This window comes from Copidosoma floridanum, unplaced genomic scaffold (genome assembly GCF_036245765.1).
Source record: "Copidosoma floridanum isolate Cflo_tuat_1 unplaced genomic scaffold, Cflo_Japanese_pri ptg000013l, whole genome shotgun sequence".
Taxonomy (NCBI): domain Eukaryota; kingdom Metazoa; phylum Arthropoda; class Insecta; order Hymenoptera; family Encyrtidae; genus Copidosoma; species Copidosoma floridanum.
This window is the reverse complement of record NW_028321890.1, coordinates 1,336,516-1,458,674: the sequence shown is the minus strand read 5'-3', so window position 1 is coordinate 1,458,674 and position 122,159 is coordinate 1,336,516. Positions and strand designations below refer to the sequence as shown.

The 122,159-nt window shown below is 32.9% G+C and overlaps 1 protein-coding gene across 4 annotated transcripts; it reads left to right on the top strand.

Annotated features, from left to right (window-relative positions):
* The first annotated feature begins 14,271 nt into the window (after nucleotides 1-14,271).
* Nucleotides 14,272-119,497, top strand: Tis11 (Tis11 zinc finger protein). Of its 4 annotated transcripts, XM_089591236.1 has the most exons (3): nucleotides 41,488-42,066; nucleotides 117,656-118,799; nucleotides 118,873-119,497. In XM_089591236.1, the coding sequence occupies exons 1-2, from the start codon at nucleotides 41,890-41,892 to the stop codon at nucleotides 118,754-118,756; spliced, it is 1,278 nt and encodes a 425-aa protein (XP_089447362.1). In that variant the 5' UTR covers nucleotides 41,488-41,889; the 3' UTR covers nucleotides 118,757-118,799; nucleotides 118,873-119,497. The 4 variants fall into 4 exon arrangements, with proteins under 4 accessions (XP_014207287.2, XP_089447362.1, XP_089447361.1 ...); XM_014351801.3 differs by lacking the exon at nucleotides 41,488-42,066 and adding an exon at nucleotides 14,272-15,114 and having other exon boundaries at nucleotides 117,656-119,497; XM_089591235.1 differs by having other exon boundaries at nucleotides 117,656-119,497.
* The last annotated feature ends 2,662 nt before the right edge of the window (nucleotides 119,498-122,159 follow it).

Genomic DNA, 122,159 nt, shown 5'->3' with positions numbered 1-122,159 from the left:
TGAATTCCCATCTTTCTATTCATATAAAAAAAAATTAAGGTTGACGATGAAAATTGTAAGAAATCATGCTTACAAAATCGTAGTTTTAAGACGGGTTGGATAGGAAATGCAAGCTTACGCGATATACAACCTACTGCTGCACTTATATAAATAACCCGTAAGGTGTAAAAAAAATACTATCTTGTATATATTATTACACAGTTTTCGATGACATGAGAAAAGTGTCTTGTTATCGAACAAAATCTTTAAATAATCGGAGACTAAGTATACAGTTGCGAGTGCAAGTCAGCTCTCAGCTGTCTGCATTCTGCAGAGCACATATATATAGGTATAACTACTCTTGAACTTAGGAGCGTACCGTAACAGTTCATCAATTAGGGCACCATAAAACTTTTTTGTTTTTTTATATTAACTCACTAAAGTAACAGATAAAATGTAGAAAATGGCTTACAACAGTCTCCACGATAATTTTATACCATATTTTAAAGAAAATAATGATTAATTTTTAGTCTCCCCATTTTGATACGGCACTAGGCGCTGAAGCCACCTTATACGGAAGCGCCTATACGCCATCTGTATGCAATGTCGAAAGCACGCATCTTTTCACATAAAAGTTGCATGGTTGCGAGCAAGCAAGCTAGCATGCATGCACTGCAAGGTACTGCACTGCATAAGCTGTAAAATTCAAAAACTATTATTGTTAGTCATGGCAAGTTAAAAAATAATAAACTTGTACGTACTATAAACGTTAAATAATACTTAGTCTATTTTAATAATTTAATACGAATATAAACATTAATGAAGTAACTTTAAGGTTTGTAAAAGTCATCATAATTGACTAAGAGGTTACATTTACAATCAAAATATCAGATTTTTCTGCCTTTGCTGTCGTGTAATGAATAATTTAAAATTATTAAATAAAAAACAAAACAAAACAAAAATATTTTTAAATTTTACAGTTGGTGCAGTGCAGTACCTTGCCATGCATGCATGTTTGTACTATAAAACTTGAAAACAATGTACTTGGTATTACTACAAACGTTAAGCATACTGGGTTAAATATTGAATTAAGTACCAATATGAACTTTATCAAAGTAAATGTAAGGTAAAGTACACGTAGTGATACTGACTTTATACGTAATTTTTAATGAAAAGTAAGTAAAGACTATTGAAAAAAGCAAATGCAACATTTTATGTAAAAACTTATTTTAGTACATTGACATTAATATGTATTTCTAATTCTATCTATGTTCTCAAATGTTTTCTATTTTTTTAACGCCAAGTTTATTATTTGTACATATTTTACCAGAATAAAAAGTTTGTCTTTTTTTATAGTTTAATAATTTTAAATTATTCATTACACGACAGCAAAGGCAGAAAAACCTGATATTTTGATTGTAAATGTAACCTCTTAGTCAGTTATGATGACTTTTACAAACCTTAAAGTTACTTCATTAATGTTAATATTCGTATTAAATTATCAAAATAGACTAAGTATTATTTAACGTTTATAGTACGTACAAGTTTATTATTTTTCAACTTGCCATGACTAACAATAGCAGTTTTTGGATTTTACAGCTTGTGCAGTGCAGTACCTTGCAGTGCATGCATGCTAGCTTGCTTGCTCGCAACCATGCAACTTTTATGTTAAAAGATGCGAGCTTTCGACATCGCATACAGATGGCGTATAGGCGCTTCCTACAAGATTGCTCGTAGCTAAGGTACTACGACCATGCATGACTCACATACATGCACACTGGCCCATGCTGACCGGAAAAGAAATCAAATAAAACGCTTTTCAAAGCGTAAAATAATAAAATTTAAAAAACTAACAGATGCAAAAGGTTAGCTAGGAACAGTTGCGCAGTTGATGAGAACTAAGACAAGTAGACTAAGATAGAGTTAATGTATAGTTGATAAGCAATCACAATATATAAGTAATAATGTTAACTACTGTAAACCTAATAAAGCGACATTATTAGTTTTCGCTCGTTTTTGATACATAAGTTGCCAAGCTACCCTTTTGCATCATAGAATTTTTATACCATTCGCAAAAACCTAATTTTTGTAATCCGGACAAATGTTGCTACTTTTCAATATGTAAAGGAAAGCGGGAAAGTTGAGCCAACAGTCAACAATAGCTCCTTCCCCTTTTCCTGACTCAGATATGTCGAAAGAGAGAATTCGTACGACTGAGCCAATATAAGTAACGGAATTTTCAAATCCCCAAGGCACTACGTGCCGACGTCCTCTCCGACGAGTAAGCAAAAGGAAAAATTAGAATTGATCATGCTACTAACATTTCGAAATACATCCATAGCTAACAACAATCGACAAGCTTAGTTAAGTTAACAATCAATGGGTCGCGACAAACACCCGATAAGTGTTTAAACTACAACTACAGCTGCTTCACAGATAAATGGTTGGACCGCTGTTAACAATTACTCTTTCCGACTATCAACTTGTTCGATTAATGTATCTGGCAACTCTAGCAACTATTACAGTTATTAATGTTTAAAAATTATTATTATTAACCCTATTATTAATATAGCAACGCAGTGAACGATTATTCAGTCAACACCTACATGAAATATTGGACAATTTTCACCGCACTTGTTGCAATAAATTTGATTGAATAAACGAACAATGCTTAGCCTAAGTAAATTTTAGCAATATGTCATCCTATTGTTGATATTAAATAACATGAAAAATCTGTAAAATCTTGATTTAAAAGAGAAAGAAGAGTGCAAGTGAGTAAATCACCTTCCCCTCTCTTGATGCATGTAGGAAAGCTAGCTAGAGGTGTACTACTCCTTATAAAAAGAGCTTGGAGGCACAGTGAGGACGGTTACAGTTCAATTTTACCCTCGAACAGTTGACTAGATAGTTAGAGTCCGCCTCTGCTATCTCACGGTCCTCCACGAGTGCGGTTTTAAATCTTCGATCTCGGACACTTCGCGCTGATTCGGTTCGCTGTACGTTTCATACCGAAAATAAAGGTAAGTCAAATTTAAATACTAAAGTGACAAGTCTTTTTTCCTCTCAGTTCCAACGTGGACGTGTTTTTTTTTTTTTTGGAGTTCGAAATTCGGTATCGGTAAAATACCACGCTACGAGATTAAATAAAAGAATTATTCCTCACGTAAAGTCTAGGGCAATCACATTTACTCCAGATGGTACTGGTGGATCCTAGACCGGTCGCGAACTTAAACCATTTTACCCCCTTGCGTAACCTCTAGAGTGTAACTACCTTACTATTCAACACATTGCACCAGGTATTCTCGATAAATCCGAGGCGCACCGCGAACGAGTGCATCGCATTATTGCTCGACTACCGCGTCGATTTAATTAAAATGGCCATCCTCGCCCCCTTTCAAATACTCAGACAAGAAATGTAACTACCTTTTGGCCCCGCGTCCCACCTACGCGCCCAGTGCGAGTCCCGAGTTATTCAGCGAAAGCTTAGACTCGATAAATACGTTGCACCGACGTAACACTATAAAACAGCTATAATTACATATTTAATTTAGCTATAAATATAGCTACAAATTACAGCTGTAAATTTTTCTCAAATTTTAAATAAAAGTTGGTTTAAAACCTGATTCTTTGAAAAATTTTAGGTACTTTCATCTCTATGATAAGATCAAAACTAGGGGCATGAAGTATTTTTAAATAAGTGGAAATGAAAAAAAAAAAATCTTAAACAATTTCAAGTTTTTTTGTAATTGTTTTCAAAATATTTTAGATCCTCAGTTTTAATTTTATCACACTGATGATAAGGTCAGTATACAGTTATATACCTTTAAAAAAATCAAATTTTAAACCATTCTGTATTCAAAGTTTTAAAAATTTACAGCTGTAAAACATAGCTATATTGTACAGGTTAGTCAAATTATAGCTGTTTTATAGGTAATTATAGCTGTTTTATAGGTATTTATAGCTATACTTGTGACTATAATTTTAAGTGGTGTTGGCTCAGTGGTGAGCGTGATTATTACTAAGGCTGCGTATACATGGAGTATTGAACTTCCAGGACCAGCCCATAAGCCCGTGTGAGTGCGAGTGAGAAGCAAGAACATATTACTCTCTTTCTCGCACTCACAAGGGCACATGGGCTAGTCCTGGAAGTTCAAGACTCCATGTATACGCAGCCTCATACAACCCTGTTTTAGGGGTCGTGTGTTCGATTCCTGGTAATTGCAGATTTTTTCAAAAACTGTTCGCCGCAAAAAGTTTCAATGCAATCCCGACTGTATCGGGGCGGATTTTTCCGTGGAGTCTTCTGTCGAGGTAATTCCAAGATTTTTTCCTTGCCTCACAAGTCTTTGAGCCTGATGAATTGACTCATGGGTGGATGTGAAACAGTATTAGAACTATAGGTAGGGATTAGCAGATCTGATGCCAGGTGCCAGACAAGCATCGGTGAGGAGTGGACGTCCTGAAATACGGAGTCTTCTCCGAGGAGGAAAGGTTACACCGTGGTGGGTGGACCCGATGAACCATTGGTGCAGAGAGTGTCAGCTTAACTGGCAAGGTGTTCTACTTATACTATAACCGTGGTATGATTAGGTATAATATTAATTACAAGTTTGGAAATGCGTGCGGCAATACACATAGGTGGTGAGTGGGTGGCCCCAGTGACTCTAGTCCAATAGGTTCCATATTTATCATATTTTTGATGAAATATGTATATAGGTCAGCGGAGAGATCTGCTTCTGCAGCCAGTCAGCTATTGTAAATACACACACACACATGCGCGCTCGCGCGCGTTATCAGCCTTATAGGGTATCTGTCCCAATTAAGGACCCTTTAAGCTCAACTTTATTTTGTATCTAACGGTCAATAGAACTACACCTTGTATAATAACGTATAAGTCGTTTGATTCTTTTTTAACAACATAAAATTTTTTTTTTATCAAAAAGTTTTGTTGTTTTTATTTTAATGATGAAACAAGAAAAAAAAATTTTGTTCGTATTACGGGCCCCTCGATGGACTTTAAACCTATCGTGGACCCCCCTAATGCGGACCCTGCCCATTATGTGGATCCCCCAATTATAGACCCTGTCCATAATGTAAAAAAATATTTGTATGTAATTAAATAAGCATTTGAGATTTATTAATAACTACTTCTCACACTTTTAACAAAATATATGACTAGGCGCTTTTTGAGATAAGTTTTTAAGAACAAAGTTTTATGTCAAACTAATTTTGTGATAATTACTATTACTTTTTTAAATTATAATAATCTTATATTTTGTATGACTTTGTTATGGTTCTTTAGTCTTCTTGGTGCGTTTTTTAAGAGGTATTTTTTGTTGTTCTTTCTTTACTTTTAGAATGAAAACAACAGCTCAAAGTTATGAAGTTGAAGGTTATGTGTGCACTCAATACTGGCGGAATAAAGGATCCATAATAGAGACAGAGCTGATAATCATCGCTGTATTGTGGAACCTCTAATAATAATGTATATAAATATACTTTTTAGGAGTATATTTTGTTTTTATTATTTTTCTAAAACTCTTATTGATATATTAAACAATTTTTTGAATTCAAATAATACTCCTAATTTTTTATACAGCATTTCAAAAATATGAGTATCTTACGGTTTTCAACAAGGCATGATGAAGAAAATAGTCAAAAGCGTTGTGTAACTTTTTAATATATTATTTTTGTGATATAACATTATTTAAATGCTATTATTTGTCATTATTATGGTGAATTAGAGAGAAAATAACAACTTAAAAAATAATTTATTGTGCTATTGAAACACTTGTTTAACTTATTATTAATAATGTGATAATGGGTCCACGATAGGAACAAGGTTTATAATTGGGACAGATACCCCTACAGGGGCTCTATCACGACTTTCGATATCTCGCAAAAGTCAGCATTTTTTTCGATAATTTACATAAAATTATGGTTGTGCGCATGCGCAGTATAAGAATTATCGGAAAAAAAAACTGACTTTTGCGAGATATCGAAAGTCGTGATAGAGATAGAGCCCCTGATGAGCCCTGGCGTACTCTCGGAACGAAACATCTTTTTCTCTTGTAGACGATGCCTAATCTCTACGTGTGTATATATACATCAGGACCGAACCATCATTTTTCTGCTTTGTTTCATCAAAAATGTGCAAATGCTACTTTACGAATTTCTTGGCAATAATTTTCGCTCTTCGTTTTCAATAATTTTAGTAATTCAGACAAGGAAAACTCTTTTCGACTAGCTTTAGCGACGTCAAATTAAAAACTGCAATCGAGATAAGCCGGTACCGTAGAGCATATGCATGCTCTTAATAGAAAGACAGTTCTCATGGTTTGAGTAATAATTACTGTATGAGAATAGGCTTGAAGAAATGGGCTTGGAGTTTTAAATATAAGAATAATACTTATATCCTAAGAAATTATTTTATTATTATAAAATTCCGAAATGGCCATGCTAACGATAAGTATCAGCTTATGAAATTATTTAATATAATTAGTATTAAAAAAATGTATTTCGATGTATAGGGAAAAAAGAGTTTGTTAATGTTATTTATAAAACATAAATAAAACATAAATAAAAAGAAAATAAACTAGAATGATGAATCACGTTAACAAAAAAAATTTTCCAACAGTTGGAATCGATCCTCAGATAGCAAAACGAGAACAGTAGTGGCATAAGCCCTTACTACCTTAGCTATCGAAACTTCGAGGGAAGGAGATCTTAAAGTCACATGTGTTCATCGATAACCTCCGGGGCTTGTCCTACAGTTCATTACAATTATGATGAGGAAAAATAATTAGCCAGTGGTTATAGCTGAACTGTAATCCTTAAAAAAATTAGCCGAACATTTTTTCAAAATAATACTAGATTTCAAATTAAGTATTAACGTACGGAAAAAAAAAAAATGTTTTGATATCAAATTCTGTGCATATAATTATATGAGCATTTAGTTTTACGATTTAATCGAATGTAAGATTGATAGATAACATTCAAGCAAGAGCGAGAGAGCAATTAAGAGTCAGTTAAAAATATGTAGCATATACTCGGTTGCAGTCAAAAGAGAAAAACTCTTGTCATCGCTTGCTTTGGCTGTGCGCTCAGATATTTACTTAGCTATAGTCAACATTTCCACTCCTCTTTTCGTAGGCACACATTCGGTATACCCCTTCTACGTGTCGCCAAAATGTGCGCCTATATGCTCATTTCCACGCGAATCCACTTCTCTTCTTGTAGGCGCACGCTCTTCGATACGAGTCTCGCACTCTCAAAAAATGTGCGCCTTGGTTCGACAGCTGGCCGCTGCGGGTCGCCCCGATCAGTGGAAAAAAGTTGTCTCACGCCGTAGCATTGGCGTTAGCAATCTCTCTACTCATCTCTGCCAGCTGTTCTTTTTATACGAGACGCGTCTTGTTTATGAAATCGCTCTTAAAACTCGTTAAGCTTAAATTTATGATTTGAAGCTTAGCACAGTTTTCTCAAGACCCTAAATTATAACGATGTCTGAAAAAATTTGATTTTTTTTGGAGGAACGTTTTTACTTAAGAAAGTTAAGGTTTCTCGAATTTTTTGGAGGTCCTAGTATTATTATTGCTATCGTTTTTATTATTATTATTATTATTAATATTATTATTATTATTATTATTATTATTATTATTATTATTATTATAGTTATTATTAAAAAATCTTTTTTTAAACAATATTACAGACTAGATACAGCCCATTATAGATTACATTGAAATACCAAAGTAGTATACACAGCTGAACAATGAAAGACAAATATTTATGTACTTAAATTGATCAGTAGCAAGAGGTCGCACATATCTCTTTACGCTTGTATACTTTTTATTCTGAATCAAATCAATGTGTAAGTATGGAGTAAAAATGATACTATTTTAGCACTTTTAAGTTTTCAATAGATGTGCTTCTTTCACGGGTATCTAATAATTTGCATTTTCACAATGCATGGTGAATATCTCCTTCAGCCTTTTCACATTTACACTTTAAATTGTACGTACAATTTTTGTTTAATGTAACAAGGCTGCAAGAATGAACCAAGGAAACCTTGTACCATTAATATAATACATTCAAAAGTATGTACTTCCTTTGAATAATTCTATAATCAGGGAAAACGACCCAAGTACAGTGGATTAAAATTTTCGACTGTGTTAATTACATATTCCTTTATGTTTTTCGATGTAAATTAAAGTATTTTTAGAATATAGTTATCTGCAGCATCTTGTGTGATTAAAGGAAAATGTTATGATACTTTTTTTTAAATTAATTATTTTAGTGTTGATATCCATTGCTTGTATTACTGCGAATGGCTATAAAATCAGTCCCAGTTGCTGCGCCTTTAATTACTGCGTGGGTATCTCCTGTAAGATTTTCATTCTAAGGCTCACCAATTACTGCAAACGGCTACAAAGTTTTGTAGGTTAGATTCGTTACATACCATTTAAACAATTATGTATTGCATAATGTAAAATACAATTATGAAATAAACGTTAATAATGTCCAAACGTAATACAATGCCCGCGTACACAAATTTTCCAGTCTGTTTTTCTTATTTTGTATATTATTAATAAGTATACAGTAATTGGTGCCTGGGCCGTAATTGGCTTATTTATTTTAATTCCACTAAGAAGGCTCCATCGCTTACAGTGGTAGTCAATTTAGTGATGATTGATACGATGTCACTGTAGACAAAAGCTTACTTTTATGCTAGATGTATATGCTGCCTTAGGAAATATAGCAGGCGGTGTTTGTCACTGCACGCACTGGACGTAACTGCAGACTAAAATAGCATGTTAAGGTATTTTATCAATTTTTTCATGCAATAATTAAAAATTGGGCTACCAAACTAAGGGAGGTTGTTTATGAAGCTTTTATACACCTCCTTGCAAAATTTCAGATACGCTTATAGGATCGAATAATGAGAACGAGACGTTTGAAAATCGTTGTTGAGCACTCGTTTATCATGGGCTCTTATTGACGAATACAATTGTGACACCGGAAGTCATACAATTATTCTTTTGTAAAACTAGAAGTCGTCCTTTTCGTAACGGTGCGTTAAAAATTGTACCTCGTAGCACAAAATAAAAAGATATTTAATCACAAGTTTTATTCAGTGCAGGTTATGGATGTTCGTCTAAATTTACAGATATGGCCCGAAATTCAAACACCACTGCTAAAAATAATCAGCTGATTTGTCAGCTGATAAATCAACTGATTGATGCCAAATCGTCAGCTGATTTTTTGACAGTGCGAAAAAATACAAGTCCCAAGGAAAAATTTTTTTTTGGCCATCATTAAAATTATGCATTCTGGGACTTTTACAATAGAATGAGATAGGTGACGATTGTGATTTTGTCCCAAAACGCATTGTTTGAATGGACAAAAAAAATGTTTCCGTCGGGACTTGTATTTTGTCACACTGATGGGACTTAAGGTAGTTGTATCCCACGATATTGTCAATGCAGCAGATTCTATACTTTGGTATGTCATCTATCCCTCTCACACTTGTGCTAAAACATACTAACCTTTAGCAGCTTTTTCTGCACTTATGAATTTATTTCTTATCTCACAGACACCCTCAAGATGTTTCATAAAATTAAATAAGATCATTAACCATTTTTGAAATAAACAAAAAAAATGTCGTCAAAAGTTTACCATTATTTTGTGGGATATACGCAATTAAGGCCCAGGAAAACACATTTCTCCGTAAGGATCCATGTTAAAGTATGAAAACAGTGAATATCAAAATTTTGCTTTCCAGGAACCCTAGCCTTACAAAAATCTAATCGAGTTCTTAATAGACAATAATTTAGCTGTGTGGAAAGTTTTATTAAGATCTCATCATTATTTTTGTTTGGGATATAACTACCTTAAACTTAAAAAAAAAAATTTTCGCCTGCACTTGTTTTTTTCGCGATGATGGGAGATAATTTTTTTCAGCGCACGGAACTTGTTATTCTTGCCTTCAAAAACTTTTCAAACCTCTCAATTTTCACCTCTCTTATTATGTTATAAATATCTCATAACGCATGGTGCCGATAATGGCGAAAAAAAATTTTTCCGTCTACACTTGCATTTTTTGCAATGATAGGTCTTATATTTTTTCAGCAACCGAACTTATAATTTTTACTACTGAAAATTTTCCAAACCTCTTAATTATTACCTGTCTCATTCTACTGTAAATGTCTTAAAATGCAGATTTTTGATGTTCGTAAATGTATTTTTTTTTTTTGGGACTTGTATTTTTCGCACTGCCGGGACTTGTGATTTGTGCTATCGAAAATTTTCCAAACCTCTTAATTTTCACCTATCTTATTTTACTGTAAGTATCCTAAAACGTCTTGTTTGGATGATGGCAAAAAAAAATTTTTTTTTTCGGAACTTATATTTCGTCGCACTGATGGGACTTACACTTTTTCAGCGCACGGAACTTGTAATTTTTGCTATCGAAGAATTTTAAAAACTCACAAGTGTCACCTATCTCATTCTACTGCATAAGTCCCATAATGCATAGTTCTGATGATGGCCAAAAAAAAATTTTCCCTCGAGACTTGTATTTTTTCACACTAATGGGACTTGTAGTTTTTTGCACAGACAAAAAATCAGCTGACGATTTGGCATCAGAAATCAGCTGATTTATCAGCTGACAAATCAGCTGATTTTTTTTTAGCAGTGACATGAACGATCATATGATGTACCTTTCTATCGAAAATTCCCAATACAATTCTTTGGTTTATTTCTCTCTTGTAAATATATGCAATTTTACAATAATAACTTATTTAGTACTACTAATAATATTATATATTACTCCATGTAATAATTTGAAGTAAAGTATTGCCAGTAATGAGGAATAGTGTATAATGATACATGTTCAACACATTTATTTTCCTCTTTGCTTATAATTTATAAACGTTGTTACAATAGCTATAGTTGTGAAATGCTTATAGTCATAGTTGGGCTTCTAGTTATAAACATATACACACATCAGCAGCTCAGCAGACAACAAGAGTTTCCGGTCTGCACACACACTGCGAGTCACCGGCGAAACTTTTTTCATACTAATATAAATTAATAAACATATTATTTTACAACTTGAAGCGTGTCAAAAATTATCATTTTTTAGGTATTCATTTGTTTATAACATTCTTTTCTTTTTTTGTACGTCATATTGAGATTGACACGGCATGAACCACCTTAAGTCACCGGGTTTCCTAAACATGACAATCTCAACTTTACCCTTTCTGAGCAGTTTTTTGTAATTACATTTGTAACTCCACCTGTAAACACACTTGTAAATACATTTGGAAGGTCACTTGAAACTTTACTTGGAATTACTTATGGGGTTTTGGTTTGGGGAAGCCATCAGTAATTCCAAGTGGAATTTCAAGTGGTATTAAAAGTATCAATAATTATATTTGATTTGTTTTTATCGGCAAAAAAGGTTAAAAAAACAATTTAATACAAGTTCATTATCTTAATAGGAATTACCATGCGTATGGTAACACTAAAACAGAGGGATTTAATTAGTTTTAAGGAAAATAAAAAAAAACTACAAAATTAATTTTTCTAGAATTCAAGAAAAAATACTTGAACCCCTTTGTTTTAGTGTTACTATATGCATGGTAGCACTTGGTAAGTTCATGATATTGCATGAAATGCTTTTTTAAAACTTTTTTGCCCATAAAAAAAAACAAATTTAATTGTTACTTGTAATACCACTTGGAATTACTAATGGCTTCTCCAAACCAAAACCCCATAAGTAATTCCAAGTGAAATTTCAAGTGGAATTCTAAACGTACGAACAAGTGTGTTTACTGGTGGAGTTACAAATGTAATTACCAAAAACTGGTCAAAAGGGACGGTATTTACGAACATTACATTGCTTGTATATTCCATTTTGATAGTTTAATTGATCGCCAAAAGTTTGCATCAGGCCTTCAGCCATATGAGGCTGTGTTAAGCGAGCTCGAAAAAAGCTAACTTTGAATTGATTCATCTCGGAAGTTTGATCGCGAACCCACATAAATAAAGATATCATTGGATTCAGCGCTATCTGAACTTTAAAAATGTATCATTCAGAGTTCTTGTACATTCCATGATAGATAGCCTCTTCAATATGTATATTGTATAAGAGCGAAACTTTTGGTAACTTGTTGAGCTAATCTGATATAGTATATTACGTACGAGTTTGCAAGGCTTCGATTTACGAACGAGGAGGTTTACGGCATGAGCCGAAGGCGAGGGCCGTAACGAGGTTCGTAAAGAAGCCTTTTCGAACGAGTTTTGTATACTATTTTTCCACATGAGAACCCAAAATCAAGTGGCGAAATTGCTATTTTGAGGTTAGAAGGCGGAAACGTTTTATTACCTCTGACTCCTGAGCGAGATGGGATCCAACAAAAACAAAAAATTATGCATTTATTTTTTGGACAACGTATTTTCAAGTTTTTTTATTTATACGATCGACAAGTAGTTATGTTAAAGTACGTACTTTTTTTCAAACGGATTCATTTTCTTTTTTTCTTACTTTAAATGTAACATGTACTCAAAACTATTTATTCAATGATCTTTCTCAAGGTGTCACTTTTACCTCCATTTTCATAAAATTTTTATATTTATATGAAAAATCGTTATTATCAACAGTTTGCATTATAAAAATTAAGGCTAGCGTTAGAGTTTTTTTTTTATTCAATTCCTGACCTTAATATTAAGACATGATTACTTATTTCCAGTACTTTTTTAAAGCTCTTAATTTTTTCTTTGTATACTACAATGTCACACACAACAAAACGTATGTTTAATGTTTGTTCTTTTAACAAGATTTCACTTCATTTCTTTAATTTAGTCCAGGTCGTAATCTGGAATTCGTTAGAGAAAATATTTGGATTAAGTTTTTTTGCATTATATTATACAAAATTATCTCCTAAAAACGAATTTGCATATTGTCAAGTCCAACAGTTCGTCTGAAATTGTTTAAGCAATTTTTTAAAAAAAATTTTGCAAATTGTTTATTTTGACATGGAAAAATTTTTTTTACTATCTTTGGACTATAAACAAAAAAAGTATGTTGCAACTTTCATCTAAAGTTGATACTTTCTGAGATATCAAGTATTAAAGTTTGAAAAAATGCGGAAATAGTAGTTTTCCTACGAGTTTGAAAAGTCTTTGTTTGCGAACCGAGAGGTTTGCGGCCCGAGCCGAAGGCGAGGTCCGTAACGAGGTTCGTAAAGGAGACTTTTCGAACGAGTATCGGAAAACTGCTTTTTTGCCCGAGGAAGTACCAGCCTCCCAAAACCACCCGAGGGCGGAAATAGCTATTTTCATCTATGAAAAACGTTATGAAAAACCAACAATTTTCAAGTTGCCAAAGTTCTTAAATACTCTATAAACAACTTTGAGCATATTGCCTAAGCATTTTAGACTATTATTTTATTGTAACACCCCTTATTTTTTAACTCTGTTTTAGGCTCTCCAAAGTATATTACGAACGAGAGACGTGGACCTTCATGTATAGAAATACTTTTTCGTAGCTTTAGAGAACCTAAAACAGAGTTGGAAAAAAAAGGGTTACAATAAAATGAGAGTCTAAAACGCTTTGGAAATAAGTATGTTCAAAGATGTTTATAGAGTATTTAAGAACTTTGGCAACTTGAAAATTGTTGGTTTTTCGTAACGTTCTTTGTAGATGAAAATAGCTATTTTGGCATTTTTTCAAACTTAAATAATTAATATCTCAGAAAGTAACAACTTTAGATAAAAGTTACATCAGACTTTTTTTGTTTATAGTCTAAAGATAGTAAAAAAAATTTTCCGAGTCAAAATAAAAATTTTTGCAAATTTGTTGAAACAAATTGTTTAAACAATTTTGGACGAACTGTTGGACCTGGCAACATGCAAACTCGTTGTTGGGAGATAATTTTATATAAAATAATGCAAAAAAAAATGAATCCAAATATTTTCTCCAACGAATTTCATGTTATGACCCGGACTTATTTTTTAATATGCTAAGAAGAAAATAGTGGTTTTTTTTTTTTTTTTTTCATAGAGAAACTGATCTGATACTCTGCATCGTATTATATAGTGGTGCAATGGTGACGTGATCATAATGAAGCCGAGTAGCCAGTGGGGGAAAGAGGGAGCGCAACGTCCAACCGCAAGGGAAGAGATATACCCAAAGCAGTAACACAGGGAATAGAAGAGTGTTAATCAGATTGCCGCTGTTGCGCTGCCTCTGCTCATATAACTTACAGTGATGAGAGAAGGATTCACGGCTCAAACAGACGACCACAACGCAGGTTCATGCAAGAGAAAGTGCTTTAGACGCAGCAGTGTGGAATTCACTTGCGAACAGCAAATAAGCGTTGAGTTGAGAGCTTCTTTTCTTTCCCTGCTTTGGTCTAGACTGGTGCAGTTCAATAAAAAAAATTGTAAATTTTTACATACACTGAGACTACACTGTGAAACGATCAATCAGCCTACGAAGACTATTCTACATGCACGAGATCCCTTAAAGTTAAAGGTATATGGCTAATAAGTTGCCATTTGACCTTTTGACTTGGCAAAATACAATGATGATATAGTTATTGTCGTCAAACAGTGGAAGTCAGACCGGAGCAGTGCACTCGCTCCTCACCTCAGTTCACTCAACGTTAGTGCTGTCAGCCCCTTAAAGAAATCGTAAGTGTGCTGTACGTTTACGCGTGGACATACACGCGCGCGCGCACACACACACACACACACACGACAGACATACTTGTTGATATAGACCTACATACACATACGTACATACATGCATACATATATATCTGGATTAGTATATAAATATACGTAACGTGTCCTGCCTAGGCAGCATCCCTGGTTATCCCCTCGGTTATCCCAGTGATGTGTACATAAGTGCTCAGTGAATAAGCAATAAGACATCTGTTGATTTAGCTGTACTTCTACATTGTAGCACCAGTTAAGTGAGCAGAACAGCAGTGCTGTGCGTCTTGAAATATCATTAAGCACATCAGCGAGAACAAAAACAGCCAAGAGAAACAATTAAGCAATTTAAAACATACGATTATGTCAACAGCAGTTATGAGCAGTAGCCAAATCATGTTCGATTATTTTAAGGTAAGTTTTCCTGTACTTTTATTGATTTTTTCATTGGTTCTGTGAATGCTCTCGCTCCTGGCCCATACTACAACATCCCGTTCTCTTTCTGCTTTCACTTTTCTTGCACACGCGAGGAGCTTGCGTAATCGACGGACACTACTGCTACCGCTTTCTCTTTCCTCAACGTACGGACGCCGGTTGGCAAACACACCCGTTGTCCGAGATTTTTCGCTGAGCGAGTACCTAAGATGGCTGCGAAGCTGCATTGGTTAAGCACGTGCTCGTTTGCTCAGGTAGCCAAAACAAAGTAGAAAGAAAGAGAAAGCGGGAAGATCACTTCCATCTTAACCTCGACTACTCATCAATCCTCATTTTCCGCTTACTTTTACTCTCGTTGCTGCCCCCACTCACTATGTCTCCTGTTGACGCTTTCTCGCTAGAAAGGGAAGGGAATTTTTTGAGGTGAATCTCGATCTACGACTCCATTACATTTAATAAAGTACTAACCTACACAAAAATATTTGCACTGAAAGTTACAGGGTATATGTCAAATATAATCCAACGGCACTTATGCCAATTATAACGTACTTCAAAACATTAAGAAATATACTTAAAACAGGGTATGGGATAAATGATGAGCGAAAAGCATTAATGGTTTTTTCCTACTTTGAAATTTTTTTTAACCTTTGGACGTTTACTGTACCCTTAGTAGAAAAAATAGAGCTGGCATCTGGTGCGCATCCAACTAAAAAAATGACAATTAAAAGGCCTAGTGCTTACGGTTCAGACATGCACCATCAGGTACAAAATCTACTATATCAGTTCGTTAAAACTATATGCTGAAAATTTTGAAAAATAATACGTTTAATGGCATGTATATTATCAAAGTCCAAAAAATATTTCATCCACATCCCTGCAAGGTATTAGTTCATAGTCGATTTAAGAAAGTTCACTCGTACCCAACCTTTTTGACCCACAAGATCAGCTTTGTTGTAACCTGTATGACTATATATACAGATATAACGTGACGTACTAACAGTAGCTGTCCAGGGAGAATTATTTTATTCACTCATTTATTGCTCATTCCATAAGCCATAAATGTAGATGAGACTATAGTAACGTAATCACCAAGTTTTTAGCTATTTTCAAAAAAATTTCGAATCAAATCTTGAAGTCGATTATCTAGATATTGCAGGTTATGTATCAGAACAGTACTGATTCTCACAAGACTGCACGTTAAAAGTTCAAAAATAAAATTATCAATATCTCACTTTATAAGCTATACAGTGACTTGAAATTGTGATCAAAGGTTTTTCATACACTAATTCACCTATGTTTGACGTATTATCAATATATTGACGTTAATTCTCTTAGCAAGTAAACTTCCTTAAACTGCTTCTAAAAAATTCGATATGTTAAGAACTATCTCATCATTCAAAACTATGAACAAATAGTATTGTGAAATGTTGTAAGTTTAGTTGGTATATGTAGGTCAATATATATTTAGGTAGTACATGTTTCATGTTATCCAAATAAAGAACCTTGCTAGGCACACCTAAGTTTATAAGTCATAATGTTAAAGCAGTAATATGTGAAATGAGAAAAAAATAATATCACCATGAAATTTACCTTTTAACAAAAAAAAGTAAGATAAGTTTGGTGTACGTTGAACATTTTTGAAAATTTTCTGAGGCCCTTACACAGTGTTAATAACTTTTCTTCTTCCAACTACGTTAGCAGCCTCACCAAGTTGTCAAATTTGAATCTAGAGAAGTTAAATTTTTTTTTTTTTTTAGCACAGCATACTTATTCATATGATACTCAAACTATTACACTGTCTGAAAATCATACATAATTAAAGTGAAAATACACTGAGAAAAGTAGTGTTAAATAAAAGTATTACAACTGTACTAAAAATTACTATATTTTTAGGAAAGCTGAGCTATACTCACCTGATGACGCAGAATTATGACGTTCAAAATAAATTTTATTGTATTTTAAATAATTTTTATTATGCAGTAGCCCTACAAAAAATTATTTCACGGCATAATAAAAATTACGATGTCCAACATAGTGAAAATTGTTATCGTTAAATTTTTGCTACACAACATAGTAAATTTTATTATAATCGTTTTAAAACATACCACATTCTAAAGTAAGATTTGCTATGTGACATACTAAAATTTCTCATTCCACTGCATTACTATTAGGTGTAGTAAAAATTACTGTGTTTGAAAGTAATTTCGTACGACGTTTATAACTATATACGCCTATTAAGTTTCAAATTTAAGGGTATACGAATGTAAATATTAAGAGAAACATATAATTTGATTTATCATGGTTAAAAATTGATACATGCCGACACTTAATTTTGAATCGACTAACTACCCGTTGTTAATACCGTGGTCCACAGAAGAACTTTTCATTTTTTAACTTTATTGTGTGTATGATAAACAGTATACGTTCCCACATGTACTTTATCCATACTCGCGCGGACATCATGTATTGTGGTCCAGTGGCTGCGGAGCCTAACCAGGGATTAGTAGGGAGATTGCTGACTGCCATGCTACGGAGTGTGCCCACTTTTTTCCAGTGGTTCGAGCGCCCCACCGCGGCCAAGCAGCCGAACCAGGCGCACATTTTATTTTTATTTGAGAAGCATGGTAGGGGTATGAGAAGAGTGGATTCACGTGGAAATGTCCATATTGGCAGCTCTGCGAACTCCGCGAGCAACTTGCTAATTTCGACTTAAAAAAAATACCCAAAACTGTGGAATCGTTAGCAACGTTTGCAACCGCTTTGTAAAAAACTGTCGGATCAAGCAGTTTTGCAAAAAAAAATAAATTTGATACCGTCGTGCGAGAGACATAAAAAGTATCTCATCCACCCTTTGTAGTGTGTCTATACTATCAAAATTGATATCGATCGTTTGCAATTTAATTGTCGTTTATGTTGAACAGTTGCAAATTGTCATATTTTTATGTATAGCAGGTAAAATAATTATTTTTGTCGAATGTGGAATGTGCGATTTTTTCTCAATACAATAATACATAATACGTATTGCTGCGCATGCGCCGTGTATACAGTTCCACTAGCGATGGGATATAGTTCCGGCCAGATTTGGGAATTCTCTAGGACCCAACCTCTCTGACGTGGGAAATCACTAGATCAAAAAAAAATTAGTACCAAAGGTGACGCGCGAGATTCAAATAAGGTCCAATAACACAAGCATCCATCACCTGATGACCCGGGGCGCTCACTGGCCACTCTTTTAAATAAATAATTATTAATAACACCAGCGCCTATCACCTTTTGACCCGGGGCGCTTACTGGCAACTCTGTTAAATAAATTATTATTAGTAAATAACACAAGCGCCTATCACCTGATGACCCGGGGCGCTTACTGGCCACTCTGTTAAATAAATAATTATTGATAACACAAGCACCTATCACCTTTTGACCCGGGGCGCTTACTGGAAACTCTGTTAAATAAATAATTATTAATAAATAACACAAGCGCCTATCACCGTATTACCTGGGGCGCTAATTGCAAATCTAGTAAATAAATAATTATTAATAAGTATGTCAAGCACCTTCTTCCTGAGGATCCAGGACACTTGTTTGCAACACTATTAAATGATAAAAAGTTGATCGATAACACATTAATTATATCACAATTTTGATTGCCTATCTAGTACGACAAAGATCTTTTTAATTGGCGCTCTTGTAATTACTTGATAATTTATTATTCAATAGTAGCTAGTAAGCGCCCCGGGTCAAAAGGTGATAGGCGCTTGTGTTATTATTAATTGATTATTTAACAGAGTGGCCAGTAAGCGCCCCGGGTATTTAGGTGATAAGCGCTTGTGTTATTAATAATTATTTATTTAAAAGAGTGGCTAGTAAGCGCCGTGGGTCATCAGGTGACAGGCGCTGGTGTTATTAATAATTATTTATTTAAAAGAGTGGCCAGTGAGCGCCCCGGGTCATCAGGTGATGGATGCTTGTGTTATTGGACCTTATTTGAATCTCGCGCGTCACCTTTGGTACTAATTTTTTTTTGATCTAGTGATTTCCCACGTCAGAGAGGTTGGGTCCTAGAGAATTCCCAAATCTGGCCGGAACTATATCCCATCGCTAGTGGAACTGTATACACGGCGCATGCGCAGCAATACGTATTATGTATTATTGTATTGAGAAAAAATCGCACATTCCACATTCGACAAAAATAATTATTTTACCTGCTATACATAAAAATATGACAATTTGCAACTGTTCAACATAAACGACAATTAAATTGCAAACGATCGATATCAATTTTGATAGTATAGACACACTACAAAGGGTGGATGAGATACTTTTTATGTCTCTCGCACGACGGTATCAAATTTATTTTTTTTTGCAAAACTGCTTGATCCGACAGTTTTTTACAAAGCGGTTGCAAACGTTGCTAACGATTCCACAGTTTTGGGTATTTTTTTTAAGTCGAAATTAGCAAGTTGCTCGCGGAGTTCGCAGAGCTCATATTGGCGCATTTTGGAGACGCGTAGAAGGGGTATACTGAATGTGCGCATACTAGGAGAGGAGTGAAAATGTCAGCTATATAGCTGTATATATAGCTGAGCGCACAGCCAAAGCCAGCGACGACACGAGTTTTTTTCTTTTAAGAGTCTTTTGACTCTGCAACCGAGTACATGCTATGTATATATTGAGCTGACTTGCTCTCGCTCTGGCTTCAATGTTATCTATACATCTTATTTAATTAAATCGTGGAACTAAATGCTCATTAATTACATACACAGACTTTTGATTTCAATACATTATTTTTTAACTCTCCCGTACTTTTAACATTCCCAAATCCATTTATGTTTTTAAAAAATATGTAGCTTCAACTATTTTTTAAGGTTTTCAGTACATCTTTAACCACTAGTCTATTAATTTTACACATCCTAACTGCTGTAAACTGTAGGACAAGCCCCGGAGAATGTCCATGAACATTGTTTTGCATCTAAGGGTTCAAATCCACTCCATAGTAGATTTTTTTTTTATTTATTCAATTTATCATTTTGTCTTCATTTCTTTTATTAATGTTTCGTTGAAAAAATGTATCTATATACATACATATATATATGACGTCAACAGTTTTTTCGGATACATTAAAATAAATTAATATTGTTATTTTGATACTTCTTTTAGCAAGGCAATTTCATAATTTTATAATAATAAAATAACTTTTAAAGATTTTAACATAGTTTGTGTATTTTAAGACTCCTAAGAAATTATGAACATCCTTTTGACGACAAAAAAAGCCAAAAGCAGAAGAAAACTCATACTTTTACTACGATTATATCAAATATGATCATTACCAGTAAAGTACAACATAAATCCAATTATACGTGAATATTTATCTACGTACATATATTATATTTTTGAGCTTATATTTACGTTCCTTATTAATACTTTGTGGTTATTGCATTGACAAAATTCGTACTACATATATGTACAAACATGAAAGTAGCTTCTTTAGTCTTTATAAATAGTGCGTATTATAGATTAAAGAGTCTTACAGAGACTGATCAAAGCATTTTTCATTCAAGACATATTAGTTTTAACAACTTGTAACTCAGAGTATGGATTAAAAAAAAGTTGTATTTTGTATAAACAATTAATTTTTTTACCTGAAATAAATTGTTACTGTAATTTTTCCGAAGTAGCTACCAAAATTTTTTGACAGTGCGTAAACCATATACAGTTAACAAAAATTTATACATATATATATATACTGACACTATATATATTCTTATATACATTTGTAGTGCAAAATCTTTAAAAAATCTACAGTTTCCTGAAAAAATCGACCAATTATTTATTTTAGTTTTCCATTTTATTCCTAAAATCGTGAAGTATTCAAACTACTATTGTTTACTGTATTTAAGTGTTTACTTCTTTATGATAAATTAATTCAGCTATGATTCTCTAAAACTAATGTGTAGAGCTATGAAAAAGGCATTTTAAAGATTTTAAAGTTAAGCTACTCGTCGTGAGAGTTCCGCGAACTTTTTAATAAAAGCAACCTATGCCACGTGGTTGAAGATACCGATAAGACGACTGTTACTATAACTACGAAAAAAAAAAAAAATTAGCTGCCTTGCGTTGTATGGCTAGAGGTGTTTTTTGATGGTCTATCTTATCAACTACCAACAATCGAATAAATGTATGCAAATCATTGTGTGTTGCATACAATATAAAATTAATTGATCGATTGCGATAATTAAAAGAGCAATTTAAATTGTGAAGTTTTAATATTTTGAACAGTTATTCATCTATAAAATACATATAGTGCCAATATATATATATATATTTTTGTTAACTGTACATGGTTTACGCACTGTCAAAAAATTTTGGTAACTATTTCGGAAAAATTACAATAACAATTTATTATTGGTAAAAAAATTAATTGTTTATACAAAATACAACTTTTTTTTTAACCCATACTCTGAGTTACAAGTCGTTGAAACTAATATGTCTTAAATGAAAAATGCTTTGATCAGTTTCTGTCAGACTCTTTAATCTAAAATACGCACTATTTATAAAGACTAAAGAAGCTACTTTCATGTTTGTACATATATGTAGTACGAATTTTGTCAATGCAATAACCACAAAGTATTAATAAGGAATGTAAATATAAGCTCAAAAATATAATATATGTACGTAGATAAATATTCACGTATAATTGGATTTATGTTGTACTTTACTGGTAATGATCATATTTGATATAATCGTAGTAAAAATATGAGTTTTCTTCTGCTTTCGGCTTTTTTTGTCGTGAAAAGGATGTTCTTAATTTCTTAGGAGTTTTAAAATACACAAACTATGTTAAAATCCTTAAAAGTTATTTTATTACTATTAAATTATGGAATTGCCTTGCTAAAAGAAGTATCAAAATAACAATTCTAATTTATTTTGATGTATCCAAAAAAAAATGTTTACATCATGTACATATATATATATATATATATATATATATATATATATATATATATATATATATATATATATATATATATACATATTTTTTTTAACGAAACATAAATAAAAGAAATGGAAAAAAATAATAAATTGAATAAAAAAAAAAAAAATCTACCATTAAGTGGATTTGATCCCTTAGGTGCAAAACAATCTACAAAGAGGCAGAAGCCTTATCCATCGTAGCTATCCGAAGAACATGTGATATCTCTTTTGAAGTCACATATGTTTATGGACATTCTCCGGGGCTTGTCCTACAGTTTACAGCAGTTAGGATGTGTAAAATTAATAGACTAGTGGTTAAAGATGTACTGAAAACCTTAAAAAATAGTTGAAGCTACATATTTTTTAAAAACATAAATGGATTTGGGAATGTTAAAAGTACGGGAGAGTTAAAAAATAATGTATTGAAAGCTTGTTCTATTAATGATGTTCTGTTAAAAATAAATCCTGAAGACTACAAAATGTATTCATAACCACTGAGATATTGAATTTAAGCTTGCTTGATGTGATATATCATTCCTTTTTCTAAAGTCGAAAAAATTCTTTCATCAACAAACGATGAAATCAGATTTATTACATTTGAGATAAACTAAAAAAGTACTTTAGTCAAAGCTAATCAATTGAATTATTGCAATCATTTACTAACACACTTCAAATATATGTACCCTCGTATGTACCTGAACATTGTAATTTGTGATTAATAATAAGAAAAGCCAATAACATTCTGAAAAATTGCAGTAAGACTTGAAAAACTATTTTTCGTCAGTAATTATGGATTTTTTACATTATTTCATGATAGGAGGCTTTACTACAGAAGAATAGGTACTTCTTTGGGTACATTATTTTAGAATAAGATACCATAGTCTCTAAAAGGCTAAAAGAATGCTTAAAAAATGTTTATTTAATACAGATCTAACTCACCTGACCTTTTATTTTTGTTATTTAGTAAATTTTATTGACGCATCATTACTTTTTTAGAAAATACCATTTTTTATGTATTCGAAAGAAATTGAATCAATTAAATAAAGCTTACATAAAAAATAATTCTTGATAAATGAAAGACTATATGTGTCCAGAAAGGTAGTTGTTATGTATTATGATAATCCTATTAATCTATACTAAAAGCTGTTAGTAGATATTCACAAGATCTACGCTAAGTTGATTTGTTTAAAGCGTATATAGTTTTGCATAACCAAACACATAATCAGAAGTTTTCTAGTTCATAGTATTATAAAACTACTTTTTTCAAACTATGTTGATCACTTTCTTTTACAAGCAAATTCTTATACTTTAATGTAAAAGTTGAATTATTTTCTTAATAAAACAATTTTGAAACAGAAGAATTCTTAACCAAATTATGTTTATGTTATGACTGATATGTAACATTTAAGAACCCTAATGGGTAATTTATTCGATATTTGTATTATTACAACTTGTATTAATTTTTTTTTTTTTTTTTTATATCGGGTTACCGCGACAGCCTATTGGCCCAGTCGCCGGGGCCACCCACTCACCACCTATGTGTGGGGGTGTATTGCCACACCCATTAAATCTTCTCTTTAATTGATACCATACAAATCATACCATATGCACAGTGGAAGTATCTTCGGTGTAACACACCTTGTCAGTTAAGCTGACACTCTCTGCACCGGAGGGAAGTGCATCGGGTCAACTCGCCACTGTGTAGCCTGGGTCCGAAGCATCGGATCCAGGCTAATTAGCATCCCCGGAGAAGCCCCATGTTTCAGGGGCCACTCCTCGCTGGTAAGGCCGGCGATCCCTGCCTGGCATCGGGCCCGCTAATCCCTACCTATTAAGCCCTAACACTGTTTCGCATTCACCCAGGCCCGAAGACCTGTGGAGCAAGGAAAAAACCCTGGAATTACTCTGAAGGAAAATTTCACGGAAAAACCTGCCCCGAAACAGCCGGGGTTACATAGGAACTTTTTCCGGTGAAAACAGTTTTTGAAAAAATCTGCACTTACCGGGAATCGAACCCACGACCCCTAGAACAGCGTTGTATCAGTAGCAAGCACGCTTACCACTGAGCTAACGCCGCTCTATAACTTGTATTAATTGATAGGATTATTCATATTAAGGTGGCTTGGGCGGTTGGTAGCGTATTTAGGGTAGAGAGCTATAAGGGCCTCTAAAAAATCAACGCTTTTCAACGGCCAATTTTTCAATAAATATACTCATTTCGATAAAACCAAAGTACAAGACAAAGAAATTGCCGAAAAGTAGGGTAACTGTGGGTATTACTGGCACTGCTCCAATTACTGGCAGTCCATAGAAATAAATACATACAAAATTATTTTATAATGATGAATATACAAAAAAAAATTTTTTCGTAAAGTAAATAACTGCACAAATATTATTCAATCGCATATAAGTACGAAACATAAATTTTAATTATTTTATCAATGATATCATAGACAGGTCTGTGATTCTCTCCCAAAAAATTAAATTTTACAGCAAAAAGCGACTTGCTTTCAATGGTATTTTTATTAATAAACATGGCAAAATCACATAAGAAACAATTTATTGAATTAAGAAAAACCTCAATTTTTCGATAAATGCAAAGAAAATTAATTTTGAATGTTTTTTCTTTTTTAAATATTGATGCCAGTATTTGGTACAATATTTGTCGCTACTGTTGAATTACTGGCAGTGATTCGGTAAGGTACAGCAATCTAACCTAACAAAATCATCAACCACTAAAGCCTCTTGCTCAGTATTTGACTTGGCCTTCTGAAGATATTTTTCAATCAGTAATCAAAAAGAAGAGTATAACTAAAACTCCATCAGTTATATCAGATCTTCTGTGGCAAAAAATCAGTAAAGAAAAAAAAAATAAAGTTGTTAAATTGGAAACAGCAGCAGAAAAAAAAATGAGATCAGAGAGAAACAAAAATGTTTTAAATAAAAAGAGAAAACGACATATTAATCAAGCAAGAAAAAAATTTTATAAAACAACAAACTAGAATCGAAAAAAAAGGCCCAACTTGTTACACACCTAAAAAAATTAATGAAATTGAACAAAAAAATAAATCCCGAGAAGAAATTTTAGAGAAGATAAAATTACAAAAAGATTTGTAGAACCAAATAAGCGAATTGCAAACAAAATTAAAACACATTGATAGCTAAATCTTATTACTTTTTTTCAATTATCATAGATTTTATTAGATTAAGTAGATTTTATTTGATATTTGATTTTAAACCTTATACTTATTATCAGTTGTAATAATGACAGTGACAGTGACAGTGACAGATATAAACCTGTTCATATCTTGAAAAGGAAGCAAGATAGACCAAAAGTGACGATCTTGACATATTTATCGATGGAAAAAAACCTCATGATACACAAAAAGAGTTAACCCTACTTTGTAGCGCTATTGCTGCTTCTGCTGCTGGTGCTCAGAAGTAAACAAATAGCTCAAAGTAAGGTTAACGGCACTCCGTATACGTTCAAAACGCTGTTTCAATCTTCATAAACGAATTCACCAAAGGAAAAAAATAACTACGTAACTCTCTTAATGTCAGTAACATGGAATTAACAACCTTTTTAAGCTCAATATCTTTTTATGAGCGAAAAAAAAATAAAAACAAGATTCCTCCCGTAAGACCTGTTTTATTTCTCCTCTATATTAGTCATGTATATATTGAGGTCACGTGGTAGAGGCATAATCCCAATACAAGATTGTAAAAAAATTTCGTTATATTATACGTGGAAACATTTATCACATATCTTATTTTCAATGCCATAGTACGTATGGAATATTACGAAAAAAATGTTTATTGCAACTCTGCCATTGTAGTACTATGGGACACATGAATCAGCACCTTGGAGGTATAAGAATAGTGGGAAAAAGCACTATACTAGCCCATTAGCGTCAGCGACAGCATAATTAAGTGTAATGGGGCATCTGTCCTTGTTGCCAAAGCCACGTTATTGGCTACTTCTTCGTCCTGAACCCTACAGTTGATTTAATCTCATGTAGGACTCGACCAATAACATAACTGCCAGTCTGCTGTCGCATATCACGCCCCCTTTTCTCCTCTATTCTTATACCTTTATAATCAGCACTTATTTTGACTTTCACTTTACTGAGTTTTTTCTTAATTAAATTAAATTCTTTGTTAAGATATGTTCTTTTTTCATGAACTTAGGTATTCCTAAATATATTTAAAAACAGAGATCAGTATTTTTAATGCGGATTTTTTATTTATAACCATGTCTCAATATATGTACATCTAAAATTTGAAGATACAGTTAATGGTACAGCATAATGCATGTACCGTATTTACGTAAACTTTATATTTATACCTTCAGCCCGATAAATGAGACACAGCAAAGTTATTGTTTTTACTTGCAAATCTTTTATTCTGTTATGTCAAAGTAAATACAGTGTATTTTAATCAATTTTGAAGTTATTGTAATTGATATCCAGCTTCATAGTAAGTTAATTATTGGCATGTAGTAATAAATCGTCCACATAACCTCAAAAGTAAGCAGTCATAGAACTCTTTATTTTGTAATTACCTACTTAATTAACAATATTTATTGAAAAGTTGAAAAGTGAAAAAAAAGAAGAGAGAAAAGACTGACAGAAAAATAGAAAAAAAGTAGCCTTAAAGGTGTAAATAAAGTTAAATGTATGAAAAACAAATTTATTCTACAAATTTTTTAGTTTATGATTTTTTTCACTCCAAACAATTTTTTAATATCCACGATGTATTTTATTACAGTAATTAGTTTATCGCACACTTTTTACGTTCAGATAATTAGACTATACAATCGACTTATTGATTTGAAATCCTCAATTCTATTGTTTTATTGTAACTTTTACTTTATTATATGGTGTGTATTGATTTTATTTTATAAAAAGAAGGGAGAAAAAAAAACAATTACTAGAGATAAAAAAAGTAGAAGAGGCTTAAAAAAGTTACAAGAACAAATCAAAGATATTAAAAAAAGAATTAAATAAGAAAAGTAGGTATAACAAGATTAATAGATTTTGTTCTCTTAATATTTTGTTGTTTGTCAAAATTTAAAGTTTATTGTCGTGCAGAATACTGTTTATTTATTTAAATTCTAATGTAAATTATATAGATAAATGAATCAAGTTTGAATATCACTAAGAATTATTAGTATTTCCGACAATTATTTGAAATCTTTATTTTAATTTTCCTTTGAGCTTATTTTATTAAATTATAGAAGATTGTGATTTTGTGGAATGAACTTTTTTATATTATTCAACTTATTATTAATTTTTAGTAGATACAACAAATTTTTTTATCACGGTAGGTTAAATATAACAGTTTTTGTATGTCCCATAAACTGGGACTAACGAAGTGGGACAACTGGGCCATCCTATTTTTTGATGTGCCATTAATCGGTACCTCATATTTTTCTCCATTATTTGAAATTAAATTATTACTGCTATCTTATTTATACACTAAAATTAATTTTTTATTGCCAAAACACGTCATTTTATATTATAATACAAAAAATGTCCCACTTATACGTATTTTTTAGTTTTGAATAGCTTAATTTACTTTTTAGTACGCTTAACCCTGTCTCACAATAGGGACATTTACCTTACTCCCTTCAAAGAAAGCCATTCTTGCTTAATATATATATGTTAAGAATTATTATATTAATAAATGAAGCAGTCAAATAAAGTCAACCCTTTTTTTCTTCAGTTAACCTCATTTAACCTCATGTATAAATATCCAATTTGTGGCTACATGAACTCTATTTTTTGTGTATGTTATAAAGTTCAGTGAGAAACTATGAGAGAATGGAACTTAAATCTCCAAAAAAATTTCAGCAGGTTAGAAAAAAAATTAAACAAAATAAACGGTAAACTTGTAAAAGAAAAAAAAATGCTCAGAGTTACACGTATCTGGACATGTTCCTCACCAAGCACGTAAAAAATATTTTTTTTTCTATAAGCTAAAAATAAGACACAAGAGAACAAGTGGGTCGATTGTAAATAGGGGAGAAAATTATGTAAAATAAAATTTTTTATTACGTTTATAAATATTTTTGTTAATGAGAAAATAGTTTAACAGTGTACAGTTCTTCAGGTCACCCTAGGTATCTTGAGCAGGTTTTTGTGCAGGTTCATACATAGTGGAAGTGGCTCCATTTTCTCTTGAAATGAAAGCGAATGATCTGTAGAAAGAAAAAAAAACTGTTTTTATTCTCTCTAGTGACCGTATGAAATCATGGCTGGCTTGCTTCCACTATGTAAAATATCGATATGTGGCTCAGCTCTCTGTTGGTGGTAGGCGATCAACTGGAGGGGTCTAAGGAGGGAGTTTCCAACAATTAATCACCATGCAGAAGGCAGCATGGCGCTCGGTTTGCCTAAACCCACGATTCACTCCCTCACTCATCTAGCAACAGTGTGATTGAGCAATATTGTGTGTGTCTGTATACATGTATATAGGTATAGGCTATAAGTACATCAGGCAAGCCGAGCGCCATGCTGCACTCTGGTGATCAATTTTTTGATACTCCCTCGTTGCGGGCTTTGATATACGCAACAAGGTTCAAAATTAATCGTTCGTTACATTTTCGTCAAATTTTGGTATGCATGTGACCATCAATCTCGAACCTTATTACGTTATATCGAAATACGCAATTAGACCCCTGCTCAAGTGCGAATTATCAGTAACTTAAACTTTCACTTGTAAAAAAAATGTTGATCGGTTGACTTAAGAAAAATGTTCTTCTGCAAGGTAAATATTCAAGAAGAAATCATCTGGCTGAGGCTAAAGTTAAAAAAGTAATTGGGGTAGCTGCTGCGAGTAAAAAAGTAAAAACGTTTCCTGACTTCTGTTGTCCCTGGAATAAACTTTTTTTTTTAATTTATGTTTATTTATTAACATTTCGTTTGATCATTAAGATTTAGAGTTATTATCAATACCTATCGATTTTAACAAATTAGATCTCGATTCTATCAATCATAAAAAAATTTAAAATCGAAATTTCAACTTAGTAATTTTGCAACAAGCCTCTATTTTTGAGTTTTGCCATCAGATCTTACGCACCTTATTAGGCATAAAAAGTCATACTCTACTCTTATACCCTTACACTCCTTGATATATTTTGGAAGCATTCGTGAAACTAATGATTGTCATGAATACATACAGCGACGTTCGTAGCTCATTCTGCAGATATACAACTTACAAAACTATAGCTGGTGTATTACTTTCGTTAAATATATAGCATAAGAAAAATAATAAATAATCGGTTCAACATAAAAATAAGTTCTTATGGTCCTCATGCCGTTAGCACATTCGCAATACCTTATTATTTCACAACTACCAATAGAGTAAGACGCCACAGTGCATTTCAAATTTTTGTCAAATTTTCACAAAATTTTTTATTAAAATTCAAAATTATAGGTTATACACGGATGTAGAATTTCTAACTGTAGCATAACTTGCACAGCTATTTGTTAACGCACACTCTAATATTAAAGAATTGGAAAATACTCTTTGCTTTAAAGAACATAACAAAATTTTTATCATCATCAATTTCATGAGCATTTACATCTATCTCTGACTCAGAAGCAGAGCTAATATCAGTACTGTCCTGATTTTTTTTATTAGCAGATGGAGACGACAATAACTAATAGCATCTGTTAATAAGGATTTTAGCTGTTTAGCTAATCGTTTTTTACTAATAAAGATGCATGGGTCAGAAGCTACCAAAAATCTTTTGAACACATCCTGCATTGTTTTTTGACGAAAGTTTTTTCTAGCAAAACTCAGGCAATGGAATGAATAAAGTTTATTGTAGGCCTCTTGTGTATTTTATAATATTTGACTGATAGGCAAAACTGAATCTTCAATGATTTCTGGGTCATAAATTAGTAGCTTATGCACTTAAGTTGGACTGTAATACGAATCATACTTTTCTAAAATCATTCGAACTTCACAGCATACTGTCTAAAACTGCCCCAATTAATATCATGTCCGCTTGATGTGGCTTGCAGTATGATGTAACAATGATGTATTATATCCTATTCCGTATCAATGTATCAATTGTAGTTATTTTTACAGATTGTTCATACTTTAAAAAAAAAGACGAGGCGGTATTACCACCGTTTGATGTTCCACTCCCACCTTTCAGTTCATCAACATTCAAGCCTATACTTCAAGAACAAATCATTTAACATACACGATGTTCCCGTCAACAGTAGTTTCAAACAGATTCAGATCATGTATCTGGTTTTCGACGTCATTAGTTGTCTGTTTGGTTAAGCCATCTGATTCTTTTGCACATTCAGATTTAATTGGCCGAAAAAATCTTGGGTGATGACAGCCTTAGATTTTTTCAGACTACTGTATTTTTCTACGTCGTAGAGTCTCTGTGTACCAGTAGCAATGAGATGAAAGAGGTGAAAAAAATACTTTAGTCACCAACATCGTCTTCATCGAGCTTGTGCTTATATTCACTATGTTCCGAATTACCATCACAACGCCCTTTAACTATAAAAGTTGAATTTTTTAGTTGTTTTCCAGATAAATATTTCATAACTTCTATTTGATGAAGAATATAGTACAATGCGGTCAATCGTATATTTAAATAGAAAGTGAAATTCAACCACTTTATTTTCAGTATAAAATAAACCTAAAGCTGGATAATATTGTAATTCTGCTTTCTGTATCTTTTTGGCAAGGATCCAGATCTCCACCTTAAATTCTTACATATTGCAGTCATCACATGTTTTTTAATAAAAATTTAGGTTCAACACACTGAAACAGAGACAATAATATGTTTTGCACAAAAAAGATGAACACAACATTAGTTTAACACCAACATAAATTACTCAACACATTTATAGTCTATTGTGTACGAGTACAATTAAGTTCTATACAGTGTAGAAGTACGATTTACGTAGTAAAGTTTGGATTGCACAAAAAAAAATTTGCGTCGACTTAATATTTGTGTACACAATTATTGCTAGTTGTGTAAGAGCACAAACAGGTTCCATACAAGTATTGATTCGTTCTACACAGACTTAGATTTTTTAAGATATCTAACGAAATGGTTAATATATGTTCTTTCTTCTCATTTCATGTAGAAAATACATTATGTGATTTTTTTTTACATCACTAAGGGGCTCCGTCAGTTGTGCGATTTTACAGTGGATTGAAGGACAGTGCGGTGGATAGCCGCCATTTATAGCACATGTCAGTGGCGGTCAATTTGAAATAGTAAATAACATTTCACATCCCACCACCACTCCATTCTACAATCGCGCTTTCGCTGCACTAAGCAAGTGCGTGGGGGCAGCGCAATTATAGAAAATGCCCTACAATGACTGAGGCACAGAACTGTATATCTATATACAATGGAAAATTGTGGGAGGTGCTGAAAATAGCGGAACCAATCAGTACCACGTGACCCTATCCGTCGCACTGTCCCTCGACCCACTATATATATGGTTTGAGAGTAAACCATTACTTTTTTTTTAAAAGTTTTTTCTGTGGTTTAAAGGTTCTTATAGCATACGCAGTGCTTAATTCATATATAGCACCCACCTAATTGTTGACATAAGTAAGCACTTTATTAAACCAGCTGAAGAGAGGTGATAGTAAAATAGTTTGAGAGTCGTATTTTCTACTGAATGTATGGTAAATAATGAGCATCAATAAAATGGTAATACAATAAAAACGTGTGAATTATTTACACGTGAATATTTTTTCCATTTTACATACAGTTTAAAAGAAACTTTAAAAGTACTTATTTCTCTTTCTTGTATGATAAAATTATCCTTGATTTTTTCTGCACATGAGCATTTTGCAGCTGCTGATAATTACTTTGACAAAATCCAAGTTTAATAAACAATGACAAAGCTTCATTATTAGTGAAAAATTCCAATGATTTTCTGTATTACGAAGCTTTTGTATAAAGCTGTAGAAAAACTCCCTTCAGAAATATCACACACAACTTTTCCAAAATCGGTATTACTTTCAGATTGTAATTTACTTATTGCTGAGTATAGGAGAGCTTCAGTTAATACATTCACTCGTGACTCTTCTGTTTTCCTGCATTTACTTGGTTCAGAAGAGACTGAGAAACTGAGCTCTCGCTGACCTGCAGTGGAATTTTTCATCATCATTTTTTTTTTTTTTTTTTTTAATTCTTTATCATTCCCTTCCTTTTTTTGGTTTTCTTTTTTCAGTTCAATGAATTGTCGTAACCAATCATAATTTAAAAAGAAAAAATTTTTTTTCTATTCCTTCACTTACATCCTATTTTAATCTTATTTTATGCATTTGATCTGATATTTTCTTTTTTTTATCAAGTTATAAATGATACCTTAAACTCTTACTTTCCAATAAAATTGTTTCCACTTTAGCTTAAACTCCCTTTATATCATTCTTTAAAATTTTTGTTATTTCTTTGAATAATTTCAGCCTTGTAAAGTCACATTACGTCTTATTACTGAAATGTACAAAATAAGAATAAATTTTTTGATAATCTTAAAATTATGTTGATAATTGAAACAAAAATTAATATCTAGAATAAATTTAATAAAATATCATATTTTTAGATTTAGTTTTGAGTGTCATTCTATGTATGTTACTAGATAACTCTATTCCACACTTCTTTCATTAAATGTATCAGACATCTTCTAGGATGCAAGGTTTAATGCAACTCATATCCATGCAAGCAAGAAGAAAAAATTAATATGTTGTTACTTGTACTAAAGTTTGATAAATAAAATATCAATATTTGAATTATCTGTTAAACAAATGATAGTAACATATAGAATGTATGCTTAGTGCTTAGTGCATGCGTATACACACAGGTGCGTAGAGTTGCCATGTGCAGGATCTGAACACAACTATTAACACTCACGCGCATAAACAAACCCACACACTCAAGAAGACATAAAACTTCTACAGAAAGGTACGTTCATACTATGAGTAGATCCTTTGTTTACTGTATAGGCTCTGCCTCTTCTCTGCCTTTCTCTTTTTATTTTATCCTCCTTCTTTCTAGAATTCTGTACATGTAGTTCTCACTTTCTCTTTCGATGATTTTTTTCTATTAATTTTAGTATTTTCATACTTCCTTTCTTTAACTTTTTATTAATCGTTTTATCTGTGTTATCAAATATTCAATTATTTTATACCAAAAGTTGCATAAAAACTAAAATAGCAGATGGTAGCAGCTAAATATTCTTTTATTCAGTATCTAATACTTTTCTAAGTGACCTCTCATAGGTTTTAAGGCAGCATACTATGGTATTTTATTACTATATGGTTTAAAAACTCAAATTTTACATTTAAAAAACGCGAAAAATATATCCTTAAACTTCTACTGCTAAGAATTTTTTGTTACGGTATTGAAATTTACTTAAGTTTTTACGTATTTTACTAAACTGTAGACGTAGATTTCGTTTGGTTTTGTTCGATTTTCTTTACTTCAAGAACTTTTATACATGTATAACTTTTCCTGTGTATCTATAGTAGGTATGTTCAGGGACCGAGATTGGGCGTACGCCGTCAACCCGCGCTCGCCTGCGCTCGCCCGAACTCGACCAAAGAACGAGCGTTCTTTCGTCAAGTTCGGGCGACCCCCGTTAACTATCTTAGAGCATATACATATGGAGGAAGCACGTAATGGGATAACGTGTAGGCCATTGAAGAGAGAGAAAGCAGTAGGTTTGGGGTACCCCACTTTTTAACCCTTTTCTCCTTGTTCGCTCGCGATTGGCTGTCCGTTGACTCTATGTATAGGTATAGTAGTATTTCACTCTGAGTAAGTGGCGTCTGCTCATAATGTTTACATTAAGTCGAGTCAAAAGTTTAATTATTGTAAGTATCACAGTGAATAGACAATATAAGCGTGATTTTTAATGATACTAGTCTAACATTTTTTCGAAGCCCACAAGTATAAAAGTATATTGGTTTAAAATGATGACTGCAAATAAAAGAGTTGTTCATCATTTTTTTTGACAACGAATAGCTAGACTATTTGCCCACTGCTCTCTTCTCTTTTCATCTTTGCCAGCACTAAAATATTCTACATATAAAAACATATATTTCATATGCAACTCTATTTTTCTATAAAGTATAATACTAAAACTTCTGAAGAAAGTGTACATAAGTATTTACCTGTGAAAGGTTATATTTTTAGCTGCTAAGTCGTAACTTTTGAGTTTACACGTTGGCACGCAATACGTTTTCATGTTATTTTTTTTAACCAAAACTTTTTCAAACTCACGCTTATATTAGCTATTCACTGTGATACTGACATTAATTAAACTTTTGACTCGACTGATGTAAATATCATGAGCAAACGGCACTTACTCAAGGTGAAATACTACTAAGGTAAACGTACCTATTATGGGCCATTTGACGATTGAGCCGTATTTCTTAACTATTAAAATTATTTTTATGTACTAAATAAAATAAATAAAAATACTCACATCGCAGAGGAATAAATGGAATGTAGACGTCTAATCACGCAAATAATACTTACAATTTTTATTGTTTTCAAAAAATATACATTATATGAATATAACATTATAAATAGCTTGAAGCTTGTAGATTCCATTAGCGATCTTAGATTTGTTTGTAATATTATAATTATTTTTAAAAAGTAGTGGCCCAACTTATATCCATAATTTTTGTTTGATGTACTTATTATGAGTCGGTAAAAGTAGAGTGGCCCTAATGTTTTATCACACAGTCAGTCTTCGTACGTATTATGGGCCACTAATTTTGATCATTGTTTTTATGTTTGATTTATATTTATTTAAACAATGTTTCTTGTTACAAAAATTTAGTGCTTATAAAAACAATAGTGTCTCTAAAACCATGGGTAAGTAATAATACTATTAACATCATAATGTGTTTACAAAAAGTTAACCTTAAAATTCAACAAAACAAAAAATATGTTTACAAATTTTCATACTCTTTTAGGTAAAACGAGTCATAATAAGTCAAAACCAAAGAAAAAAGTGATAAAAACAAAAACAAAAAAACAGAGTAGAAAAAATTATTCTAAAGAATCACTTTCAAACGCTTTGAAAGCGGTGCAAAATGGAACTACAGTCAGGTTGGCAGCTAAAAATTTTAGAGTTCTTCGTACAACTTTGGCCAGAAAAATATGCTTTCCTGGAAAATTTAACAGTTTAAGTGGACCACCTACTGTTTTTTCAAAGAAAGCAGAAGATGATATTGTGAATGCTATTATTTACAAAGCTGAGAGAGGAAATCCAATGTCAAAAGATGAATTGTTAGATTCTGTGCAACAGTATGTCCGAGCTTAATGTTTAGACACTCCCTTTACTAATGGCAGACCAGGACGACGTTGGATGGAAGGTTTTTTTAAAAGACACCCAGAATTGACAGTAATAACGGCACAAAATTTGATTAAGGCTCGAGCAGACATCACTGAAGAACACATGAGAGAATGATTTGCAGAGGTTAAAGTATTTTTAAAGGAAAAAAAAATTGGAAAATTTAAAACCTTCTCAAATATTTAATAGTGATTAATTAGTGTAGAGTTATATCCTAAAGCCAAACAAGTCATCACTAAAGTAGGCTCCAAAACAGTTTACAAACAAGTTGATGGTGATGAGAAGGGTAATTTTACAACTTTTTTTATGTATAATGCTGATGGTGTTCGTGCCCCTCCTATGGTGATGTATAAATATAAAGATGGTATTTCAGAAAAAGTTTTAAAAAATTGTCCTCAAGGTTGGGAATTAGGAGATTCTGATAGTGGTTGGCAAACTGCGGAAACTTTTTATGAGTATATTGTCAATATATCTTATCCTTGAGTGATTGACAGTTAAAAATGAATTTCCTGTTTTAATGTATTTAGATGGACATTCATCTCATGCAACTATCTCCTTAATCAAATTTTGTAAAGAAAACAAAATTGAGATAGTCACCTTATACCCTCACTCAACTCATATATCTCAGCCACTTGATGTCGCTTTTTTTGCTCCATTTGTAGCAACTTGGGCAAAAACTGTTAATAAATGGAAAATAAATAATAATATAAGCCGATTAAGAAAAAAACACTGTTCTAATGTGATTGCAGAAACTCTTAATAATATGAGAGACGAAGCTGCTATTGTTAAGAGTGGTTTTAAATGTACAGGACTGTATACATTTGACCCAAATGCAATTGATTACAACATATTTAGTAAAAAAAAAGAAGACAAAATTTTCTGCCAATATAAGTCCTACACAAAATAGTGGATTATTAGAATTATTTGAGAAATCACTGGATCAGAATTTATTAAATGAATTCAAAGAAGCAGAAGCAAAAAGATTTTGGAGTGGGGAAAAAAAATTTGAAGGAATGTTTGAGTATTGGATGAAATTAAAAGGAAAAGAAGTAGTAAGTTGTGAAAGTGAAAATAAAGACAATCAAGAATCAGTTTCTACACAGTCAAAAGCAGCTCCTGGTATTTTATTTTTATCTTAAAAAATTAACAACCACACAATAGTTGGAGGGGGGACAAGACAGTTTTTTAAAAGTTTTTTAAAGTTTTCAATCGTTTTTTTTATCGTTCGTTCTTCGATAAGTCCGACAATTGATCATCCTTTTGTCTACTCTCATTGTTAGCACCTACATCATTGTTTGAAATGGTAACCGCATTTGCGGGATAAGCATTCTCAAAATCTTGCGAAGTAAGTTGATCGTTTCTCATTAGGACAGCATTTCTTTCAAGTGCCAACTCTACGGAATCTGCAATAAATAATTTAACAGCTGCCTTATAATACATTTAAGCTATAAAAGTAAGGTCATCAATCAATATATCTTACCGTTTGGTGTGAAATAAATAAAGTTTCCAGCTGTTTCCAAGAAACAATCTTTAATAAAGCATGGATGATCATTAAGACAGTTTTTGTTAATATCGTATCCACATGTGCCACATTTGTATTGAATGGCCTTAATCTAAAACATTTACACATTGGTACACATGGTACTATATAATACACATTGTTGTACACGTAGTGTAGAATTGGAGATGCAGGTGCAATAATTAAATAAACTTTTCCTTATTTGAAAAACACAGAACAGCTGATAGTTAACGGAAGTTGCCCGGACTTGACGAAAGAACGCTCGTTCTTTGGTCGAGTTCGGGCGAGCGCAGGCAGCCGCGGGTTGACGGTGTACGCCCAATCTTGGCCCCCGAACATACCTAGTAATATGTTGTTTTAATGAAGGCCACGTTGTGGCTGAAAGACAAGAGGAGATTTAGGGTATAGAATGTTACCATGAACGGTTTTTACTTCTTAGAGAATCACTTCAGCCAACTCAATGATGAAAAAAGTTTATCTAGAAACTTTTTTTGTTTAAATTTTTGCCACAGAGTTGGATGGTAAGTAATTTAACAATTGTATATTTTCCAACAAACACTGTGACAGCACAATACTGATACAATGCGGTCACGCGCGTCATAATATGTTGCCACTTGGACGTCCAAGTGCATTCGCATAGCCGTCATGACGTGACGGCACGATGTGCTGGCAAGATGCATGCATTGTGCTCTACGTTTTGTGGCCATTGTGTCACCATGCGAAATGCATGCGTGCTCTTACCCAAAAGCTATATATATATATATATGCAAATAATTATTTTAATTTCATTAATAAACATAAAATACTTTTTAACTTGAGAAATAAATTATTTATTTAAAATAATTAAGCATCGTTAAAGATTAACACATACATAAGTAATACATCCAAGTTGTTAAATTAAACGAATCTGGTGTTTCTGTTTATAAATCAAATCATAATGTTTTAAGGGTCCATCTCAGGATCACTTTCAAATTCTGCAATCTCATCTGCATTTAAATCTTCGTCTTTTTCGTAAGTGACATCTTGTTCTTCATTGTCTATTGGTAGTAATATTAAAAATATATATATTAAATTTTTCAACGTTAAAAAGTAACGTTTTTATAAATGTTTAAATAACAAACTATTATAAGAATTATAGTTTATATTAATATGAATCACAACTCCTTGCTAAAAAAATCTAAGAAATAGGGAAAAATTACCATGGGATTGATAGTTATGGGATTGATTATCATCATCATCCAAACCATTCATCTCGCCATTCATCCTTGCCCTTATCCTCGGAGGAGATTGATTTGGTGATTGCTGAACAATTTCAAGTTGGCGCCGCAAACTCTCTTTTATACTTTTAAATGCCATTTTCATCACATGATTAGAAGTATCCTTCGTTGGCTCTTCAAAGTTAGCATCTTCATTCCTGGCATCTAGAAAATAATAAAAATTTGTTGGACAATCATACCAAAAAATAATAATAATACAAAAAATTATAGTATTGTACTAGTAATTATACCCTGACATGCTCTCGCAAAATGAGTCTTTGATAATTTAGTTTTGACACGTTGCCCGAACCACGTCAAATTATCCGGTAAATTTTTATTTACACTCAATCCTTCTTTAGATATTTGACAGTACAGTCATCAGGATTTAAACCTCCCAAATACTTTTAATAGTCTACCTAAAAAAAGTTTTATAAATACCAGTGTAATAATGAAAGTACCCTAAATAAAAAAATAAAAAAAATATGTACCTTTACATACATTATTATAATAAGTCTCATCATCAGCTTTATTAAATGCAGTAAGGCTATCTACAGTCTCAAAAGGTATACATGCAGGAGCTTCTCTTATTCTTCGAGTCTTACGATTAACCAAGCGTTTTAACATATCACTATTTTTTCTGCAAAACGACATATATTATGATGTAATAGGAATGATTCAAAGAAACAATCTGTACTCTGTACTCTGGCCGTTAGGGTTTGGTGCTGCGAGGCGAGTATAGAGACTTTCTGCCAATTTTCACGACGCTACTTGTGATATTACAGTATTGCAAAATCTCATAAGCGTACTTGACATTGAAAATCAGTTGTTTGATATTTTAGTTGGGCCATTTTTCGTGACCGTCGTCTGACTGTTCTGTACTCAGTAAGTAACAGGATGTTGCAGTGTTGCCAAGTTGCTTGGGGGGTCTGCTTCTCTCTCGGCGGAGGCCAGATGAGGTGTTATTAAAATTATTGTTACCCATTAATTGATATGGAAAGGCCTATAAGACTTGTACTCATTTTTTTCCTTAGGAATTTGTTTTTTACATTCAATTTTTTGGGAAAAATACTGTGAAAATTCGTGAAGTTATGCTCGAAAGTGTGCGTTTTTTTGCCTATATTATAGCTGTAGATATACTTCACTGTTAAAATCGACAATCTTTAAGACTGAATAGTTCGCAATTTAGTAAGGAAACACCTGTTGAAATTTTGCTCACGTGTAAATAACACTTTCATTTCACATACATTTCAATTTCAGCAAATTCTTACGAAAACTGCTATACCCGGAGATCGTCCTTAAAAGTTGTCAGAGTTGCTGAGAAAGTGTACCACATGACCACATGAGTACTAAAAGTACAATAAAAAAGTAAAGTCGATTATAAGAACACGCTAATTACATGAGTGTTAAAATCGCGTTTGCACTTGTTGCGTACATTTTTGCAGTAAGGTGCGAAAAATTTACACGTTGAATTTAATTTTATGTTTTTGAAAAAAGTATATAAAATTTCGCGCTACTACATACACTTTTTTTTGGGCTTAAATTCATGTGAAAAATACTATTTGCACTAGTATAAGTACATATTTTGCACGCAAGTAAACAGAAATTGACGTACTAAAATTAAAGCTAACAATTAAATTTTTTTCGCACGTAACTGCAAAAAAAAAACATTAAAGAGTTTTTGTTACAAATGATCTCTTACTCTTGTTTATCCAGAAGCAATTGCATTTGGCCAATAAAATTGCTAAAACATGAAAAATTAGTTTGATTTTATTAGCTCTTTTTTTATTTCACGTACAATTGATTTAAGAAGTTTATGTGAATTAAAGAGAATGACGTTTGAAAAGAAACTTACTTCAGTGTATTCGAAAAACCTGGAGTATTGTACATTACTACCGGTGTTCTTGTTGTGTCTATGGTTGATGATGTAGCTGCGAATATTTGTGGGTGGGTTGTTAAGGATGTCTGAATAGTTCATGCTGTTGGAAGTGTGGGTGTTTTTGTGGTGAGCGTGGTTGCTAATGTTGTTCGTAATAATTTTTGTGAATGGATTGAGGATGCTTTAAGAATAGATGTCATTGGTTGTGTGAGTGTTTCTACCGATCGTGTGGTTTCTGATGTTGTATGGAACAATTTTTTTGCATTATTAGTAGAAACTTGAATTATTGATGACACTCGAGGTAAAGTGAGCGTGGTTGTTACTATTGTGGGCGTAATTGTCTTTGTTTGTTTTAAGAAGGTTCCTGTTGTAGGTCAATTGTATGGTTGCATGCCTTGTTTTGTAGCTCCTGTAGGAGTTTGTTTTAGCAGAGTTGATGCGTTAGAGTAAGTGTTTGAGCTGGACTGTGAGGGCATATGTAGCTGCACTCCATGAGCATTCCGAATCGAGCCTTGAGTGGGAGCGACTTAATAATGTATTGTTGACCTTGCTCGTTTTATTCAAGTCTCTTAGCATATTGATTTTTGCTTGTTGAGGGGAAAGCGCTTCTGTACCTGTCTCTCTTTTTTTGGGAGGCATTACTGTAAATGAAATTCAGAGTGCATTTTTCCTTGTATTTATACATGTGTGTATATATATTTACATGCTTTATAAAAAATATAAATGTGTATAAAGTTAAATATTTTATGACACTATCATGAACGTAAGAGATCAAAGTTATTTGCGGACGAACAGATTTTTTAATTTTAATTTAATCACAATTAGTTTCTAAGTTTGTATGCAACAAAATGTATTTGATCGAAAAAGCTAAGATTTTTCCCGTTCTTTTGTTAGTGATTTTATCTTTATATACATAGCTTCTATTATTAAACATTACAAAAAAATTCTTACGAATATTTTACATGACATTTTTACAAATATTTTGGGAACATTTTTTTTCAAGAGAACCGTGAAATACGTTTTTTTTTATAAATTTAATGACTTTTTTTTTTACAAGGTAACAATATATCGTTGCCTGTAGGAAAGAACACATTAATTTGATCAAGCGATATAAAACGCACCAATTCGGCTAAGCGCTTTCAATGCACCAATTTGGTTGCGTGTTATAGCTCTTAATCGAATTAATGCTTTTTTCCTTCGGGGCAATGGTATGCATGTACCAATAATTGTTAGTTAATAATGTTTCAAAAAAAAAAAAAAAAAAAAAAAAAAACAAGTATGGATACAAAAATAAAATGTAGATTAATAAATTGAATGTACTCGATTCAAGTTTCACTTGCAATGATTTTAACAACAACAAAATGACCTTTCACAGGTTTCGGACAAACAAAATCATTTGACCAGTACGGCATTCGGAAGCATTTGGCTTACACGTCACACAGGGAAATAAAATTTATAATTGGCGACAGGCTGTTCATTTTAAACATATCAGCGATGGATGAACGCAGTGACCCATGACTAAAAAGATCACTTTTTTTATTAAAAATGCGAATAGCTAATTAACAACGTTCATTGTTGACTTGAATGATATTTTTAATAACAGCCACTCTTGAATCACGAAGAAATACAGTATTATCACTTTTATGTGTATGGATAAAAATAACGAGTTACAGTTAAGCTTTGAAAACTGGCGATAGTTTTGACCGTTTTCAGGAATAGGACCATTACGATGCTCTCCAGTTAGTTTTATTAAATTTTGATGATTTTTTCCAAATGGACTCGGCGTTGGGATTCTGCGCGCCTACTAAAAATCTGTTAAAGGTGTTGATTACGCTTACGACAGACTTAACGAAAGTACGTCATGTTATTCTCGTAAGGAAAAGCGGAATAAGAGTCAAGTGGACCGAAATTTCTGACATCTTCGATAAGATGCAGAAGACCATGAGTTATGTACGTCAACAACTTACAACCATACACTTCTTCGGCCCTCCCAACAAAGATTTTTATAGTATTTTTAGCAAACAAAAGGAGATCTTCAGAAGGATAAGGACTTACATAAATGCACATGAAACAACAAATAATGTAAATGAACAGAAGAACCGACCTATCCGGCAAAGATAGCAGGTCCACTGTACAATAGAATTTGTTGGTATTCTGTAGCTTTGAAGTCCTCATGTTTCTCAATTATAATAGATTTACGAGCAAAATCGTGAGGGCAAAATAGTTTCACCATACCTTTTCTTTCAGACAACAACTTTAAATTATCTTTCGATATTTTAACAGATTTAGCAGAAGATCCATCAACTATACTTTTTAGAATTTTTTCCATAACACCTATACAAACTAGGTGCATGTAATCAAATATTGTTTGAGAAACAAAGTTTAAAGGCAGACGGTCAAGTGCACTCTCACCCTCTTGATGATGTTCTCCATCTATTTTGTTCTTGTAATCCTCATTTGTACGTTAAGGATAATCTGTATCTCGAAAAACCATGACAGAACTTTCACGAATATATTCTCTTACTACCCAAAATTTTGAACACGGCACGCGAGAATTATGATCTAGATGTCCAAGAATAGAAGCTCGAGCTGGAGCATCTGCTATGAAACATCGAATTGCACAAGGAATTTTAATATTCTCGAATTGAATGCCTCTATTATCTAATACTGCAAGCACATCATCTTCAAAGAGTTTCATTCAATCAACGAAATTCTTAGGTTTTGTAGAACCCTTCTATATAGCAACAATTTCTGGCTTGCTACCCTCAATGTTGGCAACTCTTATTTGAATGGGCCATATTCTTACCCTCGACATTTTATCTAAAGGAGCTTCATCTGTACTAAAATCAACATGCAGAACTTCAGGAATTTTTTCTTGTGGAGTACATTTAAGAATCGATTTAACAGCTTTTTCAAATCCTAAATGAAGATATTCACCCCCAGCAATTTCTTGAATAGGTACACTAAAAGGAAGAGTATGTAAAATAATATGGGGGTCTTTGTGAAGAGCAGCTAAATACGAATGAGTTCGGAGAACTTCAACCACTGCTTTGATTTGTGTCTGATTCATATTAATAGATTAAAACGCATCACCAAGACGTTCTTCGATACTTGATAAGGTATCGTACTCTACAATTGTGTCTTGTTTAAAAGAAACAGATGCATTAGAAGAATGATTTTGCTTAAAAACACTCTTTACACTGCATGAATCAGACAAATTATCATTAAAACATGGAAGATGTTGAATCTCAACCATACAATTATCGTTTTCATAGTTGTCTACAAATTTAACCGAATTAATACTACCATAAGAATCTTCCCATGAGTATTTTAAATGATCGTTACGAGACTTTAGAATTAACCGCTGTATTTTTCTACGGTACTCAGGGCAGTATTCCTGAAAATTCTTACGGGATCGATAATGTTTCACACGATACATTGCTAATAAAAGCTTTCACGACACTTGATTACCTTAAAATTTGCTTGAAACTCCTCAGAATTCTGCAGATTGATAAGAAAATCACTACGTCCTGATTGAACTCTGCCTATCACTTTAAGGGAAAACAAGAAGTAAATAATCAAAATGGCAGTTTTATTATTAATTGTATTCATAAATTTATCATGCAAGCAAAATGACGGCATTTTGAAGTCATGGTGTGCGTCACAATCATGCGCATCGTATCTCACGGCAGACAGCATCATGAGCGCACTGTGACGGCACGGCGTGTCAGCATGCCGTGGTCTATGCATGACGATACAGGTGGCAGCACAATAAGCACACAGTGACAGCATAGTGTGGTGTGACAGAAAATCCATGGCGCACGCGGTGTTTGTTAGGTTACTTCGTACATGTCGAGACTAAACTTATAATTTAATAATATCTGCAGTTCTTTTCAGTATTTTATCTGCACGACTATATCATTATTTTTCCTTACACCTCCGCCGAAAGTTCGTTCCATCTGACCCGATTTTGAGCTAGAAAAAGCCTCATATCAGTCCTGCCATATGTGCGCAGAACGAAGTGCGCAGATATATATAGTTATATATTCAGCACCGAGAAGCAGCAGTAGTTATACAATACACATATATGTATATATATATACGGCTAACGGAGTTATAGTTTATACAACACAGAAAATTATTGGATATTTATTTACATAAATTATTGGATATATATGTATTTTTTTTTTTTGCACAATTTACATGTATATATAAATTTATTAATTTCATATGAACAGAGTACACAACACAAAATTAAAACTACTAAATTAATGTTTTTTGATCAGTTACTTTCACTTTAATGATTTATTTAGTATATAAATGTAGTAAATACATGTCATATTACAAAAATAAACTATGAAATCTTTTATTTAATCGAATTATGCTTATCACAATTATAATAGTTATTGATAATAACCTGATTTATTTTGCACTTACGGATATAAACATTAGGATTTTTAAAATGATCTTTATAGGATCCATGATTCGAATTTAAACGGATTTCTCTTCCTCTCGTTTTGCCAGCACGACCAACCTGCACAAATCCTCGGCCCAATCTGATTCCATATAATATACTACAGTCTCGGTGAGCGTACATATATAGATATACCTATACACATGTACACTCATCTACGTGCATTTAAGTGGTATTGTTCGAGTGACCGATCGATCAACAATAATGCATAATGCACTAAATCTTTGACTGGATCTTTAAACCATCATTTTTAACAAAACTAAAACCGTGGTGACGAACTTTCGGCGGAGGTGTAAGGAAAAAAAGTATACGTACCACGGCCAAAAAGTAGGGCTACATCTGACCGCGCATTACCGGCCTCGCCTTCGGCTCGGCCGATAATATAGCGCGGTCAGCAATAGCCCCACTTTCTGGCCTAGGTACGTAATATACTATAACCACTCTGCTAAATATGAAACGGATTGATGCAGCTAATATGTGTCCGTAAAAACATCTTTAAATGTAGTTTCGTCATTCAAGAATTTGGAAAAATTATCTACATCATCAGAAGTAATATAAATGAAAAATATATATATATATATATATATATACGTATTTTTTTAATATGCTCTACGTCCGGCTCCTTTTAATAAGGGCACTACTATGGGCACTTAGCACTTGGGAAAGGGACAAGGAAAGGGATGGGAGGCCTCCCATTACAGGAGGGGGGTAGGGGGAAATTAGGCAATTTTTGCTGCGAGAAGGTCGCCTAAGCCCTCCTCGAGGAGCATGGCGCGGTGAAAAAGCACATGAGAAAAATCACAGAGGTACTTGCCCGAAAAGTCGCACTGGCCGGGAATTGAACCACTGTTTCCCGCGTGCCAATCCACGACCTAGCTGACTGAGCCACCGCGTGCTCGGTTAATGAAATACATATATTTGAAATAAAAGATTTTATTTTACTCCACCTACCAGTTTTGACCACTATTTCTAAGGTGGCAGTATCACTTCAATGTATAAAGATGTGAAGCTATCACATGCTATCCTTTTTCTACAAGTATTTGCAGAAAACAAGCAGTTTTGCATTAAATTTTTACGTTAGGTAGCATATTGTTGTCTAATTTATAGTGAAGCAATGAAAATTTTGATCTTATCGCATTCAAATGGTGTAAGCAGTATGTTCTGGCCTTACAACGATGGCATAAGAATATAATATTTTTGAAGTTATACTTCTGTAGGCGCGTTCTGCACTACAGAGTAAATCATCGATTTCGGATTTGTGACTTGAAGAAAATATGTGACGGAAGTGGATTTTGCATGTTACTTTAACCTTGCCCGACCCCAACGCACCATACTTGTAAGGTCACCACCTCGAGTCATCACAAGCGCATTTCTGAAGAAAGCAAATTTTGCATATTATTTCTTTATTCCTGACAAAAAACAAAAAAAAAAATTTTCTACAAGAATCGAACTAGTGGTGATCTTCAGCACGTAAGTCAAGTACCCTACCCACTCTGCTACGAGCAATTCTGTTATACTGTGAGCTCGTACCGTACTTTAAGTGTAAATATGTATTGTCTGTAAATTAAATTGGTTTGATTATAAATTGTATGGTAACAGCAATTCTATGTATTAATTGATGTTTCTTTAATTTTTTCTATAATTGGGCATTTTTTAAATACATAATTGTTTGATTTATTTTCTCAACATTCTCATCTTTTATCACTATTAATTTATTCATACAAAATCTTAAGAATAATTTGTTACATTTTTATTGCGTCTTATTCTTTACAAATTTTTTTATTCGCAAAAAAGTGATTTTCAAGCTAAATTCACTGGCATCTAATACTATCTTATTACAGATAAAGTGGTACTACAGGATGTTAATTATTTGAGATAAGAAACAAAGGTTTATATTTCTTACTTTAGTTATTACGAGCCAACCATGTCGTTTTTAAAATACATTCCCAATAAATCTAATTACGAGATTGAAAATCGTGCAGACTGAAGTAGGTTTTTGAAGTATTAATCAAAGGGGTGGAGAAGAGAGAATTCTCCCTGTTTGTTCAGCTTCACCCCCTTTACCACGCACTCCCTCTTGCACTCAACAAACTCAACATTTTACTTACGTTTGACGTTGGCATTGTTTAAAATGAGCTACAACATACCTTAAAATTTTGTTCACTAAATTATTAAATAATAATTAATTCGTTAATATTTTTTTTTTAATACCTTTTACGTGTCTTATTTTCTTTGGGGGGGGGGGATCAGGTGGTTTGACCCTTCAAACATGCATTTATTTATTATAAAGAAACACAATATATATGGTTGAGACCGGCAATATCAGGTGCGTGAAAGAAATACAAAACGATTGCAAAATAATCTCAAAATATATTCAAATCTACATCTCGTATACAACGATATACAAAGAGTGTAGCTCAATACAATCTCTTTCTTATCTTATAAAAAACACAATGCCATCATTAAGTCTTGTTGAAACCCAATTAAATTGCAACTTAACCAAAAATTAAATATACATTTTATTTATAATACATGAAGAATAAGAAAAGGATTACAATTGTTGACGCGTCGCAGAATCAATGGGCGTGTCAGCTAGATGGCACGGAACGACGATAAAGAAAATAAAAGAAAAAAGAACTTCAATATAAGATAGCCAATTAAATCGACAAAAAAACAAGTACGTCTACGAAGCTACTACAAGAGATTTATTGCTTCAACAACAAGGAATCGTCTCAAAGACAATTCACGAACTCGTTTCATTCGCCAATCAAAACGGCCCCTTTTACTTACGAACACCACAGAGAGGAGACCAAGTAGAGGCAAAAAACTCAATCAAGATGGCCTTGCTTCTCGAGGGAATCAAAAGAAGAGCCCTCGGTTCCTAGACAACACTTAACCATCCAAATTTATTCAGTCCGCTCCAAGAGGAACTTATCCTCTGAACGCCTCTCCCGTGTTCGCTCTTCAGCCTCTGCTTGGCCTTCCCTCTCCCTTTGCCATGCCGACAAGACCGCTGCTTATTTACGAGCGTCTTCGCGCTTCCTTGCCTCGGGTCATGGTTCTACGCGACTAGTCCCTGCACTTTAGAAGCAAAAAAAAAATTTTGTTCTTATAAATGTTAAAATTGAGGCTACGTCCCTATGTTAATCACATAATTCTCATTTGTATAATTCTTTTAAAAATGATCTATAGGTACTACATATTAAAAAAATTTATTTAAGTTCTTCGAATTCTAGACTACTTAGAAAATAAAATATAATTGTGATCTCTGCATTTTATTATTACTCCCGAATTACTTTAATGTAAACTGCTTTTACGTATCTTTATTTTTCAATTTACAATAATTATTTATGTGTATACCATCATTATATTTGTAACATATTTTATTGTCAAAGTGTTAATCATCTATTTTATGAAATATAAAATTGAATAAACATTTACTAAAAACACCGATTTTCCAATATTTTTCAAGCTTTTTTTTGGATGACTATTGAGGGTGACGTATGGGGATGGTGACTAACAGAGTTTGAACTTATGAGTGAAGCAGTAAGGAGAGACTTGAGTTAATAAGAAGAATAAGAGGCAGTTTAAAATTTCAACTCGTATGTTAAGTAAAAAAATATTTTTGAAATGTTAAAATGATTAATAATAAATTTTTTGAATTATCCAACTGTATCACCAATTAACTGTAACAATATTTAATTTTAGATTAAAAGCATATAGGCTAAATAATATTTTGGCACGCAGTAGACAGTGAGCGGAAAGATAAAATCATTTATATAGATATATAGAAAGTGTGATTCGTGTTCTTTAATCTTATTTGCTGGAGCCTTGGCTCCCTGGCGTTTTCTGAGCCAAGTTTGCTAGATCATCATCCCCATACGTGACTAGTTGTAAGAATGAGTATGTCAGCGTATGTGACAGATGCGAGCGTGGGATGTTATCAGAGTAGAGTAGGTAGTGGTTTGAAAATGGTTAAAAGATTTAATAATAGCAGTTATATTCTCGTACTGGTCAGCCTAATGGCAGCATGTCGTGCCATGACTATACTGTGTACATTCCTTGTTTATGTAATATATTTTTTATAATTGTTTAATTTTGTTTTTTTATTAAATTATAGGTATATATATATATATATTTAAATCACACCCAATTAACGGACATACACTCATTCTAACGATGATTGCTCAACCTTCATACACAATATCGTTTCACAATATTTACATTCATACATAGTCTACCATAGAATTTCACAGTAGTATAACTTCTTATTTGGGTGAGTATCGTAGACTAGTCAATAAAGCAAACTCAGAAGTAATTTTATAAGAAAAAATGTAAAAATGAGTTTGACCTTCCCATTTTTTACTTTTTTATATGTTCATTTATTGTATTAACTTTCCAACAGCTGAAAAGTGGTGCATTATAGTTTAGTTGAGCAATGAAAATAAAAATAAAAATAAAAAAAAAGATTTTTTTTTGTTTTTTTGTTATATAATTTTGACCAAAAATTTTACAGCAATACTTGAACAGAATCAGTTGAAGATATTAAAAATATCTACCAAATCAGCCCCGACAAATTGAAATAGATTATTTGGCTGTTTATCAAAACGAGGAAACTGCTAAAAAATATGGTTTTTCAATGAATTATTAATTTGGAAAATAAGAACCCGAGAAGCAATTAATTTGGGGAAGTTTGACGAGATAGAACAGGATATTATCTCAGTTAAAAAAAAAAATATTTTAAGTATGTAAATAATACCTATTAGCACTTATGGAAATTCAGGAATAATAATAAAATGCAAAAATCACAATGACATTCAGTTTTCTACGTAGGGAAACATACGTAGAACTTATAAAAATTTTTCAATATTTTTTATGGGTCATTTTTTTAAAAATTATACAAATAACAATCATGTAATTAACACAGGCTCTTATGGGACCTAAACTTAATTTGGACATTTACATGGACAAAAATATTTGGAAAATGCGAAGATATTAAAAACAACCTACCTATACGTTAAATATTATTTGATGATTCAGTAAGCCAAACTGTAAGGTACGTTGAAGAGCATTTTAAACAATTCCAACGTGAAACGTAAGTCAAATATTAAGTTAGTTAGGTTTCAAGAAGTGTTAGCTTATTAAAAAAAAAGTTCCTGCATATAAATAACATCTGTTAGCACTTAATATGCTTGTATACGTGTGCTGAACTGTTGACACATTCTATAAATCATTTATATTCGATAATGTTATTCATGGCAAAAATAAAATTTAATACAGTAATATTATTTAATTGGATAAATGATTAGACTCTTATGGTACACTGTCAATAAGTTACATATTTATTAAGGTACAAAGTGTACAACGCTTCGTTATATATTTATTACTCTTTTCAAGTAAAAAGTTAGCAACGTAAAACACATTTTTTAAATTCCATAACAATAGTTTGTTAATCAATGTCCACCATATCAAAACGCATTTTGTTGTATCTTGTGTTAAAATGACACGGAAAATTTGAACGCACATTACAATTGAGTCCATTTTCATAAGATCTATAAGTTTTATATTGAAAATCTGGTTAGCAAATGACACGTCAAAAATTTTTATACTACAAAACGATTTTTGAGGTATTCTTAAATGATTTCTTTGTTTAAATGGTTAGGATAACAACATCAATAAATATAATGAATACAAAAAAGTGTATTTTTGTAAGAAAACTACTTCGCAAAAAGTCTTATTTTAATGAGCTGTATAACTTTTAAATCTAACACTATGTTGTAGAAATCAAATGTCTTGTATTGGCGAGCAAAAAACGTTTTTTTTTGCTGTTTTCGCATATATTTCGCATTACAAAGTATCTGCATCTGCATTGCACGGCAAAGTAAAATGTGTGGTACAAAAAAAGTTTCTGTAAAAATTTGAGCCGATTTGAATAAGAATTAGTTGACTTAATTAAAAAATTATAGTTGGTTTGAGATTTGTTTTACATCAAAAAAAGATGATTTAAAAATGGTTATACTTTTTGCTCTGACAAAAATAACAAGCACTCGAATACATTAGTCGTGCCTAAAAATGATTCCTAGAACGTGTAAACGGTTTAATACACGTATACAAGCGTATTAAGTCCTGACAGGTCTTATTTATATACTTGATTTATAATGTACTAGCAGCCCCCCGTCTCGGCTTCGCCCGAGACTTACTAAATAAAACACCGTAGTGTGTTGACATGTAATGTGAAAAATTTTTAGTTAGAAAATTTTTCACATATTCCCGATACATCTCAGAACAAAAATCTTCTTATTAAAAACATATTTTTTCGGAATCTATATAGTTTATTTGGTCAAATAATAAGATGTAAAAATTCAAAAAAATAATTATGCTGAAAAGTACCGTGCGTTCTTTATGCCATAAAATAATCGATGGCTATAAGAAGTTGTTGATTTACAGTTTCTTCTGTGTAATTGATGAAAAGGGCTATTTTTTAAAGCTGTTAAGATTTTAAACCCCTAAAAAATTTATGTTAAAAAAAATTTTTTTTTTCTCATATCTCACAAACTTATTACCAGAGCAACAAAGTCCTGGACCTTAAACCCTACATTTTTATTGCCACAAAAACACAAATAAATTTTCTACTCATTAAAAAATCTGAAGTAGGATGTTTAAAGATTTCAGAGATTGCTGTAAGGGTACAATGAAAAGATGATCTCTCACGTAATGGACTCTTTAATTAAGTTTTCGCTTTGACGCTGCTGTTTCAATCTCGATAAATTTTCTGCGTCAGTTTCTTGACGCCTCAAATTATATTCATTAGATACATTTGAAGTTTTCTTTCCAATATACCCTTTTGCAACTATTGGCATGCTTACGATTTTTATGACCCCTAAAGGCTATTTTCAGTCAACTTTGTTAATTTTAATACATTTGTTGGCAAGGTAGTTCGACGTCCGATGGCCCTAAAAAAGACCGGTGAGCTTCTTAAGTTAACTCTTTCTTGACTGCAGTTAACAGAAATTGTGACCTGGATACCTCAGGGTGAGCTTCTCTGGCTTACTGTTAAAGACCCAGACTGATTGGGAGAAAAATTACAAAGTCCGAAGCTTTGGGGCTAGTTGTAGTGCTCTTTCCCAACATCTCCGGGTATAACGTCGAAGACGTTGGTGTCTAAAGCACCTTTTTTATTTGCAGATTCAGTTGTTTTGGTGATCTTAGATGGGGATATTGGTTAGTGATACTTGTCCAGTGGAGGCTGTCCCGTTGGCTCAAGTTTTTTTTCCTTCATAGCTGTCATAGGTTTCTCCAACGCAGACCTTGGAGAGGATCAGTGATTCCCGGTTGAATGCTTAGAGTCGAGAGAGTAATATAGAGTCATCGGTCACCGGGTTCTCCAGCCTTGCGAAGAACTCCGCAGGTGACGTCTGCTTGTGAGTAGCTGACTTGGTTTAATAGTGCCCGTCTTTAGTTAATATAGTCTTTTAGTCGACGAATCGCTTCCGGAAATGGTAATAAAAATGTATTTGTTGGCAAGGTAGTTGACACTTAGGTGGATCCTCAAAAGAACCGATAAAATTGATGGTTATGTAGGGAACGTAAATACTTATAATGGCCCTAAAAAGCGCCAGTGGTGAAACTTCCAGGCTATTCTTTATTATTATTCCTGATGATGAAGAGCTGGCTACGGGTTGCTTGATTCTTACCCTGGGAGTCTTGATGTACGGAGACTGTGATGGAGGGAGATACGCCACTGACCAAAGAATATCTCGTCTCGGGTCGTTCCCCGGATAACCAACTGCTCATCTTTAGACGGGAACATGTGGGTAAGCGCGTTGGGGACGCGATGACCAAGAAGGTAGCCGTTGTGGCTTCCCGTGCCCCTCAAAGCTGTTTTCCCTTGCTTACATTTATAGCCACAAATTCTCTAACTACACCAGGTGGGATGGTGGGACTGCCACACAACTTTGAAGAGTTGGTGCAGATTGTGCTCTGGCTAGATATGACTTCTGGTATTGTGGCAGAGACGGCATCGGTTGGAATTAATTTTTTTTTTTTGATCGCACCGATATTTTTTTTTATCTCGTCAAGCTACCCCAAATCGATTGGTTATAGTTTACTATACGATCACAAGAAGCAGAAATAATAATGATTCTGCCAGCACGTATGATTTGAAACGCCCAAGTTCATTTCTTAAAGCATTAGCCGGTGTTCATCCCCACTACGCTGCCCTGTTGGCCGTCACAATGCGTCAATAATAGTATTTGTTTAGCAACTTACTGCACCAATAAAACGCGATAGTACATTTTCCCCCAGAAAAAATAAATATAGAACTATAATCACTGCAAATTTTAGCCCTTCATTTTGTACACCGGAGCGGCAAGAATATTTACAAAAAAATTATTTCAGCTTCTTCAGATCGTACAGCAAACTTTTTTTTTAATTGCATTTTTTATAGAGGATAAAAGGGAAAAATCTTCATAGGCTAGTCTGGTGGTAGTGTCTGATTCACCTAGTTTACCTACCGGCTAAAACTAACCTCCCCATATAGAATCTGTCCGTTTATAGGACCGTTGGCCTAGAAGACAAAAGGGGCCTCAGAAAAGAAGGAAGATGAAAGATAATGGAGAATTTTAGAGGCCAGCTTGCTCTCAAAAAGATTAGAGGAGGACTTCTTACGTATCTGCACAAGTTCGAATGTTGGCTTGCGATGGAATAGAGTTAGAGGAGCGAAGAATATTGTGTGTGCACGTGTGAGTCCGCTATGTATTGTGTATTTGGAGGCGTACTAGTAATTGGTGTGAGTGTTGTACTTGGCTTAGGACGTAGAGAATATGGCGGGTAGATTAATGCTCCTAAAAAGAACGTGTGAAATTAAAGTCGCGGTTTTTGGGTAAATTACGGAGATGCATCCGATGAGAGCATAGAGGATTGAAGACCTAGAGTATTCTGGGGATCCTCAGGGTTCTGTACAAGAGCGCATGGAGGTCTTGTAAGGTCAAAGCGCCCAGGTTTGCGAGAGTGGCAATGGTGGGGTTGGAGTGATACGTAATGAAAGCAGGGACTTCAGACACAAGGACAGAGGTTGCTTAAATAGGAGAAACGATGTGGAACTCCTTGATAATCTGAGTATTCCTGATGTACCATGAAATACCGAGGATCGACCTCAGTATCTTCATGAAAGGGCCTTGGATGCCTTTACTTGGTTTCTCTTAGCAGCGCTTCCCCGTTGGGATCGCGTAGATACCAATGCTCTTAATTGCTTGGTCTTCCGGGAGACTGCATTGTTGTTAAAAAAAGGCTTAAGATGTACAAAGGCTCTGTATGTCTTGCTGCTACTACAGTCAAACGTACCTAAGTCGTCGGTCTAGCGTGACGCCAAGGTACTTGGCGGAGTAGCTTCAGTCGATTTCTACTCTGTAACCCTTATCTTCTACAATTACCTATAGTCTTTGCCATATTTACGACCAGTTTTCAAAGAGGATACCAGTTATAGAGAGTGACGATATGCTCGTTTCGAAGGGTAGTGCACTGATAGTGTTGTTTTGACGTACAGCTGACCGTGACGTCGTCTGCGTAGACGTATGTGTTAATGTCCTTGCACTGGGGAAGGTCATGGAAAAAAATGTTAAAAAGGTTGGGTCAGAGTTTAGAGCCTTGAAGGAGGCCGGAGGTTATTGCCCGTTATAGCTTGTTGGGTCGGGTCAAAGAGGGAGTCGTCTACTTTAACGTGGATAAGTCTGTCAGAAAGGTAAGACTTAACAGTGCCGATAAGGCAATGCAAAAAACCTAAATAAATAAGCTTGTACAGGAGGCCCTCTTGCGAAACTCTGCCTAAAGCTTGCTGTATATTCAGGAAAGCTATCGCAGTAAATTTTTTGTAGATGAGGCTATCGGAGAGGTCTTTGATGACTCTCAGAAGCTGGTATATTGCCAAGTGTCAGGCTCTAAGACTGTACTGCACGTCCGGAAGAATGTTGTTTTCCGTGACGTGTTTGCTTATACCGGTAACGATAACGCTTTCGATGATTTTACTGGTCGAGGAGAAAAACTATTGGGCTTATGACTCCAGAGGTTGCTGAGGGTTTTTGCCACCTCGAGAGGTAAATAACTGCAGCCTTCTTCCACGAGGTTGGGAAATAATTAAGGCACATCGTGGCGTTTGTAACGCTGCAAATCATCGTAATAAATTTTTGAGGGAGGACATCAAGGACGTTGTTAGAGATGCTGTCTCTGCCAGAGGATTTCCACGTTTTAACGGAGTAGATGATACATCTGATTTCAAAAGTTGAGCAGTACTTGAGTTCTGGATTGTCAAGGACCTCTAACTGCACCATCTGATTGATACATGCATGTTCCTGAGCTAATTCTTCAGGCCTAATTTGTTAAATTCCTTGTTTCAAAATTCTCAAAACTTGAGATTTAACTGCGCTTTTAAGAAGTGAGGTGAACTTTGAGTTCTGGGGATCTTTGTTTCTGCCAGAGTTTTTCAGACTCTTTTCTTCTCCTTAATGAGACGCCTAAAGTTGCGTAGAAATTTGAGTGCATGTTGGGGATCTGTGGTTGTTGTGGTGGCGTCTTGGATGCCCCTGTTGAGTTCGTCAGTAATTTCGTCCACTGCAATGTTGAATTCTATTTGAGATGTAATGGGCTGACATTTAAAACGATAGGATTCTAAGTTTTTAGCCAAGAGGACTCAGTCTATGTAGTTGGCAGTAACGGGTATAGTAAGGAGGGATCTAGGAATCTCTAGATAGACTAGATTATAGTTGCAAGAGAAGTTAGGGGAGGTTTCTGGTTCCGTAGAAATAGCCAAGTTTTTCGTTAGGAAGATGTCTAAAATGTCTGAGTCCTCATCAGGGGGGCTAGGATAGTAAATAGGTTCAGGTGAGACTTCGATGTTGATGTCAAGGCTATGAAAGTGCTTAAGAAGAGAGCGTCCTTAGGGATTCTCGTGTTTGTATCCCCACGATTTGTGCTTGGCGTTAAAGTCACCAGTCATGATCGTAGGAATGTTGGAGTTAAATAGCGAGTTTATGCTATGGAGGTTAGAATTGTCTTTATGAGGAGATTAGAGGGAGATGATTGTAATGAATGCGGGGGAAGTGGTATGTACTTTGACTCCAACTAGTTCGCAGTTGGTAGCGTCCATAGTTATGACTTAATGGCAGATGCCCTTGCAAAAAAGGATAGCCACTTTACCATGAAATTGTTTGCGTCAGTCTCGTCTGTAGATGGTGCATGCAACGCCGATATTTTTATTTTTTAGTACGTGGGTACCTAAGTATGAAGTTATAATTCTATAGTGGATAATAAATGAATAAAGATATACCTTTTACGAAATGTTATTCTAAGTAACCTACTGCATTAAAACAGGTCCAATTATACTTAAAATTAAAATATTTAATAATTAGGTTTGGTTCCGATAAGTTAATATTTTAAAAATGGAAAATGGAAAAAAAACAATGGGTTACGGGATCTATGAAAGAAATAAAGCTTAGATAAGGTTATTATTAAAAAACTACTTTTTTTAATGATATGATTTTTAGCAATTCAACATTATTTTATTTAAAAAATACAAAATTTATGAATGCTTATTCATTATTTTATATTTATAAAAATTTATCGCGCGTACCATTGCCGTCTTGTTTTATATACTTTAAGATTTTCGCACCATTTGGGAACGCCACGTTTACACATATTCCTGATAGAAAATTTTAGCTAGGCTACCCAACTGAAAAACAGATTACAGAATTCTATGCGTAATTGCTTCGGGAAAGCCATACGGCATTTTATGTGGTTTTACATTTGGCTTTAAAAAAGGGATTTTGGATTAGCAATGCATGTGTAATGCCATTTGGAAAAACACATGGAATTACAAACTGAAAAAAAAAAAAAAAATTTGTCATCTAGAAATAACTGCAGAATACTCTAATCTACCATACCGTAAAGCTTCCAGTAGTTTTGTTATTATTTGCATAAACAGTCCTTAAGGGAGTTGCCTACGTAGTTAATGTTTTGTTTTGTAGGTAACTAGATTACCCATGCCTTGAATAAAATCGATAAGCATAGCAGGATACTAACCTAATAAGTGATTTTTAATGAGATTTTAGTCATTTTAATGTTTAAATCTGTAAAAAGTTTCATAGCATGGATTAAAACTTTGCACGATTACTCCTTAAATAGTTTTATAGCAGTCCTGTAAGTTTTGTTAACATAAATTATTTCTATAATAGTTTTTAACGCTGATTTAGCAACCGTCTCATGAGAGCCCATGTTGAACATGATTTTTCATTATGTTATTCCTCAATTTCATAATTGTAACACATTGAAAAAATTTAAGTGAATTAGCATAAAAATGCATAAGTATATAGTGCTAAAAAAATTATTAAAGTCAATAATGATAATATAAGTATTTTTAAAGTAAAATTTTTTTGAAATGATCAAAGTTCTATCCACCTATTACATAATAAATTATTTAATTTCTTTAATCGATAGTTTTTGAATTTAGAAAAGCTTAAAAAACTTTGTGAAAATTTATTTTGTAAACTGTGCCTATATAGGTGTATACAATTACTACATATTTATGCTCTTTCCCTGTAACATTATGCCCTCATCTAACGTAATAAATTTGCCACACGAGGACTAATGTATGCTAGCTAGGGTACTTAAGTAAAAGATTTCCGATCGGAGTTTTTCAATAATTTTCCAGCTCATATGTTATCTTGAAAATATGTACTTCATCTGTTTTATTTTCAAGTTTTTTGTCTAATCTCTCTTTTAAATTTCCGTGCCGTTAGGTGATGCTGGGAAAAAGAAAGAGAGAGACAGAGAGGGCACACGCACCTCCCGAACAGAAATTGTAAGTAGGCGATCAGTAGGGCCTACTTAGGCTGCCTCTCTTGCCAACTGAGGTCCTAAGTTGGCAGCGTCATTTGGCGTATGGTAGGCCCCAAGTAGGTTGCCTCCATTGACGTAACATAACCATCTTTCAATCGATAAGTATAGATATGTACATATGAGAATACGTCACATTGTATTCTAATTAAACTAAAGTTATGCTCCATTTCAAACGAATCATACTAAATTTTCACGAAAATTTTCTATCACGGCATTGTTGATCACGTTTAGTTACAAAAATAAAACCCTAAAAATAGAAATTTTATATAAATGAAGGTATAAATGTCACCTTAAAAATATCTCTTATTCACAATTGATATCAAGCTTACAGTATGAACATGTGATTCGTGGGTTAATTCTGAGGAACTATTAAATAATAACGAAGAAATGAATATAAATTAAGTACTCACACTGCAGTTTACTTTTCTTTCATACAAAAACATATTGACTCAATTAAACGACAGATGAACTTTATTTGACGGTGTACATCTAAATAACAGTGTACAAACTGGTGCATGTTAAATTTTACAATCTTAGTACGGTTTATAATAGTTTTTATCGAAATTTTTGGAAGCAACAATTATTATTATTATTTCTAATTCAAAACTTTGAGAAACTTTGTTTAGTTGACAACAAATTTAATGTCGATTGATTTTGTCAGTCTCATATGTATAAGAATACTCATTAATTGTTTAAATAGGATTCGATGGAAAACACTCTTAACTTGTGTAACTATGTATAATCTTACGCTACAGTTTATTATCTATATTAACACTGCAACTGTAGCTAATACAACTCTATATACAATTCGAGAGGTAAGATAAAGGTAGGTTATGTAGGCTGCCTAATGAGTATCTGACGCACGCTCCCTGACGCGCCTGCGTGTGCCCTCAGTAGATTGCCTAAGTAGGGCCTCACGAACTAGAGAGGTAACCGACTTTCATTTCTGTTCGGGCTGCTACCATATAGTATATTTATATACTACTCTCGCTGTCGAGAGAGCATGCTGTGGTGGAGGGACCAACAGGAACGAAGAGGGCAAGAAAAAGTGTGACGCTTTCTTCTATTTTCGTCAAGCGAGGGCCCTACATAAGAAGCTTCACTTCAAAAACATATTTTGTTGGTAAGAGAAGTACAACGTATATCTATAGCACGGCGTGCTGCCAGGCTTATGGCCAGTACAAGACTGCCACTTTCATCGAATCTTTCGATTATTTAAAAACAACTCATTGAGGTGATAAATCTCTAACGTCGCACTCGTATTTCGTACCTGTCACATATGCTTACACTCATTCCTAGTCGTCTACATAACAACCGTTATATACATACATATGTGTATATATATATATATATATATATATATATATATATATACATAAGTATTTTCGTCGTAACTTGCTCAGATCGGCTTAAAAAATTGTTCAAAAAGAAGTTGGTTAAAAAAAATTTTTTTCATGGTATTTCTACAGTACACAATATCAGCAACAAATATCTAAAAGGATGCAGCTACAAAATTAACTAGTCAAAAGTTATACGAAATTTAAAAAAATCAGTTTTCATCGATTTTTAAATAATTTTAACTCTTTCTAACACGTGTAGCTAAGGTCCTTCAATAGTTCGAGTGTTCTTACTGGGCTTAAATGAAAGCTTAATCGGGCTCCGATTTCGACTAATTGAGCGCACCACTTGGCTACCAACGTTGGAAGTAATACCACCGTTTTTGCATTTATGTAGCGAAAAGAGGCCAATTGGACGAAACCCCGAGATACGTGTCTCGTCATTTAGCCCAACAGTGATAAAAAAAAGCTTGGCTGGGATTGATTGCTCTAAAACGAAAAAAAAAACGGCACTTTGAGGTGAGGTACGGTCAAAATGGAAAAGTTCGGAATGGAATTTTCAAAGTTTATAGTGCTCGTCTGACTCATAGATGTATTACAATGACTTGTCCACCCATACTTAATTTACTAGCCTCAAATGCAATAAAAAAAACTGTAGTTTGTGTACCTACACACGTACACCGAGTGGTTGATCCATGGGGGGTCGGAATGGAATAAAATGTTTGTACGCACGAAATACACAAATAGAAGAACTTGGCTATTCGAGACGTAACAAGTTCTGGTACTACTGTCGTGAAGATTTGTCAATTTTAGTCCAATACTTTGAAAAGTGACCATTGGTTAGCATTTCTAATCCAAAAAGTTACTAGTTTGAACTGATTTTTGTTAAAACCGTTATTATGGTGAAAATACGCAAACAAAGTGTATGCAGTGAAAACTCACTCGTCTTTGTCCATTTTTGGTGGGGCTAAGGTACAAATTCTATCCCCAATAGCTAAAGTATATGATGCTTACACATCTAAGTGGCAGAGATAAGCCTTATTTTTTACCAGTGAAAGTTTTTATGAGTAAAATTGAGTTGTGGACATGGGTCGGAATGGAAAACTCGACTCTAAATGATCGATTATCTCAATGAAGAAATTAATATATCGGTATTAGACAATGTGTCAAGTAAAATTGAAAACATTTAACACAATTTAACGTTTTTCAAGTTTTGGATTTCATTATGGCATGCGAGTGCAAGTACCGGACACAATCTGAGGAAGTAAGCAGAATCACTCATAAATATAAGAAGGCTATAAACAAAACACCCTGTATTACCACTTTATTTTAAACGGGGTAGTATTTCATTCTAGTAAATGTGGCTTATCTAAAAAAAAATAATTTTATTTACAAATGAAAAAATTTTGAAAAGATAAGATGTAATAGAAATCAAACAATCTATCCGTAGAACCTCGTACGAATAAATTAATAATAAAAAAATATGAAAATAACGTTAAACTTTTGAAAACATTTTTTTTCAAGAACAAAAAAATTAAATCAACATTTATTTACTTATTTTACAATCAAAAAGAAACAAAGTTTAAATAATTACTGATTACATCGAAAAAACTAAAAAAATTTTAAAAGTTAAAAAAAAAATTATTTAATTAAACAAATAATTGATCAATGTACACTGTAGATCAAGCAAATCAATTAATAAACAGTAAACAAATATTGAAATTAAAAATAAATTACCAACTGTGATAAGAATGCAGTAAGAGGTAACATCCTTCATAAATCGCTTGTAGCTAAGCGAATACGGTGCTTGGCTACTTGGCTCGTATGCACAAGGGCGTGAGTTCGAACTCCGTGGAAAGTTTTTTTTTTTTTTTTTCTTTTTGCAAAAGTAAGAGTAAAAGTTAACTTTCGTCACACTTTTTTTTAAAGTAAGAATTTTGAGATCGTTGTTTTACTCGGCTCATGTGCTAGGGCTTGCAAGGAGTCCGATCTACCCACTTCTTTACGCTGATCAGCCTTCGTCCAAACCATGAGACATGCTAAGATGTTAAACGTAGTTTATCAAACGAAACAAAATATAGTTTTTTTTTATGATTAATAACTAAATATATCAAAAATATCAATCTGAATAAGTTATACCTCTGTAGAATAAGCTACGAATCTTGTTTAATTGCTGTAATTATGTATTCATGAAAATGAAAAAAAACTTTTCGTATGCTTCCAAAATCTGTCAAAGAGTACAGTCAGCTAATTCTGAATTTAGTTATCAATGATTGATAATTTCAAAATTGGTTGCAAAGTAAAATAATGCTACCAATGAAATTTGTAATACTATAATGACCAAGTAATAACACAGACACATATACAATATTCAAATTGAGACTCAATGATTTCAGTTTTTTTTTCATGGAATCCTAGTACATATACAAGCTACACTGAGAAAAATGGTGTTAAAGGAAGCATTGTAACCATACTAAAATTTACTATACTTTTTAGAAAAACTGAAACATACTCACCAGATGACGTAAATTATTTCGTTAACAGTAATTCTTATTATTAATTAGATAATAATTATTTTGTAGAATCATTACAAAAATTATTACACAGCATAATTAAATTACTGTCTAATATTGTAAAAATCGTGATAGTATAGTTTCTACCATACAACATAGTAAATTTTATTGTAAGCGTTAAGTGTTCCATAATCTGAAGTAAACTTTACTATGTGAGATAATAAATTTTTTAATTTCACTGCGTTGCTATTCAGTATAGTCAAAATTATTCTGTTTGAAAATAATTGTATTCGCTACATGCACAATTTTGAAGCAGCGCTAATCAGGGAAAAACGAGAACTATTGGCCTCGCATTGCAGAAGGCAACATTCGTGGTACGTGCTATGTATACAACGTTTGCTTTCGTTTTCGAAGTCAGAGCTTCTGCATCTTTGCAGGTTACGCCAGCTAATAGCTCTAAAAGATACACAGTATAAGATATATTTCATTGCATTTTAATTAAGGTGTTTCAATAAACATGCATGAGTAAAATGTGTACCTACTACTCATAATTTTAGTAAAAATTTATTCCTTAGAAATATTGTAGATGTATAAAAACACAACTTTCTTATGTTAGTAATGCTTAGCAGTCTGCTAAAAAAAGACAAACATATCGTTTAGTTTCACATATTAGCACAGGTACGCTGCGGTCACTTTTTTAGATTGCGCACGTAGCGAATTCGACGTCTTCATCGATTGAGTGAGATAGTAGATCTCCTTTAGGTATTCACGCCTATTAAGTTTCACATTTAAGATTATACTAATGTTATTACTACGAGAAATATATTTTTTTGATTTATGAGGGTTAAAAATTGATGCGTGCAGAAAAATAATTTTGAATCAACCAATTGTCCGTGGTTAACACCGTGGTCTACAGCAATTCCTTTGATTTTTGGCTTTATTGTAAGTATCAAAAACAGTGCACGTTCTCATATGTACTTTATCGATGCTAATGCAGACATATCAAAGCGTGGTCTAGTGGTTACGGAGCCTGAATCGGAAGCCAAAGGACAGAGGTTTAATTTTTAGTCAGAGCAGTTAAAAAAAAAAAAAAAAATATTATTAAAATGTATCGATATCTATCGTCTAAAGAAAAAATATTCATATGAATAAAAATGTATCTTAATCTCCTTTTAGTTAAGTATTCCATGTGCATAGTAATATGTACATATATTTTTTTCTTTATTGAATACAAGAATTATTTCTAAGCAAAGTAAAAAAGACTATGTTAAATAGCAAATTTCAATATAATCTAGTTTTACGGTGTAACATAGTAATTTTTTTTAAATAGCGAGTATACTCAGCTATCATAAAAAATATAGTGATATTTATTATAGTAATGGAACTTTTTTTAACACCGTTTTTCTCAATATATGTATGCTTGGCATAACATTTTTTAGATAAAGTTCACACTAGTCTGGAAAAACATAAGCCAGATATACCTGTTTTTATGTAAAATTGTTTACAAATTTATAAAAAATTTAACATAAAATTGAAAAAATTCTAAGAAGCCCAGGCCTAAAAATTATAAAACTTTTCCAATTCTAATTATGTTTTCAAATGTTTTCAAATATTGAATTTTTTTTAAGATGGTTTGAAGTTTTGATTTTTTGAAGGTTACGTTTGCAGTCACGGAATTCTGAAAGAATAACAGTATCTTGTCTGTATTCAGTATCTTTTCTCTAATCATACTATGTTAAATATATTTTTTGAAATTAAGTTTACCTAAAAACCTACGAGTTATTGCTAAAAAACTAAAAATCACAAAACCTAACCTACAAAACCCAATTTAGAGGTGAGTGGGCAAAAAATTTATAAAAATCAGTTTAGTAACCCTTAAAACATAAAAAACACTTTTAAATTTAAAAAAAAATTATGATATTCATTCTTATAAAACTACGGTTCTGTTGGTCAAAGCATTGTCATTTTTACACCTATCCTTGAACGTCTATTGGAATTGTAATGGAAGCCCGGGACCGTGTCAATATGCATAGGTATAACTATTTTGTGGAAAAATACTACAGGCCTTATGGGAGCGATGTGGTGCATATTTTTTCCTAGTGTAAAATATGTTAAGCGTAGAAATTCATTCGAGTGAATCTTTTTAACATTTTACAAGTTGAGTATCAGTTTTTTCACATTAATTAAATCGTTAATTGCAACTACAAACAGCGTTTTTAATGTGCAGAGTATAGTCACCCTTACATCAAGCTGTTTGTTTACTTCTGAGCACCATAATAAGCAGCAGCAGAAACAAACAGTTCGATGTAGGGTTAACTGTTCTCCGTACTTTTAAAATGCTGTTATTAGTCTTACTGAACGATTTAATGACAGTAAGCAAAAGGCAGCCTCTACGAACTGCCGATGAAAGTAAGAACTAAATCTATAAAGAAGCCAATGTTTTTATGTTATTGTTAAACTACTATATTAAAATTTAGTTGAGCATCAGAAATTAAAACCTTATTCTGTAAATGAAAATTGTTATACTTAGTTTGGTTGTGAGTTCTTCAAACTATCAGTATTTCAAACTACAGTTATGTACGTATATTTTTATATTGTATATTTAATAATAAAAAATGTACCATCAATAAATTAAAAAATTTACTAAATCTTTGTGTGCCCTAGGACGGAGGATTGAGTATGCATTTGTTGTATGAGGATAAATCACAAAAACTTGTCTGTCAGAAGGCATAAACGTCTCTGAGTAAACGTAGCTTATATCTTTTACAAGCACTAGTATACTTATTCATACAATCCCAAATTGTATACATATTCTATGTATAGGAGACTCGTAAGTGTATAAGTACATTGTGTGATACGCTAGCCGGGGATTACGACTAGCGTATGTGTGTGGGTTTTTACCTTAATCTTTTTAGTTATTTATAGCAACACTAAGTATAATATTATATTTAGATTCTACTAGGGAAAGGGACCGGGATTCAGCTGGCAGTGTACAGTGCTGACTGCAGCAGCATGTAGTGCAATATAGCAAGTATCGTGGACTAGCTTTTTATGACCTATGTAACGGCACTAGTCTGCTGCCACTACAATCAGCACGGCGCACTTCCAATTAAAAATAACACTTTGCGTCTAGTTGTGAACTGAGTGTTTATTAAAATCCACCTAATTACTGAAATATAAGATTCTAGTGGCACACCACGAGGACGCTCCCTATGATGTGGCTTACTAATCTGTGTGTTGCTATACTTTAATAACTTCCGTAGGGGTGCTTCGGGTTGACTCTATTTAAACATTTAGGGATGGGTAGTTATGGGAAGACCACTTTCACTCACTGCATGCACAGCACTAAGATAACCTGGCGTCACCTACCAGTTCAATATTTCAGCCGGATTAATCGTCTTGTTCCCGGCGATGCTGCGTGCGTCACGGGCAGCGGAGAGCTTGGGCGACCTGGTTAACGTCGTCGAGGTTGTGTGTTGGCACTAGCTTGCAGTGTTGCGGCTACTTAGTGGCTCGGCAGGCGAGAGTCTAACGTTGCCACGTCGTGCAGCACCAGTACCAGCCTCGCAGCTATCGCTCACGGACCTACAGCCTACTTTCATGATATTTCTCATATACACATTACTAAGGTGCTTTTGTAGGACCATGGGAGGGAGAGTCAAGCCGAGCTCTTAGATTGTTTGTATTATTACGGCCTCCGGGCCTTGTATCGAAATTCCGCGTGTTATACTTAGTAAGCCACATATACGAGGGAAAGAGAGAGCTATCGTTGAGACTCTCGCCGTTTATTCGTGATGATAAGGGCTCTGTGACGTGCTTATATACACCTTTGATTCACCATGTCACAAATCCCCCCTCACAAACCCTACTTCCACCTTGTGCAGTTCAAGTTTATCTGCAGGTGTAGGTCCTATCATAGAAACTATCAAAAACTTGACGAAAGTGTGCATTGATGTGAGTGTGTAAAGCGTTGTTGTTTGTGTAGAGTCCCGTCTTCTTCTTCCGGATCTTTTCAGGATATACTGGTCGGCATTATATTGCCTTGTTCTATGTATTTGTAGTTATGTCGTGCTGTTGTTATGTCATTTACTCAGTGTATCATTATTGCTATTGTCCCTACTAGTTTGTGGTGTGCCAATACATTTACAAAAAAATCATTACAAAAAATAATTTAAAAGAAAAAACCGTTACAAAAGAAACAAAGACAAAAAAAAAAAAATAGACGGTTGTACATTATTCGTTGCTGAGAAATGTACAGGCGTTTACAGAATTATTTTTACTGAATGGTTAGAACTTTAAAGTATATAATAATAATAATGGAAGTTATAAAAAAGAAATTATATTAGTGAAGTGAAAGCAAAGGGTTACGTTATTCGTTTACTATTGAAAATTTATTTAAAATGAAAAAATTTATTCCATAAATCTTGTGACCACTTTGCTTTCTTCCTCAGGTACTAGTGCCATAGTGTATTACATGTGTATTGCTTACCTGATCGCCCAGCCTCCCCGTGCCCAAATTTCGCCAATACCTTGGCGTGTAATTGTACACGAATTTCGTCGTATTTTGTACGACCAGGTTACCAGCGCTATACATGTTGGCCACTGTAGTATAGTTTATTGTTATGTATGTGATTTTGATAGTTGTTAAATAAATTATTCCAATTAGATAAAAAAATACTCATTTATTTTCTCTATAATCACTGAGTCCCTTCAGGGAAATTTACAAAAGTTAAAAAAAAAGAACAAAAATTTACTAACAAAAAATAAAGTTATTTAAGCAATTTATTTTAAATCAGGCAAAGAAAAGAAAGAAAAAAGTAAAGGAAAGAGAATGAAAAAAAAATGAAAAAGTGTGAAAAGAAAACAACAAAAAATATTAGGGGGCGGTAGGGGGTCGGTAGGGGTGGCAATTTGCCAGCTCGGCTTTGACTGTTTTCCCGGTGTTTATGTCTCTAACCTCCATAACCACTTCCGACAATGCCTTAACGATCGCGCATGGGCCTATAAATTTGGGGGCTAATTTCGCTGAAAATTTTTGGCCTGCCGCAGACAGAACATGATTTCTTCGTAACACCAATTCTCCTATCTGGAATTGTGCGGGCCTATGGTGTTTATTGTAATATTTCTCTTGGTGAGCCCTAGCCTCGTCGATATGCTTCTTAGTTAAATCTCTTATAAGAGTCAACCTCTGCATTCGATCTTCCCAGTTTGTTGTGTCCCTCATATCTAATTTATCTGCGTTCCCTGGCTTGTTGGAATTTTTTATTGGCAATGGATTTTTACCAAAATTCAAAAAGGCTGGAGTCATTTTTGTGGACGCGTTTTCCATTGTATTCATAGCAAAAGCAAACTCTTGTAGGTGAACGTCCCACAGCTGGTGGTCTTCTTCTAAGAATGAACTGATCATTGTGTTTAACGTTCGCATCACTCTCTCGGCGGGGTTAGCTTGCGCGTGATATGGTGGAATTGTTGTTTGTTCGATATTTGCGTCAGTGCACATTTCCTTCATATCTTTGTTAATAAATTCCGTCCCGTTGTCTGTAAGTATGTATTTGGGAGTTCCCCACCGATTCAAGATCAGTTCCTCAAACGCTTTCCTTACATTCTTTCCGTCTGCTTTGCGAAGAGGTCGCAATTCCACGTATTTTGTGAAGAGGTCCTGGAACACTATGACGTATCGGTTCCCAGTCTTAGATGGTGGTTTTGGCCCTAATATATCCGCGGCCACCACCATCCACGGATGTTCGATATTCCGTTCTCCCATCAGTCCTGCCGGGGCTTGCTGCAAGACCTTATTTTTCTGACATTCCTGACACGCCCTAACATATTCCGCGACATCATGGTAGCATCCCGGCCAGTAATGGTACATGATTAACCGTGCATAGGTATTATTAACCCCAAAATATGCCGCTTGAGGCTCTGCATGGACTTTCTGTAGGACTTTACATCTTACTTCTTTCGGGAGAACTATCTTCCATGCATTGAGGTCGGGCATTACCGGGTCTATAAGAGCATTCGGTTTATGGTACCATAGTTTACCCTCGGAGATCTTCCAATTGGGGAATTTATGGGGAGTTCGCCTTACAGATTTTATCCGCCTTTTATACCAGTCATCATCTGTAGGGGTCGCTGAAGTTATCTCCTCTATTGCAGCTACCTGGCCTTCATATGCTCGCGACAACGCGTCTGGAACTTAATGTAACTTCCCTTTCCTGTGCATGAATTTCACTTCATATGCCTGCAGTGCAGTATTCCAACGAGCTAACCTACCTACTGGATCCTTGAGCTTGTTTAACCATAATAGGCTACTGTGGTCCGTGATTACCGTAAAACTTTCTCCTTGCAGATACCCTCTAAGACGATCTACCGACCAAAGTACTGCTAGACATTCTTTCTCCGTCACCGTACAATTCCGCTCGGCTTTACTCAAAGTCCTGCTTACATAGCTAATAGGGTGCTCCTCTCCATCGACTTCCTGAGTCAATACACCAGCAATGGCGTAATCGCTGGCGTCTGTTTGTAACACAAACGGCTTAGAGATGTCCGGTCTAGCCAATACTGGCGCTTCGGTTAGTGCTTTCTTTAGATTTTCGAATGCTTTCTCTTGTTCGCTGGACCATTCCCATTTAATATCCTTAGCCATTAGCTTCGTTAGGGGTGTTTTAAGATCAGCAAGTCCTTTAATAAAACGCGAGTACCAACCAACCATACCAATAAACCGCTTCAGTTGTTTTAAGTTTACTGGCACTGGGTAATCAACAATTGGTTTGAGTTTGTCTGAGTCTACCCTCAGTCCATATTTATCCACTTTGTATCCCAAGTATTAAACTTCGGCACAGCCAAATTCTGATTTTTCACGATTTATTACTAAGTTGGCATCTTTTAAAGCGTTCAAGACAATTTTTAGCCATTTCTTATGATCCTGGAAGTTTTCCGTCACGACTATGATATCGTCCATGTATGTATAAACGTAGGGCTCCCATTCTGGCTTGATGATTTCGTCCATGATCGCTTGAAAAGTGGCAGGTGCATTCGTGAGGCCATAAGGCATCCATACGTATTGGTAGAGACCTCGACCCGGTACTGCAAAGGCTGTTAGCTCTTTGCTGCCCTCTTCCAATAAAATTTGATGGTACGCTTCGCTAAGGTCTATTTTTAAGATAAATCTTGCTTTGCGGAGCTTATCTAGAATGTCGTCTATCAGACGCATCGGGTATGCATTCTTTTTTGTGACCTCATTTAGCTTTCTGTAGTCGATGCAAAATCGGAATTTCCCGTTAGCTTTGGGGGCCAATAGTGGACAGCTGCATCAAGCACTTTCAGACTCCTCTATTATGTTCTCTTGTTTGAGTCTTTCGATCTCGTCATATGCTATTTGCAATACTTTAGGTGCATATCTCCGTGGTCGTTGTTTAATTGGTGCTTGTCCTTGTACATCTATCCGATGTTTTGCAACGGTCGTAACGCCTAGTTTTTTGGGACGTGGTGGTATCAGTTCATCCAAAATTTGGGTCAACTCATCTAATTCTGTAGGGGACAGGGAATGTAATCCTTCAACCGTTGCTGTAGCTGAACAACAAGCAGAATCCTCTGCTATTGGATAGAACCTTCCCCATGTCAATTTATCCTGACTCCATGAGTCAGTATTGTAATCTATCAGAAATTTAAATTGGCGTAGGAAGTCAATACCTAGAATTGCTTCGTACTTCAGTCCGTCTGCCAGTCCAAACTTGATTGATTCCTTTATACGACCTATTTCAAGGTCTACCTTAATCGTACCTTGTAACAAGATGGGCATACCATTTGCTACTGTTATTGTGGACTGACATGGATTAAATTTCTCCAATTTTTCTGAAAAATTGTCACCCAAGTAACAATGGGCCGCCCCACTATCAATTAACGCGGATACCCGTGTCCCGTTAATATATACCACGAGAAAATGCCTTGGTTCGCTGTTTAATGACAATACTTCTAATATCCCATTAGCACCTGTAAGTGTCCACGGACTTATTTCGTTACCGTTTAACCTACCCGTATCCTTTGGCGTTTTGCCGCTATTTCCTAATAGCTGCCGCCCCAAACGCCTGCTTCGCAATATGGGGGATATTCCGCCTCCACATATTCCTAAGCCTGTCGAATGCATCCTTTTTATCTGTGTGCTAATACTTTTACCTAAATTAACAAGACTCGCGCAGGTTTTGTCAATTTCCATTATTCGTTTGGGGACGACACTACATGCTCTCCCTTTGAATCCTTTTATCGTTAAGTTGCCTAACGTATACCCCCAGAGGATTTGTATGATGAGCCACCATAACTTTCCAATTATGGGCGTATATCTAGCGCATACTAAAGAAAACTTATCAACTAAACTATTTACATTATACTTAACATCGATTGGTAACTTAGCATTATATAGTATTTGAGCCTTTTGTCGGTTCGGAGAGGTAGCACCGACTCCTAATGCGTCCCCTCCTACAGGTTTTCCGGCCTAGGAGTATCACAATTCCTACATTTGACTCTCTTGCTGCCAATTTTACCACACTTCCAGAAGTAGATAGCTTCCGGGCAATCCCTGCGCCAGTGTCCACCTTGCTTGCAAATAAAGCATGCGCTTGACTTCGTGCTCTTTTGCCCTTCTCTGCTGGAGGTGTTTCCGTTGAGACCCTGCTCTACCGTAGGGTTTGTTCGTGTGCATGCCTGATTTGATTGATCGTTAGTGCTAATTTTGGTCATTGATTATACGTTTTTGATAGCACTTAGTGCATTATTATTATTTATTATGGAATTTACCGCTGCAACTTTCCTGGTTGTTACTTGTCGGCGGGGCTGGTATGCAGTAAAGGGAAAGAGAGATTCTTCAGGTCCGGGAGGGGGTCTATAGTCTTTATCTTGGCTTTTGATCAACTCTACTTCTTTACCTAAAATTAAGAAATCTGTGAAATTTCTAATATGGGCCCTGTTGATTCTGCCTCGATAGCTAGGATGTAGATTCCGATACGCTCTGTTTACTTGCTGCTCTAGGGTAAGGGGGGGGGGTTGACTTGATCCAAGAGAGTTCGAATTTTTGACAGGTAGGCTGCTACTTCTTCGTTTGGCCCTTGTGTGCGCCTATCGATCTCTCTCAATAATCTCTCCTGTAGCTCCCCAACCCCGAATTGTAATCGAAAGGCATCCGCCAGTTCCCAAATCGACCGCCACAAAAATTTCTCTCTACAGAACCAGTGGTTTGCCTCAGCATCCAATACTGCAGGTAAAGCCTGTACTACGTCCTCTAATGTTAGCCTATAGGTTAGCGTACATTCGCATAATTTTGCTATTAACCCCTCTGGATCGTCCCTACTAATATTACAGAATTCTATTCCCCATTTATGAAATATATCCACTGTTTGTAATTCACGTCTGAAATCTGTACTGCACCGTTGCCTGCTTGTTTCATTATGCAAGTTATCTACTTGGTACAGACTTGGCTGTCTGTACATTTGCTGATTTTGTCCGTGATCTGTTGTGTAATTCCTGGACGTTTCTAACTCATATGTGGGAGGACGTTGTCGTATTCTATCTGAAGTGTAGTCTATTTTCACGTACTGCCTAGATTCATCGGTATTCTCGAGGTTTATTGACGGTAATAGCAGACTTGGATTCCGTCCGTACGCTCTTCTAGAAGCCTCGTGTAACTCTTGGTGTGTATCTGGGCGAAGCAACTGTTGTTGTGTCCTTCTTAGTTGATGTATCGTCGATTGGGCTTGTGAGCCCAACTCGCTTCTCAATCGATTCCCTCTTTCTATATCTTCCATACAGACATCCTCTCTACGTCCTTCTAAGTCGTCATTTCCCTCCATACCTGCATCCCCTATGATGGCAGTTTGTCTTCTTCTTCCCTCTTCCAACAACTGACTTAATCCTACCTGATCACGTCGTTCCACGTGTGCTCTTCTAGTCTGGATGTCATCGGTAAGAAAATCCTGTTGGTTTCTGTTGTACGAACTATTAGAACTATTCATTCCATTTGACGCTGCTTGCTCATCTTGTGGGTCCTCAGACAATCTCATTAGTGACGTCCGGTTCTGTAAATTTCTTTCAACTTGTTGTCTGACTACATCTTCAAAAGTATTCCTGTCCCTATTTAAAATTTCATCTCTTCACGTTCATAATTCGTATTTAATTGGACTATTGCTCTTCTTCTATTTCTGCTAGTTATTTGCGGTAGGGGTGGGTGAGGTAATTCGAGCCTACCTGTAGGGTACAGTTGATCCTCTAAGTGAGACCATCTAGTCGTCGGACTGTTGTAATAACGTTTCTCGAAATATCTTACAAGTCTATCCCTGACATCTAAGGACGGTCCTACATACACTAGGTTAAGATTTTTTAGATACTCTCTAACGTTTTCTTCCGATAATGCATTTACTGTTCGTTTAATTACTTGCCCCCCTGTTGTTGGGTCTAGTGACGCTAATTCGTCTCCTAATTCAAAACTATTATTAAAACTAAAATCCAAATCGCTGTTGTTGAATTCCATTATTCTGTGCTTGTAGGGTATTTCATTCTGTAAGGTATAGCAGAAAAGAAGAACGAGATAGAGTAGGAGAGAGAAAAGAGAAAGAGAAGAGAGATAGAGAAAACAAAATTTAGATTTAATAAACTGATGAAAAATGAAAAAAAATTTAATTACAGTATTAAAAGATAAGAAGAATGAAAAGGAAAAAAGGAAAAATAATTGTGAAAGAGACAGAAAATAGACAGTCAATAGACAACTTTAAACTTATTAACGGTGGGCTATTACTATTTAACGGAAATATCACCCGTTGTAGCGAAGAGAACGAGAGAAGGAGACAACACAAAAAAAAATTTTTTTATTTCTTTATTATTTAATTACGGGTGACGGTAAGGGTTTGTCGGTAGTGATGATAGATAACGATTATGTATATTTATAGTACAATTACTCTGTTTTCAAATGAATATTTTAACCTCCAAAAAAAAAAAAAATTGTTATTGTTACGGAAGTTGAACGTGTATATTTATAAATTATATATTTATTGTATCCTGTGTGTATGTAAAAATGTGTAAATGAAAACACACGTGCTACAGTAGCAGCGTTTTGTACCAACAATGGCCGTCTTCGTGCAGTGAAAGTAGTCTTCCCGCTTCTCTCTGCTAAATCCCTTTACGCGGAGAGAACAGTGTCGAGCGCTATTTTGTGATACGCTAGCCAGGGATTACGACTAGCGTATGTGTGTGGGTTTTTACCTTAATCTTTTTAGTTATTTATACACATTTTTATACACACCTCTGATTCGCCACGTCACAATTGTTACACGTAAGCGATGCCATTTTTATTAAGCACAACAGAACCATAACTTTAGTGATACTCCTTAATACTATCAGGCTCACTGACTCAGCCATGTCGTCATATGTACACCTGTATTCGCATTTTCCAACACAGATATGGCTGTTACACAGATGGTTAGGAGAAATCTCAGATTGGTTTTATAATTACAAGTAATCAAAGTATAAAGCCTTGTTTACTTGGTTCACGTAAGTAGGACATACGATGCTTGGACACAGACTAACTTTTGCAAGCTACAAATTATTTCAATAAGCGGTAACAATTATTTTATTCAGTGATTTTAATCTTTAATCATTCTTCTTCAATTAGAAAATGAGTTTTAAAAAAATACAACCGTATATTATTGGAATAATGTACATAATAATAAGTATAATGTAAAGAACCGCCGGCTTAAGGGAGTTCACTCGCTAAGAGAATTAATGTCAATATATTAATAATACTTTGAACAGAGATTAATTAGTGTATGAAAAACCTTCGATTCAAATTTCAAGTCCCTTTATGGCTTATAAAATGAGATATTGATAATTTTATTTTTGAACTTTTAACGTGCAGTCTTATGAAAATCAGTACTATTCTGATACATAACCTGCAATATCTGGATAATCGACGTCAAGATTTAATTTGAAATTTTTTTGAAAATAGCTAAAAACTTGGTGATTAAGTAGCTATAGTCTCATCTTCACTCATGGCTTATGGAATGAGCAATAAATTAGTGAATACAATAATCCTCCTTCGACAGCTACGTTATGTGTCAAAAAGGTTAGGTACGAGGGAACTCCTTTCAATGGTGAGGAGTGAACGTCCTGAAATATACGGAGTCTTCTCTACAGTTGCAAGTAAACTCAAATTTGTAGATGTAGGGTTTGGCAGTTATAAAAATTCTGTACCTAGATACATCGTCGGGTCAGCGCAAGAAAGAGCATTGTTAGATTTTAGAGAAAACGAGAGCCTTTTTTTACTAGAAGGCAAGAAACAGCCTTTTTAAATTTTTGAGCAAACTAGAAATTTTTCAAACTCTGAGGCAAGAAAGGGTCTTTTCATGATAAAAGTTTTTTAGCCTGATTTTAAGTTGGTAATATAAATAATATAGAAATACAAGTCGCCTTCAACATATATGTATATTATTGACCTGATGAACTTTTCGATTCATAAAGTTATTATTAAATACCAAAGCGCCACGGACCAATGAATCTAAGATCACACGTCTTTAATATCAGGTAAAGCAAACTAAATAGATGATGATTTTAAAAAACGCCTCTAAACTTATGAAGAGACGCACTTCTAAATAGATAAAAAAAATATAAAAAGCGCTCTTCACTTGTAGATGTAAAGTGAGTTTTATAAGGACAAATCTTACTATTGTATTAAGAGACAGCGTTTGTTTGTGTGTTCGCAAAAATCTCAATTTCTATCAAAAGTTCAATTACAATTTCTAATGTGTCATAGGCTAATACCATTAACAATAACTTTAATAGAAATGTTCTTATATAACTTATAAAAACTAACGCAAAGCAGATCTGAAAGGGAGTTTTAAATTTTGACTGCTAGAAGGCCAGTGATAACATATATGTTTTCAATGTTACTTTACATTGACTGAGCCGCTCCCGCAATCAATTTTATGGAGTTACTTTAATAAGTAAAAGTTAGTAGCAAGCTTCAATAACGTGTGACACGCACATCATCACATAGTCGATGTTGAGCGACAACACATCTCATGAAATTTGATATCTCATGCAATTGTGATCGCTCCTGAGCATATCGACGCCTCGTACGAAGTCTAGCCTCATTCACATTTTCTCATTTAAATTAACATCGGAAAATCTGAATAAAGATAGACTTCGTACGAGGCGTCGATATATGGTGTGGAAAAAATCTTAAATTTTACTAATATATAAAGTGAAGTCACAAAAACCGTTGTAATCGCTAACCACGAAAATTACTCAACCACTATTACTGAAATTTTTCATACTGATGCTTGACACTTCCTTGATGGTTTTAGTACAATTCTTATTAACTTATTAACTTTAGGTGTCAAGGAATAGAACATTTATCGAGATTCAAGCAGCAGTATCAAAATTGACAAACAAAGAATCCATTACGTAATAAGAGATCAGCTTTCAATTATAACCCTTACAGTAATCACTTAAATCTTCCAGATTTTTAAATCGGTAGAATGATACGTACATAGTGCAATAGGATTGTTTCTAACGTCAGATAGCGGCAATGGGCCTACGTATGGAATTCTGCCAAAATTAATATTTTCAAATATCATTTGTTAAAATTACAATTTTTCATTTTTAAATGATCATTGTTCGAATTTTTCATAACTTGTTTTTAAGTACCTTATGGCCGTGATTGTTTTACGTAATTATAAGGCAGATATTAATATACTGTTGACTACAGGTTTGTCTATATCTGACTGTAAATCATAAAAATTTTTTATTATCAGAGTCGCTTTTGACGATTTCCTACAAAAATACTTGTAACAAAACTGGTTTTATCAATTTTTCAGTTTATATGCACCTAGAGTTGTTACTAGCAAAAAAGTGCATGAATTTTAATTACACATTTTTGAAGCTGTGCATAAATTTTTGTTAAAAACTGACTGCCAATTGGTTAAGATGGTCAACTTTCTTCAGATAAAACTTGGAGGACCTCTCAGAAGCAAGGGATTTGCCACCTATACATAGATTTGCGCATATGTATTTTGAATAGAATGGTACAAAATTACACTACTACTTACAACAAAAATTAATTTTAAAAAATCTTGATAGAAATTGTTTCTTCATAAAAAATTTTTGAGTAAAGTATTTTTTTCATGTTCAATATAATACGTGATTTTTGAAATGTACTAGTTATGTGAAACGCGCCTTGCACGCTTTAACTATTTTATTTGATTTGATTTACACTTGCGAATAGTTTTCTATTTCTTTATTAAATTTTAACAAAATAATAACTTTTCTGCATTTCTATCATGTCAAAAGTAAGAAAAATTAGTGTTATTGTTACCTTTTACACGGATTCTTTCTTCAAATAAAGAATTGTATCAACAATTTTTTAATTTTAGATACCATAATAAATACTTGTAGATCTTAGTTTCGTAAGGTAATATGGTAACTCTTAAAATGACAATTGAATGTATGACTACAAACAAATCGAATAGTATCTAACTCTAAATAACTGTAACAAAGCAGACTAATGTTTTATTTCCATTATAACTTCGATTTAACGAAATTGATATTTAAAATTCTTTTTTTTTAATCAATCATATGATCTATTAAAATCCGACAATATTAAATATGTAGTTATCTTACATTATAAAATTTAAATTGTTTTAAATATTTGCTTTTCAAACTACATTTTTAAAAACTCTCTTTTACCTAGGCACACTATCGTCACCTAATGTTACAAAATGTTCCACTCCCACGCAATCCTTTTATTACCTATGCATCTTTAATGAGGACTTTTCATAACGATAAATGTGTATTTAATTTTGAGAGTGGCTTTCAAGGAATTTGAATGTGTAACTGTAAAACAGTAGTTTGTGCGAATATTGTAGTGTCACTTTTTGAAAATTTTTGTACACAATTGATCTCTGTTAACTGCTTTATTATCAAACAACTTGGGAGATAACTGAGTAGAACCCTAAGTTTTCGATGAGCTATATGATTGACGCGTGTAGATATTTCATAAATAGAGTAGGAAAATCAGACTGAGTAATAACCGCATTTCAACGTGGTCCTGAGACTAAACCAGGAAAAGGAGTCAGCTATAGGAACATGTCTTGGAAAAAAATGTTAACTGAGATATTTGGACGTTTTTAAGTTTGCCCTGATGTATTATAATAATATTTCTAAAATGCAGCAGCTGAAACTATTCCTTTATTTTTTCATTTGCTGTTAAAGCTTTAAAGATGCAATTGTTTGATTTTATAAATTTTCCTTGACTTTTTACCAAGAAATATGTATGTGATAATAGCTGTTGTACTGATTAAAAATATGTACAAAATTGAACATGATGTGTTTAAATTTCATATTTTTTCCGTACGAAATGCAAGAAATTGTGAAAAACCGCTTTTTTAAAAATAATAATTAAACTTTTATTAAAAAAAACAGAGTGCGTTACTTAGGTACCACGAAAAAAAAAAAAACCAATTTTAATGCCAATAGTAATTTTGTCAGTAAGGTAGGAATAACTTGTATGAGGTGCTTTGATAAGTGAGCATAAGCGCGTCAAATCGTGCGCACTTAAGGAGGTTTAGGAGAATCTTTCGGAGAGGTGAAGAACGGAGAGTCCCCCCTGCCCGCGCAGCTAGGCCCTTCCCGTGCACCTCCTCTTGCACTCTACAAACTTAAAACTGTACGACTGTAAATGCTTATATTTTTGAAAAATGCCTGGCAAGGCTTGATTTTTTTATCTAGAATCTTCCTTTTGTACCAAGGTATCCACGAAAACGTTTTTTTATTCCAACACTTTTAGAATATACCTTAATTTCAATTAAAAGGTCAACCTAATCCTGCTCTCTCATAAGAGACCGTGTTAAACTGTCAGTATTTCATAATTTTTTTCTCGAAAACTTCCCCTGGTGAAAAATCTGAAAAATTCATGTGCACTCCTAATATGCTCAAATATAAGACATATTTTTTGGCACGTTTCTCCATTTTGAACTTTTTCCCAAACCTTCTTAACATCGATATTTCTGGTTTCTAAGGCCACACAAATAGTTATAACCAATCAATTTTCTTATAACCAAGCAATTATTACAACCGATTGATTTCGCTTTATCTATTAAGCAACCCAGAATTTATTGGTTATAAGTATTCAAGTAACTTTGCGAACCCAAAATTTCAATGTTTTTTGAAGGGCGTACGATTTCACGCGTCTGTGCTTATTTTCCGTAGCACCTGATGCCAATTATTCGTATTTTACCAACGAAACTACTATTAACATAACATTGATTTTACAATGACGTGGCACACTGTAACGACGTGATCTACTTTTTAAACAAAAATTTAAATATTAAATCATAACGTCTGAAAATTTCAGAGTTACAGGTTACAAAATAAAGCATCTGGATTTTTTATAAAACAAAAAAACTTTCTCAGGTTCTATTGGTTCAAAAAACCTTTTTTTTTTTTAATCTAAAAAAAATCTTGCTTCTTGCGTGGAAAAAATCAGTGCATTAAAAGTTGTCATGTTATTTTATTTTGCAACTAAGCACTTTAAAAAAAACCGATTAGTCAATTTTACAGATTTTAAGCACGACTCTTCAAAAAGTGAATAAGCCTAAATACAACTGTGTACGACTTTCCAAAATTGTCATAGTTAAGTTGCAAAAAGTGTCTATTTAATAAATGCATGGCTTTTTGGAAAAACTAATCGATCGTCCATGCAAAAATAAACCAAACATATTACGTAAGAGCTTAATATAATTTATTGATTATATTTGATCAAAGTTTATAGACTACAGTAAGGTTATATTAACTGTTTATTTGCAAAAGTAATAGGATAATAGTGTTGGGAAACAGTGTTTTCTAGCAGTTTTTTGCACTTTATAAAAAATGTAATAATTAATTTAAATGCACCAGGTCTCATTTTATGGATATTTTTAATACCTACAACTTTTGTTGTGCACTTTTTTTGTGAAACAGTCAAGAATAGTTTGTTATACTGAAAAATCTCGGTTTTTGCAACAGGAAATCAAAAGTAACGGCATGGTTTCAGCTGTTGCGTTGGAAGTATATAATCATAATATATCAAAATGATCCGAAATACATCCAAATATCTCAGTTGGCATCTTTTTAGTAAAACCCTCCTTATTCTGGTTTGAAGCAGCTTATAAGATAAAATAATACATGCGTACTTTATCATAAACAGATACTCACATAATTAAGTTAGATTTTTCAAATTAATTATGAAACCTACGAAGTTGAAATTAAGAGTAGGGAGACTCCCACCACTTAAAAGACACGCTGTTTTACGTTAGGACACTGAGACTTCCAAACTTGAAGCAAGAGTGACAACAACACACTGGAAGAGCCGTCAAACTATTGAGCACACAATTTCTGTTGTCATAAATTGCAAGCAAGGGTATAGAGATACCATAAAAGAAATAAGTCATTGTTACAATGTATACTTTATTAAAAATTGTGTTACAAGAGTTTTCAATCGAAAATTGCAATACTTGTATGATATGTTGCTGTCCCTTTTTTTTTTTTTTTTTAAATTTATTAATACAACATGCAATATAAAATCTAAAAAATTATTTTGCAAAAAAAAAATTTCATCAGCATGACTGTTTTTTTGAAATAGCGAGTATTTTTAGCAACAAAAATTTAAAATAATGTGGATTGTAGATAATTACTGCTAGTATACTATATATACTCTTGTTAACTAAACTTTAAAATTGTAATATGATAAGAAAGTCAATTTTAGTTGGCCATGATAAGATGAAAATTACCATTTGGTGAAAACTATTTTAACCCTTTATTGACAGTAACATTGTTTCCGTTAAAATATTAAAAGTACGAGTGTACAGTATGAAAACCAGCAGATTGAAAAAATAGCTGTTATTTATTATTGACTTCAGTATTTTATCCCAAAAATCTAAAAAAACGAAAGGGATTGAGGGCACTCCAAAGATACTTAAAATGTCTTACTTTATCAATAAAACTTGCTTTATCTTATTGTGACGTTATTAATTTAAGAAATTCATATTTTTCGCAAAAAGAAGGGTTAAAGGTGATTGTTTGTATTTGACAAAATAAATCGATCCCTAGTTTAAAGGCACGCTGTCATTGATAGTGTAGCCACCTTCTTATATCCTCTTATACATACGGTTAAGTAGACGCAACCAACAGCTCTTGCTTGAATTTATCAAATTTTCACGGCTGTTGTGATAGAACGTCAGCAATGATTAACATGGAATACAAATGTATTTTCGTCATCCCTGACAGTAAAGTTTGTTGTTTACGTCCGCATAGTAAGACGTAAAGCGACAAACGTACGGCCGCTGGATTTCTTTACGTCCGCTAAGCGAGGCACTCCTACGAAATCCGTGCTCTCAAATGCACACTGATTATGTATCTATATATATGAGATCCATACCAAATATTTGCATTATACATATGTGGTGGCCAAGTGTTGTGTTTTAGTTGTATATTTTTTGACGGCCTTGGGTTGTGTGAGAATTGACGCCGGCGTTGTCTTTTCACCTTTTCAGTGCCTTCTGCTATCCGCTTGTGTCGTTGTGTCAAGTCGTTTCGCGCCTATATTAACTATAGCATTGCTCGATTTTTTTTCTTCTCTTTCTTATCGTTTACCATATGATCTGTTGCTCATCTCTTGTGTACTTATAATCAAAATTATCACTACGTGCTTTTTTTTTAAAACTTTATTTCAAGTTTAGAGTTACTTGTAGGTAATGGTGAACACATTTTCATGGCTATTGGACTACTACCTTGAAAGTCTCGCGCTATGTATGAAAAAGCACATATCTAATGCATGGACTGGAAAACCAAGAATAAAGTATCGTTTAATGAAAGTTTTTTTTGGTGTAATTTAAAGAAATTTCAAAAAAAAAGAATGTATTCTTTTAGAATTCACTATTGAATTATGCGTAAGTTTTTTTGTGGTCGATCGGTCAGTCCAATTATTGGCACGTTCGATTATCTATCGTTTGTTCATTCGCACTTTATTAGGACCTCGGTTTATAGGACCAATGCTTATAAGGAACGCATGGTACCGAGCGATTCATTTTTTCCTGCGTTAACCAAATCAACCAATTGAACAAACTTTCCTTTACGGGATGACGAAAAATCGTATACATCACTCTGCTTCGCTTCGGGTGACACACTCCACGCGGCCGTACATCAGCCACTTTACGGCCTCGTGACGTAATATACTATAACTAAAGATTGAATTTACTACATTTTTTACGCTTTATTTATAATCATAAAATGCTTACTTCCTTAAATATTTAAAGATACTTACAGACTATACAGATTTGATGCCATTGGCTTCTCCCTCAGGTTTTACTCATTCAACACCATGGGCGCTGCTGCATATCATTTTATCTTCTCCAGATTCATGCTCGCTGCCAATAAGGAATGTACGGTGTAAAGTTCAATTCAGAGGACACCATGATCTGCCAGTCCTGATTTATGATTATATAAGTAAATCCATAAGTCTATGTATGTAAGCGTGTGCATGTTGGGGCCCTCTGGATTGACCATAACACCATAGGGGAGACCAGGGAATGACGGACATCTTTTCTTCAACAGCTAATTACAGCTTTAATTTTAAAGTAAGATTAACCGAATGAATTGATTTTTAAAGAAAAGAGAATGTAGTTATCACAACACAAGCAAATTATATAAAAATAATAAATCTTTTTGTTTAAGAACGGCACGAACCAAACCTCTGAAAACTGCTAGTAGTTCCCCATAGTGAGGTACTTCTAGCAGAAGGTGGGGTACCACTAGCCTGATAAATCATGATGATTTGTTAAGGTAACTCGTAAAATGAATTATGAAAAAGAAGTTCTTTTTATTATTCAGAACACATAAAATTAAAATAAAAAAATGACGAAAGCATGTATACATGTATACATATGACAAATATTTTGAATTACATTGAAGTTGTAACTTTAGAATCATAGTTTTTGATTGGCATTTGGTTCTCATCCCAGTTTCCTCGGTTAATTTTTTTTCATAGTGATGCGCCATTTGTAAAATTTGCTTAAACAATAAAAATCTTAAAAACTAAATCACCTTGTGTATCACGGTGTATCATGGTGTATCACAATGTTTACATGTCTGGATAAGGTTAGGAAATGTGTTTACGGTCGGAGCTCACCGATAATATAGCGAACTCCCGTGCCAGTAGCGTCCTGCCATAAGGTACCAGTCGTTCCCCATTTAGTACACTTTATTATTTTTTCAATAACTTTTTTTCCATGCCTTCTAAAAAAAATTTAAAAAAATCATATTGAAGCTCAAGATTTAATCTACAAAATAGACATTATAAGATAGTTTAAAACAGGTTCGTTTGTATCGAGTGTATGTGATTAAAATTGCGAGAGCAGGCACTCTATAAGATAAAATTTTACATGTTTTTCATTAAACTTACGCTTCATTGTTTAGTGTTTTACTTAGAGAGGGAAAAAGTAATCGCATTAGGAATTGTTATTTACAAGGTTTGAATTAAAAATATTTTATCATTCGGAAAAAACTGAGGTGCTCGAGTTACCTAGTAAGCTTGTCATTCCCCGGTTTCCCTTATATTCCTTACACTTTCTACATAAAATGATCCCAGACTTTGTGCTGTAACAGCACGATTACTGAGTATATATATATATATATATATATCCTAGTGGGGCTAACGCCCTCCTGCGCGCTTTGTGCGCCAACCCCCTACTAACAGATTGAGTAGACAAAATAACGACATTACTCGTTTATTTATCAATGCAGGCTGAAAATTCTTTCACAACAGTGGAATACGTGACTCATAAAGAAGTTGATAAAACACATGATTAACTTGACATAGTTGAATTGACATAAATATTAATTTTCCAATAGTATTTTAAAATAATATCAAAGAGGGTCTTCCATTACACGAAATGAAATTGAAAATAAATGCTAAAGTAGTGTTAATAAAAACTTTAAATATATCAGACGGTCTCTGTAGAGGCACAAGATTAAAAAAAAACAAAATTATTTAAGTGTAATATAGAAGCAGAAATAATTATATGAGAAAAAAAGCAAAGTTTATATTCCTAGAATAACATTGAATACTGGCATCTTATTATCATTATCTATTGTCTTCTATAGAAAACAGTTTCTTTTTGTATTAGCATGTTATATATTTATTAACAAATCAGAAGAACAGAGTTTTGATTCTTTAGGATTATGGATTAAAAAACCTTTATTCACTTATAGACAATTATACGTTGCTTTATTAAGATGTAAGAATCCAAAAAGAATTTTTATTCAAATTGCATCTGAGAATGAATTAGAAATTTAAAACATTGTTTGGCTAGAAATTTTTCAGTAATTCAAAAATAAGTAACTTTAAAGATTGTCACATTAGGACAGACGTATGTTGATTCATAAAAACCATAAAAAACAAATATGTGAAAAATGTGGAAAGGGTTTTAAAAGAACAGATGGGTTAAAATGACACATAAAATGTCACAACATTAAGCTATCAGAATAAATTGTTGTTTTAAAAGCTTAATTGTGTTTGTCAATTTCATAATACCTCCTCCTGAATTATGTCTCTTACTTAATAAAGTCCTCAAGAAATCAAGAATTTTATATTTGGGTAAAGTATACATGAACCAGAAGTAGATTTGAAATGTAAAAGTTCAATCAAGTTAAACAAATAATGGTACTTCACAGACACATAGTGAGTAAAGGGAAGCGAATAGATAGAGGGAGACCTATGATCAGTGACTTAAAAAACTCCAAAAACAAGGTATGACTTAGGTACTTAATTGCGTATATTTTTTAACATTTATGATGGTAAAACATTTGATAAATAAGTATTTTATTAGGGGGAGGTGGAGGGGGTTGTGGAGGAGGAGTGAGGGGGAGCTGAGAGGGAGTGAGGGTAGCTTACTCAATCATAATTTGATTAAAAATGACGTTAAAACAAGCAAATAACTACGTAAATCGAGGGGGAGCTGAGGGGGAGAGGGGGGGGGCTGAGACTCACTTTTGTCAATTCAACTATATAATATAGGGATGTATATATATCTTCCTATATCATATAGTCGTAAGAGTTAGAGCGAGGTTTTGCTCTCCCCACTCCCCCCCAAATAAGGTAGTTATTCTTTCATTTTCTTGCATTTTTCGAGTAATCCTAATTTTTTGCTAGCTCCCCCCCGCTTCCTCCAGCTTCCCTCCCCGCTCTCTCCAGCTCCCCCCAGCTTCCCCATATATAATGTAAATATATTCGTAAAGCCTTATATATTAACTGTTACAAGTGGTGTAATTTTTACATATGATTTTATTTGACCACAACAAAAAATTTTGTTACAATTATCTTACTTATGATGTTTATTTTGATTACATACTCTAAAATATCTTTTTACGTGCTCTGCTCTTACATAACCTTTTCCACAATTTTGACAAATATTTTTTTGAACGTTTTTTTCATGACTTTTTAAATGTCACTGTAAGTGATAATTTCTTTTGAAACTTTTTTCGCATTTAATACACTTAAAATTTTTTTCAATGTTTTGGCATTCCTTTGTGTGACGCAAATAGTTTTTCTAGTGTAATATTATAATGCTACACAAATTACATACAAAAAATTTTTTTTTGTGAATTTTTTCGTGTGATGATGGACACTCTTGATTTGAAAATTTTGAGTTACATTTGTCACACTGATAAAATTTTGCATCCATGATGGTGTATCTGAAAACTAATTACAAGAAACGGATTGTTTATGATTACATAAATCTGGGTACAAGACGGTACTGAAATTTGCTTTTTTGATGAAAGACAAAATTTGCAAGAAAGTATAAAAATAGTAATGAACTATAGAATAGTTTTTTTGTTACTCTAAAATTTCATTCCAAGCAATATTTTTAATTTCAAATTTTTTTTCTGATTCAATTTGGATAAAAATTTTTTTTGGATTTCTAAATCTAGACAATGCTTTTCGATAGTAATAATTATTTAACAATAATTTTCTTACACAGATCTATCTCCAACTTTTAATTTAGAGACTTCAAGTTCTCTGTAGATGTAAAAGAAAGAATTTTTTTTTTCGTTGCAATTAGAGAGTCTCATTCGCTGTCAAATTTTCGTTAAGACATTTTGTAACTTTTTAAAACGAATTTACGAAGTAAAAGTAAACGAAGAAAAAAATACCAATGGGCCAAAATTTTGGTTGTAAAAATTTACCAATGGGCCAAAATTTTGGTTATAAAAAATTAATAGAAAAAAAGGAATCAACTAACGATACTGTTAAAACAAAATCAATTTGTGATTCCAACAATATCGTAATTTTGTAATTTTTGACAATATTTGAAATCTTTCAATACGTTGTCGTTTTAAATATATAAAAATTAGGCATTAGTCAGGGAAAATGAAAAGTGGTTGTTAAAAATTCATGTAATTAATTATAATCAATATTCATTTATTACATGTATAAATTTCAAGTAACAATTAATATAATTCGGGTTTTTTTCCATACTTCATAAATCTAATGTGCAATTACGGGGGTTGGTGCGCAGAGCGCGCAGGGGGCATATATATAGTTATAAGAGCTTAGAAATATCTATTGACACATACAGGATAGACAGCTCATTTAAAAAAGGGAGCCACTAGAAGAAATAATAAAGCTCATTAATTTTATCACTTTTTAAGGCTTTAAAAAATATTAATACAAACCTTATTTTGAAAAAATTACATTTATAACACATTAAAGGGGGGGGGTTGGCGCACGGAGCGCGCAGAGAAGCAGAACCCCACTAATATATATATATATATATATATATATATATATATATATATATATATATATATATATATATATATATATATATATATATAAGTGTGGATCCACTTCCTTGCGTGCTTTGCGTGCCAACCCTCTATTAATATATTATAATCCTTTACATTGGCTTTGAGGTAAGAGAAGGAAAGTCTTAAATAAAGAAAATTTTTTTTTAATTAAAAAACATAAACTGTTTAAGTAACTATAATAATAATATATAATAACAGAGATATGATAAACACCTTTTTAATAGGTTACGTATACTTGTAAAAAAATCTGCTTTAGTTGGGCTGTGGTAAACAATAAAGAACGATTTATAATAGAAGTTAACTAAATACAATTATTTAACTTAATAGGGAAAAAAATCTAGCATAGTACGTAAGATATTTTGAAATTTTGAAATATACAATAATATTTATCAGTTTTATTTTTTTTTATTTTCTTTGTAATTCACACAAATATTTTAATATATTGATGGGTACATATTGACATGTAATGTTTCTTTTAAAATAGTTTAATTTGTATTCTGAAAGAAGTAAGAAAAACATGTATCAAACATTACTATAATTGTTTATAATTATTTATATGTTATTAAAATTATTTATTAATTTTTTTATTAACTCTACTGTAATACCTTTTAATGCATCTTATCTTGAAAATTATCTTTCACAATATCTACAAATTTTATTATGCTCTGGGTTAAAAACATGTAAATAAAGCCGTTAATGTGTTGCTTTTTTAAATTTTCAAACACAGATAAGCCAATGTATAATTTTACCGTACGTCTGCTCTTTTATGTGGCGTATATAATGTTTTTTTGTAAATACATTGCATGCACTAAAAGCTACATTAAAAAATTTGTTGTTATTTTCTTTGTGTGAATTTTCAATTTTTCTGTAGTTCCAAAAACATATGGGCAACATTCATATTTAAGTAAGCTTATTGACCTGAAATCACTTAATAAAAAGCTGAAACTCTGAATTTTTTTTGCTTGATATTTCATATTTAAAAAAAACATTTTTACTAATTAATCTTATTATAGAGAGCGCCCTTGTATTGTTACTAAGATTATCTTTAGTATGTATGTTTAGTACAGGCTTGTTTATTATCCATTCGTTTAATCTAATCTACGCTGATAATGTAAGTGCATTAAAACAGTAGAAAAATCGTGTAGGGGCAGTGAGGAGGGTGGGGGATCGTGGAGGGGCAGTGGGTTTAGTAGGGGATGCTCGATCCAATACTTATTGGGTTAAAATAACGTAGAAATGAGATAAATTTTACCTTAATTAGAAGGAGTGGTGAAGGAGCAGTGGTGGGTCCTTTGAGGAGTGGTGGGGGTCCTTCGAGGGTCAATTAAGGGTTAGGGAGGGTTATGTGGACTGATTCACTCGTTTAACTACATAATATAGGAGAATATAGATAAATATATATATCAGTGGGGTTGCACTCCCTTCCTAGCTTTGTTCACCAATCCCCCCCCCATCGACCACCATTTTCTCATGTGTACATATTATGAAATTTATATGTTCAATATTTACCACAGTAATATTAAGAAAAAACTCAAGTATAGCTGATAGTTCATGTATTGGAACACGTCTAAAACTAATGAAAGTATTCAAATACAATATAAAAGCAGAAATCATTACCAGAAAAAAAAAGTGGAAATAAAGTTTTTATGCCTAGAATGGATTTTGATTTAGAAAATACGTCGCTGTCATTCATTTTATACAAAAAACAATTTCCATCAGCTCTGGCATTTTAAATAACAATAAATAAACCACAAGGTTAAAGTTACGATAAAGATTTTAAAAAACCATTGTTTTCTCAGGGTTAATTTTATGTAGCTTTCTCTCAATGTAAGGATCCAAATAACATATTAATTCAAATAGATTCAAAAAATAACATAAAAAGTGATAATGTTTTTAGGGAAGAAATATTTGTTGTATAATTTATATACTATATTATTTATTTTAAAATCAATGAGTTTGTGTAACATTACAATAGGGTAATATTGATAGTGGTTACACATTATTGTGGACGTATAACCACTTTTTGTTAACTTATAAATCAGTTGTATTCTATAAAAAAAATTAAGTGATTAAAAAATACTGCACCATCGAACTTTTTTATAGTGCACGTGCAAGATTCCACAAATTCAAGAACCTAGTGTGCCATAGCCGTGTCTCTTGGGTGGTGTGGAAACCTGCATTATAAAATAAAATTTATTAATAAATTGTCATGTGTTTATCCATTTACCACTTGTTTGGTCGAGAATTTCTCAACATGAGATCATCCCACAGTTAATGTTTTTTTTACGTTTGTATATTGAGTCAATGAGTTACGCTGAAAGTAGACTATTTTGTGTTTACACAACACTGTTTATTAAACAATCAAATTAACACTAACTACAAGAGGTGTTTGTTACAGGATCTTTTTATTATACGTGAATAACGCTGACTTATTGATTTGGAGCTAACCTTAAAACAAAACGATTCATATTTTCAAACGTAGCGCATGTACTTATTTAACAGAAATATCTTGCAACACGTGTAGATCGTCCGCACATGGGGGGGGGGCCTGAGTAAGTATACGAATTTACAGAAGAAAGAACCTCTTGCTACTCAAGATACAACAAAATTTCAAAGCCATGACGCCACGATGGCCGAGAAAAAGAATCTAAAAGTTCGCTCGAACGAACTGAGTAGCTTCAAAGTTCACGGGTATCGTCGTATCACCGTGCACGACGAATCGTGTGAGGTTAAGTATGCGCACCGTGTGCTCTTCCTCGTAGCGCTCGAGAACTAACTCACAAACGTCAGGCTCACGCTGACACGCTCGGCCTCTCATGCACCGCCTCTCCTGCGTGGCGTCTAGTGCGCAGCCGTTTACATACGTCCGATCAAACCAGTCGTGAGTATGTATGTTTACTTATTCCCTACATTGTGTTGTGCTAAGATACTAATAGCTTTAACACCACTCTTTCTATAACAAGATGAGCAGAAAATGTGTGGTGAAACGGTGGGGGAGGTGGAAAAATAAGTTAGGCACGGGATGAGTGGCAGATATGGGGAAGCTGATCCAAAAAATATGGTTTAAAAATCATGTAAGAACTAGTGATTTGTGGGGGCACTGAGGGGAAGTTGCTCGAGAACATTATGGAGGCATTGGTGAGCAAGGCGAAGCTGGGGAAAGAATGGGGAAAAAACTGACAGCCTCACATATTACAATTATATAATAAAGTTAGAAAAATATCATCTTTACAGGCAGTATTCGCCGACTGCAGAAAGGTAGAGGAGGTAAGCTCGACGATCAAGGCCTCCATGGTGGCGAAAAATTTCCGAGGCGAAGTAAAAAAACGTCTGCTAGTGTTGTACGTCAGTATAGCAAATAATATAAACATTCTAAATATTTATTATTATTTTGCTATGGTTAATAGTTATTGCGTTTTTAACTGCAAAAACTTACTCAGTAATAGTAAGTGTGAATTTTACAAATTTCCAAAAGTGTCATTTAAAATAAAGCAAAGGGAAATGTGGATTACTGCTGTACAGAGAGCCCAGTAAGATACTCTAACCTAACATTTTGTCAATCAGTGTTATTGTGAGTGAATATTGTAATTGTGTACTTACACTTTAAATTTTTTTAGCCCACAAGGATATGAATAGAATTTAAAATCTCATCATATAATACGCAGTGAACACTTAGTTGGAAATAATAAATCAGATTCTCATCCGAGCTCTAGCGACGTTCCAACTGTCTTCTCCAAAAGTCAAGATAAAGTAAAAGAGAAACTTTTATTGAACAGGTATAACAATTTGATTTGAGTGTATTAAATCAGTAATGTAATATATTTTTCATCATCGCGTAACTTTATTTTTAGACACGAAAGATTTTTTAAAACGGAGGCTGTCAAGTCAAACGCAAAAAAAAATATGAAAAATGCTAGTATTGTTTCGGGGCAACAATTAGATTATGATGAAAATTTTGAGCAACAAGACCAGATTAATAATGGAAATAATCAAGTACATAAAAGTGTTGAGAAGAAAACTGCAGATCAAGGATGTCAAGGAAATACATTCAACGTAACGAACAACACTAATTCTTTTACTTGCATTAAGTATATTTACAGTGACAAGACTACCTGTAATGTAGATATTCAAACTGATTTAACACAATTAAATGCATTTGAAATTGGAACAAATACAATGAAAGACCAATATGTAGGTACATGCTCAAACACTTATTGCGATCAAGAAGTAACATGCAATTTCATAGACGAACGCACAAAGTTTGGTGGTTATGATTCAATCATGAGTGAAAAGCAATTAAAACACACTGCAGGAGTATCAACAGAGAATTTTGAAATTTTAGTTAAAAAGAGCTCAGTCTGCATGTGTAAAAAATAAGTGCGAATTTCTGTTAAAAGATGGACTTTATATATTTTTAATTGTAATAAAAACTGACTTAAGTTTTACTGCACTAAGTGTTTTTTTTCTGTTAACTAACTGTTAACAACTATTTCAATAAAATTTTTTTCGCTGCTGCATCATTTAGCAGCCATGACATCAAATTTAGTGTTTTGGCCTATCAGAAGAATGGTGCAAATTACAATGCTTGAGTATTTCAAGCCCCAGTATGCTAATACTCGAGTAATAATTGATTGCACAGAGATTAAAATTGAGATTCCAAAAGGTGTCCGTAATGAAGTGTTAACTTATTCTTACTGTAAAAAAAGTTTCACAGCAAAAGTTCTAATTGGAATATCTCCATTAGGTTTTATTTGTTTCAAGTCTAAAGTCGCTGGAAGAAAAAAATCAGATTTAAATATGACAATTGAGGCTTAGCTGGTAGACTTCATCGAAGATGGCGATGAAATCTTAGTGGATAAAGGTTTCCCAGAAATAACTGTGAAGATTGATGAATCAGGTAAAAAAGTAGTACTTGTTGGGCCACCATTCTTAGAAAAAAAACAGTTTTCTCAAGAAAAGACCACTCTTACGTACAGTGTAGCAAAAGTACGTATCCATGTGGAAAGAATCATGCAAAGATTGAGAACATATAAAATTTTGCAGTTTATACCACAACACTTTTTTTCAAGTATTATGACATCTTACACATGACCTGTGTATTGGTAAATTTGCAGCCTCCAATTATTTCTGGGATAGAAATTGAATAATATTCCGTAAAATATTTCTACATTTTGTAGGTTTTTGTTTTAATAAATATTTATAACATTATAAAAAACAAAAACAATTTTTAAAAATATATTGGAGACATCTTTTCCTGAAATTTTTTTTTTCCATCACCTTATTTGATATATATTTCAATTACAACTCTGGTAAGTAATTGGAAAAATAAAATTCCTCACTTTTCACTATTACATCTTTTATAAAAGCTTCATCTCTTGGAACTTCTACGCAGCAGCATCCTTTTATCACTGGTGTGTATACGAATACGTCACAGGTACATACATTACTTACACACATTTGTACTTGGCACTGAGTGTAGTATGCACTACTTTTTCTTAATTCTATTTCTGTTTCATTAAATATTAAATATTTAACATCGCTAACTTTATTTACATGATCTATAATTGACATTTTTTGACAGCTAATTGAACATTTGAATTCCACAGTTTTACTAATACAGCTATCTTTTACAACCACTCCATCAAGACTTGCACATAACCATGGTTGTTTCTCACTGACTAGAAGTCCAAGTTTCATAACTTCTACTCCATAAGGCTTGTTATACAAGTCTTTGGCTTTTTCTTTATTTTTTTTACCATACAATATTGACTTAGTTTTAAGGGGTTTCGGATTCAATATATTGTTAACTAAAGATTCTTCAGTTTTCTTGTTTCGTACTTTGATGGAATGTACGCTTTAACTAGCACTGATGTGTAAGACTGTTCTAAAGTTTTACAACACAAGCGTATTATAATTTCTTTGTTTAATACAATATTATTGGCATAAGACTGTCTTTTTTTTCGTCCATTTCATAATTTCATAAACTCGATGATCCATTAAAAACATAAATATTTCATTCAGACATGCTTGACAGTTTTCTATAAGCTCTAGCTTTTGAACGTCATCTGAAAAACCATTAACACAGTTTTTTACTTCCAAATTAGTTGAACTTTTTTCAGCTGCCATTAACATTAACTTTAAAGCTGAATTTGATTGTAACTCCGATATTTCTAGTTTACTGATTTAGCATTGACATATTTTGTAGGAGGAAACATTTCATAAAAATTCTTTTCTTTGGAATAAATTTCTTGTGCAAATTTTTTGCCAGATACATGGCCCCAAAGTTGGTCCTAATCAGTTTTTGTCAAGCTTTCAACATTATTTATGTAATTTATTAATCCAGAAATATGCTTGCATTTACCACTCTTATTATATACACATTTGCAAGACACACTCGTAACTTCTCTTCTTAAATTTATCTATAATAATAATTTTTGAATTACTTATTTTCATTATTGTTTTCAAGAAATATTAATAATTCAATACTTTACTTCTTTAACGTACAAGTAATTTGGTTGAGTATAGTGTTGCAGACACTGCAGCCTGTCTAATGACACTTGCAGAAATTGTGTATAAATTTTTATTAACTTTATTCTCTTCTTGAACTTCTCGTACATGTCCAGCTTCCACTAAGGCTTTCCCTTTTAAAATTATCTCAGGTTAAAACTAAATACAATTAGAAATCTTTTCAAATTCAGTTTTCATGAGAATATTTATGTTTAACTGAAAATAATAAATTATATTTAAGTTAAAATAAATCTAAAAAAATTTTCATAACGATTGAATCAAAGATTTGAAAATACAAATATGCATGTACATTGTTTGTTTTTTCATTCATAAAAAAATGTCATTACTTAGTCTAATGTTTACATTTACATAACCAAAAATAAGGTGGTGAAAATTAATGAAATACGAAAGAAGACTTCTCTTACCATTACTTTTTCACTTATCGCTATTGAAAAGTAATACTGCTTTTTTCCTCAAAACACAATCCTTTCCTACGAACTTTCAATTTGGCTTGTTATAATTCTTACATTCAACTGATGTTATCTTTATCATATTATTCCTTCACCTTAGACCGCTTTTTCCACAAGAGGGCGCTGTATATCTTTCTGCAGTCAGCGAATAATACATATACATAATACATTCACGAGAGATAGAGAGAAAGAAAGGGAGATAAAGAGCAGTTGTTTATGTTCAAGTCACTTCAAAAATGGACGAAAAGCAAAATATAATTTATGCCAATGTAACAACAAAATGTACATTAATAAAGAAAGTTAATAAGTATTAAGGACTACAAAAACTCGGGTTGGAAAATTCTAAATAGTTCAAGATAATTTAAGACATATCTTGTGTAGTAAGTTTTCTGTACGTATGTAATTCATCGAATAAATTTTTTATTTTTCATCATTCATCAATATTTTTTTAATTGAAACAGAATTTTTATATTTTTCATACACATATCTATCTCATAATATCAGCAAAGTTTAAATCGCTAACAGTTTTAATTGTATGTGTATTTATCACACCTACAGAAGAACTTCGGATACGCATTACGAACATAAGTAAATTAGGATGGGGTATTTTGTTATTTAGCTCACAATTACGTCATAAACAATTTTTCTTACAACATTTGTTCTGTATAAGATTGTTTGTTTGGGTCAAAAGATATAAGCTTTCTAAAAATTGTCATTAGGACCTATGTTAAAGCTTCAACTTCGTTATTTTAAATAAACTAATCTAAAGCTGATAAAAGAATCTGAAAATTTCTAACTTTTTTTTTGTCATACTAAAATACATCTAAACTTTAGCCAAATCGTGTATATTTTTATGTTGCTATTAAACGTCTTTAATCTTATCTGATGCGGGACAGATTGCAGCAGAAGTATTTACGTCTTGCAGTCCAACAAATGCATATAAAATACTTACATAAAAACTACGTTAGGCTTACTTTCATTATTGTGCATAAGTTAATCTAATTTAACGCACGCGAGCTTGCAGAAAAAGTATGCAAGTTTTTCAGCCAGGCAAGTACGAAAGATGATAAGGCTATTTTTAAACCTAAAGGACCATTGAATAGACCCATTTCCTGCAAAAAATTTTTTAAACTTACGATTAGTGTTTCTAAGAAAATTTGTTTGTAAGAATATTTGTTAAAATATGTGTAAAATTGTCTAAAAACTTCGTTTTTCATTTTTTGAAAAAATTCTACTTTGTATTCTTACCGCTTCTTGACACATGATCTGAATCCTAAAAACCGTCTATCTTTAGAAGTAGTTATTGTTAATACTACAACTACCTTGTATCAGTCTGATGATTACACTCAATTTATGCCAGGCCAAAATGGTTATGTCTCTGTAAAAGTAGATGGCAAAAAGTATAGATGTAGAAGCGATCAATTTTGAATAATTTAAAAGAATTGTTCAAATAATCAAAAATTAATCATCCAACAACAAAATTTTGTTTTTCAAAATTTGTTAGCTTACAATCAAAACATTGTGTTTTGGGGGACGCTAGTAGTACTCACTGAGTATGTGTCTGTCTCATATATGAAAATGTTAAGTTATTAAGAGATAGAACAAATTTAAAGCCAATAACAGCTGATTTGCAAAGACCTATCAAATAATATTATGGTTGTTTGAATCGGATGGTGTATGATGTGCAATCAGCTAACTGTATTTTGGAATCGTATACTAAATGTCCTGGTATGAATAATGTCATGGAGCAGTTAGAACAGGATTTTGAAGAAAAATTGATCAACAGTATTAAGCACAAGCAGTGGATTATAACTGGAAGTACTGTATTGCAAACCTTGACATCCAGTGTTGATGAATTTTTTAGGATTTTTAAGTGACGGTTTGAGTAAATTATTATTACATTTTTTTAAGTCAAGAAACAAAGAGAATTTTTAAATGAATCAAAAACGAAGTTGAATACAAATAAGTGCATTATGATTTGTCGTTTTTCTGAAAATGATGACTTTATAATTTAAAATTCTGTTTGAAGTATCCATTGGAATAAAGATCAGGTAACAATACATTCCTCTTTAATATATTATAAAGGTGTATTAAAAATCAAAAATGTTGTTTCTATTTGTAAATATTCATGTTACGATACTATTGCTGATTATTTCTTTCAAAGACAACTCCTGGTATTTATCAAAACAAATTCGAAAGCCATAAGTAACATAATATATATTTTTCTGGTGATGCAAATGGACATTAAAAAAAACAAAAAAAAATTAGTTAAATCTTACTCATTACATGGATGATTTTGGAACAGCATTTGAGTGGCACTTTTTTCCAACCTCACAAGGTAATAGACCATGTGACGTAGTAAGTGGAAAATTTAAGTGACTCGCTGCTGGAGCTACGCTTTACAGTGTAAATAATTCTATTCACACACCGAAAGAGTTGTTGAACTGGTTGTCTGAAGCTCTACCAAATATAACGTATCACTATTCGACTGATAGTGATTACTAAGAAGAAGAAAAAAGATTATCAACGCGTTTCCAGAAAGCTAGAACGGTAGAAGGCACTTTAATGTATCATTCTATAGTTCTAATTTCTCCTTGATATTCAGAAGCAAATCGATTCTTACTGCATGAAAAAAGAATTTACATAAAAATTTTTTAACAAATAAAAACTTACATGTGTTGCACAAGTATAAAATAGTATGGTATATTATAGTATGTACAGTATAAGAGTGACCATAAATATTTAACAATGTAACTTAGAATGAAGTACTTATTGACTAATGATATTGTATTGAATTCCTACTAGATAAAATTATATGTATATCTATATGTATAAGGATTGCAACACCGGATTTTTACGAATGCTATGTCCCTAATCTCTACTTTTCCGGTTTTTTTTTCCGTAATTATCATTCCTTATTTTCGTAAGTAAGCCAGTCTTTCGTGCAGGCTCCTTGCAAAGTTTCCCTCAGACCACTCGATCATTCGCTTTACTGGGTACTATTTATAGGGCGCAGCGATTGTCTCAAGCACACCCCAGTTGTTATTAAGTTTAATAGAAAGATATTTTCCAATAAACAATCTGCTTGGTTATACCGACCCTTTTATAACCAACAGTGACTTTTACCTGACAAGCTGGCCAATTGTTGGCTTGCCTTCGAAAAGGAAGCTCCTGGAGATCCAAACATCACTAGAAAAATCGACTGTTTTTAAAAATTGGATAAGTGGTGTTTTAGCATCCTGGATAGTCATCCCATTGAAAAAGACCGAAAAAAAATCTCGATAATTTCCGATGGGATTCCAACCCATGACCCCTCGAATATCTCTGGCTAAGAGGCTAGCACGCTAACCACTAAGCCATGGAATCTCTTAAATAAGATTAATTATTTTCTACAATAATATTTTTATTCATTGATTTTTTCCATTTATTTATGCATTAACTTCACTTACTTATCAACATTATTTGATTGAAAATGTCAAATAATAATTCATATGACAGAAAAAAATGATATGAAGCCAGAAAATGCGGCGTGTGATAAAATCCGGGTGTCGATAAGATGTACCGCACTACATAAATTAATTTCTTTCCAATAGTAATAATTATTTCCCCAATAAACAAAAATACCTTTTCGATAGGAAAATTGCCGTAGAAAACGATACTAATATTTAAAACTAGTTACAAAGGTGGTAAATGTCTTGAAAGTCTATGTAAACATTTAAATTGCTTACTACAATATGAATTTGTTTATAACTATGCGTGTAACAGTTTTTTTTTCAACGCTAACTTTGGTTCCTTTGAAATGAAGAAAAAAAGGTTCTACATGGAGAGGGAATTCAGACGTTGAATGCATGGAGGTTAGCTGGCTTTCAGCGCATGCGGCTTCCCTTTCGTTGAAAGCACGAAGTTGTAGCACTGAAAGCCTCGAGTATACCTGAGCGGTAAACGCAAGGAGTGTGACGGGTTTGACGTTCGGAATCTGTTGCTTTTGATTGGTGCTCAGCTGATGGTTATGTATGTATATACCAGCTGAATGTGAATTCTCTCTCCGTGTAGCTTGCATAGAACTAGGGTTATGAAGTCTTGAAAGTTAGTCTCTTAGCCGGAAATCATTAAATTCTGAAATCTTCGATCGCTTCTTTTTTCCAAAAAATTGAATTAAAAAAAATGTATTCACGTATTCCTTCTTTCAATATAAAGCATGTGAAAAAAATTTTAGCTAAAACGACAATGTGAAAGTCCACTTTTGTCAAAATCTGTCCGGTTTGTTAAAGAACGTCCTACATGAACGTTCGGTACAAAGCGAATCAGTGTGTATAAATGTCTGCATATTTTTTTCATTGTTATAATGTTTTGGATATCAACGCATATGTATACAACGATTTTTTTCTAGAAGCAGTATTTATTTTGTTATTTGATGTATTTTTTTTTTGAAATCATGCGGTTGAATTTTTACATACTACTGGATACGTCTTATGATGACATGTTGGTCTGACGTAATTTTTATGTAAGTATCTTACATATTTGCCAGACTGCAACACTTACATACTTTTGCTGCAAGTGACAGCCCGTATAATTAGATAAACTTATGCACTGTATTAAACGTAAGTCTAATTACGTAATTCTTGTGGAAGTATCTTTCATACTTATTTAACTACAAGTTTTTCATACTTCTGCTACCAGTGCAAGTATGTTATCGATGATTCAATTACATACTTGCCTTATTTACGTCAATATAGAATTGGTAGCTTTTAACTTCGATTTGCACGCTTGATGTTTCTAAAGCGAAATTTACTGACTCTTCGCAGTTTATTATAACTTTAGCAAAGCGATCAGAGATAACGAAACTGTTCGCCGAGCCACTCGGAAGTGCTGTATATCCTTGAAGCAGAGAGACAAGATAGACTGATGCTCCTCGATGTTCGTCTTCATGTCTGAAAAGGAGTCGTACTCTCGTATACCATTTTTACCTAAGTTTTAGGTTAGGTCCGACTACATTAATTAATCTCAACAATCACTTTTAAGTTTGATCATTTTTTATAAAAAAAGTCACTTTGTGGTATGCATTTTCTTTATTAGTAAATCATGTGGTATTACTTCATATACATTTAAGGAATGGCTGGTGATACTCACTGTTTTACATGATTATGTATTATCTTCTGACCAGACACCTATTGATCGTATAGGGATGCTTTTTAGCTGAGATACTAGTAAACTAATGCTCGAAAAGACTGCAGTTCATTATCATTTTCACCAGAAACGGGTGTTTTACATTCGAAATTTCTTTCAGGGATATTTATAACACTTGTAAAATTTTACATAAACGGTCTTCCTACCAACTAAAGAAATCAAATCTTATGTGATAACCAGTTTTTAAAAGTAGAAACTAACAAAATAAACTTTGGCAGCTAAAAATATTAATTCTTTCTATAAGAAGCAGCAGAGATTTAATAATTAGGAAATAGTTTATTGAATAAAATAGTGTCTTGTCATTTAAAAATGTTACATGTTACAACACGTTTTTTTAATAAGTACGTTGTAAGATTGTGAGATATGAAACTATTTCACTAATAAAGTGCACATTTTCTGTTTATTATTAAAATTATTGTTTATCAGTACATGTAATTGTAAGGAGAACATTAAACAAAAATTTATGTGAATACATTTATGATATATAATTATATAATTAACATATTAATAAATATATTCAATATATACATCAAAGCGAAGGCGTGTTCTACAAAGGGTATTATTTGCAGTAGTCACCAACGAATTATCCAAACATCTATATTGATACGAGAGTGCGCGGTGGCTTGGTCAGCTAGGTCGTGGATTGGCACGCGTGAGACCGTGGTTCGATTCCCGGCCAGTGCGACTTTTCGGGAAAGTACCTCTGTGATTTTTCATACGTGTTTTTTCACCACGCAATGCTCCTCGAGGAGGGTTTAGGCGAACTTCTCGCACCAAAATTGCCTAATTTCCCCCTATCCCCCTCCCAGTAATGGGAGGCCTCCCATCCCTCTCCTTGTCCCTTTCTCAAGTGCTAAGTGCCCATAGTAGTGCCCTTATTAAAAGGAGCCGGACGTAGAGCACTATAATAAAAAAAAAAAAAAAACTATATTGATACCACCAAATCGAATGCATAGTATATCATATCCTTAAATATTTGTATGCAACAAATACATCACTATTCGCACTAATACCCAGTATGTAAGTGTATGTATTATGTTTATATGTGTGTGTGTATGTATATACAATAGAAAGCGTAAATTTTTATAGGTCCTCAGGTTTCACTATTCCCCGGTAATTTCAAAATGAACTGCTTCTTGTAAAAAGAACTTTGCAGCAATTGACGGATATAAGAACAACACATAACGCCACAAATCACAAAAGTACGGGATTTCCTCCCAAAGTATATAACTGCTTTCCAAGCGAGCTAAAGGTGAGGGAGGCAAGCATCCAGGAGTCAATGCCATACTTTCGTACCCTGTGTAGCATATTGTTTCGATGTTAAAACTTCCTCCGTTGAAATAAGACCTTCTTTCTATGGCCAAGAACGCAACGTAACCTCCCAGATAAAATTCGCATTCTATGCTTGCTTAGAAAGTATTTTAATCACTATCTGCATGTTTACTACTCTTGCTTTCCGAGTCTCTAGGCAAGAGTGTCAAGTATGCAATTTATGGCCAAAATACTTTTTTAGTACGCAAACGAGATAAGTTTTTTCTGAGATATTATGTTGCTTTCGTCCGTAAAATCAGAAAAGAAAAGTTACCTTTTGTCAAGGATATGGTAAAAACGAATGTTTTGAACATATAACTGTTTGCAGCATTGGTCGATTTATTTAAATAGTTCATAAATTTACCTTACGAAATAGATTTTATCAAAAAATACAGTTTCAGGATTTTTATCTATGATGCTTTTGTAGCGAAGCTTTATTTATGCCGTTCTGGAGCCTGAAGTGAACTGGAAAAAATTGACAGTTCGACATGCTTTCACCACTCCGCTGTAGAGAAACGTGTGCATACATATATATTTGTTGAGCTGCTGCTGCTGTGCTGCTAGTGTATTCGGAATCTCTCGTACGAGCTTGGAAGCAGTCGAGTTTTGCCGTCTCAAAGGCCTCTCTGATGTATTTATACTTATACATGTACCCGAGCAGAGATAAAAGTTGGTTGCCTCTCTAGTTCGTGAGGCTCTACTCAGGCAGCCTACATAACCTACCTTTATCTTACCTAACAAATTTTATATATAGTTATATCAGCTGTAGTTGCAGTATTGCAGCTATTATAGCGTAAAATTATGTATAGGTACACAAGTTAAAAGTGTTTATATTTAGTCCTATTTAAATAATTAGTGAGTATTCCTATAAACATGAGACTGACAAAATCAGTTGATTTTAAATTTTTTGTCAACTAAACAAAGTTTCTTAGAGTACTGGTTTTAGAATCGATTGTTATTGCTTTAAAAAATTGCGATAAAAACTATTTGAAGACCGCACTTAGATTATAAAATTTTCAGAAGTAAAGGTTTGTGCACTGTAATTTCACTATCTGCTATCAAGTTAAGTTCAATCGAATCTGTCATTAAATTGAATCAATATGTTTTTGTATGAAAAAAATAAACTGCAGTGTGAGCAGTTCATTTGTATTTACTACTTGATTATTACTTGAAACTACTGTAGAGTTAACTCACACAAATCATATACACATATTGTTAATTTGCAATCAACAGTAAGTGACATTTTCAAGGTTACATTTACATCTTTATTTTTATAAAAATAGTTTTATGAAGAAATTAAACATAATTCGTTGAAAATGAAGCATGACTTTTGTTTAATTATAATTCAATGTGTATTTCATATGGACAGATACATATTTATAAATTAAAAGGTGGTTAGGTTACGTCAATTGAGGCAGCCTACTTAGGGCCTACCAAACGCCCTCAGACGCCTGCCAACGTAGGACCTCAGTATGCTAAAGAGGAAGCCTACGTAGACCCTACTGATCGCCTACTTACAATTTCTGCTTGGGTAGCTGTATGTAACGTGTAAATAGTTTATACTATTTTTCATAAATTTATTTTGTACATTTCTTATCATATTATTCATTTTATTTCAAAACATAAACCTTCCTTATATGTTTGTCAATAAATTGTTGGATATTTAAAACATATATACGCGTGTATCCCTTGGCATGTATATGAGTGTGTTCACTCACTTTACTGTGAAGCATTTATGTCGATTTATGATTCGTTGCCACTCATATAAAGTAGCTTCGCTTCTGTTAGGGGTCCCAAGACCCCTTATGCGGTGTTTTCTTTTTTTTTTTTTTTTTTTTTTTTTTTTTTTCATTGAATTTGACCATTTTGAAATACACAGGTCTCGCTTTCATTGTTTTAACGAATTTAAAGTAAATAGAAGTGCAGTCACCGAGGCTTCATCTGCTCCCCCAAACTTACCTCTTCGGGCTCCTGCGCGACTTGATTTTTCCTCGGGAGATCATGTAGCACTTAACGTACATCCCTGAAATCACGAAAAAAAGTTGTATTTTCATCGAAGGAAGGAAAAAATTATAAATACATACATGCCTCGAAAAGGAACCATTTCATTATCTTCTGGGTGTTTGCCACCCTTGTCTCCGGTTCTAGAAGCAACTCAGATATCTCAGATATGGAATGGAATGCCGTACTTTGTCTTCTTGGAGCATGATATGCTATTTCGTTACGAATTATCTACATACCACATACTTTCAAAGTGTTATAGGTGCTCATATTTAGAATTTAGACAGGAACTCTGTCATATTTATTATGTTATCACGTAAAAACGTACCCATATCAAACTCCTGGATTTGTGCTAATGTTTTACATTTTCAGTTAATAGCTTATCTGACTGAATGTTGTAAGTGCTTATAATCTTTCAAATTTAGACTTTAGACAGGAACTCTGTCATGTTGATTATTGTTATCACGTAAAAACGTACCCATATTAAACTCCTGGACTTGTGCTAATGTTTTACATTTTCAGTTAATAGCTTATCTGACTGAATGTTGTAAGTGCTTATAATCTTTCAAAAAAAGTTAATAAGCTTCTGGTCTACTCGTGTGCATAGTTGAACATAGTCTACGTATGCAGCACTTTTATTCTAAGCATGTTGAATCTTTTGACCACAATAAGCAAGAGTAGTTCACTTAAATTGTTGCCATTCTTCGAGTTTCAATTTTTTTTGCTATACTTTCTAAAATATGTCAAGTATAATATCATGCTAGGAGCAAATTTGACTTGGTATGTAATTGTGTATGCAATTGAAGATGACAAAAGAGTAGTATACGAAGCCTTGCACAATGTATAATTAAAATTCTTGCTTGATGAAGAATAGTCATTCTGATAACTATGACTAGTCTTTTCTTGTGCCATCGAAGTCAAAATGAATCGAATAAAAGAAGGTGCATCCATGGATTTTCACTGGCCAGAAATAAATGAATATCAAACTGTTCTATTTTAGATGCTTCAAGATACTTTCAGAACTTCATTTATTAGTTTAGAAGATCAAACCCAAAGCATATCTGATAATACACGTTTATGACTACTCGCTAATCAAGATTTCTTTTTAACCTTCCTGTTGTTCTTGGTATGTTTCTTTCATTAAAAAATATTTCTATTCAGTTTGCTACACTACTATAGAACTTACTACCTCTCTTTTTCAGTCTTCCAACTTTGCCTGCTGTGGCTTAAGTTGTTAAGTGATGTTTTATAAATGATACCAGCAACATTTATCTTGTTGAATCTGACAAACACGTTTTTTCAAAAATGTTATAGTAATGACGGAAGTTGACTTTTCATGCATAAAGCCTAATAAATTTTCCATTTAGTTACACTGTTTTTATTGTTAAAAATTACGGTACAATAAAGTAAATGGTACAACTTCACGTTGTAAAGAGTGAGTTATATAATGTTTACCAGTAACCAAATGCCTTTGTAAGTAACGCTGAGCACTTGACTATTTTCGATAGTAATAAATGTGATGAGTAATTCATAAAGAAATTAATGAAACTAAAGAATTAAATTGTAACCTATCTTAACAAGTAAATGATAATGATAATGATAATGGTAATGATAATGATAATGATAATGATGGTAATAATAATAATAATAATAATAATAATTATAATAATAATAATAATAATAATAATAATAATAATAATGATAATAATACGTTTTACTCTTAAAGAAAATAGTAGTTCTGTCTATTTAAAAAAAAAAATTTTATTTTGATGAGTTTACCTTGAAAAAACAGTGAAATAAATATATCAATATATCTTTTCAAGCCATTATATATTAAACAAAAAACTTGCAGTCTATATTATATATGTATAAAACATTTTAAGCAATAGAAATTAATAATTGGATAAGTCAGTTGATTAGTAAAAAAACGATTATGTGAATATCTGTGTCTCATACCCGACAGATTCGGGTCCAAAACCAATGGTCCAGCTGACGGTGCTAGACTTGTAACCTTATCGTAAGCCTAAAAAATTCCGTGTACTCTTAATTCTTTAAATTTATCTTATGCTAATTATTCTACTTTTTGGGTAAAAAGTATCATGCTGTAGGTAAAATTGACGCTTTTATTTGTCAAACATTATTTTAATGCATTGACATTCAATCTTTAAGTCCCAAAAGTGTGAATCGTTTGTTTTTGACATTGCAGCTAAATGTAGCAGTAAATAAACTCTACATAATTATTTCAACATTTTTTTGTTAAGCTTCTTAATCTTAATATGCATTAATAAAATTGTGAAACAAATTGTGATCCTTCATTACTAAAATTACTTAAATTAAACTTAATGTAAAATCATATTTAATGAAGTTTATATATCTTCGAGTAAATGCTTTTTGCATACTCCTAAAATGGTTAAAGAAAAAATATCAAATTTTCTATTTAAAGTTAAGTAAAAAATGATCTAGATTTCGTTTGTATTATCACCCGAGGTGAAGCCAAATGTTACAGACACGACTTCTGCAAATTTTTTACTTCAGCCTGTTGCGTATATAATTTTACCCTTCACAAGGACCGGAACTGCTACGTGACTGCCTGCGTAGCGGGTGATGATAACTTAGATTCGGGCTAAACAATTTTTCTCTCATTCTTTTGCAGGTTATAAACAAAATACCAATTAGTATGTATACATCTAAACTCCATAGGTTTTGAGTAAAAATTCCTAAAATTCTGCAATATGCGTTTTGTCTAATGTTTAGAGTCTTAGCAAAGTATGAAAATAAAACATTTTTACAAGGCTCACCACATGACCGTTAACTATCTATTTTTCTCTACAATTTCTAAGAAAAGAAAATTTTATAAGTTGAGTACCAAAACTTTTTTTTGACTTAATTTGAACTGTATTAAAGTATAGTAGGGATAGGCCAATTTAAAAAATATGTCAATATATATTATATCGATATTTTAAAAATAAATCAAAAAAATTTCGATATTGTTAGACAAATTATATCGATATATTTATGTATCAATTATATGTATGTATATATATTTACATTATAGTGCTCTACGTCCGGCTCCTTTGATAAGGGCACTACTAGCAGCACTTAGCACTTGGGGGAAGAAAAGTAAGAGGGATGGGAAGCCTCCCATTAAAGGAGGGGGGTAGGGGAAAATTAGGCAATTTTGCTGCAAGAAGGTCGCCAAAACCCTCCTCGAGGAGCATTGCGTGGTGAAAGAGCACATGTGAAAAATCACAGAGGTACTTTCCCGAAAAGTCGCACTGGCCGGGAATCGAACCACGGTCTCATGCGTGCCAATCCAAGACCTAGCTGACTTAGCCACCGCGCGCTCCCAACAACACTAACTGTTAATATTTAATATTTAATATTTTAACATTTTACTTGATCTCAATATCATATGCTACTCTCAATTGCTAATGATATTTACACATTGTATATTTATTTAAATTATTTGTTAATTACTATCCTTCATGATTTCAATTTGGTCATTTCTATTATATAATTATGTTACTACACTATTTAATTTGTTATGTGTTGCGTTTGACAACACACTTTGTTAATTTATTGTAATTGGGTCCAGGGCATGTTAATTCTATAAATAAATAAATGAATAAATACATAAAGCTGTAAAGAAGGATTGATTGACGAAGAGTCTAAATGAAACCAAAATACATGAGGCACACCGATAAAAATAACAATTTTTAATTTTTGGAAAGTTCGAGTATGTAAATAACAAGTAAATAGTAGCGCGGTTTCGAGGCTTTGTTAACTTTCTCGAACTTGCCTCATCTTGCTCCCACGCGACTTGATTTAAATATTTTCATAAAAAATAATATACGTTGTGGTCGTTACCAGTAGCCCTGCACAACTACAAGGAAATTTTACTTTCTTGTACCCAACTCACTGGTATAACAAGCTATACGTGAGATACATATGTATCATCAAACTTATACTCTAAGAAAAGTGGTGTTAAAAAAAGTGTTACAACTATAATAAAAATTATTATATTTCATAGGAAAGCTGAGATATACTTGCCATATTATAAAAATTACTATGCTACATAGTAAAACCAGATTAAATTAAAATTTGCTATTCCAACATAGTAGTTTTTACTTTACTCAGAAAGAATTTTTATTTTCAAGTAAGAGAAGAAAAATGTATTACGTACATACCGCCCAGTGAATATGTATGTTTATCAGCAAAGTAATATATACATAGATTTAAATGTATATAGATATGTTTTTTTTATTGTACATAGATATTGATGTATTTTAAAAATATTTTTATTTTAAAAAAGATCTGCAGCAACTAGGATTTGAACCTTCATCCTTGAACTTCCGAGTCAGACTTCGCAACCACTAGACCATGGGACAGATGTCCGCGCGAGTATGGATTAAGTACATGTGGGAACGTGTACTGTTTATTACACACACAATAAAGTTAAAAAATCAAAGGGTTTACTGTGGACCACGGTTTTAACAACGGGTAGTTAGTCATTGTCAGCATGTATCAATTTTTAACCCTGATAAATCAAATAATATGTTTCTCTTAATATTAACATTCGTATAACCTCAAATTTGAAACTCAAAAGGCGTATATACCTACAGAAATCGTACAAAATTACTTTCGAACACATTAATTTTTACTAAACTGAATACCAATGCAGTGGGATCAGAAGTTTTACTATGTCACGTAGTAATTCTACTTTAGAATTTGGAACATTATGAAACGATTACAATAAAATTGATCATGTTGTACAGCAAAAGTAATACTACCACTATATTTACTGTGTTAGACATAGCAATTTTCAACATGCTGGGTGATAATTTTTGTAGGGCTGCTACATTAGAATGATTATTTATGATATAAAAATTATTTTAAACGTAATAACTCACTTCATCAGGTGAGTACGTGTTAGCTTTTCTGAAATAAATAGTTTTATTACCACAATTCTTTTAGACATAATAATTTTTATTATGCCGTGAAATAATTTTGTAGGGCTAGTACATAGTAAAAATTACTTAAAATGTAATAAAAATTATTGTAAACGTAATAGTTTTGCTTCATTATGTGAGTATAGCTCAGCATTTCTAAAAATATAGTAATTTTTAGTATAATTATAACACTTTTTTTAATACTATTTTTCTGACTGTAGGCTCGTATAAAAATGGAGGTACTGCCCCAAGCACTATCAATCTATCCGTGTTTTTTTACAATGACAAATTATTTTCTTACTAAATTCAAAAAGTGGAAATTAAACGATTGATAAAATTTCAATGTATTTACAAAAATGAAACGTACCTTTTCTGGGTAAAGATCAAAAGCACAATCTGTTTTTTGGACAGCTTTCCAACCACTTTAAAACAAGTTTATATATTTTATACACAAAAAGTCAGAGCATTGAAAGTGATTGACTATTTAAAGTTAAAAAATCACTCATGTCACCTAAATAAGGCCAAATTAAATTCGTTCAATTAATTAATACTGTTTAAAACAAATTGCGTTTTCAACTGTTTTTCTGATTTGTAGTGGTGTCTGTTCAGGTGCTGGATCAATTAATAAGCTTTCCAAATAATCAGATTTTCTAAAAACCCTAGAAAAACTATGCGATCGCTTGGATTTTTCGCTACTGAGTATGAATATTTAGGGTACAAAGTACGAAACGTCGTACAATTTGTTTAAAACTCAATTATTCAAACAAGTTCTAAAAACTGAAAAATTTGTTCTGGAAAATATTTTGTATAAAACACAGCTCAAAACAAGAAAAAAATTTGATACATGCCATGCACAAATCCTCAAAAAATAAAGTTCTTAATGATTCAAAATTGAAAAACTACTCATGTAATCAATTTTGTAGCATTAATAAGTTGTACCATGTGTATACATCTACTTTATGTGTGTTAAAACCACGTTATCAACATACGATAAATAATTTATTTAATTTTTGACTTACAACGACTTTTATACGTTTATTTCTTGAAGTACGAGCAATATTCTCAACACTAATTCTGCTTGTACACAAAGGCAATCGTGTTTTGAACATACTCTACAAACATACTTATCTAAAAATTCATCTATTGGAGATAAATGCTTCTGAATTTTTGCTACACGTTTTCTTCTTCAGTGAAACCGAAACTAAAGAGGTCTAAAGTTTCAAGTGTGGGGTTTAAGCAATTTACTTGAGCATGTGTTACGTAGAACGATGCTCTTCTGATATGTAACTGAATCAAATCACTTGTGGGTGGTAATTGGTTGAGTGCAATTTTTTGCTTTTTTAACTCAATATTCTTTGCATTACCGTAGATAAAATATTAATTAAAAAAAATACTAAATAGCTGTTCAGCAATCTTGTTTTCCTTAATCTTTTTTAATTTTGTCATTCATTATGTTAAACAAAATTCAAATATCGCAATTTTTGACAAGCAAATGTTGCGTTTTAAAATACCAGTACATATTACTTTCTTAAAAAGTTATCAGACCATTAAATGAGTGATTTTTCAATTTTAATTAATTAAAAAATTTTAATTCTTAGACTTTGTGTGCACAACATACATAAACTTTTGTTCTTATTTTGAGCCATGTTTTACAAAAAAAGTTTTTCGAAACAAATTTTTCAGTTTCTGGAATTTGTATCAACAATTTAGTTTTAAACAACGTGTACCACGTTTCGCACTTTTTACACTAACAATTGATATTCTATGGCAAAAAATGTTACGGATTGCATAGTTTTTTTAGGTTTATTTGGAAAACTATTTATTTAAAAAGCTAATTGATCCAGCACCCAAACAAGCACTATCACTACAAATCATAGAAAAAATTTTATTTTTAAAGTAAACCATTATTTTAACTTAATTTGGCATGGTTATGGTATGATTCTATAGTTGACGGTTCAAAGAAAATATCTTGTTCAAGAAACCCTATGAGTATTAGTTTTTTTTAATGTTATTTACACTGCAAAATGGGTCACATCAGTAAATGTTCATCATTCAATAATTAATGACTTTCAATGCTTAGACTTTTTATTTATAACATACGTAAACTTTTTTTCTTATTTTGAGCCATATTTTGCGACAAAAAATTTTCCAAAACAAATTTTACAATTTATCTAAGTTATTTAAACAATTCAATTTTCAACAAATGGTACCACTTGTCATGATTTCTGAACAATATTTAAGTTCAGTGGCAAAAAATACATGAGTTATCATATTTTTTGTAGGATTCTTTTCTTTCATATATGACCCCAGGACTATAAAGCAAAGGTTGGAGTCTTAGTCAGATCAACTATGGTGAAGATAAATTTTGCTAGAATTTGTTCTCGAGTCTTGAAGCTGGCTCTTTATCCAAGTGAAATAGAAGATGGGGTAAGAGGTGACTGTCAGTATTTTAGTCGACACCTGATACACAGAAGGAGCATAGGGTAAAAATCACGTAAGTGATGTACGAGCCCGAAAAATTCAGTAAAAGTTAAAAAAGAAAGAAAAAAAAAAAAAAATAGCTGTTTCATTAGAAAAACACGTATAATTGCACAATCTTACTTTTTTTAGTAAATAATAAAGCTGTAATTAAGTGCTACAATTTGGAGATCAAAGGGAAAAATAAAATGTCAAATGGTAGAAACATTATCTAATTTAATATTTTTCTTGATATGGATCGTGAGTAAAAAACATCAACATGTAATTTAATAAACTGTAGAACAATTAACAAAATTAAAATCTATATAATAAATCACACTACATAGCTGTAGTATTAACATTATAGTATCGATAAGATAGGAAGCTTAAAATATTTTTTTTTAAATTAAAGTTAAGTACTGGTAGATTTTATAATTACAGGACGTAACATTTTTTTTGCATACTGTGACAAATTACACTGAGTTTTGGCTTGATCGTTTCCCAAAAGTACTAGCTTGGTGGACATTTTAGTTATCATTTTACACAAAAGTATAAGTATAAATAAGTAATAATGGAAATTTGTATCAAATTAAGTTAGTTGATCAGAGGCAAACTCTGAATAATGTACTGAAAGCTCTTAAAGATTTGTAAGTCAACTTTCTAAGAATAAACTGTAAATAATTCGACAGCAATGCACATTTAACAAAACAAATTTTTGTAAATGATCTATCTAGTAATTTCATTGTAAATTGCATAATCTATTTCAGTCAAATCTTATCAAGCAATTTCATTGAATATTTTAAAAAGAGGTCTGGACATAGACATACTTCAAAATTGAGGATTTTGGCGCTTATGTTTATTTACGATGAATAATTTAAATCTTTCAAATCAAAATGAGAAACTAAACCTTTTTATCGAGCCATACCTCTGCAAGAGTTTTTTTCTTGTAATATTTAAAGTGATATTAAATATTTTAAAACGTTAAAGAACGAATAAAGCCAAGAAGTGTGAGATAATAATAGTTTTCGTTTCATAATTACCAGAAGGCTGATTTGTGGTCCAAGAGAGCGAAGGCAGAGATTAGTAGAGAGATTGCTGACTGCAATGCTACGGCGCGAGTTCACTTTTGGCCACTGTTTCGAGCGCCCCGTCGCGGCCTCGCGGTCGAACCAGGCACACATATTTTTTTTTTTTACTTGAGAAGCGTGGAGGGGGTACACCGAGTGTGTGCCTACGGATTCGCGTGGAAATGGGCATGTAGGCACATACTTTGGAGACGCTAGGAAGGGGTATACTGAATATGTGCCTATACGGAGAGAGGAGTGGTGCATGGAAATGCTGACTACAGCTGTATAACTATGTACCTGCGTATATCATAGCGAAAAAAAGCGACGAGTCTTTCTCGCTGTATACTAACTTCTTAAATAAGGTCTTAGAAATTAAGGGGAAATAGACAAGAAAAAAAGATTTCACATCTCATATTTATAAAACAAAAAACCTATTCTTTCATTTAACAATTCTCTATAACATATGAAAGCTTAAGAGAGGCTAGCCATATTATTTTTCGAAAATTAAATCATACAAATAAATGTTTACGCAATTGGAAGCTCAGACTTTCAAGGCATTTATTTTTTAGTTCTTCTTATACTTTGGATTTTCGTTTAGTACTGCGTATCAAAGTACGTTGAAAAAAATATTTAGCTTGAAAAATTTTTTGAGGTTGATAGTATGGCTATAAGCACCTTAAATATAAATTATTTATTATTTTTACTTATAATTGCTATGAACTGTAGGCCAAGCTCCGGAGGGTATCAATGAACATATGTGATTTTAGGTTATATGAGGTCCGAAGTTTGAATAGCTGAGATGGGTAGGGCTTATGCCTTCGACGACATATTTTGGCGATTAGGGGTTCAATTCTGATTGTCATCGGATTTTTTTTTTTTTAATATAATTCAGTATTCTATTTCAATTTCTTATTGCAACTTTCATTTTAATTTATGAATATTGTCAACACTTTTTTTTCGGGCACGTTAAAAAAATTATATTTTTAATACTGTGTCACGCACACAGAATCCTTCGTAACAACTGACTATTAAATAATTTATTACGTTAATAGTTATAGCTGGCAAGGCTAATTCATAATTTTAAAGGTAATAATTTGAATGATAGTAACATTGATAACTAACTAAATACTTGGTAAATCATATAAATCTTTATGTGCGTATTCGTATGCTTGCATGTGTGTGATCTCAGACTTTTTGACCGATGTCAATGATTCAGGACTCAGAAGGATTACTTTTTCATATTGTCACGATGGCTTGGGAAAAACAATCGTCATAGCTTTTTAAGGTTGTCATACCTCTTGACGATTTCTTGATGTTTTTAAGCAGATTGTTGTATTATTCAGGTGAAAAAAATATTCTTACACATATTTTAGTTTTACTAAGGGAAAATTCAAACAATTACATTTTTTTAATCTCTCCATACGTTATACAGTTTCATTTTGAACAATGAAACAATTTTTTTTCTTTCGATTCATGCATTCAAGATTAGTATTTCAATAAGATTGATAGAACAATTCCCTAATTTGTAATTTTAATTAAATTCTTAGCAAGATCTTATTTCATACACTACGAAAAAACCACATTTTCTATTTTCGCACACTCCGTAAAAGTTTTTTTTATAAGATAATTTTACTTTAATGTAATAAATATTATAATTTCATTGACAGGTCTTACACATCTGAGCTTGTAATTTATATATGTACATTTTAATACTTACTGTAGCTAAAAAAAGTAAATGTAGTTTGGTACCCTTTAATAAAAGAAATTATGTGAAACAATAAGCTTAGATTCTTTTTTTTAATATAGAAATTTGTATAAAAAAATTAAAATTTTCGATTAACGAGTCATTGGAAGCTATTGAGAAATACAGAGTAAAAGCGGAGTGCTTTCTGGCGTATAATCACATAAATAAAGCAATAATTTGTATTGATATAGTAGATCGTACATACTCCGTATCATGTTGTAATACGCTTTTCTAGTATTAATAAATGTTGTATTAATTATTCAACAACGTGGCCAGTAAGTGACCTATGTTACATAGAGATTGACCACAGTGTTATTTAGTAATGCTTAGTTGATTTATGCATATAAACATACATACTTCTATTGCCAACTTGAAGTTAAAGAAAAAAAAATTTACTCAAAGAAACCCTTTTTTTCCTCTTGATTTAAAAAAGCTCTTTCATGTCTTCTATTCTGAAAAGACTTTCTTGCTCCGACCCACCGATATTATTTAGCGATTCAAGAAATTGTAAGACTTAAAAAAAAAATTGAACCACATCTTAAATTATGAATAAAAAGCGGGCTTTACTTTAAATAAACAAATATGTAGTGCAAAATCTTTAAAAATCCACTCAGTTTTCTGACACTCTAAAAAGCTATCGTTAAATGTTTCAGTATTTTCTCAGCAGGTAGAAATTTATTCAACAATATTAAATTATGTTAAGTAGCAAATTAAAAGTTTTAGTCATTTATTGCAATCTAAAGTTTTTTTTAAATGAAACAATCGTATAAGATATTTAAGAACAAACCAAACTACATTTATTTTTTTTAGCTACAGTAAGTATTAAAATGTACATATATAAATTACAAGCTCAGATGTGTAAAACCTGTCAATGAAATTATAATATTTATTACATTAAAGTAAAATTATCTTATAAAAAAAACTTTTATGGAGTGTGCGAAAATAGAAAATGTGGTTTTTTCGTAGTGTATGAAATAAGATCTTGTTAAGAATTTAATTAAAATTACAAATTAGGGAATTGTTCTATCAATCTTATTGAAATACTAATCTTGAATGCATGAATCGAAAGAAAAAAAATTGTTTCATTGTTCAAAATGAAACTGTATAACGTATGGAGAGATTAAAAAAATGTAATTGTTTGAATTTTCCCTTAGTAAAACTAAAATATGTGTAAGAATATTTTTTTCACCTGAATAATACAACAATCTGCTTAAAAACATCAAGAAATCGTCAAGAGGTATGACAACCTTAAAAAGCTATGACGATTGTTTTTCCCAAGCCATCGTGACAATATGAAAAAGTAATCCTTCTGAGTCCTGAATCATTGACATCGGTCAAAAAGTCTGAGATCACACACATGCAAGCATACGAATACGCACATAAAGATTTATATGATTTACCAAGTATTTAGTTAGTTATCAATGTTACTATCATTCAAATTATTACCTTTAAAATTATGAATTAGCCTTGCCAGCTATAACTATTAACGTAATAAATTATTTAATATTCAGTTGTTACGAAGGATTCTGTGTGCGTGACACAGTATTAAAAATATAATTTTTTTAACGTGCCCGAAAAAAAAGTGTTGACAATATTCATAAATTAAAATGAAAGTTGCAATAAGAAATTGAAATAGAATACTGAATTATATTAAAAAAAAAAAAAATCCGATGACAATCAGAATTGAACCCCTAATCGCCAAAATATGTCGTCGAAGGCATAAGCCCTACCCATCTCAGCTATTCAAACTTCGGACCTCATATAACCTAAAATCACATATGTTCATTGATACCCTCCGGAGCTTGGCCTACAGTTCATAGCAATTATAAGTAAAAATAATAAATAATTTATATTTAAGGTGCTTATAGCCATACTATCAACCTCAAAAAATTTTTCAAGCTAAATATTTTTTTCAACGTACTTTGATACGCAGTACTAAACGAAAATCCAAAGTATAAGAAGAACTAAAAAATAAATGCCTTGAAAGTCTGAGCTTCCAATTGCGTAAACATTTATTTGTATGATTTAATTTTCAAAAAATAATATGGCTAGCCTCTCTTAAGCTTTCATATGTTATAGAGAATTGTTAAATGAAAGAATAGGTTTTTTGTTTTATAAATATGAGATGTGAAATCTTTTTTTCTTCTCTATTTCCCCTTAATTTCTAAGACCTTATTTAAGAAGTTAGTATATAGCGAGAAAGACTCGTCGCTTTCTTTCGCTGTGATATACGCAGGTATATAGTTATATAGCTGTAGTCGGCATTTTCATGCACCACTTCTCTCTCCGTATAGGCACATATTCAGTATACCCCTTCCACGCGTCTCCAAAGTATGTGCCTACATGCCCATTTCCACGCGAATCCGTAGGCACACACTCGGTGTACCCCCTCCACGCTTCTCAAATAAAAAAAAAAATATGTGTGCCTGGTTCGACCGCGTGGCCGCGACGGGGCGCTCGAAACAGTGGCCAAAAGTGAACTCGCGCCGTAGCATTGCAGTCAGCAATCTCTCTACTAATCTCTGGTGAAGGGTTGAATGGTGCTTTTGTATTGAAGTACTTTTCTTACTTTGGAGGTTTTCTTCAACCTATGAAACCTTACTGCGTCGTCAGTAGAAAAAATAGAGTTCGCACCTGGTGCGCATCTAATCAGAATAAACACAAAGCATGATGCTTGCCCTGGAGACATGCACCACCAGGTATGAAAACTACTATTTTTCGCTACAAGGGCCCAAAAGGCTTTGTATCCATGCTAAAAAATAGTAGTTCTCGTACCATAAGAGCAGAGTAAAAATATCTTGCTAGAAAGAGACTCGTTTTTTTTAATTTTCCTTTAAAAGTTTTTTTTTTGATAGATACATCAAAAATTGTTTTGTAATTTGACATACTCTATGCTTAGATATTAGCAGACACTGATAAACAGAAAAGTTTATGTATGTTACATTTTTTAATTGTGCATTAACTTTTATTTTATGAATATTATGTTGTGTCTCAAACAAATTCCTAGAGTCACAGAATTAAATTCTTGTTTTTACCGATCTTTTTTTATTGTTGCGTATTTAGACATTTACTACGCCTTCGATAGGAAAAACAGCATATCCTACTGGTGGATATCCAGCCAAGGCAGTTACAAAGGTCTCAAAGATCTTCCTAAAAAAAAATCGCGCCAGTGACAAAAACTTCTATTTTCATAGCTGTTGCATTATTAACTATTTTAGTCCTGAATGCCTAAAGTGTTTCTCCGTTATGGTTCTGAGGCGTAAAGTAATTATGGGTCACAAAGTGTGTCCATGGATGAAAAACAGTACTATACGCCCTTGAGTGAAAAAAAAGTCAGTTGCTACTTAGGCACAAATATTTACCAATACCTCCTCGGCACACTAATCCTACTTTGGTCCAAAAACTACTGTTAATGCTTCTTTATATTTTATTCTCTATCAATTCTTGTAACAACACTTCTTTAAAAATTCAAGAGCGTGTATAAATTAGGCAGCGAATTTTTAAAGTATTAAGTGCGGAGCAAAGTTTCAAATTTTTTATAATTTAAAATTGAGTCTTATACAATACTTTACTTCGAACAGGCATTTTTTTATCAAAGTTATAGAGCCAAAACTTGTGTGAGTAACTTTTTTTAGTATCTTTTAAATACATTTATTTAAATTCCACTCAAAAATTGAACTTTGTGGATTAATTAAGATAGCTTTAATTCACAAACATTTATTTACGAATAGCTTTTTACACATTCATAACTATAATTAATGATAGACATAAATGATGACCCTAATTCATCCACTTCCCGCGTTAAAATTTTTACGTTTGGCCAAGCTTAGGCAATGAGAAAATTCCAAACTTGGATTTTCGTTGGAATATTTTACTTAAGTTTAGCAAATGTTTTTCCAAACGTCTAAAAAATTAATTTGTTGCGTCAGGATATTAGTTGGTCTGCATTATATGACTTACGAAAAATATTGAGTAAAATATTCCAACGAAAATCCAAGTTTGGGATTTTCTCATTGCCCAAGCTTGGCCAAAGTTTGGCCAAACGTTGACCACATGAACTTTGGCGAAATTTTGGCCAAACGTAAAAATTTTTAAGCGGGTTCCTTATTAGGGCTCAAAATATCATAAAAGCATAGTAGAACAGATGTAGGAGTACGTCACTTCCAATCTAGGTTGGAAGATAAAATTTCTCTCAATAGATTTTGCAAGATATTACCTAAAAATTTACTTTTAAGAGTAAGAATCTTAGAATTACAAATATGCACTTTTAATAGGATAAGTCTTATCATTGAATAGCTTAGACTTCGTCGAATTTAACGGTACCTTTATTTACACCATCAACCATACAAAATCTTGAGGAATGTATGCTTTAAGTTTGCCCTTTTAACTGGAAGGTTATGGCAAACATATCAAGATGAACGATTTGCAACCCTTATCGAAAGTGTTAAGTATTTCAAGTACCCTCCTTTCGTAAATTTCGTGATTAATCAGGTGATTTTTCATCAAAAAATCTCATCTGTCAAGATTTTTAATTCTTTGTGTATTTTTCACTATTACTAGGTGTTTTTATGCATACTTTAAAAATTTTGATCTTTTGAATTTTGGATTTACAAATATTTTTGAGACAACTATACGAAATAAAGTATCAGTAAAAATAGTCTTAAATTGATAGAAGACGAGAAAAGGGGTTTAAATAATAAAAAAATAAAAAAATACATATTTTGAAATAAGAAATAACCAAATCAATTACCCGATTTCTGAAAGGAGGGTACGCAGGTATGACAGGTATTGTAGATTATAACTATTATTTTTAAATGCCATTGTGAAAAATATGTATAAGTGCGCCCAAAATTGAAGTTATTGCTGAAAAGGGACCATAGTCAGCATACATGTTATGTCGTCTGCTGAAGCCGACATATTGCTTCTTAGCAAAAGCGAGTGCCATGAAAATTAAAAAGCATAAAAAAATCAAATGAACCGATTGATATTTAATTTTTATTAACACAATACGTCGTTGTATTTTCTATACTACGTGTGTACTGTTGTCTTTTTATAATTTACACACTAAATATTTTATAATTGTTTTCACGTTTTATATATCTCGTATCTTATCCGAAATTGCATTTTTACGTCTAGTGAAGATGTTACGCAGACTTTGTTGTTGACTTTGTTATACTCTTGAAAGTTTCTTTTTAAATGCATCTATTAAAACTTTGTTTCTTTTCTAGTGCCTTGCAAAATTTTGCTATCCCACATTTTCCTTGGTTTACTTCCTTTCTTTTAATTAATTTAAGAATATTTAAAAAAATATACACAGCCACTCGTGTCACGATGTTTAAACTACTAACAACTACATTTCTGTGTATGTTGGTATCCCTGCCAAATGTCTTATTTTTTTAATCTTAAAATTTGGGTGCCCAGTAAATAAACCGGAAAATGTGGGAAAGGGCTGGAACAGCAACATTTTGAAAAATTCTTGATCCGTATTCTGTATACGCTCAGGAAAATTCATCAAAACTAACCCTTGCATTACCTAGAAAAATTACGGCATTAGGGTGATGTTACCCCTCCAAATCACCCTCATGAATTAAAGTACTAAAAATTTTTATGAAAATGTATTATTTTGGCTTGAAAATGACTTCTCGAGGGTTTTAGAGGTCAATTATTACGAATCTAAAGTCGACTGATAAAATTTATTTTCCCGACAAAAGAAACATTTTGATAAGATTTCATGTTTCTAGCTGCATTACACACAAATATTGTCCTGCATAAAATAGATCATTTTTTTTATCGATAGTGATTGTAACATCTACATTTAATATAACTGTATTTTCTATGAGAGTTACTTCATTAATTTTTTTTTAATATTTTACAATCGATGCAACAATACAATAAGTTGAACCAAAACTTAACAGTAATTAAAACACGTTGCTCCCTACGTGAGGCTAACTATGAGATGTTAAGTTAAACAGCATGGGTTATCAGAAAGAAGAATAAAAAAGAATCTAGATTAAGATGGTGAGATACATCATAAAAGAATATCTAACTGTAGATAGAGACAAATAGATGGCGAGTCGATTTCAAAACATACAATGGAATATACTACATTAGTGCATGATATTACAGAACATTTTAAGATATGAATACTATATTAGTAATAAAATATCAATATTACAAAAAAAAGTAACAGTATGAAATAATAGAGAAATTCAACCCCCAAGAGATCATTCTCTAGCAAAAATAGAGAATTTTTCGATATTTTCTGTGTCTGAAAGTGATTTTTAGGAGTTAAAACCACTTCTGCACACAATTGGACTCCATATTCGTGATTAGAGATCTTGAAACCCCTTAAGAGTTCATTTTCAAGTCAAAATAATAAACTTTCTTACAATTTTTATTACTGCAACTAATGGGGATGATTTGAAGAGGTGAAAACACCCTAATTGATTCATTTTTTAAGGTAATGGAATGGTTAGTGATGATAAATATTCCTGAATGCCTACGGAATACGGGACAACAAGAACTTTTCAAATCAGCGCTGTTTTACCATTTTTCCACATTTTACAGTTTTTTGCAGCTTATTCACTGGGATAGTAGGCACTCCAGCACGAGAGAGACTCTTTAAATGTGTGAGGGTCGTAAAAAATAGTCCTTAATTCTTAAACTACTAAAAGATCATTTTTAAGTTCAATTCTACACCTTTAGATATAGTAGAAGCCTATTTTTATACTTTCTTTTACTTACTTTGTTACAGACCAGTAGCGGAAGTATCAATGCCACGAACGAAACAGCGGCTGCAGCAACTGCTATGGTGGGCCAACAGGTTCTTGGTGCTTTAACTATAAGTCAGACGTCTACGACAAGTTACAGTAGTAACAACTCCCCTATCATACGGCGCAGTTATAACAACCTAGTGAACCTACTTGAGCAACACCGCAAGCTTGATCGATCCGTTAGCGAGCCAACCTCGCGCTATAAGACTGAACTTTGTCGACCGTTTGAGGAGAGTGGTAGCTGCAAGTACGGGGACAAATGTCAGTTCGCACATGGCTACTCCGAACTGCGTAACCTCACGCGCCATCCTAAGTACAAGACAGAACTTTGCCGTACTTTTCATAAAATCGGCTTCTGCCCATATGGGCCTCGCTGTCACTTTGTGCACAACTTTGAAGAAGCACGCGTTCATAACTTAAAACTAACAGTACCTAACGGTGACTCAAATGTTTGTATGGCTACTGGAGATTCAGGACCCATAAGTCTTAGCTCACTTCTTCAACCCCTTGGGGTAGGTGCTGCTCTTATTGGACAATTAACTACTAGTAATACATCCGATGGGGCTAATGTTCCGCTCGTACGTGCCAGCTCACTTAGTCAGGTAAACCAATTACCGTGCCACCACTACCACCACCATTATCAGCAACAGCCAACAGTATTTACTCTGCCTAAGAGCAGCTCATTTGGTCTATCTGAAGCTAGCTACACTACTAAGCCCACAACACTTAACCTCTCGCCTACTTTTTCGTTGGGCAGCGTTGCAGAATCGATCTCACCCACTTCAAGCCTTAGCCAGTCACCAACCAACTCTATGACAAGCTTCTTCGGCGATGAATCGGCCTCCCCACCGCTCGACCGTACTTCTGTCATCATTAATGCTGGTAATAGTGGCACCGAAAGTATGTTAACTTTTACCGGCCACGGACAAAAACTGGTAGGCTCGCATAGGTGCACCTCCAGCCCACCACTATTGGACACAAGGACCCAGGCACCCTTATCACCTGGTGCTGAAAGTCGGCTGCCCATCTTTAACCAAATAAGCAGCACTGTCTTTCATAGTTTTGATAATTTAAAGATCTAATCTAACTTTTATGTTAGTAGACAGAATCGAAGCTGGCAGTACTGTAAGTGAATAAGTCAACTTGTATTACCAAACAGGTAAAGGATAAAAAAAACAATATTTTTACCCTATTTAAGGAGGGTTTGCCGTCCTGTCATCTACCAATCTTCCAAAATGCCCTGTAAATGGTGAAAGCTTTCGATCTTGGGCTATTGTAACATGGTCAACATCGCCTAAAAGTTCAGGGGTTGTTCCAAACTAACTATTGTCTTCCAATCAATTGCAAGTCCGTGTGAGTGAGTAATAGAGTGCTTTAAAAATAGAAGACATAAAAAAGAAGTTTGTAAATAGAAGAGAAAAAATTTTCTGCAGAAAGAGGTTTCGTTGACACGTTATAGTGACTCCATATTTTTAGGCTGAAACTAGGGGCCAAACCTGTCACGAAGATCGTTAACCTCGTTCGTTAGTGCGTGTATTACTTTTTATAGCAATATACTCGTTTTTCTATTTTTATAATTATTTAATTGACTTGAATAATGTAAGCTCCTCCGTTTATGTGTACAACAAATGATAATTGTATTGCGTTAGAATTTATGGTCTGACATAATGATCTCTACAGTTTTTTGAAAACCGTTATACAAGACTAAAAAAAGTGCAAGCTTAGTATGATCAAGAAGTAAGTTAAATAATTATACAGTGCAAGTACTCAAAAGATAAAAAAAAGATACTTCTTAATCGCAGAAAGTATATAAAAACTGTGTCTTAAAGGCAATAAGATGATCAATACATACAAAAAAAAAAAAAAAAAAAATGATTTAGAGAGAACACAAAAAAAGAGCAAAAAGAGATAAAACTAAAAAAATTCAAGATAAAAATCAGAATATCTAATACAATAGGTAAGACAAAGGTAAAACATAAAATGAAAATACAGAAAAGAAGTACAAGAAAGTATCAGGGAGCTTGTAAGATGATGTTTTTGAAAATTCAATGCAGTTTATAAATATTACATTAGCTGCTTTTCCCTGGTTAAAAAGAGTATTTTAGTTTAATTTATGCATTGAAGAAAATGTTATGATAGATTTAGTATTATTATTTCTATCATTACTAAGATTTTATGATTTTATTATTGATAACGTTATCATCTCAGCACTTATGATTTAACTCAATCCCACTATAAGCGTGGCCTTATTTAATGTGCAAGTGGCCTTGTTAAGTTCTATAAATAACAAAATGTAATTAATGTAGCCATTAGACAAAAACTCATCAAAAATATTATTGCGTTAATTAGTGATCCGTCTACCTGCTTGCACTTCTGCTCTGCTATTTTTCATAAGTTAGAACGATAGGTAAAAAAACCAGTTATTAGATATTTTTGACTTTTTGCATTATGAGTCTTTCGAGTTTTTTAAACTTTTGAATATCAGGTAGACGTGAATTTTTTACGTCAGTTTTTTAAATTTACAACTAATACTGCTCTTATTAGAAATATTACCTTAGTTTATTTTTTCATGCTACTGGACTAATGCCGTTGTTTATCATTTGCCAACGTTGCTAAGTTGTGTTATGTTCATAATGCTTATTATGTGATGTTATTATAAATATTATTAATATAACTACTTATATTCACATTATGCAGCAACCTTGATCAGGACCATAAGAAAGAAAAATGTCGAACTGACTTATGAAATACGTATATTTTTGATAGGAATTTGTTTTTGATACGAGCAGTGAAAAAATAATAATTTGGACCGAAATTTATAGGATAAAAAATTTGTAAACAAATAGTTCTGTTGCGTATTAAGAAAATTAAAAAAATTAACAAGATGTCACGGCCCGCTATAGATTATGTATTCTTATGAGTCGGTGTGTCCGTATTCTTCTATGCGGGTATCAGCATTTTAGAGAGCTTCAGTTAACGAACTACTATAAATTTTTACTTTTTACTTTCCGATAACTTTTCTTATAAAATTTTCTTATTATGCCTATTAAATTTATATCTACTCAAACAATTTATACAATCATTTTCTTCTAGATGATTCAAATATATAGGCTTGTATACACTTTATTTTTAATAGCCGAAGTCTGCAGCTCCTCACCTTTCAAAAAAAAATGTCAATTCTCATAAATTACCAAGACTTGAATCAGAAATTAAAAGCTATGGCTATTAGCCAATCGGAAATCGTACCTTAGCTACAATGAAAGCTTAGCTAGGCATGCATTAATCCTTGCTAGGCTCTCGTTTTAACCCAGATACGATTTTCGATCAGGTATTTTGGTTAAAATTTTCGTATTTAACATGAAGTTATGTATACACGGTAACAAGAGAAAATACACATGCTTGCTAATTTATTTAAAGCATGCACAAATCATTCATAAAACTTACATTAGTGTATAAGACCTTTAATTTAAAGTATTTATTTTTTTTCATCTGTATTTATATATTTATATCATTTTTTACCTTGTTATCAAGTTATTTACAAGTTATGAATAGAAAAATGTGTGCCAATGTTTAAGTCGATCTCTTAACTCTCAGACAAAGTCTCTGGTTTTTAAAGGCATTCAGTATATCGGCCGGAATTTCTACTTTAGAAACCTGTCTATTGTGAGAAATTACGGTTAATAACTGATTATCTAGCTGTTTAAATCCAAAATAAGGAGAAGAGCCCCCAAGCTGGCACTTGAAGGAATCAATCGAGCACAAATTTAACGCAATCCGTTGCGAACTGAAAGAAAGAAATTACATTTCCTAAGCAAGAAAGAGTATATCAGTGTGCATAATCTGAAATGTAATTTTTTTTTTTCAAAAAGTAATGCATTAAGTTATCTGACATTTTGACAGAGCCTCTAAAATAACAAGGCAAACGCCGGTCCTTTCATGTTTTTTGAAAATATGCAGTTCAAAATATGAACATACAACAAAATACTCAACATCTGCAGATTTATAGGTTATGTAATGCCGTTTACTATAAAACCCAATAATTACATAACTATAAGAATAGCCGTGTTAACCTTTTTTATTTTGTAGGCCCAGTTCAAATTTTAGATAATTCAATACATTATTTATTGAAAAAAGTTACATTTTAGATTATGCCCACTGGCACACTCTTTCAAGCTCAAGAAACGTAACTGTTCTCTCTCAATTCGCAATGATTTGCGTTAAATTTGGGATCAATTGATTCCCCAAAGTGCAAGCTTAGGCGCTGTTCTTCTTATTTTGGGTTTGAACAGCTAGATAATTAGTTATTAACCATAATTTCTCATGATCGAGAAGTTGGCACAGTATAAAGACTGGCCGACACACTAAGTCCCTTTAAGGTTTAATTACTTCTTTATAACTTTATTTATAACCAAAGTTCCTCATGTTTATCACACCTCCGTCTCTCTCAATATATTCGTTACACACTTACTTTCGGTGGCACTGCCA

Bases quoted from the DNA above. Each gene is read 5' to 3' on its own strand.
- Tis11 (XM_089591236.1), top strand. From the start codon at position 41,890: ATGGACTCGGCGTTGGGATTCTGCGCGCCTACTAAAAATCTGTTAAAG. The intron at 42,067-117,655 runs GTACGTCAACAA...ACTTTGTTACAG, and splicing joins TGCAGAAGACCATGAGTTAT to ACCAGTAGCGGAAGTATCAA.